Source organism: Trachurus trachurus (genome assembly GCF_905171665.1).
Source record: "Trachurus trachurus genome assembly, chromosome: 13".
In the NCBI taxonomy this organism is placed as follows: domain Eukaryota; kingdom Metazoa; phylum Chordata; class Actinopteri; order Carangiformes; family Carangidae; genus Trachurus; species Trachurus trachurus.
Genome location: NC_139892.1, coordinates 24131154 through 24250955, shown reverse-complemented (window position 1 = coordinate 24250955; position 119802 = coordinate 24131154). Strand labels below are relative to the sequence as shown.

Genomic DNA, 119802 nt, shown 5'->3' with positions numbered 1-119802 from the left:
CAGAGACACTGAATTGTCATGGTCATCATAACTGACCAGATATAAATCTTTCTCAGATATCAGTAGTCTGGTGATAGCAATTCTTAATGGAGTTGAGAGAATAAATTGTTTGAAAAAGGCAAACATAAAGAACAATTCTGCCCATGTGCAGATGCAAGTTTGTCAGAGCTCTCCTAGTCTCCTAGTATAATCGTCTCCACTTTAAATCAGGTAATTCTCTTCAATGCGTGATTCATGATTCAAGCAACATGAACAACAGAAATGCTTCATCTCATTATAGTGACATCCAGGATAACAGCTTTGACAATAAACATTCAGTCGTCATTGTGTGTGAATGTGTCACAGGGTTGGTCACAGAGGTGACGGCTCAGGTCCCTCAGCAGCGCTGTTGTCGTCAGCAGCATCAGTCAGGACGTTAGTTTCACTACAGCAAATCTAGAACAGGCATATTGACTCATTAGATTCCTCTAAAAGTTAGACGAAGCAACAGCAGGAACAGTGTGACTCATTCCATCAAGAACACACACACACACATATAGTATACGCTTTATAGACTTGCAGTCACACATGCATACACACACATGATGAGCTCTCCAAGGCTGAACTGGTGTAGGAACCATGCACAGATTGGATCTGTGGTACATGGTGTGTGGTGTTTGTTTGTATGTGTGCAGCAGAATAAAAGGAGAACATCAGAATACCTCACAGCATTGCCTGCATGATAAACAGCAAAGGCTGCACTTTGTTTCTCTCTCTGACTTGCTTGAGTAATTATTTACCAAATTCAGTTGTTTACTTATTGCAGGGTTTTTAAACAGCTGTCTCCTTAACTCACTAAGCTTATTTATTTGTTTATTCATTTATTACTTAATCTTTATAGGGTCTTGTCCAATCCTGTCCTGCACTGATGTAAGTGAATGAAGTGCTGGCTCTCTCTAATGTTGGCATCAAATGATTTGCAGGAACTGGAAAGTCAAGGGATGTTTCTACTAGAAATACTGTATGTATGTACTTATAATAGCATGCGGGTCACGTGACCATATCAATCAGGATGTAAATAATAGGCCTGGGTGATTGGAACCTTCAATCAGGTGCGTCAGTGCTTTTTTCTGCTGTACGCTCTGATTACAGTGAACAGTGCACTGTAAAAGCGTGAGTGTTATATAAACAGGAAGACAAAATGGTGCAGATGATTGGTTTATAGTACACAAAGAAAAATAAATGGAGCATGTATTTTCTCATGTCTGTTTTATGCATTGTACCTCCCAGGTTTGACAGGTCTGTATTAGCTGACATTGTTTTCCATTGCATTTACTATTTCTGTATGTGATATGTTATACATTTCCTAAACTTCAACTTCAGTCAGTCAACTTCTTTGAAAAACACCAACACTTACCAACAGAGACACCTGTGCTGTAAACGTTAGAGAAAAATAACACATTTATGGTAAGTATCATCTCAATTTGTTTCTTATTGGAGATTTGATATATTATAGAGAATATCCTGCATCCCTCAGACTATAGTACAATAAGCAAAGGGTCATGACTACATAGACATCCTGGACTCCTACCTGCTGACTCTCACTGGGTCACAGTGGTTGAGAACGCTCTAAAAGCCTTTAAATGTGAAAAATAATGGTTGTAACCATGACAGTGACAGCGCGGTTGTCATTTTTAAATACTCTAGCATTGGTAGTGTGCAGAGAATGAATCTAGACACCATTGTTAAATTTGCAATGCCCTGTTGGACAGTATGCATTCATCTTGATAAATCTGACAGGAATAGGAATAATACAAGACAGTGGGTGTGCAGAAAAGTGTTCTGACATCAACCTTGTAGCCTTCACTAGAAATCAACCACCGGCTTCTAACATGTATTTAGCTCCTCTTTGCTTAGTTTTAACAAGTGCCATTCCAGACTGGTTCAGTTTCTACATTTTGGCTGCACCCTCAGTGATAAGCAGTTCATTACCAGTTTAAAGGATGTCTCAATGTGAAAACTGATTGAAAAGCGAACATTTCTTGGTCTTTTCTGCTCTAAATTTAACCATTGTTTAAATTGCATTTCACTAACATTTTAAAGCTATGGTCTACGATTTGAAAGACGATGAGAAGGATTTGAAAAAAGCAACCCCCCCCCGTCTGAGCTTGTATGGCCCTTCCCTCGACACATCCCCTTCAACGGAGCAGAGCAACAAGCCTGCCATCAGAAACCAAACACGGTGTCAGCTCTGAATGAGTAACAATGTCAGATTCACAGTCACAACTTCCACAATAAAACCAAAGATTACCTGTTGAACATAAACTCTGCTGTATCAGCAGCATCGCTTCTCAGGCTCATATCTTGGCAGAGTTTTCTCTCCATCAGTCAAACGATGATCCTTTCATTTTGTCGCATCGCCTCTTCCTCTCTTGTCTTTTCAAGCCCCATAGTTTTTACCTTAAAATAATGTTTCTAAACTCATTTGAGTAGTAGACTTATTGTCTTATAGGATGAAGGGTGCTGCCACTGCAGCCTGAGCGGGGTCGCTCTGCACACCATGGCTCCACTGAGCTCCAGACCCCGAGTCTCCCTGATCCTCTCCCACACACATAGCGTCTTGGGCTGGGCTGCCCAGCTGACCAGCCTCCTTCCAGCTCTGGAGCTTTGCTCGGTACCGCTACTAGCGACGGCGCCGGTACAGGCGGTCTCGTTGCCACCATCGTGCACCAGTTAGGCTACCGGTAATGACGGCGGCAACGGCAAGTGGCGCCGCCATCATTAGTGGTGCTGAGCAAAGCTCCAGAGCTGGAAGGAGGCTGGTCGGCCGGGCAGCCCAGCACATTCTCTTCCAGCAACAAACATCGTCCTGATCTCGCGTGTGACACATAGACTGTAAAAATAAGGTGTGACACATAGACTGTGACATCACATCTAATCTTGCGCTTGTTTACATGATTTTCTCCCACAAATATCTAAAGTTATGTCCAATTCTGTTCATGTCCCTGTGAACACTCGATAATAACTTTTATAAACTGATAGGCAATATACATAGGAACTTTGACTGCATTGCATGGAGTAATAATCACACATTTTCATCCTTGATCTGCGGGACTCTACTTCACTCGGTACGCTTCCACGCCAGTGGACTACCTGTAACCATGGCAGTAACAAGCAGACATCACAGCAGGGACAACACGGCTGAGTTCATGCAGTTTGACAGCAACAACGACTGGTTTCATTTTGATGGGCGACCCTATCAGATTGAGACCGAGTTTATCGAAGATGAGCTTAGGTAAGGAATTGGAGAAGAAAGTTGAAAGAGGGAAATCTGCCGGTGGAGTGTATGTGCTGGGCCTGGGGGGTTCGAGTGGTCTGTCTGTGGTCACTGCCTGCCAGTCGGCCTCGGACGTGTTTTATCAGCGCCTGGACGCGGAAAGTTGCTGCATAATGTATACTGTAACTGGAGGAGAGTGGGTGAGTTGTTTTTGGCTCTTTTCAATAGAAACCAGGCTAAGCTAACAGATGTTTGATGCCTCATATTATGTACTGGGACCCTGTTTGTACTGTTGATGACGTTTGGTGCTGTTCTGAGCATTATTTGTGGCTATGAGTGGCTTTACGATCGTGGTTTGCGCGTGGAGAAAATAGACTTGCTAAAGTTGCTACAACTAGAGAAGCTAATGGGTCAGCAGACTTCATCTCTCGAGGGGCTGTCACGGTGCGTTGTACCATGGGTTAAATTTACACCGGAATATCCCTTTAATAATAACTGATATAAAGTCACTGAAATGGACTGAATTTCTCCCCACATAGATATTTACTAATTGGTCAGTTGTTCAGTGTAAAACATTACTTTATTTACATGAAGAATAAGAACAGTGTCAACCTGATCTTCAGTGTGCAGCAAATTCCCCAGAGCACGCTCAGTAAATGTTAAATAAAAGGATGTGTGTATGTGTGATATGCTTGTTAGCAAAAGCAGAATCAGCTGTCAATCCATTTGTTTAATTTAGCAGCAAAATACAATAAAAACAAGTAATTTGTGGAATTACTTTGTTATATATTTTCTTAAAATACATTTGCCTGTGCCATTTATTATAAGCAACACAATTTTGAGCCTATTTTGCCTCAAGGCAGACCTAGGCCTATATTCTGCCTAAAAATATAGCTAGATAATTGGTCTTTTAAAATGGGATTATATGAATATAAAATATTGCTTATTATTACAAAAATAAACAATGGTACAGTATATTATTGTAAAACAATACATATTTCAGAATATTGTGCTCATAAACACCAAAAGAAGCATCCCTGATCTGTTTTATAACTGCAATGGAGTCAGTTGTAACAGCTGAATTGTTCCATTCAAATAAACACTATGAATGACATGTAATCATCTTTAAATGCCATTGGTAATTAGCAGACAGATGCATGTTAATTAATACAGGTTTGGTTGGTCTAGTGCACATCATCTTTGAGTAACTGCGAGAAATGTAGACAGTGTTTCCACCTCAGTCCCCAGGCTCCACTATATGTAGGATTGTCCACAGGCCAAAGCCTCATTAACTGAGCCTTGTTAATGCATATATGCTGCACAGCCTGTCTGAGAAACCAGCTGCATGTTTTATTCACAATTCCACACATACAAAGCAGCTATCATTTTGTCAGCTGTATTCTTCACTGTCTGCAAACCAACAACTTTTCATTTTTGTGAGAAAAAGGTGCATCATCCTGACTCAGCTCTATTTTGAATATAACTCATATCTTGTTGTACCAAAACAGGCACTTTTATCCTGAGAAAATCACATACCTGCAGACTGTTAGAGCAAACCTTTCTGATGTATCCAGTCATTCATCACAGAGCAGGTGGCCGCTCCCACTCACTGTTCTTGTTTCTGGCTGTGGTAGACAACAGTCAGTGTTCAATAGGCTGATCTGGGATATGGGTCAAGGAAATAAGACAATTTTCAACTGAAATAATGTGGTGGTCAGTGAGGATGACACATTATACTGTTACATTTTCTATTTCATTTTTTCCCCCGCGTACCACAACTCACACCCATGTGTTTTTGACACAACCAGATAGGAATCATTTAGATACTGTGCAGGTCTACACATCTTTGCCACTATAATGTGAGACAAAAATGTGAAACACACATCAATATAGTTAAAGTCATCAGGTCCAAAATAATAACAAAAATGTTTCAGCCTACAAAGCCATCTTCAGTCTGTCTCTGAAGATGGCTGTGGCCGAAACGTTTTTGTCTTAGTTGCTTTTGTTTCTTTATTTTTATTTCATCACCATGGTTGCACTTTTCTATTATTTCTGATGGACCATTAAATATTTTACATCCGTCAATCTCTCTAGTGGACATTCCCATTTTTGATCAGTGTGCGAGCTTTTTCCTGTTGTCCTAAATGTTTGTTGGCTTATACGCACCTGGAAAGAGAGTTTCTTTTTTGAACAGTAAGAGCGCAAACACCTTTTCTCCTTTTTGCATCTGAAAGACGAAATTTTAAATAGTGCCATTGGAAAAAGTATAGTTTCGTCAATTACATAGCTATAAGGAGAACACCGGAAACTGGAGGATTCAACTTTCAAAATATAATTGCAAAACTAAAACTCTGTGATCAGAAGGTGAAACTGAATTTAAGAAAAACGTGTAATAATGACCCCTTATGTCAACTAAAATGAGAAATTTTCATCATTTAAACAATAATAAAATGTTGTGCCTTAGATTTTTCGGCAATGAAAGCATTATTTTGAAAGTTATCACCGGAAGATAAAGTCTTATTTTGGCTGACTTGACACATGGCTTCCTTTTCAAATTTGGAGCTGAGGAAGAAGCGAATAATAGTTATGGAGCACATTTGTCCAGGTGAATGTTCCTGAAGGACACAGATAGTTTTTGTCCGGCACAAAGGACAGAGTGAACGGATGAACGCAAACAGGAGTAAAAGCAGCCAATCATCGCTCTCCTGCTCGATTGCGTATTGATTTGGGTTGGAGCGTCTCCTTTGGACACCGGGCTGCTCTCATCAATCTTACCGACGCTCGGCATCTGTATGTGTGTGTGTGTGTGTGTGTCTGCGTGCGTGCGTGCGCGCGTGTTTGCGGATCTACATTCCGTGGATTGTTTTTTTTTTTAAATATACTTTGAATCAACCGAAATGACCTGACTTCGAAGTGCGTGAATATCACCGGATGCGACGGAGCGAGAGAAGAAATTAAAACATTGACGAGAGTTTGGTGAAAAGTGCAACTCGTCTGAACGCGCGGTGCTGCTGCTGCTGCTGGACTTCGATCCATATCAGGAAAACAGAAAACCACCAACCAGTGTGACCTTTTTTTTTTTTTTTATCGTTTTCACGCGATGGGAAGGAACAAGTGCGCTTAAAAGTAAAGGAATAATTCAACGATAACGCAAAAGGCGACGTGGATCGATCAACGAGGCTGATTGAGTCCACCCCAAGTCTCTAAACTGGATCGTACTGCGGGCATCGATCAACGGATTTGACTGATCGCACTCAGACGCCCAACACCTTCAGAGGTGAGTTGGAGAAATGAGACTGTAAATTACCTGCTACAAGTGAGTAACGAGCAGGCTGGAGCTGAGCACAGCCGGTGTATTGTTGTCCCCCCCCCCCTCCCCCATCGGAGCTCCCCGCAGGCCCACACCTGTTGTGAGGGTGAGGACCTGCGGACGTCCACTCACAGGAGATAGTGTTAACATCTGCAGCATGTGGTTCAGTGTGTCTCAGTGACGGTTGTGGAAGTCTGCCACATTTTCTACCGGACCTGTTGTTTTCAGAGTCAAATGTGAACCTGTGTTTGTTTTAAAGCGACATTTCTCATTGAGGAGACAGAGGATCAGGGGCAGACTGTCTCTAGTGTGAACATTAACGCCTGTTGGTGGTCTTGGTGATGATGATGATGATGATGATGATGATGAGCATGAGCATGAGGATGATGGTGCTGATGGATGGCTGTTGCATGAATGTAGCGTCTACTGCCACACATAGTTCGCAGGAAGTGTGTGTGTGTGTGTGTGTGTGTGTGTGTGTGTGTGGTGATGCACTGGGGCTGTGACAAGCGCTCAGCAGAGCTCTCACTGTGGACCCCCGCCGGGATGCCGGCCGCCCCCCTCCCACCCACCATCACCATCACCATCCTGTCGTTTGCTCAGTATCCAACGCGCGCTCTTTGCTCCACGTGGTGGCGCACGCTGTCACGGCACGGCACGGCACGGCACGGCACGGCACGGTGCGCTCTCTCGGAGATGTGTCGCTCTGTGTGTGACGAGCCTTTTTGAGCATCCCGGTTTTGACCTGCAGAGCGCACTGTAAGCATAATCCACAGAGATATGAAGGCGACGGTGTGTGCGCTTGTCCCTCTGTATGTGTGTGTTCCTGCTGCACACACAATCACAATCACAATCAGTCTCTTGTTCTTTCTGCTTAGCTGTCAGTCGTCCTCTCTGTCTTTATCAGCATCTGTTGTCTCTCACTCCTTTTCCGTCTGTCCACGTTCTCTCTCTCTTTTACTCATCCTGTCCTGGAGTCTCTGCCCCTCTTTCTCTCTCTCTTTCTTTTTGCCTCGCTCTCTCCCTCCTTCTCTCTCTCCAGCCTCTCCCTGTGTGTTTTGTGAGCACAGCTGCAGACAGGCAGGCAGGCAGGCAGGCAGGGCTGAGTCTGTCATTGGGACTCACTAATGAGCCCTCCACTCTGTCTCCCCATGTGGAGGAATGTTTGCACTGGAGAGTGAGTGAGAGAGCAAAGGGGGGAGAGAGAAAGGGAGAGGGAGGGAGCGAGAGAGAGAGAGGGAGGGAGTGAGGAGCCAAGGAGTGGAGCGTGAGAGGAGCTGTCGTACCTGCTGCTCTCACTGCTCAAATATTAAACAAGAGGTTTCTGGGAACCGATGCTGCTGCTCTGGGACAAGCCCAAACTGTGGAGGCAGCCGGGCTCAGTGGTTTGTGGACAGGCAGTCTGCTGCTGCTGCTGGAGGCACCACTGCATCTAAGAGAGTGATGGAGGAGGAGGTCACAGAGCCCGATCCCCAGGCGGCGGAGTCCAGTCCTCAGACGGAGGAGCCCTCTGGCATGCTGCCGCTGGGGACGCGCTCGGAGGTAAACGGAGACTTGCCAGGGACCCCATACCTGAGGGACGGGACGGTGGACGTGATGGAGAGTCCAGTGAGGGAGCCTGTTGTGCTGCAGTATCCTGCTGAGTACAATCACAGCCACCAGTATGGGTAAGAATCAGCATGGGAGAAAGACAGAGAGACAGGGAAAGGGTCTGTTGCAGCAGGAAGCAGCTGGGAATGTATGCAGAGAGGTGGCACTTCTGTGGGACGCTTCCATCTCTCCTCTCAGTTTGGAGAATGTTTGACTCCCGGTTTGCAGCGATGGTTTGATGGATTGTCTTTGCACCCAGTTGACTGCGTTTTCATGCACTAATTGCACAGTCCATTGCTCTGCACAATAATTAAACCATTGATTTCTCTTTCAGAAGGTTCAAGCATGTCATTGATCCATAGTAATATTTTTCACCTCATTATTTACATTACTGGGGCAGATTTAGCCAGACATTTGTTTTGGTGTTGCATATCTTGGGATCTGGTAGAGTTGGAAGATCAAAAGCAGTTAATGTCTGAAATTAATGACCCACTTCTTGTGATTTTGTAGCATCATGTGTGTGTGTTTGCTGCTGCAGTATTATGTTATCAAAGTAAAAGTTGACATGAATGGATAGAGTCATCAGTTGACACCAAGCTGCCTCGCTGCATGGAGCCACAGTGTGCTGTTGGTGAGACTGAAGTGTGACCAGAATACCTCACTTCTGACTTGATCGAAAGTTCATAGATTCTGCACATGTCGTCTTCTTGGCTCTGCTGTCACGTCCTCAACAGGCTGCTTTCATGAGCAGCTGCCTGTTCCTGCGTTTCTCTGGCAGTGATGGGAAATAGTAAAACTGGTAACTCTACACTGAGAACTTGCCTCTGTGGAAACTTTGTAGTTATTCCGGTGATGTGACCGTGCCTCAATCTGTAATGTCACAGTCAATGTTTTTCTTTGGTTTGTGTCTGATGCAGGGTGCGATCGAAAAATAGAAATTTGAACCAACACGGAGCAGAGCACTGCCTCTGTGTGATGAGAAGGACAGCCAGTTGATCAGTGTTATGGAAATGGCATCATCTTTAAAGGGGAATTGCATCCTGCTGATAACTTGGATGTATTTCATTTTGGACTGGTGTATTTTGTCAATACAGACGTTTAGATCTAACCATAACATAAATGGTGTCACAGTCCTCTTTCCAGAGTTGATCTCGTGGCCATAGGGTCTGCAGCTGGTACACAGTGTTCTTGAGTCCCCCCTCAGTATCGCCCCGTTGCTACTGGCTGTTGTGCTGTGGGGTCTGATGTGAGAAATTGCCATCTGGCCTCCTTGTCATGCACAGGGCTTCAAATAAAAGATGTGCTCTTTTCATCAGGTTGTGCTCGCTTCAAAGAGTCAAGACTCTGAGCTGAGGAGCAGTCTAAGTATTGTGGTGTTGGTTGTGGTTTATAGGAGAAGCTCAACAATGATAAAACAAAAATATTGAATGATTATTGGTCAGTGTTTCAAAAGGATACGATTAGATGTAGTTGGGTTAATATTGTTTCACTGTATTTGTTTAATCCTGTGTAAAATATCAAGATTTGGACTAAGTGTCTCTGTCTGGACAGTCCTCAGATGCGCAGGCAATTACACCTTTAAAGGGATGTGCACAATGTTTGAATTGTAGTGCAAAGATGATCAATGAATGATCACAGAAAAAAAAATTACAGACAATAATCTTGATGATAAAAAAAATGCTTAAGTCATTTTTAGGTCAAAATAAGTCACTTTCAGCTTCCAGGGTCTTAAATATTAGCCTTCACAGTTGGTCTGTTTTGCACAACTGGAAATTTAGGTTTTGACATTTGTATCAACACCTTGTTGTCATGACCCTGTTCTCTCAACCACGCCTCCTTGTTGTAGACAAAGGTGTCACTGACCTCTGATGTGCAGTTGCTGGACACAAATTTGCAGAGAGGAATAAATTCACCAGCCCCTCCAACCAGTTCTGAAATCGCAGCCTCCTGCTTCCTCCTTCAGTGTCAAAGTGTTCTGATTAGTCATATCATCTTTGTCTCTTCCTTTAAGTGTCAGTACAAGTAGTGCTCTCCCTGTAAGGCAAGCACACAAGTTTAGTGGAGGTGGTTTTATTTATGTATGTGCCGTAATTGGGTTCAGTTCTGCTGTGACCTGGTCTTAACAACAGTGGAAAGACTTAAAAGGACAATAATGATGCAGTAATAGTTTGTCTACTGTCAGGCTGCCCTGAAATACTTTTATTGTGGGTGACTGGCAAAGAAAAGAAGAATACACTGAATGCATTGTAGATACTCTGTCTTTGTACCATTTCCTGTTCTGACAGATTGTTCATCATCATCAGCATTTAAACGTAGATGCAGTGATGTCTGTTCTTTGCACAGCAGTGTCATGGCAGAGACGTTTTCTTTATTGTGCCTCTGTTTCATTCTCATGAACCTGATATCTCAGGGACATCTTAAGGGAATTTCTTTATATTTACTTAATGTAAAGATTAAATTATTCAAATTTACTGGTCAGAGGTTAGAGGTCAAGGTCATCAAGATCATGCAAAACACGTTTTTTACTTCATTAGCATAATAATAAAATAAATGTAATACCTTTTTTTTGTTAAATTAAATTCAGAGAATTCACTACATTTGTTATATGAGGTAATATAGGTATGGATGTAAACTGCAACGAGACTAGTTGGCAGTGTACAGTATATCAACTTCACACCAGTCCACTCAATGAAGACAGATTACATAGCTTTTGAACTTGGAGCTTTTTTTTTGAAGGTATGTTCAAAGCATATTATTTCTTATAAGATCATCTGTGTTTAAAAATCTTACTCAGATTAAAATGTTTTTGCTGATCATTTGTAAAATATTTTCTCCCTGTATTTTTTTTTATCTTTGACTCTTGTCTACACTGTTTGTGTCTGATAGATCAGCTCATATGAAGCATTTGAAGGGAAATTGAAGGATTTCAACGTCTGCAGTGAACAGTTTGTCTTTTTTTCTATATGAAGCTGTTGCTGATATTAAATTGTTAAGGCATCCCTTTTCTCAGACATCAAACTCAACAATCACCTTGTAACTCAGCTCTGAGAAATGAAGAGACTGGTGACGGGTTGATCCTGTTGTGGAATCACATTTGGGCTTAACTTTGAAGCTCGAAACAGCAGAGTGACAGATCGCCCCTGCAATTAAATGCCACAGGTCCAATCTCTGCTGGTGCAGCCGTCAGCTGTGTCCATGTGTCTTGTCAGTTTAACATGTCCTTGAGCCAGACTCTATTCACTCACTCGCTGAAGGTCACTTTGGGCAACAGCTTCAGCTATTGGCATCAATAGTAATTATACCATCTCATAAAACAAGGGCAGGTTTCATTTGCTGTTATGTTGATGTTGCATTTTACACAGAAAACAAGCAGTCAGTCCTACAATTAATTGATCTTTTTTTTTTGTTGCAGTAGTGTAATGGCTTAAAAGGCATCTCTGTCTTTCCACAAAGAGTTGGAGATTAAGAATTTGCCAAAGCATTCAGCTCAGTAAAATGCAGAGGTACCATCCTCTGATATTATCTTTAAGTCATTTCTATGGATCATTTTTATCACCAGCTGAATCAGAATATTAAACCTCAGAATCCTCCCTTCTTTTCTATTGAACTGATATATCACGGTATTGCAGGGGAATAACTATTTAATGGAGGGGGGAAAAAAGCAGAAAATATTAAACGTGGTCTTGGTTGAGGCTGCGGTGATCACTTGCTGATTTAAGTGATTACTGTACTTTGCTCTGCTCCTGAAGGGCACATTAGCCTGTTCAGCTGAGACCTTGATCAATTTAATCAAGTATAATGAAGGTGAAGGCTCTGGACGGCTCTGGTCCGCGCCGTCTTCCTGAGGGCTTAAAGATCAGGTGTTTTACAGTTTCAGCGCATTATCTCACTTTTTATCATCTGCATTGATAAACACAATGTCCTTGTGAGTGAAATATTGCAGTAAAACCTTCTCCTCTATGTCCTTTGACATGTCTTGTTCTTTGTTTGTCAGCGGTGTCACATTTCGTTCTCCTCAGTGTGAACACGTCAAGAGGACATTTAATTGGAGTTGTTCAGTGATGCAGAGGAGGGTTTTGTCTCATGGAGGCTCAGAGGTTAGGTCATCCACATAGATCCCTGTGTGGCTGTCTAAGCTCCAGAGCAGCCTTTGCTTATACAGTACAGTTAGGGTGGTGTAAGAAGAAGCTCTGCACTTTGAGGCAGTGCTCAAACAGTCTAAATGGTGATTCTCCTGGGAGAACTAATCCCCCCTTTAATAAATACAACTAACACCTGCATGAATATGACTGGATTTACTATCAACACAGCTGTGAATGAACGATTGTGAGGCTTATACAGTATGAAACAGTATAGCCACCACTATGTGAGCCACTACAATATTGTGACTTAAGTGCTCTGCCTGAACCAATGCTACAGTATATGCCCCATTTAATGCATAGATTATATATTGAAACGGCTTGTGAGCCAAATCAACAGTCCAAAGCCCAAAGATATTCAAATTACAATGGCCTTAAACCAAGAAAAGGAGAAAACTGTTACATGCGAGGAGCTGTTAGCAGTAATACGCGCTTGATAAATAGCTTCAGCTGAGAAGACAGTGTCATCATCACATGGTACATTTAGAGCAGAGCGGCTCCTAAATGGAGCTTGTGGTGATATCGTCTACTCAATACCTCAGTAGAGTAATTTTCATTCAATTTATTGTTTTAGCACAATTCTCAATATTGTTGTAGGTGTTTAAATCCAATAGTCTGTCACATTTTATGAAGCCCATTTCACTCATAAAGCCACACTAATTGTAGAGGAGCTGGTTGATACAACCATCAGATAAATGTACTGTAGCAAATCCAACATTTCTCTCTGAAATGCGACAAGTATTTTTTAAGTGCTGGAAATGCTTTACGCTCCACCTCTGTTTTCAGACTCCAGACTTTGTTCCCTCTGTACAATTTTGTAATTTAACACCACAAACATGTAACACAATCTAAAAGCTCTAACGGATGAATGGTAGGAAGATTTTTTTCTGGTGTAATAAAACATAAAGACAAAATCAATACAATAACATATCAACTACAAATGTCAGCACTAACAGTAATACAATAAATAAGGTAAATAAAACAGACATTACTTCATTTCTGCATCACTGTGTGTTCTCCTCATCTTCAGGGTTGTGGAATCTAATGTAACATAATAAAAATAAACATTCAAAAGCAATGCTACAATAATAGGTTGTTATAATAAATATAATTAGCTGCTATAATATTCTCCAAATAAGAGTTTTAATAATTCATTCTTCAACTCACAATTGTTCTCTTCATTACCACTGGTTTGGAGGGAAATGCTTGTGCAGACTAGAAGGATGAGGATAACTTCCTGCATGTGGTTAATAGGATGACAGGTGATTTCAGGTAAGGGAGGGTATTGAACATGTGATTAAACAACAGTGGAAAACAGCATCAACCAAATCACAGTCCCTGTTGCTAAAAGGCAGGTCGGTCCTCCCTGCCCAGTGCCGCTTTTAGCTGGATAAACAGATCACTTAAGGATGCAGAGCTGAAGGTGTCAAGAGTGTGAGGAAACTTACAATCGAAGCAATTGCCCTTCATGCTCCTCACAAGTACACACACACACACACACACAGAACACATAATCCACACACACACACAGTGATTTTTGCCATTGTCAAGCCAAAACCTTGAGCTGCATAACATTATTACTTTTTTTTTTTGCCTCTACATTTTCAAAACCATTTACCTTTTTTCGCAAGTCATTACGAGATGCAGAGTCAGTGTAATGAACTGTATATATATATTCTGTCCCTGCATAATTCTGGTCAATATGTCTTCACGTCGGCCACAGCAGCACAAAGCAAGGATGGTGTACACCTGTGTCAGAAGGCTGCCAATAAGTGGGTTGCCTGCACCAAGTGTGAAGGGGAAAAAGTGCAAGAAGGATGATTGTAATATTCAAAATGACATCTGAGAGATGGCTGAATAATTGATGAATTAGGAAGTGAAAAATCCTGACATTATGTGTGCAGAAAGCTGGTCATAGAAAGGGCTTTAGGCAGAGACGTCTTAATATGCATGCTTAATAAAAGTGACAAACAAGAAAGATGCAGGGAGCAGTTTTCCATTTGTGTGGCAATGGATGGCTGGCAACTCCAACTAGCGAAGCATTGGCTCTGGCAGGTTCCAGACATAGTAGAAAAACAAAACTTCAAGTAGCGGAAAAAAAAAAATCTTATCAATTACGGATGGATATTGCAATATAATTTACTTTCTTCGCTGAAAAATGTTAAAGTCAGACCAGGGATTCATTTTGCCTCTGGCACAATCTGCAACTGATGTGAAATCCACAGTATTTTCAATGTATGTCTTGTCTTGGTTATTCATATCATATCTGCTTTATTCATATAACCTATGAATATTTTAACAACGCTTTGCATTTCCCTAGAACGCCTTCGATAAGCAGGCTTAATCGCCAGTTACATGGAAAGTTATTGAAGCAAATTACCGAAGTCCTGTGTTTCTTAGTATATAAGAGACTAAAGGGCAAAACTGCCCTTTAGGGTGTGGTGATGTGCTACACCTCTGTTAAAGATGTGAAGCCTGCGGAGCGAGTTCAGGCGGACAACTCAAGCTGTGCCAATCCTGATTAGCTGACCAGTCACATGCTCTCCTCATCTGAGTAGGGCGGGCTATTTAAACCCTCTGCTTACCTGGATCATTCCTGCTGCCCCTTCTGCTATCACTGGTGTCGTCGTTGCTGCTGCTAACTGCTGCTCTGTCTGCTAATGAAGTTTCTCAATCCCGCCACCTCTCCAGCATCCACCTCTGGGCTCTGTTTCTCCCCTACGGGGGTCTGCTATTCATGTCGGTCAAGCGATCATCTATCAGGGAAAGAACAGCCTGACGCCAAACCTGCCTCAGACATGCTAATATTATTTACAGTATGCTCTGCTTCGGTTATGCACATTATGCTCTTTAATATGATTTCAATCCAGAGTTGTTTGACTGAACTTTTCTTTTATGGCAGAAACTGTACATTGAATAATTCACACAAGGTGTTTGATTACTTACTATTTGGATTAAAATGTGTAATGTGTAAAATGTTTAATTAGAACATATAGTTAAAATTATAGGGGTAGGATTAGATAAGTTTATACTTGAAGAGTTCATTTGCAAAAGCAGATAAGTGCCATTTTGAAAAAAATGAGCTGAGGTTTTGTAATTATTCTTTGCTAATTATTCTTTTCAATAAAACTTAATTTTTTTGAGATATGTCTGTTTTGTTACATCTCAAAGTCACTCAACTTTGGTTTGACTGATATCACCTTATGTAAATTAAAAATTAAAAATGAAGATTCTGGAATTTTTTAAAAACGGAGTTATCTGCTTTTGCAAATGAACTCTTCACTTCTTCCTACTCCTTTTCGCTCATGTAAACTGCGTTGCTTATGAGATGTTGTGTATACATTTTTCTGTTCACTTATTATATTATTATTTTATCTTGTTTTATTTATTTTTTTTACACTGTCGTTTACATGATCGAAATAAAGATATCAATCAATCAATCAATCAATCAAAACTGCGTGTTTGAGCCGGAGCAGTGCTATAAATCTACGTCAATCCTTCAGGGTGATTGTAAAGAATTAATTAGTACGTTTGGCTATTGCATAGACTCTAGAATAATGTAGTGTTTGCATTTTGCATGTTTAAGAGGAAATGTTGTGACTTAAAGCAGAAGTGAGTGATCCGGTCGTTTTCGCTAATGCTGCGTTCCAGGCAGGCTTTTGAAATCGTAAATTACAGCTTCAAGTCACAACTTACGACTTTGTAGCGTTCCAGGCAACCCACTCGTGTTTTTCCGACCTGTTTTACCGGTGAAAGTCACTATAACGGCCACTCGTAACTTCCGACCGGTGAACTCGTACCAGATCGAACTGGTACCACTTCACGGTCGGAAAAATACGAGTTTCCTTGAACGCACCATAACAGTCCTCGTCGCTACGTCACCACATTCACGGCGTTCCTTGGCTGCACACACAGCCCTGCATGCCGTTCTCTCTCCTCATTGGATAAAAACTGTAGGATACGATAAATGTTTTCTCCTCGGCTCAGAGCAGAGCAGAGGGACTGAGAGACCCGTGTTTCAGTCCAAACACTCTATGTAAGTGATTGCTGTCGGAAGATATAACTATTTAAGACTTATATTAACACAAATATATCACTCACTTCTGCTTTAAAGCAGATATCAGCTTCACGGCCGTTTCGGCTAATGCTGCGTTCAAGGCAGGCTTTTGAAACCGTAAGTTACAGCTTCAAGTCACAACTACGACTTGGTAGCGTTCCAGGTAACCCGTAGCTCGTGTTTTTACCATCCTGTTGTCTGTGAAAGTTCCCTATAACGGCCACTCGTAACTTCCGACCCGTGAACTCGTACCAGATCGAACTGGTATGACTTCACAGGAAGGAAAAACACAAAGTACGAGTTTCTTTGAACGCACCATGAGTTAGCAGCCCCCGCCCTTGTCAGGCATCAATTGGTCCTCGTGCTACGTCACCACATTCACGCGCATCCCTTGGCTGCACACACAGCCCTTCATGCCGTTCTCTCTCCTCATTGGATAACACTTGTATCCCACAAGGAAAATTTTCTCCTCGGGTTACAGCAGAGCAGAGTGACGGAGAGACTCGTGTTTAGGCTGAAATACTTCATGTAAGTGATTGCTGACGGAAAATAGGACTATTTAGGACTTATATTAACAAAAACATTCCACTGATATCTGCTTTAAGCATCAAACTTAATTCATTCACTTGCCATAAGCTGTCTTAGTGGTTGAAAATAACAAAAATATCCTCTTGTCTTTACCATGTTTATCCTTCTACATAAGGTAGCACACTTTTTACATGAAGTATTCCTTATTACAGAAAAATATGTATGCTGAAGAATAAGACTAAAAAGAAATATTTATTCATTTAGCTATAAGAAGGAGGAACATCAGCCTGTGTGTGATCCCTCTTCAAAAGACCAGAACCACTGCAGCTCCAGCATGCCGGCGTCTATTTTTCCAAAAAGGCATATTTCTCTTCTAAACACATGTTAAATGTTGCATGTTTTTGTTGTCAAAGCTTTTGTAATTGTGTGGCATTGCCACTGAAGAAATATGGTGTAAGAGTCAAGTGATGAAAGAGACAAACACACTGAGAAGCTCAGTGCTTCAGAGAAGTTCAGCATTGCTCTCTCTGTAATATCTCAATCCCATTTTTGAACTCCTTGCTCTGTCTCAGAAACTCCTTCTTAAAGTGCTCATCCAGACAAAATCCAATTAGAAAGAAGGAAGTAGTCGCCCAAATTAAAATCTCTGTGCTCTTATTTTTCCTCCTGTGCCCTTGGGCTTCGATTTATTGAATAATTAATTGCCTCAGTCACACTTGCACATACAGTATACATGCGCAAGCACTCCACAAGCCACACACACTCACTCTTTCACTACATTTACTTGCGGTCTCCTTCACTGTGTGACTTTCCATTTAGTGAATGAGCCCTGCTTCGTTTATAGAGCTTGTTTATGTTGTGGCCCTTGGATGTCAATTTGTTTTAGCTTCACCAATATCACAAATGACAAGAGCAACTCCCTGTAACAGTTTATGGGTTCACATCTTATTTTGAGTTTGTTTGTAAAGGTTTTTCCCCCTGTGAGGTGTACTGGTCAATTAAACTTTATGTTTTCATAAGTGGCTAATTTGAATGCAATGACTGTGAAATATCTCACATGTGGGAGTTCCCCCTGTTGATAAACATTGTTCAGAAACATGTGTAATGTGTGAAGCTTTTAATTGGTGTTTGTGTTCAGAATTAATCTTCCAAAAAACCCTAAGGGAGAAATCTCCTCCTCGAGCTCCTCTTCCCCGCCTGCACTGCTGTCTAAATGTTTTCCTCTGGTGTCTCTCAGGGAGAAGATGCCGTTCCACCATGTGACGGCAGGACTGCTCTACAAGGGGAACTACCTGAGCCGCTCGCTGTCAGACAGTGACAGCGACGTGTTGGCCAGCATCTCGGTGGAGGAGCTTCACGGTAAGTCTACTCACTGATTGGCTGTTTTTCTTAATGTCCATTTTATGGTCCCATATTTGACACTTTGCCGTTGATATGAAGATATACTGTATCTGTGGTATTGACAACCAGGAAGCATCTCAGTGTAATTTTACATTTCCCCTTTCAGGCTCTTCTTTGGAGCTAACAGGTCAGCGAGCCAATCTGAACAAAGGGGGGCTCTGAGCATCTCCTCTGATTGGCTGACTGAATGATTGGATAAAAATATAGCAAATTCCAGCTAAAAAACTTAGAGACACTAAATCCTGCAAGCTGGGAAGGTGGGTTAACGTGGGTGGGTGGTAACTTCTTTGTTGTGACATCACAGAGTTACAGAAATACTGATGGCTCATTTAAAATGCTTAGCATAGGCTCTGTGCCTTTCTCTAAGACTTTGATACGTTCACAGTGTTAATAGAAAACCTGGACCTGATCAATAGTCACATACACAAAGACATTTACTTAATTGGGTGGTTTGCAGGTGACGTCACAACTGCAGATGCGTTTTGGATAACGGTAGGAAAATGCTCAAGTACAAACCTGGAAAAACAAAATAATAACAACATAGTGGGAGAAAGAAGTTCTTATAAGACGGCCGAGGGAGATGCAGCGTCTCGTCTCGGTTCAATCTAGGACGCCTGCACATTACCGATTGTTTTGCCGGAAGGCAAGACAAACACCCAATTATATGTTAAAGAGGCTTCAAAAAGTGATATTTCTATAATATGTCCCCTTTAAAGTTTTCTGCCTTCCACTGCCACTAGCATCAGTTTGACTATGGGATCAGCAGATTATATTTTTAACATCTAGCATGTTGTCAATTTAACCAGAGAAACAAACTTGACGATGTTTTTTTCAATATGATACATATAGCATTGACTGATGTAGTTGTACCTGGGATATGGCGCTGCATACAAATGATAATGAACTGAATGAAATGAATCCTTGCAGCCTTATGTTTAGTTCAGCTTCATGCCAGTTTGAGGGGGATGTAAAAACCAGAAGCGAGTTAAACAGCCTCAAAAAGTTAAAGAACAACACTGACAGCAGCAGAAAAGCAACAGAGATGTATGAGGATTTTGAAATTTTCATTAACTGTGTGTGGTGAAAAACATAAAAGAGAGGCACAGCCACTTGTGATTTTTAAGGTGGATCAGACGCTCGCACAGTGGGAGCCTACTGCGTAAAAATGACTGTTTTGGGCACCGAGCCTGAACACACTGCTGAATCCTAAACCCATATGGAGCTTCGGTTTAAGAAAACATTTGTGGTTACTCAACAGATCTGCGTTTGATGACGGTGGTATACCATAGAGTCACTAGCATAAGGACTTGTGACGTCCAAGTCGCCAGGATCCTTTTTATAGTCAGTAATGCTTTGAAAAACAAAAAAGTGGTACAGGACCAGCAGCATCCTCCTCATCTGAGCTAACAAAGCATAGACATGCATTATTCTCCATGTAGCTTATCTAACCTGGAGCATTCACGGTCTGCTGGCTCCTGTGTCTGACTTCAGGTTTGTGCTGTAGCCGAGGCTGCGTTTATGAACCCTTTGTTTTGGAGTCTGTCAGAGAATAATCACCCAGGCCTGTAGAACACAAGCCTGATCAATAACAGTCTGCCGGAATCAGCAGTGGCAGCCTCACCGCAAAACGAACTAGACCCACAAAATATTAATCCATTGATGCAACATTAAGCTGCCGCCTGGAAAATTGGCTGCACAGCACACAGTAATCACCAGATACTCTGTCAGGGTGGAGTTTTAATATGCATGGAGATATTTGCAATATGTGGGTTTCTCATTCCCCATTTCATTGGCTCATATTATTTGCTGAATAAGAAATGGTTTGTGAGTTCAGGGTCCCCATAAGGTCAACTAACAGAAACTATAGCCTATTAGCTCTGTAATTACTCTATAAGGATGTATTATACACTACACGTTGAGTGGTGAAAGCAAAATGGATTACAAACCAGTAGGGATACGCAGGAGTGACTCTCTCCATGTATGTCTGTGATGTCTATGTTAAGTTTCAATGATCCACTGAGGTATCATGTAAAATGAAGCTCAGTTGAACATTAGATCCATGGTCATAGATGAAACTGTGTTTACATGGGTAGAGTACAAACAGAACTAATGCAGGGCAGCTTTTAGCCAAAATCTGAAAGTGACTGGAACATGGGACTATGGGTCCTATAGCACACAGATGTACTGACACCATGGCAACCTTACACCTCTGTGGTGCATTTCGACAGCACAGGGGCAGCTTGTGTAACAACTGTGGCTTAATAAATCTGTAAAAGTATGGAGTAAGCAATCCATTATCCAGCAGGTACATGATCTGATCATGGCTAGAAGTTTTGTGCAATTTTGTCCAGTTTTTGTTTGCAATCTCTGCACAGGAGATTATTTATCTGAGACAGACAATCTGGACATACACGGTTTTCACCATGAAGAACAGCCTTACCTGTCTGTCAGCCATCATCAGCAACACCTTTATGTCTCCCACTGATTTCCTTTCTGTGGTGCAGCTTGCACAGCCCCCACGTTCTGCACATTCAACACTTCTGCTTCACAATATTTAAAGAGCCAATTTACTGTATTTGTCTGGGGCCATTAAAAAGCTTGCAGTGGCAGACTGAGCTGTCACATGGCCAGCGCTGTGGCATCACTCAGCTGAAATGTTTCTGTTAATGTTTCATCTCTCAGGAGAAGCTGCTGTTGTTAGTAGGGATTTATACATAGAACAACTGACTCTCAGGTCTTTCTTGCTTTATGTGAGTCAGGCATTGTGAAGGAGCTGCTGTGTTTATCCCATTATACTTGATTTTTGCTTTTAGGGCAAAGAATTGACAAATCTTTGAATATGTAAAATGTACAAAAACTTTTTTTCCCTGACCTGTGTTTTTGTGTTTTTGTTCCATGTGTTTCCTGTGGATTCATTACAGCAGTCAGCTGTAGTCATAGTTGAGGCAGCACAGGAGCTATTAATATCACACAGGATGAAGGGTTGCATGAAATTTATTAAAACAGTTTACAAGATGCTCCATTGATCTCAGCGATTTTAAATCAAGGTAGCCTATGTGAACGTACTCTGCACTTCCTGCCAAGCTGAGCTCTAGAGCCCAGCCTCTGATCCGTGGTCCCATCAGAGGCCAAACTCAGGCGCTCTGCTGTCACTCAGATGAAGACTGGCTTTATAGACTTCATTTGAACTTTGTACATCCAAATGTCCGTTAGAGTTAATCTAGTGTGTCTTCATTAACACGCAGTGATAACATCCGCGATTCCCTCTGGAATTAATGAACCAAATTTATGACGATGGCCACTGATCACGTCTTCATCGTTACATCTGTCATTTATACATCTGAATGTGTGACGTGGTTAATGCCACAGTGGATGCTCTGTTCCACAGATGCACTGTCCTTGCTTCACGGCATGTGCCCTCTGAGAGCAATTTGTTCATTGTGCGTAGCTCCATTGTTATTTTAAGAGCGGAGGGATCTTTTGTTTCATTCATTAACACGTTTTTGCAAATTGAGTAACGCTGGAGCAGCAAGACAGAGTATCCTCTGCTCTTGGCCCGGTGCAAGGACAAAGACTCACTTTTCTATTTTCCATTACATCCCAGACTTACTGGAGTTAAACTGAGCTGTTTGTGCAAAGCCTCTAATGCCACATTTCATGAGCAACAACATTGCATGCGATGCTTTGAAAACCTCTTCCTATAATTTACTTATGATAAACAGATTAAAATGTGCTTTACATAATAAGGAGGTTAGTGTGTGCTCAGTTGAGTGATGTGCTGTTGCTGAGGTTGGTACTGTACACCAGGCCAAGAGCTGCATGAGGCCAGGGACCTTTGGTCACATTTGTGGATTTATGGAAATGTGTTTTCTTTCAGTTTTATGCAAATCAAATGTTAACATCATTTTCTATGACCTTGGGCCATTAGCTAGAATTTAAATTAGTTCACCTTAGGGAACTGTATGAGACCAATGCATTTTTAGAGCTTTTTTAGACTGGGAACTTCACCCACTGTTTTCAGCAGCTGCAATTTCACCCAGTGTTATTTTCAGAGGGTGTGTGAAGTGTAGATATACGTAGTGCACCGGGGTGGTTGGTATCTAGACGCTCCACCACATGCTGAGCTGAGCCCCCGGTGGTAGTCTGGGGTGAATTTCTGGAAGATTTGACAATAAAGAAATCCTGGAGACAGGCTTTACAGCAAAAACTAAAACAGGCTGTTTTATTAAAGGTTTAGTGAAAGGGCAGCCGAAGAAATCCCTCCTAGTCGGCACTCAGGCTCTTCTTCCACTAAACGTACTGTGCAAGACCAGGCGGCAGGAAGCCTGCGGGGAGACTTGTGTCTCTTCAGCCCACCAGTGTTCCTTGAAGGAGAGAGGGAGAGGGATGAGGGATGGTGACAGGCACCAGCATTAGGCAGCTTGTTTCAAACTCCAGGGGCACATAAGCAGCAGTTCCCACTTGTCGGTTTTGTGTAGATTGTGCATTTCCAAACTTAGTAAGCAGCTGACAGACTTGGCTACCTGCAGGACTGGTGCTAGCAGTGAAGCTACTGGTTGTGAGACTGGAACCAGGTGTACTGAGTGCACTGTGTGCCAGCAGCACGCAGACATATGCGGTCTGTCCCATTTCAATCGCACTTGGCTGAGTGCGCTTGGTCACACACACACTTTGAACGTACATTTGCCTATAGTGTGCAGGCACGTATTACTGTAAGTAGCCAAGCATGCAGGGATAATTAAAAGCAATTGGGACATAGTTGACAAGTGCAGCCTTTCATCTCTGTGTCATTGCTCACACTGGAGTGCAACTACTGCTCTATCATAGTCTCATCTATGTCCGAAATCTGGTTGTGTTTAGTAGGCTAGTTGTCGTGTGGCTTCCTGGTTTATTTTGAAATCCAACTCTCCTCTTATTTCAGGTAACTTGCCCCTTCCTCTTGGTTGTTTCCTGCTGGTGTGATTGTCCTCCCCACCTTGTTTTCACCCGTTTCCCATTACCTTGTGTGTGTGTGTGTGTGTGTGTGTGTGTGTGTGTGTGTGTGTGTGTGTGTGTGTGTGTGTGTGTGTGTGTGTGTGTGTGTATGGTTTGCATTTCCCTTTGTTCTGTGACGGTTAATCTTGTCCTGTGAGTCAGAGAACCAGCGCTTTCTCCATGCCATGCTCTTCTCCTGTCAGGTTTTGTATACTTTGATACTTTGTCAAGCATTTTATTTGTCAGTAGTTTCTATCCTTGAAAGAGTGGTTTTTAATCCCTTAGCTATAGTAGTGTTTTTCTCCGAGTGATTTTCCGTTGCACTTTGTTAATACATGATTGTTTATTTTACTTTGTCTTCTGAGTGGTGCATTTGGGTCCAAGTCCTAGTTCAGTGGTGACACTCCAAAAGTGTCCCTTTGCGCAAGATTCATATTATAAATGTGGAAACATTAAACATTAAAAACAACATTAAAAAGAGTTTGAAGAGAGATGAAAAATATGAAATATAAAATAAGTCATAATCAATGGAGAAAAAGCCATAATTATATGATAAACTGTCAAATATCTGAGATGTAAATTTAGCGTTAATATAGACAACAAAGTTTAAATTAAATTTGTAAGATAAAAAACTAAAAAATATGAGAATAAAAAGTCCTAATTATGAGATAGAAAGTCAAATGTAGGCGATTTTATCAAAATTTATTTGGTGGCAATTCCCAAACGTGGCATGTGGTTCCCGATGACGGCAGAATGCACCAGCTGGTTGCATGTGGAATTTATACTTGGCCAAATACCGCTCAGGTACGGTCTTACCGTAAATGTAAGTGCAAATGCACTGCACTGCATTTGCGCTCTTACACTAAGCACATGAACACACATGTCAAGTGCCAAAACCTGTAAGTGTGATCAAGTGTGCAAAATGGGACAGGGCCAGAGTCACACTGAAACAGACAGGAGCTTGGGGGAGAGCTGTCCATGGTACTGACTGTTTCCTCCCTCTCCATAGTCTCACTGGGACACGTCACATGCAGTCATTGGTAACACTGCAGTGCCAGGAGCCAAATATGGAACAGATTTGTTGTCAGATCTGACACAGTATCATCCACAGATCAAAACCCCTCTGTCATTCTGAGTGCATCCATCTACTCAATAAATCAAAAATCCCCAAACTCAATAGAAATGTCTGTTGAGGTCTAACATAAATGTAACCTTTTATAATTGTCTTCTAATAGCCCTATACTGTACGTAAGGCTCTTATTAAAATAATTGACTAGCTAATTAATTGATCAGCCAATCAACAGAGAATTAATCATCAACTATTTTGAGAATTTACTACTGTATTTGTTTCAGACATTTTTCAGGCAGAGGTTTTCCAGCTCCGTCTTCTCACTGTTCTTCATATTTTGGGTATTCTTCTTTTTAAAACTGGAGTCATATTTCATGGAAGATTAAACATAATTTGTTACTGTTGGTCAGATGGAACGATGAATTTAAGATAGTACCTTCAGATTTGAGAACTGATGACGGTGATTATTTTCCTGACATTTTATAGGCAAAAGTATGGACCACTGAGTTACATCATAACTGTCTGGTCAATCAATCTCAAACAACAATTCCACGCAGCTGAAAATCTCACCAGCTTCCTTGGTGCTGGTATCGAACACTTCCTTGTTAGACAGATGTACTGGTTTGATTTCAAAGCCAGGACTTGACAAACATGTTCATGTGGTGTTGTTCAGAGAATGCAAAAACATCTAATAATATAGGGAACCATATAACATTATTCTTATATAAAAATAACTGTATGTAAACCTAAAATGCCAGTATTGCTCTTGTGAGAAAATTATATTTGGCATTTTTGGGTGCAGCTTTGAGAGTTGACAGCTGTCAGTTGTGTTCCTAAAGTTGTGGTGACAACACCAGCACATGGGCCAGCTGTGTATGTGTGTGTGTGTGTGTGTGTGTGTGTGTGTGTGTGTGTGTGTGTGTGTGTGTGTGTGTGTGTGTGTGTGTGTGTGTCACTTCTGCATCTGTAATCTAAAAGGTCAGGCAGAATGTGAGAGGGAGCACATTACATAAGTCAACAGGCACCAGTCAGTCAAGCACACAGTCACACAGTTAGCCTCATCAACATTTAACACTGCATGAGCATCATTTGCATACAAAATGAACAAAATCTGCCATCTTAAGATTCTGTTTCGATTCCAGTCAGTGTTTCCTGTGACATCTCTCGTCAGTTCTGTCCCTTTGGTGGAAATATTTCTCGAGCAAATGTCAGACTTTGTGTTAGAAAGCGTCTCAGAATTCCCCGTGTGTTCGACCCTTGATGGATAGGAGTATTTGTGCATGAAATAGACTGAGTGATTTGAATATACAAACCTGGCCTGTGTGTTGTTATTCTGTTCTGACTGCTCAGAACACAGAAAAGTAGTCAATAAGAGCCTGAATTACTGATAGATTTGTTCATGAAACGCTCATTTCAATGCATGGGGGAGAAGAGTCTGTATCCCTTTGATGTGTGCTTGTTAACATTTCCGCGTGCACATTCTAGAAAATGTTATCTGTAAAACAAGGCTTTGCATTGTTGCGAATGATGATGGGGCTGTATTTGTTCTGCAGCAGCTGTTTGAGGAAACAGTGACATGCTGTTTGGATGCAGGTCGGAGACTGCGACCTCTCATTGTCTGTTGTAGGTACTTAACACGGTCAAAACACTGTTGTCAATTTTATGAGACAATTCATAATTTACGTAGCATTTATGTTTTGTTGTTCCAAATCATTTGCCAGCAGGCTGGTTCAGAAATGCAGCAGTGTAGCAGATAATACGATGATTGATGGCCTAATTTCTTAATGACTGCTTCTTGGCTCAGGCAGACAGGAAATACTGTTACAGCTTGTTTGTTGCTTGAAATAAACATTATAAAAAACACTCTATATACATTTCCTCTGAGCTAAGATGTATATGATTGACATTTGTACCTATATTATGTTTTATTATCCTTACATGTCGAGTGCTACACCAAGTTCTCTGCAAATGTGCGCAGAGAGATGCACTGCTCTACATCCCTGAAAAGACTTTGCCCCTGTGGTTTCCTGAGAACAATGGCGTTGAACCATCTATTCCACTTTCCAGCCTGGAATCATCCAGTGCCCAGCGGTGTGCTCCTGCATGTCATGCAGTCACAGTGCTCCTCAGAGATGTGGCATTCAACCTCTGTTTAAAATCACCGGGTGACCATCGGCCTCTCTTCTCCTGTACCACACACCCTTTCCTGTTTTGGAATATGCATTTATTAAAGCACAGCAGAGCCTGCCGACTCGCCGCACTGATGACTTGATCACAGATCGAGCAGCTAGTGAACCAGCTGCTGTGTATGAGTGAGGCATTCTTGTCTCTGCTGTGGGAGTGAGTCAGCTCAGTAAAATGTTGTTTCAGCGGCTCAACATGTTCGCACCACGGTTAAGGTTAGCCACAATGTTCACGTAGATCACTACTAATGTGCCGATGACAGGAAACAGTTGAAAAGGGTTAAACATTCTGTCAATGTCTGGGCTCAGTGCTGTTTGATATACAGTATATGCTCCTAAACTTTACATGGCTCACCAGGGTGGCCCAGACATTTTAATTTTACACTCTGTAAATCTTCCCTTCCATCTTCAAAAGCACTTAGAGCTCAAGCTTGAGCAGTGCTATGAAAATATTATCATCAGAGGCCACAATCGGATGTAATTTTTCTTATTTCAGCTTCAAAATGAATGAGGCCATTATTGAAGTGAATCGCAATATGGTAATAATATCCAGTATCCACATCACAGAGTATGTGGTGCTATAGAGACACATGCCCTCTAGATGTAAATGAACATATTTGTTTGGTAGAAGCTCCAACAATCATCATCATCATCATCATCATCATCATCATCATCATCATCATCATCATCATCATCATCATCATCATCATGTCTGTGTTTCTACTCACAGTGAAAGTCACATTCAGAAATGATCATTCTCACTGTTGACTATCTTGACCAAAAAACATTATGTAACTCACTCTCAATGAATATGGTGAGTTTCTCTCTCTTTTTTTCTTTAATAAATCTGATTTGTAGATTTGTATTTTTGGATGTTTTTGACAAACACTGGAAAATATTACCAACAAACAGGACCTGTGGTAATAAAAATCTGTCTTTTTACAACTTTATGTTTCTAGGGATGTTTATTATAATAGCAGCACATCCTCCATAATGACCATGGCTGTGAGACTGAATGGAAACTGAAAATGTGTGTGAGCCTCAGCAGATTGGAGTTTTTTGTTTTGTCAGGCTATAAGGTCTTTTATTATTTTGATTTAGTTCATCTTCCATACTGCTGTACTACAGATGTTACTGGTTCAAATTTGCGGGGTTTGTCCTGCACTGCAGGATCGCGTGATCGCGTGACTTTTCACCACAACTGTTTTCCTCTAGGTGGCAGCACCGTACTAAATACTGCTCAGACGTTTTGGGGACAATGCTGACAGCCTGATAGCCGCGATTAGGCAAGTGTATCCGTCTGCGGCCTGCAAGAGGGAGGCGTGTCGAGTAGTAGGCACTGTAGGAGGCGTGTCGCGTAATGACGTCACTACGCGACACGCCCCCCGCCACTACAGGGAACGCCCTACACACGGTTCTTAAAGGGATATGAGCCCACTACAGTTGCATGTTGCATGCAAAAGTTAACGACTTTGCCTACGCGTTCTTTGCCCTATAATGAATGTATTCAAAAGCTTACAAATGTTATTATTACATTTTTAATTGGGTAAAAACAATTAAGTTAATTAATTTTAAAATTTTCTGACTTTGTCACAAGAGAAAACACAAGATAATTAAAGGGATAGTTCAACATTTTGGCAAATTGGCCCATTGCCATAATTGCTATAGTCATAGCAGTAGGTTCGTTACCTTTAATTGTAGGTGTAAGCTATTTTTAGTACAGCGGAGCGCAGCAGCAGGCTGCTCAGAGCTACGCTATGGAGGCTAAGGGAATTTCTTGGTTTCCCTCATCAAACTCATCAAATACAAAATCCCCAAACTCCACAGCGCTTTTGTAGACAAGTTGTGAGCTGCACAACCACCACGCTATGAGATAATGACGGAACGATACGAAACGGAGCCGTTTTCGAGGTAAATTCATACAAAACCGCTGATGCGCGTTGCGTTCAGGGACAGTTTTTCAGCAAGCAGTCTCCGTATTTACCCTGTATTTACCTCGAAAACGGCTCCGTTTCGTATTGTTCCGTCATTATCTCATAGCGTGGTGGTTGTGCAGGTCACAACTTGTCTACAAAAGCGCTGTGGAGTTTTGGGATGTTGAATTTGATGAGTTTAATGAGGGAAACCAAGAAATTCCATTAGCCTCCATAGCGTAGCTCTGAGCAGCCAGCTGCTGCGCTCCGCCGTACTGAAAATAGCTTACACCTACAATTAAAGGTAATGAACCTACTGCTATGACTATAGCGATTATGGCAATGGGCCAATTTGCCAAAATGTTGAACTATCCCTTTAACAGACAGGAATTCATGAGCTAAATGTCAGTGCTTATGTGGGAGTAAGAGCGTAATGTGTAGATATATATATAAATAAATATATATATATATATATAAATAAAAGTAGTGGCCTACATAACAAAATTCAAATAATGTGATGACAATAACTTTTATTATTCCTTAATGGGGAATTCATTTGTGAATCTCTCCATTCTGTAGGTTACTGAGCAGTGTTGCTCCCTTGCTTTCTCTCTTGATATCAGCAGGGATCATCATCAGCATTCTCCTGGAGCTTGAGTTGCTGGCCCTCTCGCCCTCTCTCCTACCTGCAACACCTCTTGGGCTTTGTTTGGTATTCTGATTTCCTTTATTCCACCCTACAACACACACACTACTGTACTCATGCACTCACAGCACTGATCATAGACCATAACTTTCTTTGTCATGGTCGTTTTGTGACAAGTAGCAATTCATCTCAACTATATTTGGTCTGTCAAACGTATTTGTAGTGAAGAAGAGATCTATTTAAAAAAAACCAAACCAAAACATTTCAAGGCTCATTTTTTATTTTATTTTATAGCCTGCTCAGAAATGCCTCAGAGGAGAGGGCTTCTTCCAGTTTCTCCTTGTAAATTTGGAGCTTCTTTGCTCCCTCCTTGGACATGTGCCCCACCAGGGCTTCGGCCATCACATTTAACTCACTGTCAAAAAAGAACAATAAAGGTTTTCAATTACATGTTACATCTGTGTGCACACAACACTATCAAAAACACAAGGATGTAACCTCACGATCAAGTTCGGCCAAATATTTCTGTTACTGGCATAACCTGATGGCACATAGCTAAACCCTCAGGAGAAACCCATACGTACAAATGGCTTCCTCTGCACTGTATTGAATCACTTCTTGATACATAATATTTAGTGAGCTAGTCTTGAGTAGAGTGGCTGTTAATCGCCTGTTCGTCTCGTTAATATAATACATCCATGGTTCGTCTGCTCAGGGTGATGCGCATTTATTGAGTCCCTAGCAACGGCTCGTTTTACCTAGCAACGGTCTGGTATTGTGTTATTGTTCCCTTCCCCTAACCTTTAAGAAATGGTCACTTTTGTGACTGTAGGAAGTACGTGTTTAAATGTAAATGTGAACAATAATTTCAAACAAACTATTGCTGCACTAGACCACGGTGAGAATAATGTTTTTGAATGAGCTGGTCAATATTATAGCAGAGTTACAATTCATTAGTTACACCAGATTGCTGGCTAAGTTACAACACCCAATTCTATTTGGCTCAACCTTTTAGGATCATTTGCAATAAAACGTATGTATACGCTGCATGTCACTTATCAAACAGGCAAATAACCCTCTGAAACTTTGCTGACGTTACATTTTGCTGAGTCGGCAACGGGCTGGCTTCGTTCTGTTTATACACTTATATTTAATAATATGGATAAATATAGCCTTACCTCCTTAGTCCATCGCTAAACACAATTATTATATACATTAATCGATGAATTAATTAAATTACACTGACACTTACAGTCTGCATATGTTCGGCCATTCAGACTAGTCAAGTTTTACGGCGGAACTGGTTTACTTCCTGTTTTGTTATCCGTTTTGGCGGTCTCATTTTACATCTCGCGTGGTTCAACGTGACTTTCCCGTGTGGAGGGGGCGTGTCGCGTAGTGACGTCACTACGCGACACGCCTCTACGCGAAACGCCTCCCTCTTGCAGGCCGCAGACAGACCCTTCTCCGATTAGGAGTGGCGCTGTTCATGATACAGAATACAAGAGGATGAAAGGAGAACTAGCTGCAGACAGTAAATAATATAGTAGCCTAGTTTTTCAATGACAAAATGTAACGACGGCAGCTACAGTAGACTATAGCCCACGTCTCACTCTCTTTTTTCGGTCATCTGTCTCGTCATCTCCAAAATGTGTTTTTAAAATGAGCCAACTACAGTAGCCTACTGTGCAGTAGTGCCGCAGATTTCTCACTCCGCACCTTGTTTGAGAGTGCAGCTGGATGATTTCTTGTGAATGAACGGGTCTGTGTCACTTTGGGGCTGGGCGATAAAACATAGGATAAATAACTTTCCCTCGATAGAAGACGCGGCCGATACAAAGTGACACCGTCAGCCATGCAGCCGGCCTGGACTTTTTATTTTTAATTATGAAGGATCATCTACGCAAGGCAAAGATGATAGCATCAACAAAACACGGCGTAACACACGCGGCTGTATGGGACAGGCTTTTATTTAATTCAGAACAAACCGCTTAGCAAAAATGGAAAATATAGTCGATAATAATTAATTGATCTGTTGTTTGGCCACTGTTTGAAAATAACCCGAATTATGAGCAAATAATCTGATCCAGAACAGCAGTCATAATCAGACTTCTTCTAAATAAACCTAAACATTAAATAACTGGGTCAGGTCGGACCATGGGGTTATTTTTTCTCTTCTTCTTCACAGGAGAAGAGGAGGCTATGTGCAAAGTACCACATTAACATCTCTATTCATATAACGCCCATCGAAACAGCTGATTTACATGTCGGCCGTTAAGGCAAGGCAAGGCAAGGCAATTTTATTTGTATAGCCCGTTTTTACAAACAGTTTGTCTCAAAGGGCTTCACATGGCATCGTAGCAACATCCTCTGTCCTTAGACCCTCACATCGACTGAGGAAAAACTCCATGGAAACCCTTTTAACAGGGAAAAACAGGAGAAACCTCAGGGTGAGCAACAGAGGAGGGATCCCTCACCCAGGACGGACAGACGTGCAATAGATGTTGTTACAGACAAGAAAACAGTTTACAGTTTGTCACAGAATGTGCGGAATATGGAAATGTTAACACATGGCGATTGGCCATTCACGCGGCTTTGTTCTTGGTTTCGGCCAATCAGCTTATAAGCACATGGCTAATTATCAGCTTTCAACCAATCGCACTGTTTTAATGTGTGTGTGTGAAAGTTATTTTCTTTAGTTCATTTTCGTTTCTTTTGGATTTTTTTTTACAACAATGTATCAATATAATATTGTTTTCGTTTCATTTCGTTATAAAAATCAATCCCTTTTCTTTGAAACAATGAGATTGAGCAGCTAAAACTCAATAAACTCAACCATGGCTTGTCTTATTGTTAATCTGAACGCACATGTATAAAGGGCAGAGTCAAGGCAGCAGATAAATCACAAAACATCAACGCGTCCGTGAGCGCAGCGCACCTCCTCTTCTCCTGTGAAGAAGAAGAGAAAAAATAACCCCATGGTCCGACCTGACCCAGTTATTTAATGTTTAGGTTTATTTAGAAGAAGTCTGATTATGACTGCTGTTCTGGATCAGATTATTTGCTCATAATTCGGGTTATTTTCAAACAGTGGCCAAACAACAGATCAATTAATTATTATAGACTATATTTTCCATTTTTGCTAAGCGGTTTGTTCTGAATTAAATAAAAGCCTGTCCCATACAGCCGCGTGTGTTACGCCGTGTTTTGTTGATGCTATCATCTTTGCCTTGCGCAGATGATCCTTCATAATTAAAAATAAAAAGTCCAGGCCGGCTGCATGGCTGACGGTGTCACTTTGTATCGGCCGCGTCTTCTATCGAGGGAAAGTTATTTATCCTATGTTTTATCGCCCAGCCCCAAAGTGACACAGACCCGTTCATTCACAAGAAATCATCCAGCTGCACTCTCAAACAAGGTGCGGAGTGAGAAATCTGCGGCACTACTGCACAGTACTGTAGTTGGCTCATTTTAAAAACACATTTTGGAGATGACGAGACAGATGACCGAAAAAAGAGAGTGAGACGTGGGCTATAGTCTACTGTAGCTGCCGTCGTTACATTTTGTCATTGAAAAACTAGGCTACTATATTATTTACTGTCTGCAGCTAGTTCTCCTTTCATCCTCTTGTATTCTGTATCATGAACAGCGCCACTCCTAATCGCGGCGATATGTGATACATAATCATCAAGTCATAAAGCAAGACAGGCTTTATCATATTACAATAGTTTCTGTGATTTAGGCAGTGTATACAGTAGTTAGTTCTAGTTTAATAGCCTAGAGTTTAAGCTGTGGATTACTGCACAGATCACTGAGTCATCCGCCTGTCGTCCTCCGTTCTCACAGATGCCACCTGGCGGTTGTTTTGGCACATTGAGGCTTTTCATTAAAACCTCTTGTCTCGCCAAAGAAAAAAAATGCATGAGTCTTGTGCCGTCTCGCGTGGACCACGCGTGAAGTCCGCAAATTTGAACCAGTAACATCTGTATAGTCACTAGGAAAGTGAGAATATTGAAAAACCACAGAGATATTTTTGCTCACACTGCTGCCAAAGACAAAGTAATATCATCAGGTGAAGATGAAACTGCAGTAGAGTTCAGACTCTGTAAATCTGAGGGGTCACAAGATGTTTAACGGGCCAGTGAAGACAGAAAATGGTTCTCCAACCTTTGCTTCTCCTCTGAGTCAAATCTTGGCTTTATGCTTTATAAACAAAATTGACTTGACTTGGTATTATTGAAGAGATACGGAATTATCAGTGCTTACCCAGGGACTATTTTGTTTTGAATGTATTTGCTCTCCTTTCATTACAGCTGTGTGATGGAGTCTCTGCTGTTTTTTTTCTCTCCTCTATGTCCTGTGTCCCCACGTTTATGAGTCTTAGCCCCTCCCTTCACATAGAGCAGAGCCAGGTTGACACCTCGTTACATTAAGTGCAGTTAAGACTCTCTCCAACAAAAGCTGTCAATCCTGATAAAAACCAAAGATGCGGGGACCTCGACCCCAAACGTCTGAAAGTTAGGCAGCGTTTGGTTGCTGTGGTGAGGATGTTTGCAGGGAAGCTGGACCTGGACAGAGAGCTGTTTTTGCATCTACAAAGTGCAGCAGACAGCACCCCCACCCAGAGTGGTCAACTCAAAATCAACTTTGAGTGGGAATTCCCAGCGAGCCTGGAGTTACGCCTCCATCAGAACCTGTCATGATAAATTGACTACTAAACCATTTATCCAGACATGATGCAACAACATTGAGAACTGAGATTTCCCCAATTCCTGTTAACTATTTATGCATCGAACATCTTCGTTATAAATGATATTAAATGATATTCTACTTTTACCCCATGCAACCAATAAGACGCCTTCAGCAGACCACAGAATGTGACTTTGGGTAGTGATCTAAGTAAAAGATGAAGAATATACTGTAAAATATATAAGAGGTAGTAAAGACAAAGAATTAAGTACTAACGCATGTGAAGGGGAATTACGTGAAGGCTTTAAAAGTAGTGGAGGTGACAGTGGCTGTGACAGCAGGTGGAAAAAATGAATCGATGGGTGGAATTGATCTTGTTAACTTGAAGCAGTGGTGCGAAACCAATTGTATAATGTGCAGCTCAAAGCTGGGTCAGACAGGGGAGGAGGATGGGGGGGGGGGGGGTGCAAATGATGATGAACAAGGGGGAAGGGTGAAATGCCAACTGACTTCATTAAATGAAAATTGAATTGCAAGTTGTGAGAAGTGTACCACTGCCAAAAGAAGAAATCCCCAAAATACAGAGGGCGGTGTGAAGAAGAAGACGGTTGTTTGGCAGACCAGTGCACACAGTCCTGTAAATGAGCAAATATAAGTGTTTATGTCTGTGCATCTGGGAAGCACAGGAGGGGGGGGGCGGGCATTGTTCACAGAATCTGAGTCGATTTCCTGTTTGTCTTGGCAGAGATCCGAGAGGCGTTTAAGGTGCTGGATCGTGACGGAAACGGGTTCATTTCCAAACAGGAGCTGGGTATGGCCATGCGCTCTCTGGGTTACATGCCCAGCGAGGTGGAGCTGGCCATCATCATGCAGAGACTAGACATGGATGGTGAGTCACACACACACACAAACACAGAGGTGTAAAAATGTATAGAGCAATGCAGGGTTCCTCTACACATATGTACGGACATAAAAAAAATAAATTAAAAAAACCCTTCACTCACCGTATACAAATGTAAACACCTTGAGGTATATGATTTCATCAACAGGCAACTTGGCAAAGATTTACAGGAAGCCACAGTGTTTTTCTACTCACACTTGCCTGTTCAGATTACATATTCCTCTGTGTCATGCATAAAACATTTATTCATGCATGCTTGAGCGTGTACTCATTTCAGTCTCAACCACTCACTGTTTCCACTTGACACATGAAAGAAACAATGTGAAACCCGCGCTGTGAGAGAACAACCTAAATAAAGAGATACAGTATGTGTGCACACATGACAGAGGTGTGGTTACCATAGAACAAAGTAGGGTTTTATGTCGGTTTTCCAGCTGGAACAAAATCAAACGGCATCAATGTACTCGCTGTAGCGGCTGTATCTGTGGGAGAGCGCACCACAAAATTGTGGTTTAACAATACATCAAGTGCTTGGTTCCTCACCTGTCACCTTTTAACCCCTTGTCCTCAGAGATAAAAAACAATCCCACATAGACACACTCAGTCCCATTTCTCACAGACAGCAAAGTCTTCTGCAGTAACTGTGATTGACATTTTATAAAAGGGTAGTCTCTTAAAATTGTATGAGGCAGGGAGGCGGAAATGCAATATGCAAATGTCAGATCAGTGGGAAAATATTCAAATTCTTCATGCTGCTATCACAGCCTTTGATAAGTGCTTTTCAGTTTCACTGTGGAGAGAGAAATACTGTAAATGTTCAAGGCTGAATATTAAAGTATAAGAAGTTACTGCTTCTGTTCCTCATCTGACTCATCCGCTCCAGGATCTCAGGAGAACATAGCTGCCTTTTGTGCCTCAGGGCCAGCTCTCGTTGCATCTTCTGCTGCAGCTCCAAGAGGCAGGCAAGGTTACTTCAGGATCTGATGAAGGTCACAACGGCTTTTGTCTTAGGAAGTCTGTGAAGTGCACTGCTGCTGTTTACTTATTAATTCACTCCCTTCTCATCATCCTCTCTGTGTACTGAATTAGAGTTTGTTGGAAACTCGGTTTAAACTTTATTGAATCTGATAATCATCTGGTTGTCTAGCGAGGGCTGTTTTTTGTGCTTGTTAATTTGTCAAACTGTTCAGGGAGACATGATCCAGCAGGTTTAGACAAACAAATGAAGAGAAAGCCCACACACCACCTTGATAACACTCAACAGACTTTCAGGTACACAGAAAGTGTGTGATTGAGTATCAGAATTAACATGGTGAATATCAGTAAACCATAGTATTAGCATTAGCAACTTTCAGGTAAACAAGCCGCACGGCGTTCAGCGATGATATCATCCAGGTCAGAGGTTATTAGGTCAACCTACAGACCCCAGATGTTGATAACAGTAACCCCGGACTCAGAGGGGAATAGCGCTAGAGTATCATAAAAAATGTTGATGAAATCAACGAGTTTCTCTGCAGATAATGTGTTATTTAGAGGCTGCATTCCGGTGCCCTGTAGACTCGCATTATATGGATATATGCGGCTCTCGGCTGGATCTAATTTCGTCGGAAGGACTTGTAATGACACCAAAGTTATCTGGGTGAGTAAATTATCGTATTTTATGCTAGAAATAAGGTCCAGATTGTAAAAAAAAAAAAACAGCAATTGCCTTTTAATAACAAGCAACAGAATAAACAACAAAACATTCCCACGGCAAGAACAGCTAATAGGCCGTCTATATTCTGGTATGTCGATCTGTTTGCTTGTCGACTACCCGCTACAGGTCAGTATTCCTTGGTTTCCCTGCATGCCAGCATGGAGTGAGGTGTGCACCTGCCTCACTCCACCAGCCGGAGCCACACAGACCAATCCTGTGTTCCTCTTGCCCGGTAGGCCTATCTCTACCCGCGTCTTAATTGTTGCGCCTCCTCTTTTCTATCTGGTGCCACCTGCCATGAAATGAATCAACTTCACAGCAGAAAAACAAACATGTTTGTAGCTGAGCTTCAAAACAGCTCTTTATAAACCTACACATGGCAGCACAGAGGCTACATCCATCTTAATTTACAGTGCATGGTGTCCACCTGTGATGTGCATGTCTATCACTTTATGTGTTGGTTGTAGGTCGATCAGCTCATTGCAGTCAGGTTGGGCCGTCTCCTCACTTTATGTTACTGTAGCCTCCATGTTACTCTCATTCTCTATATTCATTAATGGCCACATGACAACACAGGGGCTAACCAGCTCCAACACACACTGATTGGAGGGAATGTGTTGGAGAACAGCAGTTCATCACAATGTAAAATACAACAGACTAATATGTATTCTTAGAAATCTGGTCTGGTGGGTTTTTGGTTATTAACAAAACAGTTGGTGGCATTATCCTCCCATCCATATGTGTGTAGACACAAATGATAAAGAGCCGGTGATCAAAGGGACGGGGTACTGAGGAGGGGGGTTGGCGGGTCTTAGCTGATGAATGAGAATAGACGACAGTGATTGTATCTCAGCCAAGTGGGCAGCTGTGAGGACTGGATCCTCGTTCACAGCCATCGATTCTGAGCCCAGCGGCCAAGTCCAGCTGATCTTTAGAAGATACTGATGGGTTATCTGCCCACTCGTCTCTGCTGTCAGATCAATCCATGTGACTGTTATTGAACTCCTATATGTCCTTCATGGAGAGGTGTGACTCCTCGTCTTTGTTCCACATCACAGCGTTGCAGCCACCTTTGTTTTTCAGTGTAGATCACACATGCTCCACTTTTACTTCTGAGGTGACCTTTACAAAATGTAACTGGAACTTTAGCTTGAACTCTACGTTTGGGTCTGTGTAGACACATCCTGTGTTTAATTTGTTTTATGTCTTTTACTAAAGGGAACATGATTTTGCATCATTGTTCAATAATTTAGTGCTCTGTCTCCGGCTGGAACAGGATGCTCGGTTGTGACATAACACAGGAAGGGACATGTCAAAAACAGGTGGCTCAGCCTATGACAGACTCAGTAAGTGACTCAGTGACAATGTGCATAATGTTGAGCTGTCACAAACTGCAGATTCATCAGAATAAGATCTGGTATGCAAACGTAATATGTTCTAGGAAAGGCACACAGGCTTTTTAGGGTCAATAGTATTATTATATTTAGTTTTTATGCACTGTCCCATTTTGCTCTGTATTTACATAACAGTGCAAAATGAAGAGGTTTCATATTGGAGATTGAGTCAAAAAATATCAAGTTTAAAAATGTCACCTGACTGTCAGACAGTTCTACAGGAGTGTGTGTGTACAGGCGAGTGTGTCCTTGTCGGGAACAATAATGCACAGAGGTTTGGACTGATGGAGACCCTTTTTGCACCTATGATATAAAACAATGTGAAATGCAGTCAGTCAGTTTGTCATTTTCACACAGAACTGCAAGGATGTTACAAGGAGACCAGTCATTGTTGGTAGTAAACTGGTTAAGAACTAATAATGATAACACACTTTTTATCAATGAAATTAAAGCTGCAGTTTTGACCATCACATACTGTAGGCAGGAAAATCCCTCACAGAACCACATCGATGAAATTCTTCCACATGATCAAGTCAAACCTGTGAACAAACTGCTGCCTGCTTACACACTTCAGCAGACATAGCACCATGGTCATCCTGTTGTAGTTGTGCTCTGATCACCACACACTCCTCTCCGGCTCTGTTTTTACAGACTAGTGGGTAACTTTGCCTGCTGTGCAGCGCTGTCTTGAACCTTAAACCTGCTCACCTTGTCCACCTTATTCTCTACTGTCATCCATCTATCATCCTGTCCTGACACCCGTGGGTCTCAACACTGCTGCATCTGGCACGCAGCCCTGCATTTTCCCTACTGAATATGCATAGATGCAAGTGCAGTCAATGGTATCAAATGTTACAGTGGCACATTTTGAGCAGGAGCAGGAGTTGCTGCAGTTGCAGGGCAGATTGAGTCGTCCTGCATTGTAACTTTACACTGACAAGGTCCTGGCCTCATCTGCAGATACAGGAGGAGCAGGGGTGATGAACAGGGAGGTTAAAAAAGGATTTTGCTACAGGGCCATGAGAGACCTGAGACAACAAAAATGAAAGAGTGAACAAACTCTGCTTGGAGACTTTGAAAGACTGTGAATGATTCTGTATTAAGATCGAGAGTTACTGAATTTTTCACCTAAAGATAATTAGATCAGACAAGTCTGAGGACAGGAAACTCTCCACCCAAAGAGTAAAGGTTAAAATGTTTTTTAATATGAAAAATTAATATGAATTCACAATCTGTTCCCTGGAGTTTTGATGCTTTATTCTGCAGCAGCTTCAGCATCCAGGCTATCAGCAGGCACCCAGATCACTACTGCAGGAATCAATATGCACTGCGGGAACTCCGTGTTGTGAATGTAGTGTAGCTGTAAACTTTGATCTGCTTCATATCCACTATTACAGAGTACTGTAAGTCAGAGCTCAGTGTTTTGTTTATCTCTTGTCTCAGTAGTAAATGGTGAAATGAAAGAACTGTCTACGGGCAGCATCCATATCTCCCTTTAAGCACAAACCCTGAGCGTAATAACTGAGCCTCCACACAAACATGATGGAGGAAAAAAAGAAAAGTGCAGAAATCCTTTGCAAGTTTGTGCTTTACACTCTTTTAATCCAGGAAAAGTTCAGTGCTCTGTCCTTGTTTTCCCTTAACACCTGGCTTCACTTTTACGTAGTTACACACATTCAGCTGCAGGCTGTTAGCTACTGAGTGCACTGCTCAGGGGCAAATACGCAGCAGTTGTACAGGACAGGAACATCATTTGTCATTCACTCTGCCTCGCGTCGCATTCCAAACGAATGAAGGGATATGAGTGAGACTGTGTTCTTGCTGTCTGAGTGATTTTCCCTGTATGAGATGGTGAACTTAAGATCAAGATAAAGATGAGAGAGCTGAGCGAACACGCACAAACCAAAATAATGGTTGGCTCTCCCTTAAACAGCCAGGATAGCACTCAGGACTTCAGGACTTCATAGAAGAAGCATCCATCAGATTAATGGATACGGAGAAGGGAATATGTTTATTTACGGAGGCTGAAGAAGATGGGTTTGGGACAATGGCCCTGAAAGCTGAACTACTACTACTACACACAGACAAAACACAACTAACTTTCACATCTTCATCAACTGTGACAACACAGGTGCTGCACATACAGCACAACACAACACAACCAAAACGACACACAACCACTCTGCAAGAGAGACTCTGTTCAGCACTTTGTGAGTTTTGAAAAAGCATTGATCAATAAGTGAACATGTAATGTATCATAATACATCCATGCAAGTGTGTTTCATTGGTGCAGTACATTACTCTTATTTTATTGTGTTGTATGTGTGTGTTAAAAAATGTGCATGTTTTCATGTTCTTAAACTGCAGTGTGTTGAGCTCTGAGATCGCCATGGTTTGAATTAAAAACTGATTCATAACCAGCATAAAAACTGATTCATTGACAGAAGCTGGAAACAATGCAGATGAGTACTGTATATCAGTCCATCGTCAGCTGTTAGTAACTTGCTGTGCTTCCTGGTGTTAGGTGATGGACAGGTGGACTTTGATGAGTTCATGACGATCCTCGGACCCAAGCTCCTGTCGTCTGAGACGAGAGAAGGCTTCCTGGGCAGCACAATAGATACCATCTTCTGGCAGGTAAAACTAAACTTTATTCTCTTCAACACATCTCTGTTTCACTTTGCCAAACCATGAGTCATGAATACAACTGGGTATAAAGTTCAGTCTCAGTTGAAAGATAATTACTGCAAAGTAGTGCAGGCAAGGAGTCATGACAATTATTTTCATTCTTCAGCCTTCAGTTTTTTTCCTTTGGAAACCAAGGCCCAAAATTTCAGAAAGCTCTTTTTCTTTTTCAAATGAAAGGTCTTGTTATTTTTGGCAGTGGTTCAGAGAAGCAGTCCTTGGTCTGCTGTGTGTCATAATGTGGTCATGTTCACTTATTCTTCTGTTTCCTGAACCAGATGTGAAAACTGAAAAACGAATGTGTGATGGCGATTGGTGTGATGTGTGGGACCTATGGTAATAATATACATATCCAAAAACTGTAGACACCCACCACATTATTATTATTATTCATTGTTTGATTTGGTTATAATCTCAGTGCTCAACTGATGTACTGTATGTTCACTGTGCAATAACAGCTTCATTATTTGAGCAGATTAATTTAAAATTATAAGGACTAAAAGACTCTCAGAGAATGTGGGCAGCGTATATGGGTGAGACAACCTGTTGTGTGCATACATTATATGGTGATGTACTTGTGTTTCTGTATTTCCAGGGGAGCAAAATTACTGAAAAGACACGTAAAAGATTAGTGAACTGTGGGTAATGCAAATAGGTTGCAAGTGTAATTAAAGAGAGACCCATGTGTTAAAGTGCTTGAGGAATTCAGCAGTGGAAAACCTGTAGCCTTCTGAAATAAAAATGTGCGTGAATGTGAAAATATTATCAGTGTGAGTGTATATTTGAGAGCTGTGTAGCAGAGTGTATGTTTGGTGCAACTTACAGGGTGTTTGTGAGTGTTGAGGACACATCATTAGACCCAGACAAGCTGTTGTGCACAGATTATGTTATGCTGATGTGCTTGTATTTTTGATATTTCAAAAGAAAAGAAATGAAGAAGGATTGAGGGAATTATTTACACTCATGCACCCCCTGGATGTCCCATTTTTAATCCCAGTGCGCAACAAACACATTTCCCTTTGCAATATGAAGTTAAATATCATCATATGGCACAAGTTATGGTGTCCACTTAAAAAGTAGAACAAAAATATGGAAACACAAGTGGTTGATTAACTGCATTTTCAGACAGATGCAGCCTATTTCATTTTCTCCATCTTGCATAAGGCAGCATGTGTCACTGATGAGTGATGGTTTTGTGCAATCAAATCAACGATTAGAGGATTTTATGTTTCTGGAGAAGAATATTTTTGCTCAAACTTAGAAACTATCTTGGGTTTTGATCCAAGTGCTCAGTCAAAGTGTGACAATCACTGAGAGTCTTCTCTACATCTCCGTGCTAATGTAATCTATAAATCACTGTATGGGAATACCATCCTTCATTCCATCCATACTTCATTTAACTCAGTTTCCACACTCACACTGTTTCTGTGCCCTTTTGAAGGGCAGTGAAAAACAAATGCTTAATACACAGTCTTCTGAGTGATATTGTGACTGATGATGGTAATACATGACCCTGACAGATGTTGCCGTTGGACGCTCATACGGGCTTTGAGAATCTGAGGAGACTTGGAGTGAGAGAGGAATCTGTGGCATAAGAAATGAAGAGGAGAGAAAATGTCAGAGTACGACAGTGAAGTAGACTGCCCCTGACAGAGAGTGATGAATGTGCAGACAATAGAAAGAATGAGCATGATGGGAATGGTGACGAATCGAGCAGGTGTGAGGGAAAGAACCCAACGTTTGGCACAGATTGTAACACTTGGCAAGCCTGCGTACTCTTGATGTAATCATCGGCTCGACCTGGCCTTTTTCTTGGGGTGGGGGGGTGGGGCTGTGGTTAACACCGTGAGGACATGACTCCTCAGAGGGAGGAGTACAGGCTGGGCAAATGTGCTGCCAGCCCGATTTGACTGCTGCAATGACCTTGGCTTGTGCAGAAGAACCGCTGGCCTCAGACGCCTGATGTGTTGTGGGTTGGCTGAGTTGGGGTTGGTTACTTCGACACATACGAACCCACTTTTCTTCTCTGATGAATTAATGCCTAAAAGCATGAATTGGCAGGAAATACTTGATCTGATGTGAGGAGCATATTCAGGGGGGAAAATGCACTGCCAGTGTTGATTTATCATGATTATTTCTCCACACGCCTCACAGACAATTACTTGCTTGAGGTATTACAGTTTTGTGCTTAGTTTAGTTTGTTAATGGACTGTGGTGTATGACTCACACTGGTTCTTACATATTCATTTTGTGCTCAGTCATCCTGCTTGAATATTTGTTGTGAGTGAAAGTGTTTTTAAGTGTTCAGTGGGTTTGGCTTTACTTCCTGGTAGGTGGGCACTCCTGTCCTAAAACCAGCTCAACCATCTTTTAAAAAAACTAAACAAAAAAACACCATACCACACAACATTACATCTGTACATTACATCTCTAAGTAATTTGTATTTTACCTTCTTCCAAATAGTAATAGAAGAAAAAATATCTCACCATGCAATTGCATGAAGAACAAGAGCACCATCAACCAACAGTTCAGCAAATACTGAATAAAGCATCAACCCATCAACATGCTGCTGGCTCACAAAGCTGGACTGTCAATCAACTAATTGTTACGCTCATAAAACAACTTTCCCTCCAACATGTCTTTTCACAGTTAAATCCACACGAAATATGCAGTACAATAGTGTCTGTTGCCGTGTCCCTATTCAGCATGTGGTTCGTGTTGTGTTGTGGACTTTCATCATTGTGAATGAAACGAGACTTATAGAAGATTCCTACTGTTGCATGGCAAAACACGACTCCTGTCACCTACTGTAGCGGCCATCACAACAGGTAACTTGATGTTTTAAGATCTGTGGATTTAAAAGTTGTTCTATTAGAGGCTGAACTGAGCTGGACGCCAGTTCCTACATTTAAAAGTGTAATCCTCATGCTCTCTGTCAGTGTTGTCTGCCGCTTTATTGTTTACATCCCTAAACTGTGATGAATCTACATCATGACGCTGTGATGTGCTCGTCATATCGGGACACAGCTTATGTGTAATGTTTAAAAACATTTTTTTAAAGATCACCCAGTTCTGCAGGTGTTCATTTACTTTAACGGCTCAATCTAATTGCTTGTTTCTAACAGAAGCACCAGCTGTTTATAGCAAAAATCAGACAAAAAAGTAAAGCATTTGCCATAGACCCAACTATTTTTCTCAGTTATTATAGTTACTATCAGTCAGACAGGTTATCTATTACATTCTTATTTGCATGCTAGCCATGACAACCAGGTGATTATATACTCAGGTTGTTCCCAAAGGGCTGGTTTAGTATTGTGAAAACAAATGGGGCTTGAGGATAGGAACGTCTTCATGAGATGGAAACACCTGATCAGATGGTTTGATTGCAGAGGACCAAGCATTCACAATGGGGCTGAAAGAAAAAGAGAGAGAAAGCACGAACCCAAGTTTGGCCAAATATCACCCTGTCTTTCGAACAACTTTCAAGTTTTCTTAAAGTGATTTTCTTCTCTTCCAACACGAGACTTTCAGTGCAGCAGTGTACCTGTCAGGAAAATAAATAGTACTCTTTAAGGAAAGTAGTTTTTTCTTTTTAATCAGAGCTCTATAATAATACTGAGATAGTCTGCAGAAGTTTTTATAAAAGAAGAGTCAATATCCGCTTAACTTTCCCCTTTAAATCTTCTTTCAACTTTACTAGAGAACATTCATTGAACACATCTCATTTTAATGATCTGCCTTTGAAGATTGGAAACCCATTAAACTCATCTTGATTGACTCAGTCGGCCACAGTGCATTGTGGAGTTATTAGAATATGAGACAGTGAGGCAATAACTGTTATTTTACTTGAGTTTCAGAGCTGTAGTAACTTAAATGTTCAACAAAGAAGCCAAGTAGATACTGAGGAGTAAGAACAAAGTGCTTCAAGGAGTTTTATAAAACCACAAACCTCTGAAGCTTTATGACTGATCAAGACTCTTTACAATAAAATCTGAGTCATTTTGATGCCATTTCTATAAACATGAATCATGACGGTGCATCACTGAAAGTATTTAGCTCGAGGGCTTTTGTGTTATCGTCATTAAAATCCACAGTTATCACAGCATCTCACATGAATTTTCCTCCATCTGGCATTTTGTTGGATTTTATAATCAACTATTTATTTTTCCGTGACCAAGGTTGTCAGAGTTTGTCCGAGCATGACACAGGCCGACCCTGGCTAACTCACATCGACCTCCTGTTAATGCTCTGGTTCAGTCTTTTTTAACCATGGGAGCAGCTCGGTTGCTGTTTCAGCTCAGAGATTTTCTCATTCCACTAATGTCGGGCGAAGTGTCACATCCTCACCAGCTGGAGTGACGGGATAATGATTCACCCACTGTCACACATTCACCTTCCTACTCACTCGTATCGCATCTAATTATCCCGTCAGGATAATTATGAGCTTGTAATTGAACAACTGCAAACATTTTATTTTTTCTTCTGTTTAGCTTATCTTCTTCAGGACAGTTTGCAAAAACAGAATTTCACAAATAATGAGCTCACTATTGGACTCTGATAAAGGTGTGTGTGTACACCTACAGTACTTAATATCTAATCTCTTAATAGATGCATTTTACATAGATTACATTTACAGTTACATTAGATAATGTCTGTCATTTCTTTTTCATTTCCACGATAGATTGACCTTAATAAGGTTTTCAACATGTCACATGGAAGGACTTAACTCCTGCGTGTGTGATAACTACTAAAGGCTATGGAATATATTACATATTTACATATTTTAAAAGATCAAGGCTCCTCTGTGCTTTTAATTACAGGTCAATGACCCTCACGTTGTGCTAATTAATCCCCGAGCCACGATGTCTCTCATCATTGAGATGGTGATTTATTCCACTGACCTGAGTACAGTGAGGTACACAGCAGCTCTGGGTGTGGGTGGAGGAAACACATATCGTATGAGGTGCTGTCATAATTCATAAGTTGTGAAAACTCGTATGCCGTTACGTGTTGAAAGTCATAAGTCATGACTGGTCAAACAGTGTATTCACCTCTATCTGTTTGAGATTTATCACATGATTTCAGTGGTGGAGCACACGATGAGCTGCAGTGTGTTAATGGTGATGTTGGCTCCTATGTTGTTAATCACGCTTTCACTTACTTGAATTGTTTTCTCTTTTTACCTTTTCTTGTTCAACATAATTTGTTTGGGGGCTGTGTCCAAAAATAATTATTTAAAGGAGGTTGTCCAGAATATACTGTTCCAATGTTTTATAGTAATTTCCCTAAATCTGTTGTGAGCCATGCAGGGAATTTTTAGTGAAGAATATTTTTATGAAAATTTTCACCAGACTGTCGTCGTTTTTTCAATTTGTTTCACATTTCAGTCTTCAAAACAAAATGGATACATTTCCTCATTCCATCACAATATTGGTGTATACAGCTAAATGTCATAACCTGCAGCATCTGTCTAGGTTTTATTGCGTATTATAGAATGTCAGCTACAGAGTCAGATATCACTCTGCAGGAGGCCGATCATGTGCAGTAGAAGTTGGATATCCAACACAAATCCAATGGGAGAAGAAATTAAGAAGTGGTATGTGTTTGTGAGTCGGGTGAACATTTGACTTCTGAACTACTAATTAGGATGAGTTAACCTACTGTATGTGATTGTAACGGCTGATGACATTATATAATGTGTGTCTGTCAAAATAACTCATAGTCCTCATAAATCAGTGCCTTTTGACAGTTATTTACAGAGTGTCCCCGTGTGTAATCAGGGTAAACAAGCCAGCTGTGCATGGCCATGGTAATGACAACCGTTTACAGGCACAACACAAACTCATTCATTCAGCTTACACCACACTTCAGACATGGGGCTCTATTTTCGTGAACTAGGTGCAGGCGGAGCGGATCAGGCCTGCGCCTCGCCTTCGCTTCGCCAACGGGGAGTGGCCAGGAGCAGATTGCGATTTTGCTTCGAGACGCAGCGGGGCGCATCCCGCCTACTTCCCTCCCACCGGCGCAAATGGCATAGAGGGAGGAGAGAAGGCGTGGAGTGGGTTTGACACAGCCGAGTCAGATCTTCACCAATCAAATGAGCTCCTCTCCTCGCCTTTAAATCCGCCGCGCGCGCAAGGCGGACGTTTGATTTCACCGTGGAAGAGAAGATTTGAATCAGCACCTATACAGCATACACATTCAGCACATCTATATCGATTGTCCCGTCACACTGATGACAGATCAAAGGCTGCACAGATGAAAGATGAGGATGGATTACTGCTGTGTTGACACTACACGATTATCTGCTATATTTATGTATTTACTTATTGATTTATTGAGCCGCATCGTCACGCGACCATAACAAATAAAACTGAAAACAAATAAACTATCATATCTCACAGCAAACCACAATCAGCCTGGCATAGTGCTCATAGTGAGCAGATATTAACATCTCCCCTCTCAGGTAAATTCTAAAGAAAAAAGAAAAAGAGAGACGCTCCGCGATGCATCCATTACGCACAGCTGTTTGTGCACACGTGTTTAAATATAGGTTACTAAATATGTCTTTATTAATGGAAAAGGGGTGTGAGTCCAAGCTGGCAGTGTCCGGTCACGCGAACAGACCTCACGGGCTGATGGTGCAAAAGTAGTCTGGGAGGGAGGAGGTTATGATGTTTGCTCTGACAGATTGAGAGCTGTTGCCCAGTAAAAAAAAACAAAAAACAAAACACACACACCCCTTTTCCATTAATAAAGACACTCATATTTAGTAACCTATATTTAAACACGTGTGCACAGATCACAACATAACAAACAGCTGTGCGTAACGAGGCATCGCGGAGCGTCTCTCTTTTTCTTTTTTCTTTAGAATTTACCTGAGATGGGAGATGTTAATATCTGCTCACTATGGTGCCGAGGCTGATTGTGGTTTGCTGTGAGAGATGATAGTTTATTTGTTTTCAGTTGTATTTGTTATGGTCGCGTGACGATGCGGCGCTGGCCCCTAATAAATCAATAAGTAAATAAATAAATAAATAGCTGATCATCTGCAACGGCACAGTGTGTAGTGTCAACACCTGCTCTTGGGACATCCACGGCTGTCTCAGTCCCTCCCTGGTTTCATCTGTGTTAATTCAGTCAGGCTGAGTTTCCATTACGCAAGCCTTTGATGGTCATCAGTGTGACGGGACAATCTATATAGATATAGGTGTATGTGCTGATTCAGATACAATAAATAGGGGTTATTGTGATGATGATTATTATCATTATTATTATTATTAATTGCATTTAAATGTGCCTGGAACTGTGGAAATCTGCCTGTGAGGTCTTGGTGACGTGTCTGCACTGCGCGCTGGGCAGTCAAATTGCCACTGCGCTGGCTGCGCTTCGCCTTGCGCTGACATTAGACCAGGTTGGAGCTGGCGAGCTTTCGGCGCACTCTCCGCGCGGTCTATCGGCAACAAATTGTCACTGCGCCACGGCGAATCTGTCGACACCTCCCCCTGCTGCGCGACCACTCCCATCTCGGCGCACAGCAGTCTGCCAATTTACCGAATCCGCTGCGCACCTTGTTGCACTGGAGGAAAATGCCACTGCGCCAGCTGCGTCAGGGCTCGCTTCGCTGCGCCCCCGTGAGTTGCGCCAAGAAATTAGGGCCCATGGTATTAACATGTGTCTTGGATGATTTGTTCTCCTCTGAGTTCAGATATGAACCCCAGATGCATTAAGATCACTGAAGACGTGGGTTACTAGCAGGTCTGAACAGGGCCAAATTGTTCCAGGGTTGAGGTTTGGGCAGAAAAGTGTGAGCATCCCAAGCTGAACTAATGTGTGAGTCAGCATACAGGGAAAACTTGCTTTCAGGCAGTTTTTAGAAACAGCTTTTTAAGCTTTGTTAACGCTCTTTTTTAGACTTTTACGTTTCAGCTCTTGCTTGATGATTATACATAATTATATATTTATTCAAAGCCTGAAAGTGTAATCGTATGTCTTTCTTTGCTAATTCTGTGACTGAAATGAATAGAAGCTTGTTTTTTCTCTGCTATTTAATTCATGACCACCTTCATCCTTTTGCCTGACTCAGTGTACAGTTTTAGGTTGTTCAGTTATTCATGCCAATTACTCCATGATATCAAAACTACAAGAGTCAGTTTGTAAGTAAACCTCAGTGAACTTTCTGTATCTGAATTAAAACCATGAACCTATTCAGTATTAGTCTTCGCTCTCAGCAGTTTAAAGAATAATCTCTTTAACACAGGCTCATATTTTCCTCCTCAACAAGCACAAAATGCAAATTGATGCTCATGACTTAAACATGAAGTTTGAGTTTATCAAATGTGGACAAATCCTGAAGTATTAAACACCGTTGGCAGTGCAAACCAGATGTTTATATGTCAAATTCATAAAAGCACAGACACAGGCGGAGTTTATGATTTGCCCTGAGTTTTGACACCTCATAGATGTAGAGTGTTTTTTTAGTGTTTGAGAGCTGCAGGTCTGCTTTGCACTGGTGTGGTGGTTTGAAAAATTAGCATTCAAATGTGTGTCTGTAAAAAAAAAAAAAAAGTATGAGACTCACCACAACAATTTAGAAGCATCTTGCTTATTATTGACTGGTGGGTAGAAAACTGGATGTTTCCAGATATCTAAAAAATAAAAAACATGATACAACAGAATGCCCTTGTAGATCGTTCGTCTACAGGGAGTGGAGTGTATAGATATCTGTGAAATGGTAACAACAAACATTGTAGTTTGGTATCAATCCATGAGAACCAAAGGGCGTCTTTCAGAATAAGTGTAACTTCTGCTGATAGCTTCAGTCGAACACAGTGCAACACTGCAGTCATTTTGCTTTTAGAATGGCAGTTCAGATTTTCAGTTTGATTCTCAAAACCCACAAAGTGCTCTTATGCCTTTCTGGTTCCATCCTCTCCTGTTTTTCTCAACCACATCCTTTTCATCATAAAACAAAACAAAAACCAGTACACAGTTAGTCATGTGGATCCAAAGCAGATCAGAATCTCTGACTTTGATTTCAGATCTGGTGAACAGGTTGCTCTGCTTCGACAAACAAGCAAACTAAGCCAAGATGAATGTGCCTGTTGTTAAAGCAGAAGTAAGTGATATATTTATGTTAATATAAGTCTTAAATAGTTATATCTTCCGACAGCAATCACTTACATAGAGTGTTTGGTCTGAAACACGGGTCTGTCAGTCCCTCTGCTCTGCTCTGAGTCGAGGAGAAAACATTTATCGTATCCTACAGTTTTTATCCAATGAGGAGAGAGAACGGCATGCAGGGCTGTGTGTGCAGCCAAGGGACGCCGTGAATGTGGCGACGTAGGGACGAGGACTGTTATGGTGCGTTCAAGGAAACTCGTATTTTTCCGACCGTGAAGTCGTACCAGTTCGATCTGGTACGAGTTCACGGGTCGGAAGTTACGAGTGGCCGTTATAGTGACTTTCACCGGTAAAACAGGTCGGAAAAACACGAGTGGGTTGCCTGAAACGCTACAAAGTCGTAAGTTGTGACTTGAAGCTGTAATTTACGATTTCAAAAGCCTGCCTGGAACGCAGCATTAGCGAAAACGACCGGACCACTTACTTCTGCTTTAACTTTATCTACTGTCATTTGTCCACTGTCATGTTTCCCACAGGTAAACTGACAGCCAGCAGAAATGACTGATGAAAGGTCTTAGACCTCTTTAACAAAACAGCATGGTTTAGATTATTTTAGAGCTGTTTGCTTGATAATCATTAACCCTACACCCACCTTGAATAAGAGGTGCTACTGGAGGCTCTGAGGAGGAATACTTACAGATATGAATTTAATCCTGCAACAACAAAGTTGGACTGTTTATATTAATATCTGACTTTTCTGATGGATCAGTCAGACTATTTTCCCTAAACACCACACTACACAAAGCTTAACACCCTTAAAGAACAGTAGCTCTAATTATTAATTTGATGAATGCCTTGCTGAGGAGGTTATGATCATCACAGACCACATAACAGGACAGATAGCCTCAGTTTTTGAGGAGTGGTTTACAGGCTCAGAGTGAGATGTTTTGTGGCAGTGCATACTCTCACTCAAAGTGACACACCTTCAATTACTCTGAAATTTAAGCCTAAATAAAATGTGAACAGGTGAGGTATATAAAGATCAATCCACTGTACACTTGTCATGAAAGGAGAGCAAAAGCAATTATTGTACCAGGCACTAAAACATTTTTATTTCTGCTGTAAACTTGGTCATTTATAATAAGAGTCTATGGGGACTGACTCAATCGTTGAGTGGCCATTCAAGCAACTGTGCTTTTTTGTAGTTTGGCATTGGGTTCATTTTTTAGCTGCTTGGTTTTCACCCATGTTTGTTTGTTTTTTGTCAGCAGGATGATGTAAAAATTCCCCAAACCATTAAATCTTGTTGTGAATGCAGTTCAAGGGAAGGGAATTTACATTGATTTCTCTGGAAAATTGTTTGGATCTTGATGTGAAAAAAATTTATGGTGGTGAAATATATGACTTTGTACAATTTGGTGCAGAATCGGGTAATAATCTGCATGTGGTGTAAAATATTGAAGGAAAAGTTTTCAACTCTTTGTTCCCTTAGGCAGTGAAAGGGAAACTATCCCCATGCATTTATACTTTCTACTAATTGCTCAGTGCTATTGCATTTACAGTATGATCTGCTAAAAGGATAAAGATCAGGTCATTGTTAATGTGATAGAGCTATGTTTAGACAACGTTTTGCTGTGAGACTGGGTTGGTTTAGACCATCAATATTTTCTAAATCTGTAGTAATCAGAGCACAGACAAAACCAAAATGTACAGTCAAATGGATTTTCCGTATGCAAAGTCTATCTTCCTTGTATAACATAAGATTTATATGACAACATCCTTGGAACATTCATTAGTCATATTATTCATGGTCTTATTCATTTCTCTTGGACCAACATAAGTTATTAGTGGCCATTTTGTATGTTTAATTCATGTGCTTCTTCCTCTGTTCAGTCAATAGACCAATGTGTAGCTATAGCTTATGTTGTGTTGTCTTAAACTGTTAAGATCAGAAGAGCAGCTTGGTCTTGATTGTCACAAGTTTCTTGGGGTTTAACCAAGTGTAATTAAAATCATTTTCACTGAATTGATGTCAGTGAATGTTGCTCCAGAAATACTAATTAGAAAGCAGGGGGCAGAGAGTTGGAGCTGCTTTCCCTGCAGTGGAGTTTGTTTCAGGGAGCAGGCGTCAGGAGATGTGAAGATCCCGGAGTCTAATGAGCAGATATTCACTTCTCTCTCCTCACAATGACTCCTCCAGCTGAACACAACCAGTGATATTATTTTATTTGCCTCAGAAAGCATGTCCGGGTAAATTCCTCCCATTTTATAAGGAGTAAATCGGCTAGAAGGGTGAAATTCTCCTGGGGTTAAAACCGGGGCTTTGTAGTGTTGCATTGGTTTGCACTTGTCGCCTCACAGCTAGACGGCTCTGTGCGGAGCTTGCATGTTCTCCCTGTGCCCTGTGTGGGTTCTCTCCAGGTGCAGCTTCCTCCCATAGCAGCCACATGCACATTAGGTTGATTGGCCCTCACCCAGTGTCAGCTCAGATTGGCTCCAGGCCGCCTGTGACTCCGCACAGACAAGCAGTATGGCTCATCATGGATGGATGGGTTGAAAAAATAACTTATGACTTGCTGGACTGAATCGTGATAGATTCTTTATAAGCAGAGACATTTTTAAAATCTCTATGAAGTCTGAAAATCATTATTAAACATACCTAGTACTGCTGACATTTTTACATTGGGTAAATGTCCAGAAAGTTATATGCCGCACTTTTCAGATGTGAAGGTGTTAGCTATTTCATTTTTTCATTAAGCCCCAGTTACTGAATACTGACTGTGTGCTTTTCTCTGCTTTATAATCAGAAAAGAGATGGACATCTGACTGGGGCATTTAAGACTCGTACATTCAGGTATTTTTGTTTCCAGCTCTCAACATTCAGACGCAGCTGTTTGAATATGAGCCTTTGGTGAATATGAGCCTTTGCCTCCTCCAAGCTTTATAAATGCAAACTTTCATCATAAATCAGACCCATTAATCTTCTTTTTTTTTCGGTCCTTCGTGTCAGGGCACAATTTTGGATTCGTAATGACTTTGAAACAACTCATATGATGAATTTTATACATGGGCCACAATGATTTTTCTGGAGCGAGGTGAGAGCAGGCTAATATTTATGTTGGCCCCTACAGAGTTAGCCTGATACTCTGTGGAAAACGGGAGTAATTTTCTCTGTGCTACGGCTGCTTATATGGCATACACATCAAATATATGCAATATCATTTAATGCCCTCAATCCCAGAAATAATGTCCAGGAAACGACAAGTCATTTATAAAGGCTGTCATATTCTTAATACATACCACATTTACTCCTAATATGTTGGGTTTATGATAAATTAGTGTCCCGGTGAGCAAGACAATTTTCCACCTGGTCAATAAAGTCCTATTAGACTGGCTCCAAGATAAAGAGGGAAACGGGTCACAACTAACAGCTGATAATTAAACCTAGGTTCAGAGGAAAGTGGCTCTTTAAACAGACATTGAGGAACAGAGTTTTTCAAAATGTAGAAAAAACACATAATTGTTTTTTTTTTTGTCGTTGTTGTTTTTACTGCATTTATTTTAATGAAACTGCCAATAATTTAAGAGATCGTAGTTTCTCTTCTTGGCTTGTTTAGGTCTTGCGGTGCTGCTTACCACTGTGGTTTCTGGCTCTCTCTGTTTTTCCGAAACTTGATGATTCACTTCAATTAAAAGTTTAAGTGTTGTCCTCTCATTACAGAGCTTACATGTTACTATTATTTGCTATTCATCTGACCATTTATAACCAATTCACTTCACACAACACAAAGTTTCTCCTTTTTTGGAGCTAACAAATTACACCCATGGGATATGTCATAAAAAGCTGCTGTCAAAGATCATTCTACTATAATGTGATTTGATTTATACCCTTCAAACATAACTTCCATACATAGATACTCTCCCTACCAGGTTACACTGAAAAAACGTTGGATATGCCTATTTAATGCCGGATGATACATTTGATTAAATGTCCACAATTATTACCTTTTTTCACCCTCACTCGTCACACCAGTGTATGCATAATAGCACATTTCCCAAACTGCCATGCTAAATTGCTAAAATTCAAATAATCACGTGCCCTGGCGATGCTGACTGTCGGTGGCTCAGTTCCAGACAGGTGATGTGAGGAGAGCAGGTTACTTCTCTGACAAGCTGCTGCTGTGTGTTGGATTCAAGGCCACCATGCAGCGTATAAACACAGTGTAAGGGCATTCACGTCCCTGCTGGGGAGGCAGAGAGGGAGAAAAATCATATTCCCTTCACCAGGCATGGCCTTGAATAGCAATGAAGGTGGCACAGAGACATGACGTGACAGACCGCTAATCAACACCCACACACGCATATGCACAGGCACACACGTATACATGCACACCTCCTCCTTCCGTCTCCTCAATATACCTAATCACCCTCCCTCAAACAGTCTGGTCTACTTTGAGTGTCGTCCCTCTGATGTCCCTCCTCTGCTCAGATTCCAGCACAGAGGTTGGGAGGTGACTTACTGTATGAAGGATTATCAAAGTGAAAATGACTCCATTCATCTCAATCACGTCAAACCTTACAGTGCTATTATACCAGAGGGGAGCATCGTTTTGATCCCCCAGCCAAAGTCTCCCCCTCACTGTGCGGCAGGGCTATGTTTTCATCATGACCTCTAGCCTAGATGAGCTTAGTGCTAACTAACTGGTTCGAACTTTGACATTGCCATTCCTTAAAGGAGTCATCACCCGGAAATCGCATTTTTCCTTGTTAAAACATGTATATTGGTGTTGGACTTCAGTGGAAACTGAAAATCTGGAGTTTGAAAGTGGCTGAGATTTTTCGTTTGGGCTCTTTGTTTAAGCCAGAGTAGCTCATGAGGCTGCACACCACAAAATTACAAGATTTTGACTCTGCTCCTGTGTTGACGTCACCATAGGAGTCTGCTTTCATAAACACACCTCTCTTCCAAAAAAAAAAACCCCACCTCTCGTCCACCACCCCGACTTATACGGCGCCGCCATTACTTATTGTTGTAGCACTGTTATTTCGTCACTTTATTAAGTTTTAATGTTTTTTCATGCGAGAAAGTAAGGGTTTAGATCCCCAATGTGCGGTTAGTTTATTCAAATGACAGCTGTTTAGAAATTTGCTCCAACGTTGGGAGAAGTGAAGCTCCAGCGAGCTGCAGCGAGCACCAGAGGAGCGGCTCCTCAGCAACCCGTCTGCAGTGCTCGTTAGCCGGCCAAACGACGTCGTCATGTCGGGGGAGGAAACGATCGTTAATTAACTTACCAGCAGGTTTGTAGAGGTTTACCGCCGGCTGGTTAAATTTTTTTTAGGAGATAAATGTTGGTCTCATTGATGAAATCTAACAATTGTGGCAGTCGTATTAGTTTGTTTGAATGAAAAGTGAAGCTTCACACAGAGCAGCAGCAGCTCTGCCCCGGGGCTTTGTAGCCTACGTATAGAAATCACCACATTTGCATCAATATATACATGTTTTACAATGAACCGATTAAATTTTGTTTTACTTTATTCAGTTATATAACATGGTTACGGTACACGACAGAGAGCAGCATACTGTAGTATGCGGTTTCCAATACAACAATGCCTGCATGTAGTCCACTGGGCCAGCCGCCATTCCTGTCCTTCCTGCGTCCAATCAATGCACGCCTCATTACATATTAATACAATGAACATCCGGACCAGTCAAAAACCAGTCACTATGAAATAATAACATAACATTACGAGATGGAGTTGTTTTCGAGGAAAATGTAAAGCCGGAACTACATTCCAGACACGTCTGCTAAGTGACTTCAACGCAAGTAGTTAAGAATATTTGCTTCAGGTGTCGTAATTTTACATAATACGTTATTATTTCATAGCGTGGTGAATGTGCAAGTCACAACTTGTACACAAGAGTGTTTTGGAGGTGTTGGATTCTGTATTTTTTGAGTTTGATGAGGCAAAGGTGACAGTACCATGCGCCTCCATAGCGTTAGCTGAACAACTCACATCTCTGTCCCGCCGATCTAAAAACAGCTTGCACCGACAATTAAAGGTAATGGACCTACCCCTAAGACTAGGGGTTATGGCATAAGGGGAATTTGCCAAAATGTAGAACTATCCCTTCAAAATCTAGTTGTTGTCCCCTTTTATTATTTTAGGGTTAGGTTTTACTACATTTTACTCCAGGTTTAGCTTCATTTTTACTTGCATCATAACCATTTCTGGCAACAGGTTTGTTGAACAGTGCCTACCAGCTTTCATTACATTGGCATTACTGGGTGATTAAAATTCAGGTGAAGTTTTGAAGGTAGAAATCAATGGTACATCTGCGATGAATCTCCCACAGTGGTTGTCAGATTTTCTCCCCACCTGTCATCTAAATTACTTAATTGCTCAAGGCCGCATCTGAGTCATAATAGTTTTTTGTTGTTTTTTTTTTGCACATTTACTTCAGTGCATATTCATTTTCAACACATGTATAAATTGTGCAGAACAGATATTGCAGCCTTTCCAAAAAGAGTTGAATGGAGGGAAATTGGACTAGTTGACACTTTAAGAGGGTCCACGTCCACATAAGTCAAGTCAAGTAGAAAGAATCTAGACTTACTGAATACAGTATGTATGAAAAAAAAACTACAACCGCAGCCATTTGCATTTGATTTACCTTGTTACCTCGTAAACAAAAACTACACTTAAACAATTAAATGCGCCATTTCAACTTCTGTTACACAGCATACAGTTGTAAGTGGGATATTACTGTATATTGCGGGCAGGAGACAAAGTAAAAGGACAAACCAGAATTATTGGAGGAAGAGGACAAGAGGATGGATGTGAATCATATCTTGTGGTTTTCACACCCAGCTGAACACCTATGGGATATTTAGGACGAACATTTTTGACAGTTCTCTCCATCACCATCATCAAAACACCAACTGAGAGAATATGTTTTAGTTGAATTGTGTCCATCCCTTCACTGTGGAATCAACGCCAAGGAGCACTGAAGCTGTCCTGGATGCACAAGGTGACCCAGCAGCTTATTGAGACACTTAATGTTTGTTTTGTCACCTAAAATATGCCAATGCATGCAGTATATTTGATAATAGGGTCTAGCCTCTCACAAACCAGGGCTCGTCACAGTTGAAAACAGACAGGTTTCCCCTTTGGGTACAGAAGTACCTGTATTTGTGAATTAATTAGTCACAAATAAAGCAGAATACAGTAAGAGGCTTAACCTTTATCCAACCATTTGAGCCATAATCCAGAACACAGTGTGGATGTAAATGCAGTGAGTCTGTGGTGAAAGTGCTTGGCAGCATAGAGTTACTGTGCCAATCAGCCTGTGTGTGTTGAGTCAGGCTGATAACTCTCCTTCTCCCAGCACTGAGAAAACATGGATGGTGTTCTTTGAAGTTCTGCTGCTCGTGGAGAAGCAGCAGCAGCAGCATGCGCCCTCAGGCCTCCTGAGAAGTGAAAGCTCATCTGACTTTGTCTCCTCCTTACGCCTGCTCTCTATATCACATGAAGCCTCTCTGCATGTTTTAAAAGAGCCCTTTTTCTCCTCACATACAGTGTGTGTCTTTTTTGTTGTTTTTGATCCCAACCCCCCTCCCTTATGTTCTGTGGAGCTTTAATTACATGTGAGTCTTGGCTACCTCAGTGATTCACTTCATCACAGCTCTTTCTCATGCAGACCGCAGCTCTGATAAGTGTCAGCAACACATTACTGCACTGTCACTTAACTTAAGACACACATAGTCGCACACACACACACACACACACACACACACACACTGGAAGATCATTTGTGTTCCAGAGTGCCCAGAATTTTAGTGATGTATCTGTCAATCAAAATAAATGCCTTTGACTGCAGTATCCTGACACACTGGATTTCCTCAGGGGGGAGCTTCTTCACTTTTATCTTGTAAGTAATCACAGTGCAGAATCCTTTTTAGATGTATGGAGAAAATCATTTGTCAGCTAAATACAATTGAAAAGACATAGGCTCAGCTTCTCATTGTTCATCATTTCACAGCACAGATCAGTGCGCTAACGTCGGCTGAGATGCGGAGAAAGCTCTATTTTTTTTATTTTTGTCTTCCAAGCTGCACTTCAAAGTCCCATCAAGGCTGCAGAGGGTGAGGATGAATAGTGAATGAATGAATGTGCGTTTTCAAGAGATAGGTCTCATTCTCATCATTCATCATTTAACATTTTAGTTTGTTAGCATTTCCTGACACAGTTGGGGTTCTACCTATTCTGAGCTGAACTCATATTACGGCACAAAATTACATTTTCCTCTGGCTTTTAAGTGTGGCCTCTGAGTCCTCAGTTATGCATTTCTCCACATAATAAAACAGAGCAACTAATGTAACGTTTCTCTGGATACAATTTTAATTTCAGAACTGAGAGTCAGCAGGTGATCAATGCATCTCCCTGCTTTCAAAGTTGGCTAATGCTTTTTTATGACTTCGCTTGGAATCAAATGGGGAAAAAATGGAAAAGAGTCAAAGTCTAAGGCTGTCACTACTCCACTAGGAGCTTGGAGCTCAGTATTTGATGCCTCAGTCCTGTTCTGAAAGCCAACTCGATCTGCTGTTCCTGGGTTGGACTGGGTTTTAATTAGACCTAGGTCAAAGTGAGAACAAAAAAGTTTGGAGATGAGAACTATGGTTTATCGTTGGTTCCTGTTAACGGAAGCTGCTTCCACCCGCTGGGCTTAATTAAAGCTTGTGCTGAAAATTCTCAGGTTTGTATTGAGCTGCAATCGAATGTTAAACCTCCAAGTGAAATTGTGCTTAGAATTAACTTGGTCCTCTACTTTCCCCCTCCACCTCTTCATCCCTCTCTGTCACCCACTGTCCTCATCCCATTCCTCTTTTCAGCGTCCCTCCTGCCTTCTGTCTCTTCTCTTCCTCGTTTTTCTAGAGGCAATGAATTGCACACGGCAGGACATATAGATCCTCTGAATCCAACTAATGAGGGCCATGGCCCTCAGCCTGCTCCTCTAGCCTGCTCCACTCCAGGGGTTAATGGGAGTAGTTTCTCCTTGATTAATCATACTAACAGTAATTGGCTATTGATAGCTCACTCAGTGGCTTGAGGCAGATCCCCTTCTTTCCTCACTTTCTTCAGATTTAAGTTACTGTAAGCCATCTAAAGTCTGCTGATTTTTTTTTATATATATATATATATTTGGGGGGGGCTTCTTTTGCCTTTAATGGACAGGACAGTTGAGAGAGAGACAGGAAATGGGAGGTAGAAAGGGGGGAATGACACGCAGGACAGGTCTGCTGTCCTTTTGATTTGCTGCTGGCAAGGGCATCATGTCACTGTGCTCACAGCGAATGAAGAGTGAATAAAAAGTGAGTGAACCTTGTGAAAGCCGAGTATCGTGCCCCGTCCCGAGGTTCAAATAGATTTCCCAGAGGGATTCACACTGTTAAACACCTGAAGTGAGCATTCATCTTTCCCTCTTTAATAATCAGTTTTCTGTTGTCTGCCTTTGTCTGAAGAGGCCACAGAAACACATTTGTTGATCGCAGGGCCTTAGCCACACTGAAGAATTTATTGGAGCAAAAAGGTTACAGACCTTGGCACAGGGCCTAAACGTGTTAAGGGTTTGGTCCATCAGAATCGAAGTGAGTCATTTTCATTAACGCACCACGTTGCCAGTGTTCCTGTCACTTCCAACAGGCCAGTGACCGCTTTGAGATACGACCTCCTATTTACTTTCACGCCTGTTGTGACTCTCATGGTGCACGTTATGTTTTTCTTTTTTCCTTTTAATTAATCTTCGGCCCTTTGATGGCTGGATGACGCAGTGGTAATGGAGACATAAATTTCTCCTGAAGGCTCAGGGCCTTTTTGAGGGAGGGCGGGGAAGTAGGGCTGTTTAAAAGCAGGGATCGATAAAAATGCTGAGCACTCATTTTAACAATGAAGCCAATTTGTGCATAGGACCTGGGCTTTAAGCAAGGATGGAGGTGGACATACAGTAATGAACATACTAAGGTTAGTTTAGTCTTGTTACCTGTTATATCCTATGAAAAATAGAATAGAAAGACTTAAAGGGATAGTTCACCCTAGAATGATATTTCGCTCATTATCTACTCACCCTCATGTTGACTAAGGGCTGGAAGAATTATCAGAGTCCACCGTCCCTTCTCTGAGTTACAGGGGGTCTTGGCGTAGCAGTGCATTTCAATGCAACGGTTGCAAAGGGACACCGGAGCTCTTCGTAAAAAAACACACACAAAAAAACATCCAAATACCTCCATGATGCTCGTATGTAATGTCCGTCTTGTGCTGAAGCCCCAAATTGCGTAATTGTCCCGAAAAAAATTAAATAAGTCTATATTTTAAGCTTGTTTGTAGCGGAAGCTTCTCGAAGCTCCTCTTCCTGGTCTGTCCAAATCTCGCGTGATTTGCGCCGGAAGAGGAGCTTCGAGAAGCTTCCGCTACAAACAAGCTTAAAATATAGACTTATTTAATTTTTTTCGGGACAATTACGCAATTTGGGGCTTCAGCACAAGACGGACATTACATACGAGCATCATGGAGGTATTTGGATGTTTTTTTGTGTGTGTTTTTTTACGAAGAGCTCCGGTGTCCCTTTGCAACCGTTGCATTGAAATGCACTGCTACGCCGAGACCCCCTGTAACTCAGAGAAGGGACGGTGGACTCTGATAATTCTTCCAGCCCTTAGTCAACATGAGGGTGAGTAGATAATGAGCGAAATATCATTCTAGGGTGAACTATCCCTTTAATTGTCCACCGTAGTGGTAGTTTGTCTTCGGCCTCTCCAAGACAACAAAGCATAAGACAATCAAAGCACTCCACAGCATACACATAAAAGACATAGAAACAAGAAACAAACTGTAATGTTGTGCAAAACAGGCATAACAGCAGACACAACAGCCCTCTAAGGGGTTGCCAGGTGCAGTCAAACAATCGTAACATATTCAGAGCTTGTATGGCCTGTGGAATAAAGGATTTCTTAAAAATTTCCCGGCTCATCCTGGGAACTCTGAATCTTCGGCCGGATGGGAGCAGTTCGAACTCTGAGTTTAAGGGATGTGTAACATCCTCAGATATCTGTCTGACCATCCTGACAACTGCGGTGTTGAACAGCTCACCGAGTTGACGTTGTTGCTTACCGACCAGCTTCCCAGCAATATTTACTATAGAGGAAAGCTTATTTTTTTGCTGTACCTTCAGGTTGCCATACCAGGCAGCTATATTAAACTGCAAAATACTTTCAACAAGGCCTCTGTATGTAATTTCCAGTATATGTCGACTTACACCAAAGCTCTTTAATTTCCTGATTAAAAACAGTCGCTGGTTTGCTCTCTTAAAAACACTTTCTGAGTTCTCATTGAAGCTCAAGGTGTGATCAATGATTGTGCCCAAATACTTAAATTGATCTACGACCTCCACAGTCTGGTTGTTGAGAGCCACAGGGGTGACATTAGTAACTCCCTTTGTTTGTATTATAAGTTATTTTGTTTTGGCCACATTAATTTCCAAATAGCTGGACTGGCACCAGTCCTGCAGTACAGAGACCTGTCTCAAATAAGCTTCCTCGAGTGTGGGGTTATTTTCTGACAAAAGCCCAACCAAGGCCATGTCATCTGCATATTTTAACAGTTTAACATTGTTCATATCCACAGTCATAGCATTTATATAAATTGAGAACAACAGCGGCAACAATACACAGCCTTGTGGTGCTCCAGTATTTAAAACCAGCTCATTTGAGTAAACACCATTCATAAAAACTTTTTGAGGGCAGTGTTACGCATCCTAGCCAGGAACACCACGGGATTGTGATCTGTAAAAACCTGAACTGGCACCACACTAGACCCCAAATACACTTCAAAATGATACACGGCAAGCATAAGGGCAAGTGCAAATTTCTTTGAGAAATAGCAAACAGGGTGATCCACTCCCTGCACATCCTCCTGAATGTGCAAAACAAGAGAGGAAAAGAGAGTCTTTGTATAGTGGACCCTGTTGTGATGTCATCACATGAAAAACAGAGCGGGATGCTGCTGGAGGCGAAAGGGTGAGGAGAGGTTGCAGCAACAGTAACATGACAGCTGACAGCAGAACAGGGGGGAACCGATTTTAAAGGTTGGACCATGACGACGTGATTGGCTGGTTGAGATTGTGCTGAAATCTGAATGGTTACTACAGTAAAATCACCTCAGAGTGAGAATGAATTGTGAAAGGTTGAGGTATAAAGAGAGTTTTTCCTTACTGATCTTGTGCTCAGCTTCAATACAGATGTTGTAAATGTGTAGAGAGCAGGACGTCACAGATGAACAGGAACAAATGTGTACAGTGTGTAGACAAAAGACTTTGCCTCCAGCTGTGTGGAATACATTAAAGTTACAAGTTGCCATAAAAGTCATTATATAGAAATAAACTTTAAATGTAGGAACAGAAAGACACACAAATCTAAGACAGGAGCAGGAGAGAAAGAGAGAGATTTCCTTGGAGTGAGAAGTGGCATTAAGGAAAAACAGCAGATTCAGATACTGGACTGTGAATAATGCAAGAGTGTATATAAACTGCCCTGTAAATAATAAATGTCATGTCAATAAATTTTTACCAGCGGCAAGAAGTGGAGAGGTTTGCAGCAGGGATGATCTGAGAAGTTACTGCTCAGACATTGTTCGATGGAATCGAGCAATGACAAGTCATTACTTTATAACCTCCCTCACATATGGCAGCTAATGTGGTCAGTGCTTAATACGTGGCCTGTCAACGTCTCAACCTGTTAACTTTCATTGCACTGTCTCCCAGTGCTGATGAGTTTAACCTGTCTTTAAGTTATTGTGCAACTTTTCATCGACTCTTGGATGTCACATATAGTTGCTTGCATAGAATAGGATTTTTTCCTTTTCAATTTTCTTTTTTTTCCCAACCATGTGTTTATTCATCTTCTGACAATGTGGCAATCATAAAGACATAACTGTTTTTAACTGTTTTTAACTGTTGTTGACTAGCATAGATGACCAGGATTGTCATCAAAAATCCTGCCAAGTGCTGTTGTTCATTTTAAGTTTGAAGGTTTCTGTTGTTAATTTACAAACTTTTGTTTACCTCATTAGAATATTGCAATATGTAAGGTCCATATTTTACACATTTCAATTTTCTTATACTGTACCATGTTGTTTAAAAGAATATAATATATTTATAGTTTTAAGAGCATTTCAGTATTGTTTTACATCTCTCTCAGGCTTCTCTCTGGAGCTCTAGTAACAACAGGCCAGTGTGTGAGTCAGAAGAGAGCAGGCTCTGAGCCTCTACTCTGAGTTACTGATTAAAAAAAAAATAAAGGCTACCACATTCAGGTGAACACTCAGAAAACTAAATCCAATTAGGCTGGATGGTACATGTGTGTGCGAGTGGGCGGGAATTGGGGCATGTCTTAGGATGGTGACTGACTGCTACAGTATGTTGTGACATCACAAAGTTACAGAAGTCCCACAAGCTCGTTTAGAGCACATTTTCCGAAAAGAAGCTTGAAACTTCCACTGTATTAATATAGAGCCTAGACTACTCGACCTCCCTTATAATCAAAAAGGACACAGGAATCAAATGATATATGATTGCTGTGTGCAATACACACAGTAGTCTCCTTTGGCTGTCAAGATGAAGTCTAATCTAAAACTTTCCACAATTTATCGTATTAGTATTAGCATTACAGTAGTAGCAGTAGTAGTAGTAGTAGGCTAGAAGTAGTGGTGGTGGTGGTGGTGGTGGTGGTAATGGTGGTGTGGTGGCTATGTACTGGTGATGGTGAACTGACAGGTTTAAATAGGAACAGAGGACAGAGGTCATAAATGTCTGTAACTTGGTGGCTACACAGAATTGTTCTGCATTTCTATCCAGTCCCTCTCAGATGAGTCTGTGTCTGGCTTCAGATACCATGAAGTTTCTGCCATTAAAAAAGACATGTCTTGTCAGTTGATCATGTGAAAATGTAGCTCAGCAAATTAATGTAACTGATTCCTAGAGTGTATGCAGAGCATTATCTAATTGTATGATTTGGCTGTACAGCAAAGTGCTGATGGCAGATGGATTGATGCTGGCTCTTGGCACCTTCTCACCTCCTCTGTGTGTGAGCTGCTGAACATGCCTCATTTACGAGTGTAGAGAAGAACAGAGCTTTTCTCTTCTGAGTCTCTCTCCTTCCTCATCTTCAACCCTAAATGCACTTAGCAGTGTGAAGAACAGGCACGCGCTCAGTCGGACTAAATCGAAAAGGTTCATGGTTTAATCCAAGGGCAACGTTCCTGCTCAGGCTGGAAAATCAACCTCAATGCCTGTCTTTAGACTTAGCTCCATTATGCACCATAACACTTATCATAATCATCGTTTTATTGAATTGTGATGATACCCGGTGAAGAGATTGTTATTGTTGATAATATTTTTCAAAGATAATGTTTCTTCTATAGTCTGCTAAAATGGAAATTGTTCTTGCATCTCAGACAAAATACTGATGTAAAAAGACAGCAAACCGTGTCTGCCAATGAACATTTGTATTCTCAGTGCCATGCTGACATGTTAGTCATGGTGCACTCTGCTGACAAGCTGCAAGTTATGTGGATGCTGTACTAGTTTGAACAGAATACATCTTATCAACATAAAATATGTGCTGATACAACCTCACCAGTGATGACTAAAAAAACAACAAATGCCCCCTTTATGATGTCATGGCACCCTCATTCACTTTTTCCCCCTGTTAATCAGGACATTTTTCCTTAATTATAGTTGCAGGTAGACAGAGATAGGAAAGTTGTATATAGAAAGAGATTATGACATGCAGCCTCAGGCTGCAATCAAACCCAGGTGTCTCCAGTGAAGACTTAGTGCACTCAACAAGTAGAGCCATGGGGTGCCCCAGAGGAAATAGAATTAAAAATGCAATATCCCCTTATTACTTTCTTTTTGATTCTGCAATTTTAAAGGTGGACAAAAACAACCCATAAGGTGCGTTCAGTCATTTGTAAACGCACTGTGCTGATGATACTGGTGTTAATCAAATCAAATCAAAATAAACTTTATTGTCCCCAGAGGGAAATTTGTCTTGGACAATCAGTGCTGTGCATCCTGCAAAACAATTTAAAAACCATACACCATACCCACCCACACACACACACACACACACACACACACACACACACATGCACAACCAACAGAACAGTTACTGTAAGTATGCTCCTCCTCGCCATGTTGTCTACAATTCAGTGCAAATAAATACTGAACAGGTTCATCAGGATGAGACCAGTGGTGTCTCAGATGCCGTAGATTATATTTAGGGTCTTCTGTTGTCTGTTGTTATGGAAACTGCTTTTGGAGAGATAAGTAGAGATTTTAGTGATCTTGTAAATGTCCATCATTCCTTCATGGACATTTCTCTGTTGGGTCTTTACATTTTGTACTTTTCCAGTTTTCCTTTAAGGTGCTTGAGGTATGTTATAGATGTCAGACTGAAGGCTTCTTCTCTCTGTGTATGGGGTTTAGTATAAAACAGCAGGTAACACAACACTGGGTGTCCCACTAAAAATCTTTTCTGTGGCATCATTCTTTTCTACTCCGCGTATTCTCTCATAAAGGTCACTCCTTGAATGTGAATATAGTCTGAGCAAGTCGGTGGGATGTGGAAAGGGGAAATAAAAAGACTTTTCCTTATCTGCCGCTGGAGTGAATGTATCTATCCCCTGGCTTGCCCTTCTTTTCCCTGGCAAAAGAAGCTCCTGTAGTCTCTTGATGTCTCCTAGCGGTGGCGTCATTGGGAGGCAGCAAGGTTGGACGAAGGTCAGGTAAACACACTCTGGCCACCGAACTGTCTCCCGTGTGGAGAGGCGACAGAGGAGCAGACTATACTGTAACTTTAAGTGGCAGATGCTGCAGGATGGCTCCAGGTGGATGTGACTGTTTAGGACAGGTTAGCGTTTCATTCTTCCTCTGTTCCCCAGACGGAGATGTAGAGGAGAAATGAGCAGAGTGCTGCTGCCTGGAGGACATGTCATCTGATTCTGAAACAATAAACAAAACATCTGTTTTAAATTGTCACACATGAGAGGTGAGAGGAATTAGACACGCAAAACCTTGTGCTAGAGTTTCTGTATGGCAACCCTGATGACAATACAAGAATGAATGAGGGAGTTAGTGTAACAACTGCAATAGATGTTGTGATTCTAGAGTAGCACTAACAGGTGCAGTACTAGCTTACTAGTAAGCTCCCTGCTTTATTCTGTCAAGTACCAATGAGCATGCCTATTTCCAGGCAAAACAAAACACTCCACACCAAACAGTCCTGTCTGGTGTGATTTTCACTTCTCAGTCTAATGTTTACATAAGGAATAAACTTTTTTTTTGCTCTTCATTTATATGTCACCAAAATGTATTTATGACTCTGTTATGATATGAATTTTATTTTACCTTCATCTTGCAAACATTTGCATTTACTTTCTCCTTTGATTAATGACCCAGAAAACAAAAGCTATAATATTGACCCTTAACTTTTAATGAGCTTCAATAATGAATCTTTGTGGAGCTGTGGTGGTGGTGTGTGTTTATTAGTTCACTCTGAGGAGGACAGATAACACTAAAGTGTGATTTATGCACTGATAATACAAAGTATTTATGGATGGGATTTAGGATTTGCAAGTTGAGATCAAAATGTGGTTAAATGTTTTTACAAAGCAATAAATTGCATAACATCTGATCCATTCTAACTGTCTTTGGGCTTTGGGGTAATGTAAAAATGTCAAGGCATTGACTCCCCCTATAGTCACAAGAAGAAAATCTCTTTTATTCACAGTGTGTTGACACAACCTGAAGCTGCTTCTTCTGAACCTTTACACAGCTGAAAAGATCTATTTCAAAAGTAATCGTGACCATTAAATGAGTCTGTATCCCCTGTGCAATCCACTCAGATGGTCTAATTTTGTCTGCTGCAGGTTCAGTCACCTTGGCTTGTCACTTTCCATCATTTTCATTGAAGCAGCAGTGAAAGATTTTACTTGATGTCACAGATTAGATTTACTTAGTCCAGAATTTGGCTTTGAGACTGTATCCTGTTGTGCACTCCAGACCAAAATACACAAGGTCGCCGGAGGAAAATAGGAACATTTTTGTAACAGGATTGCTCAGATGTGGCTTCATGCCCCAGACTGTCCTTAAACCTGGTGTCAAGCCATTAGAGTGATTGAAATGTGAGTTTTAGGGTCAGCTGTTCCCATGCTTTAAGCATCTTAATACAGAGCAAACCGTATCACCCCCTGTATAAAGAACCATGTTCAAGCAGCCATGTGATAAACTACCAGCAGAAACAAGCTCCTCCCAACTTTTCAAACAATAACTTTGTATTTAGTCTTTGCCCTTCAAACCTCTCTTGTTTGTGTGTTTGTGTGTGTGTGTGTGTGTGTGTGTGTGTGTGTGTGTGTGTGTGTGTGTGTGTGTGTGTGTGTGTGTGTGTGTGTGTGTGTGTGTGTGTGTGTGTGTGTGTGTGTGTGTGTGTAGGTGTGTGTGTGTGTGTGTGTGTGTGTGTGTGTGTGTGTGTGTGAATGCCTTCTTTTGGACTGAATTGTGTTAATGCTCAAACTGAGCAACAAATCAATCTCTTTTAGGCCATAACTCCAGCACATTTAATTTAATCAGAGCACCAACTTTGTGCGTCGCTCTGATTAAAGTGAGTGCATTTTAGTGGCGTCTGTGAGAGAGACTGGGGCGTCATGATAAAGAATTACTAGAACATGCATGATGATTTATGTATTTGACTTCCTTGTGCATCATTTATTGTAAGATGTGAGCAGCAAAATCTCAATGAGTGACATTGGGGTTTTTTCTTTTGTATTGTTTTTTTTGGAGCCAGCACACTGATCCTGAAACTGAGGGAGAGCTGAGTCTTGTAGTTTTTGTAGACATGAGTTAGCACCTGTTTGGTGTCCTGCATAAAGTTTATTAGTGTGAAAGGAAAACTATTTGACTACCTCCTAATCTCATCCCATTTTATCTCATCTCTCTCCTCCTGCAGTTCGACATGCAGAGGATCACCCTGGAGGAGCTGAAACACATCCTGTTCTACGCCTTCCGCGAGCACCTCACCATGAAGGACATCGAGAACATCATCATCAACGAGGAAGAGAGCCTGAAGGAAAACTCTGGGAACTGTCAGACAGAGTTTGAGGGAGGTGAGCGAGAGTGCCTGAGCTAACTTCACACAGAGGCACTTATGCAAGTGTGTGTGCCTGTGTGTATGCTGTAGTGTGTGTGTGTGTGTGTGTGTGTGTGTGTGTGTGTGTGTGTGTGTGTGTGTGTGTGTGTGTGTGTGTGTGTGTGTGTGTGTGTGTGTGTGTGTGTGTGTGTGTGTGTGTGTGTGTGTGCAGTGAGAGAGAAAATTATCCACGCTGTCAGGAAGAATTTGAGCTTCCTCATCAGGATCTACCTCCAACAGAGTCGCAGCATGCCTGCTGATTTATTGATAAAGAGCGTTTGTGGAGACGATCGCCGGCTGGTCACCTGTTCTGAAGTGGTGCACATTTAAATATATATGACCTGGCTCTGCAAAACTAGCCATCCAAGATTTATGGATATCAGAGCAGCAGAGGGTATTCTGGGTCTTTTTTAATCTCTCAAATGCTGTCCTTTTGTGTTTTTCAAACAGTTTTTATTTTGAAGTATTTTTGTTTTCACACTGTACTCCTGGTTTGGCTTTAGATTCAGCGAGTTAGTCAGTGTTCGAGTGTCTTTTGCATTTGGTCTCAACAAAGATCATTTTTTTGATCAGATAACCAGAGTAAAAAGCAGCTGAATCTACATGAAACATTTACATCTGAACAGAAACTGTTACAGAAAGCCTATGCCTAGTGGCATAGTGCTCAGGTTTGCAGTCCATGTGTTACTATGTACTACTGTACCAACATATGTTGACAAGCACCTCTTGGGCTGCACCCAAGCAGATGCTTGTTGCTAAACAGCAGCCAAAAAGATGTGTTCAAATAAACATTATTACCCTCTGAGCAAGTCTGCGCACATCTTGCTCCTCACTCTCTGCTGGTGAGCCTCAACTGGAAGGCTTCACTGTCTTTATAATCAAAACAGATTTACAGGTTATGATAGGGACTAATAGAGGGAGATTTATTTTTCTTATTTTTCTTCTATATCTTACAAACTACAGATGTACAAACATAGCAGTACACCAAGTATCTTCATATTCCCATCATCCACACAGGTAAACAAAAATAAAATAAAATGCAGAAGAGTAAAAGAATCAATCATGCATACATAGGTATCTTCATCCATATGTGTATGTTTCTATGTGTACATACTGAGTTATTCCTTAGTAATATGTACGTATAAGGTACAATATATTTATATTATTTGCAATATATTTACAAAAAAACACATATCTACAAACGTACAACACATGCGTCCTTAAGGGTACCTTTGTAAAAAAAAAAAAAACAGAACAGCAAAAACAAAAATAAATTGGCAAGCTGACTATGGCTGTGCTCAAAGATGCGTAGGGAGAAATATTATACTGTGAATATCTGAATTTTAAATTGCATTATGGGAGTTCATTGCCTTGACTGGTGCCATCTGTGCTCTGAGAGAAGGCTTTCACACTGCTGTCCACTTTGTCATCAACACCATACTGGTGAATTTGTTTGTAGGAAATGCTGAGTCATAATATTACTAGTTCCTACCGATCCTGAAGGCAGTGTTGTCGAGCAGGGTCCCTACTTGCTTAGCGTGCAGTGTTTGCAACATAAATAATATTGTATGTGTCGAATACCAAAGGCCTTGATGCGCCTTTTGACCAGTCACCATACGACCTGTCCTACAGGGGATTTACAGGGTTGACTCTCGTGTCAGTGAGGATGGACACAGATTGCGCCGGCACTTTATCAGGGTGTATAAACTGGCGTGGAGTGATGACAACATGATGTCCCTGCTGGCTTTATGATGAAGACTGACCACTGCAGATTCATAGACAGCATTCACATCTGTTAGCCCCAAGGCCCATGAGCACCACCTGCCACAGAGGGACACCAAAATGTGCTCAGTCATGGCGAGATCAATACACTGTGTCACAGTGCGATTCATACTGAGCACCACTCATCATGCTCCTCTGGTTCTTACTGCTTCAGCTCTCTGATATATGAGGTAGCATAAGAGCCACTTGATTTCCCTCCGGCTTCACCTCACTCCTGAATCAATATGTGTGGAGCTGAAAAACAACAGAATAAAGAATGTAAGCACTGATCCATAGAAGTTCACCAGGCACTGATTCATGGCTGAACAAATTGCACCAATAGTGTTCGGGGCCAAGGAACAGCTGTTCGGGGCGTGACAAGCAGCCAGGTACAAGCGTGGAAGTCAACTTTGTGACCGTACAGATGTATAGATCTGAAGGCCACAGTGAACCTGCATGGCTGTGTTGTGAACCTGCATCATTTGAAGTTCCAATAATTGACTTTGTCATGTTTTCTGTTGTTTTTTCTTATCCTCTTTGTGTATTTTGGATTACTAGAGAGATATCCACCTTAAATGTCCCATATTAAATAGTTTTTAGTGTGATTTATTTGAAGTGTTAATATTCATGAGAAAATATTGTAGCTTTTATACTGAAAAACAGCTCATTGTAGTTTTATATCTCGTCCTTTGAGCTCTTGCAACAACAGGCTGTTCAGCCAATCAGGAGAGGAAAGTCTCGAAGCCTCTGTTCTTCTAATTGGCAAGGACAGACACTCTGTCCAGGTTTTCTTTGTTATCTGAGGGTGGTGACTGTTTTGTTGAGACATCACAATGTTTCAGAAGTCCTGACAGCTCATTGTAAGACACAGCGTCTAGACTCAGGCTGCATACAGTTTGTCTGTGAACTACACAGTGTAGCTCCAAGACCTGCTTTGTAATCAAAAAACAATGGACATCTCACTTCCAACAACATTAGACCCTTGGGAAGAGCTTAATTACCCTGCACTGCAGAGTTTGAAACTCACAGTGTTATCATGGAAAAAATGAACAAAGATTATAATTAAGATTTAAATGTTGTTAATTGATTCGCCTACTCACAGAGTGCAGAGTGCATGTATGTTTGGATACCTGTAAGCTGTTACAACTTACATTTGTAGCAGGGCACACACCATTGCATAAACAAGTGCAATTAAAATGTACAAAATGAACAAATAGACACAGCATCAGAATGAGATGCAGTCTATCATGTAGTATGTCTACCTCTCAAACAATGCAACTTTATTAGGAGAGAATTGATAAAAAGAAAAGAAAAAAAAGAATCAATGTCTCACCTAGATTCTCAAATTTCTAACCTGGACTTAAATATTGACCAGAGATCTCAGCAGAAAATAGAATAAGTATCATAATGATAAACAGTTATGTACTGCATGATTGTTGGCTCGAGTGTCCCCACTGAATGTATTAGAAGCACATGTGAATGTCGATAGTCACAATTCAGAGTCCGCAGACCAACCTACACTTCATTACTTTAATATGCACAGTGGTCCAACTGATGAAAACCCTTTGTGGGTATTTGGCAGTGGTGCAGTTACTGTAGGCGGCTGAGGAGGTGTTTTATGAGGCTGACAGCAGGTTCAGGCGACTGGACTGAGAACTAATGTCTGGACCACAACTCTCCTCCCGTCCCTGCAGTCCAGCCAGCAGCTCAACATATGGTCTTTCCATCGACACCCCGGTCAAATCACCATTTCTAATACAACTATAGATACTTGGAATTTCAGTAGACCTGCAAAAACAATCTGCCAATTGCCCTCAAATTCTTCTAGAGATGATTGTCTGTGTCTGTTAAGAAAATAAGGCACTTTGCTGCACTAGAATCAAGGAAATGACACAATGATACTGATTTACACTGAAAAATATGTGAAATAATGTTACCCCAGCTTCAGGCATAAATTGTTGGGGTTAGCTTGAGAATCATGAGTTGTGAAACTGTTTCTAACTACAGTTGACTCACTGCTTCAGTTCCCACATTTCCAGGACAAAACTGTGGAGTGGAAAGTGAGTTTTTACCTGCTCCTTTATTTCTCCTGCTCTGGTACAAATGCTCAACAGATACGACTGTGGTTCTACCTGTGGTGTGAATGTGTGCGTGAGCATTAGGGGAAAAAAACATATTGTTTGTGACAGACATAAAATCTCAATATTCAGAGAGCATTGAGTTACATAACCTTGGTAATTGGCTGAATGCTCGTTCATAGATGATCCAAGATCATGTCATGTAATGTTTTATATTATACGAGTGTCTGGAATAGTATTTTTCAGCTGGAGATTGCCAACTAATAACACCTCTGCCAAAAAAAGATGTAGCAATGTCTGCCCTACTTTCCACATTGAATTTTCTTTGGAGCAGCATTTTTGATGACTTCAGTGCTTCGTGAATTAAGAGTTAAAAATAGAGCAAGTCAGAGCTGTGTGGCTGTGGGTCATTGGCTCAGCTCCCCTAATTACCGTGGCCCGGTAAAATCATCCCAGCTTCTCACAGCCCGCTGCTGAGTTACCGGTTGGCGCCGGAGGTTGATTGAAGCAGAAAATTGTCTCTTAGAGGGAGACTGGACTGCTGTTATGTGAATGTTCATCAGCTTGGATTTGTATATAACATTGTCATGTTCGACATCTTGTCATTCATTTGCACTCCCATATTCTGTTTCTTTGGAGAGGGTAGGCTATTATGGAGAATTATATATAATGATAATAGTAATAATAATAATTAATAGTCTTGATCTTTATGAAGATTGGTATTAAATGCTTGATGTCCCCCCCTGCTTCACCAGCATTTTTACGACACCCCTCAAATATTACCCTCGACTCTCATTAAAGCTCCATTATACTTTTGCTGTCTTTTAATTAAAGTGTTGATCCATGCAAAGATATAGTTGTGAGTTTAAGAAGCAATTGTAGTTTTACATCTCCTCTCTCAGGATTTTTCCATGGAGCTCTAGAAACAAAATCTCAGTCAGCCAATCAGAGGAGAGCAGGCTCAGAGTCTCTCTTCTGATTATTGGCTGACTGTTTTGCGAGTGATCTCATAAAAGATCAGACATTCAGACCTGTGGATTATTTGCTTTGTTCTGATTCGCAGGCTAAAACAATACGATTGTTGCATTTTTCTTTTGGGGCGTTTTTGTTCCCAAGGTAACAGTCTCAAGCGATCCAAAGTTAACAAGTAAACAAATGCCAACTGTTCTCTCATTGGAGTCAGTTGTGTCGGTTGCTGAGTCGATTAGTCGAATAGAAGCGAGCCGAGACCACCCCTTCTTGGTGGTTTTGGCCCGCTTGTTTTATGCTGCATCCGAGTGCGATTGCTGTGTTCACATACAGTATGACCCAACGAACCGTCTTTGGAGTTAAACGCTCCCTGTTTTTTAACACCTGCTCCAAACAAGCCAGGTCTGAATACACACTAAGTTAAAAAAAGAAAGTTTTGCAAGTGTTGGATGGTAGGTTCAGGTGGGCGGGGCTCCGCTCCTTAGCTGTGACATCACAAAGTTGCAGAAGTCCTGATGGCTCGATTTAATACTCAGCATCTGAATACGGGCTGAGTACATTTTTCTGTGTACTGAACACATGAATGCTTGTATTGAATCTAGACCTATTTCGTAATCAAAATAGACACAGTAATATAATTGTATATAATATGGGAACTTTAATATAGATGAATGAAGTGTACACAACATTAAACAGCTCTCAGCAGTTCAACATCACCACAAACTACTTCCTCCAAAATGACCATAAAGTTGAATCAACACCTCTGAATCACTTTCAATAAAATAAGTGAACATTATAAACACTGAAGAAGGGTGGATTTATTGCAGGGCTGTTGTATTAACTGCATTAACAGCACTGTGTGAATGTGGATTGTGGGTTAGCCTACATTGAGCTATAGAGGTGTGGCCATTTAGAGTTGCTGTTGTGATGCAGTTGTGCTGGGTAAGCTGTATACAGCTGAACTTTATGATTAGAAGTAGTGGAGTAACATAGGAAGTTAGATATCTGAATTTCTACATGTTCATTCTCGTGTGTGTTATTTCATAATTTATACATCCCCATGCTCTAGTGCGCTGTAAAACTGCCAGACAAACTGGGTGTTGTGTTCAGATTTCTGGCTGATGCTGTGCAGTCAGTCTGCTCCTGTGAATTGTAACTGTCCCTCTCTGCTGGTCACTTCCCATCAACCCGCTGTTCATTCAGCTGGGATCCAGAGCAGAGCGTTTTGCCCAGCAACACTGATGTAAGATCACACCTCCAGTTATTTCCTTCGGTCTGGGACACTATGAAACATATTTTTGTGAATCATAACCTGTTTTTGAAGTCGGCCAGGAAATGTAAGTTTGAGTGGTTTGTTTACTGGGCAGAGGTTTTGAAACTTGATGTTTTTCAGGGTTTAAGATATGGGCGGAGGTGGTGAGATACAGTAACTTCACTTTGCCATGCCATTAATATATCATAGATTAAAATTATCTTTGGTTTCAACCCTCCTAAAGGTGTGTCCTCAGTTGCAAATTATCATTTGCAATTTATTGCTCTCCAGGCATTATATGTCAACATCTATCTTGTTGCAGACCATACCTACTCTTGGCTTTTCGAGGTCATTTTCTGCACTTGGGTAAAGTAGTGAAATAACGAAACACAGAAGTTGAAGAAGAAAGTTGTCATTGAAGTTGAAAGGCAGCACACACAGAGGGGAGAGAAGTTCACCAACAACATAAAGCAGTAAACACTTCACAATACAATAAGCCTCTACAAACTCTACTCAGAGGGTCCTCTGTCTTCATTATTTTCTTTCCCTGCAGTAAATGATCCATTCAAAGACATATCGGAGACAGAAGTTGTAGCATCTTTTAAAAAGGCACTTGAGGAACTTTTCTTTTTCCACGTTCTTCATCCCTGTCTGTCTCCCTCTCATTTCCCTTCCAGTTCACCCCTCAAAGAAGAACCGTCAGACGTGTGTGAGGAAGAGCCTCATCTGCGCCTTCGCCATGGCATTCATCATCAGCGTCATGCTCATCGCAGCCAATCAGATGCTGAGGAACGGCATGGAGTAGCCGTTCTCACTGTGAGCAGGGGAACAAGCCAGCCTGCATGTGCATGCCAGTGGGTGAGGTCATGTCCCCACTGATAGGAAAAAGAACAACAAGGAGTAACACTCAAAAATAATCGTCAACGAGATCCATTTTTAAAATTACCCTCAGTTTTTTTGTTTATTTTTTAACCAAGCGGCGCCTCTCCGCCCAACGTCCAATGAAACCATGAAGCCAGCATGAGGAGTCATGCAGGACTCCTCCCACTTTACTCTGACAGGGACACTCAAGGGCTGACATTACACATAATACTATGTTGTCTCTGTTTCCCTGATGCAATAAAAAATAATGTAAAAAAAACAAACAAAAAAAACATTTAGTGCAGAAGTTCAGCGCTGCTTCCCGATCTTGTGAGATGTGACTTGTGTGTCTTCAGATCCATCACCCACCAGGAGTCAGATGAGCCACCAGGGCTGCAGTCTGGGCCTTGACAGGGGAGCAGAGGAGGGAGAACAATTTCTCTCTTATTATAGTTCCAGGATGAATGATGGCAAAGCCTAACCGCCACTCAAGAAGAAGGATCTATTAGCGTCAGACCACGGCTCCTGGAGCTCTTGTGGTGCTACGATACTTCAGCTCTCCAACTTTCCATTTTCAGCTTCTTCATCTGAGGACTGGTATGAGGCACTGGCATCGGTCCAACAGTGCTACAAACTAAGCAGTCAAGAGAGGAAAATATTAAAAGGTATATCCAGGCCCTGTGATATCGATGAATGAGTACAGTGGCTCCAAAGGTTTGGTTTTGGATCTTCTCTGTCTTGGATACTGTTGGGTGAACACTGTTCGAAAGTGCAAAGAAAAAGTTTCTGTGTCTTTTTGATAAAATAAAAAAAAATCCACCTTCCAATACTCTTCCACTGTGAGAACATCTATCTGTGGTGCTCAGTACTCTCTAGGAATTATTTTTTGAGGTGATTTAATTCAACTTTTTTTATTTTTTGGTCTGCCCACTTTCTCACAGTCTGTCTGTCTACTTTTGCCTCAGTTGATTTCCTTCATTTCCCCAAAATGACTTTGGACAACCTCCAGAGAACAGGTGTGAACCCATTGCATTCAGCTGTGTGCTAATGTGTAGGTGGAAAGATGCATGGAAAAAATAGCAAAGAGGTTTTCCAGTTGACAAAACCTGAATTACACCTTTCAATCTGTGATGCAGCCTGGCTCCCAGAGACAGTTCTACCTGCATACCTGTGGATGCTGTTACTAAATGAAGAATTTGCTATTTGATCATGAGCGACTGCAAAACATCATTATTGTTTTAAATATTCAGACATTTGGACATCTGCTCTCAAATACAGATCTAATTGGAAAATGATGACATGCAACATCTCTGTGTGTTTGTCAGTCAAGATGATGCAGCAATGGGATGTTCATTAAACAGTGAATCCGTATTTAAGGGTGGATTTTTTTTTTCTTTAAAACAAATCAATGAATTACACCTTGGTGTTGTGATAAGCTTTGATCCCCTTTAGATTCCTGTGCACAAAAACAGTTTTCCATCAGATACCTACATTTTTTGTTTGTGATCTGTGCACCATTTGTTTCCTTTTACATAAGGTTTTATATAATTAGTTCTGATTAAGGCTGTGTACAACTCAAGAAGCACCTAATCGTCTGTGCACATAAACCCTTATCAGCTGTTGTTGGCTATACAGCTGAAATGATTGATCAAAGTTGATAATTTTAGGCACACATTGAGCAACAGTTTTGTATCATCCCAGTTTTGAACATTTGCTTGTTTTTAATGTCTTCTAGTAGTTTCCAGGTCATTGAAGTTAGGACCTACTGTTCTTCTAAAAGCATTGTGGATTAAAGACAGAAATAATTCCAGTTAAACTGTAGCTGCAATCTGAGATGAGATTTGAGCAACATGTTTTTTCTTTTTTACAAATATGTTTGGTAAAACATAGTGCCCACATTTCTTTTTTCTTTATTTTGAACCGCAGAAATCACAACACAGATAAAGAAATCAGATCATATCATTTGAAATCATTTTGTTGGGTGAGCAAACTTTCTTACAGCACTGAATAATTTAAGGACTCAATGTGTTCCTGCTGAGGTCAGCTCTGAACTCCTGCACTTACTCTCATCTCAACATGTTAACCCACAAACACCCATAGTGCATGCAGTCAGTCAGTCAAGTCAGTGTCTTCTGTAAATACCATAACTCATGTCTAATGTGTCTGTCGAAAGTGTACAGTATCTCTGTATGTGCATGACTCTTGGTGCTCTCTGCTCACTCGGGTTCAGAGGTGCAGGGAGGGGGCTCAGCAGACTGAGGGGCGGCTGCTTCATCACAAACACATCAGGCTCACGGCGGTGACGGCCCTTTCTGCTTCCTCTCAACTCTTCTTGCCAAAGCCATAGAACTCCACAGAGGTGAACCAGACGATTCAATATAGACGCTTTTCCTTGTTCCCACATGGAAACACAAGATCAAACGGGCATTTTTTTGGCAGAAATAATGTTTATCCTGTAGGATTTGGTTTGTTCCTGTTGTTGTTGTTGTTGTTGTTGTTGTTATTGTTGCTGCACTGTACCTGTCATCCATTCCAATAAAATGACAAGGAGAGCTGTAGGTTTGTGCAAGACTGCCATCTACAGGTGAAGTAAGATCACGTTGTTCACGCTCTTGTCCCACCACACAGTGTACAGTATGTGCACTTCTCACTCTCGAAGCACTATAGGAATGTGATGTCAGACAGGACTCTCACAGCATTATATTCACAATGTCTGGAAATTGTTGATATTAAATGTTAAAATCCAAGGACTTTTATGTATAATGTATAGTTTGACTTTGGTCTACCGACACTGCGGGTAGAGCAGCACTTGTACGCGGACACATATTTAAACACAATCTATTTATAGGAATAGATTTCTGGCATATGGCAGAAAAAGTCCTTTTGAACCTGTAAAGGGTTTAATTCACAGATGACTTATCAATGTTACGTTTTGGAGACGGAATAAAATATAACAGTCTTCAGAACCTTGTAGGTCACACTGGTTATATATTTTTTTTTATCTGAAAAAGTAACACTGATTAAAATTTGTTTTGTTCTTTTTTTTTTTTTTTTAACTGTCAGTCTTGCAGTAAATGATGGAAATTTCCCACCAGATCCACAGCTGGTCACTGCTGTCACACAGTGGTTAACTGGAGAAAGTGCTTCATTTATTTGTTCTTTGAGTACTTTCAAATTTACCTTTTGGGAGTTTTGAGTTGCAGTTACCATGGTAACAGGTTCACTGTAATCAAACTGTCCTCTTCCCCTCTGCAGAATGGCTGCATGGCTGGACTAGAGTTTTATTTTGAAGGAGAACCGCACAGTGTTTCTTCAGTAGCATGGTGGTTGGATCCCACATTTTTGTTAATATACCTTTGTATAAAGCTAATAAGTATATCTATTAGACAAGCACATACTATACATACTTTGCATGTGCAATATTTAAACATGTAGACTAGAGAGAGACTTTGAGTTGTACTATTTATTAGAGGCAAAATAATTATAAAATTGTAAATAGAGAAATTGTATAAAAGTCAAAGGATGAAGAATTGATGCAATAAAACTGTGTTTTTTAAACGTGGTGTATGTTTTATTTAATCATCTGTACTGGATTTGCAGGAGAGTCAAAAGCCATCCAACAACACTTCACTTCAAAAATTAAAATAAGATAGCATAAATGAACATTTACACTTGAGAAGAAGTATAATGTTTCATGCAAATCTCTATCTACATGGTTTAAAATTACTGTATGGTATTTGTTCCTTTGTCTGTATTATATTACACCCTGGTGTAATAGAAAATAAATAGAGACATTAAAAATCTAATCAACATGGACCTATCTCCCTTTTATGGCTGAAGAAGACTTGTAATACTGGAAAGCAGATGTGAAGGGAAGGTTTAAATGAACAGGACAACATACAGCAAAGTGTATAAGCACTGGGGCCGAATGAGGACATATGAGGCAACATAATGAGGTCAGACTCAGGTGAGACATCAGCCTCTGTCTATCAACCTGCTCAAAGTAAACTTTCAGAGTCTTTCTTTTTACTCATCCAATACATCTAAAAGTACATGTTATATGTTTAGTTTAATTGAAAAATTCATTTAAAAAAACAAACAAACTGAAAAACATTGTGTTTTTCTCTGCCTCTGCCCATGGACATGACATCACTGGAGCAGGTTACTTGTTCCCACATGTTTCATGTTAGACTTAGCATAGTGTAAAAAATTAAAAACAGCTTTTTTAAAAGAAATATTATTATATGTTGTTGTGTGTCCTTCTACACTGCCTATTATTCTTCTCTTTTTAGTGAGTCCTTGATAAGTGTGTCTTATTCCTCAGAAGTTATTGTGCCTTACATTCCTCCTTGATAAATACAGTTGCTCTATATAGCTTATGGGGGGGCAGTGGCTCAGGTGGTAGAGCGGGTCGTCCAATGATCAGAGGGTTGGCGGTTCGAATCCCGCTCTGTCCCGGTTGCTGCCGTAGTGTCCTTGGGCAAGACACCTTACCCACCTTGCTCCTGATGGGTCGTGGTTCGCGCCTTGCATGGCAGCTTCCGCCGTCAGTGTGTGAATGTGTGTGTGAATGGGTGAATGTGATGTACTGTAAAGCGCTTTGGGTATCGTTACAGGTATAGTAAAGCGCTATATAAATACTGGCCATTTACCATTTACCATAGCTTATATAGCTGTTTTGTTCTACATTATAAAAGCATTGTCTAGGGGGAGAGATGATCTGTGGCTGAAGAGGTAGAGGTGTCATCATGAAAGCACTGACAGATCAATGAGGGAAGAAATGCTGCTGTAGGTCAAAGACGGACTGTCTGGCACTTATTGGTGCTGTCTGACAGGAGGTTCGATCCACAAATTTAGTAATGTGGCTGTCAATTTGTGTCAGTGGACATGTCCTTGAACTAAATGTGCACAACTTGTCTGGACTGATACAGTAAGTTACTCTCTGTAACAGCTTAGTGAGTTCTGAGATGTGAAGCCTTTGCTTCCTTCCCCACAGACCACAAGAGGGTAGCATTAAGCATGGATATCATGCAGTTGGATTCACTAGAACAATACACATTAAAATCAGGTATGTGTTGAAAAAATGAGTCTTATTTCATAGACCAAAGATAACATCATCTACAGTAAATCAAATTTTTTCTTACATTGCAAAACCATGTCTGGGTGACATTTTCTGTCCTATAATAATAATGTCTCTATTGGCACTCACATAGATAATTGCAACTCCTTATCTAGAGACAGTATAAGCTGAGAGGCTACAGAGACAACAGGTCTACCGAAGAGACGCTGACCTGTGGGCAGATGACTAAACATAGTGCCATGCGGTGCAAATGATGACAGGATTGTACTTTAAAAGACTGATTTCTCTGTTCTGTGATGAAACCTTTTGGTGATAGATCTTGGGATGTTTAATATGGTTATTCACGCACTAATACAGGAATGTAACATACTCCATCGTGAGGTTTATAAATTATTCCAGTTGTTTTAATTGACTTTTATCATCGTGCAAAATTTCCTCAAAATCTTTGTCTCTATCCACCTGAGTATTGTAGCATTATAGTTTGTTTAAACTTCACTGGACCAGACTGTCTTTGTGTTACAGTAAGTGTTGACTGACATTTAAACACAATATTAATCCTGTTTCATGACAGGCAGTGATGAGCAGGCCTGCTGTTGCCGAGTGTGATCAGCATTCAGCGTTGTGTTAGCATGCAGGCTCTGTCCTCCAGAGCCACACCACTCCTCTAGAAAACGGCCCTTGTACTCCCAGCAGGCTCCTCCTGTTTCATTTACATCTTAAGCATTTAGCTGATGCTTCATCCAGAGCAGCTTAGTTAAAGTGAGCAGTAGGAGTTCAATGTCTGGTTCAAGGACACTTCACACAGAACACGGCTGCTACACAACTAAAGCCATAACTTTCCATTTATAGGGTAGCATTTTTAAGGTCAGGCTAACTAGCTGCCTCGGGCAAAGCTGTGTAATGTTTTGATGGATTACTTTTAAAACTATATGTGATTAAATCATATGTAATCCAATGTAGCACAAGCACAGTAGCACAGAAGCTCTTTTGCAGTGTCAAGCTTACAGAAAACAGAAATTGAGTAGTTTCTTATGTACTGTATCATAATGAAAATAAACATTAATAAACATACAACACAAAATGTCATTATAAGAACCTTTTTAACATATATAATAGCCTATGTCAATGTATAAGTTCATCAAGACTGCAAAACCTGCAAATCTGTCCCCAGAAACAGTAAACACACAGAAACCAGGAAACCAGTTGTTTATTGGAAGACAATCTCAGGAGCAAAAACCCAACTAAAAACATTGAATTGATCCAATATGACATCATATACATCTCAATATGTTAACATCACTGGCCTTGGAGGCCTCCTGCTTTTCCACAATCTATACACTTGTGCATTTTTCCATTCCTGACTCATTCCTCCTCTCACAGTCTGCAGCTTCTTCTTCTGCATCAGAAAAGTTTTGGCCGTCTGCAGTAGTTATGGCACTCAGCAAGTAACAGAATGAATCGACTAAGCTCAACTCAATTGTATCCCCATGTGTATACAGTACTTACAATCATGCTACAACATGTACTGCATTTGCTGCTACAAAATGCTTGAAGTAAAAATGACAATAAAAGACAAATGCATAAACAACATATAAAACCATGGCTTTCCCCAGTAGCCATGTGGATTTTGAGGTGAAATTGTAAGAACATAGGCCCCGATAACCAAGTGATATTCATTATTTATGTTTTTTCCCCCTTCAAATCATAAATATTTACAGGGTCTAGATCATTGTAAGAAGAAAATAAAAAACACTTTTTGGGCATTAATATTTAATAGTGATAAACTGATGCCTGTCATAGGTTCTTCAACTTCATTTTAAGATAAAAGGTTGAACCACAGATGAAGCCTAACACAACCTACAATGTATTCTGGTCATTGCATGATTACTGAAAATTTTATTACAGGTGTTTTATTCTTTTATACATCTTGAAAGACATAATATTGTAACTAAATGAAGTAATCAGAGACATTTTGATGATGAAGACAGACACTTTTTTTTTATCCCCCCACATACAGTAAGTCAGAACACATTTGTGGCTGGTCAGTTCTGCATCCTTAAACAACATGAGAGAAAAGTGGCACATAGAAGTGTTAAAGTAATGTCAACTCTGAAAGTTTGTCAAATTCAGATGGAGAGAGAAACAGTCCTCATACGAAACTTGCATCATTTTGAGAGTCCAGTTTGTAAAAACAAACAAACCAAAAAAAATCTTGTATCACTGAGATGCTCAAACCTCACATCTTTTTTTTCTTTCTTTTTTTTTTTAAATCTTCGCCATATTTTCTTGAGAAGACAAGGAGCGTCTGCCTCATTAGTTGTGGCTCAGCCAAGCTGTATGTCAGGTGGCAGCTCTTGAAAATGGCCTTTGGTGTCATTGGTCCCAGTGAAATTGGCCCATCAGCTACTGCTTCATGGTGTTCTTGATGGTCCACCTCTGCCCAGAGCAGGGCTGCAGAACCAGCAGGTGGCCAAAATAAACGTTAGCTGGCACCACCTCCAGACAGCGTCCTGTGGCTCGATTAATGATGGAGTCATTCTGCAGGGCAGGAGGAGAGACAGTGCTGGTTTGAACAGGCTTTACAGATGGCCTAAGTTATCACATACGACAAGAGCCAGGCCCTATTTGGACAGATGGCTCTCATGTACTCCTTATATGTTAATTATTGTGTTGTAATCATAGTGAACACAGAAGCTGTTGCTTCAAAATTGAAACCAAATAATCTATCATGTTATGTTAGTATGTATACTTCACTTTAAAACTGATCACTTGTGGTTATTCTGCTCCTTCTTTCTGTGCTGTGTGACACAGGACCCATGTGCAGAAGGTGAGCTCTTCTGCCAGAACAAACACTGCTAAAAGCTTTGACCCCTACGATCCAGTAGTCTATGCTCTTCCTGTGTTTTATTTGAAGTGTTGAACATATCACAATACATAGTTTTAAGAACCAGAGACGGTTTGAGCTTGGTTTTACATCTCCTCACACAGGCTTCTCTCTGGACCTCCAGTAACATTAGATCTGATAGCCAATCAGAGGAGAGGAGGCTCTGAGTTTTTCTTCTGAATGGCCGTCTCAGTTTTCTCAGTGATGTAGTAAACGTATACAGTCTGAATTCACGCTGTGCACATTTCTCTGTGGACTGAGGTTTTGATACTTTCACAGTGTCAAGTTAGAACCTAGACCTGCTTTTTCATCAAGTAAGACATCTACCGTTATACTACTGTATAGGCCTTTAGGCTTTTATGGATTCACTTGTGGAACTGAAAGGAGCAGCTCTACATATCTTTAACACTTAAAGCAAACTGTCTTCTTCCTTCTCCTCACCTGGGAGAAATGCCACGTCTTCTGCTTCACATTGGTCACTTTGTCACAGTTGAGAAGCTGAGGAAAGCTGCTGATCTGATCATCCACCACGCAGCGAGTGTCCTCCCCCGTGCTGCCCAGCGGGCCCAGGAACAGTTGACCCTCTTTGGTGTAGCGTCCTAACTGCGGCAAAACACACAACACATATGACACTCTGAACTGCATCACAAACATGCCGGATTGTGTAGTGCTCTTATTTTCATTCTAAAAAAAGGTCTTTATAAGCGAATATTAATTTGGGAGCATTTTGGTGAACTAATGTGACTAAACAAAGCCTGAGCTGGATGAGTACTTGAGGCCCATTTTTCTCAGCCCATCTAATAAAAACACAACAATTTAATCTCTGTCATTGCTGAAATTGTATTTTGAAATGTATCATTGTATTTTATTGTTATTTATTTTATGTAAAGCACCTTGGTCAACCTAGGTTGTTTATAAGGTTCTCTATAAATAAATATGACCTTGACCTTCTACTTGTTGTTTCAATAAAGCTAAATTGATGATTCGTTAACATTCAACTATAGCTCTAGAGAGACTTTGACAGCATGCTTAACTCATCAAGCAAGTCTTCAGAAATGTATCAACCAAAATTCTTAACAAAGTATGTCGAAATTTAGCAACAGAAAGTTTGAGTCTAGTGTGTAGACAGTAGAGAAATGTATTATGCATGCAAATTATTTAGTGAGAAACAGTTGCGCTGACAGAAATGTCTGTTTTGTCAGATGCAAAAGTAAAATACATTTATTTTTGTAGAGAAGGTGATATTTTGCACCACTCACAACCAGATTTAAAGTTATTTATAGTTAAATAAATGCTAGCATTTTACCACTTGAGCCCAGACCTGCCTGCCTTGAAGCACATGTTGCGAGCTAAAACAAGATGCCCTGAGGGCTGAAGAGCTGAGGAGCTGACATCAGCTGACTCAGGCTTTCAGCCAAAAAGTGCAAGATGATAAAAATTTTGATCCTGACAGCAGAACTAGCACCTGAGAGGGTTTCAGCTGAGCCCGTGAGAGAAACAGGGCTGTAAATCATGTCACTGTCGAAACCCACTAATGAGTTGTTTGTGTTTTCAAGAAGGAAGTAAGGGGAGGAAAAAGATGCACTCTGTGTTGTACCTGAGGACCCCATCCATGACACGGATGAAGGGTGGCCGTGTGGTTCTCCTTCATGCCCTGATCCATACACAGATGGCTTGCCTTGGAGTTACGGATCTGAAATTAAAAAAGTATCTCTCAGCTGTTCTCACATTCACTTGATACAATGTCCTAATATTCGGTCCATCAACATGACTGTGTGTCTATTATTATTTGCTCCAAACACGGATTAAAAATCTTTTTTTTTTCTTTTTTAGAAATGTCTGAGAAACAAACACACATCTCACAGGGTGGAGAGGGATACACACAAAGTGCTAGATAGCTGTATTTTTGTTTTTATGTTGAGATATGTTTCATGAGCCCCTCAGGGTTTATTTTTCTCATCCATCTCTCACTCATGTCTTTTCACATGTGCAAATGCACCAGAGTTCGGATTTCTCTTTCCGGGCTCGTACTCCTTCATGTCAGTTTGGCTTCTGACTCACCTCTCCGTAGAACAGTGTGTTGTTGTACCTCCTCATCTCTGGGTAAACATTGTCGAGGTACCACTCGAAGCTCTTGCACTGTAGACTCTTCCGCAGGGCAATTCTCTGAGAGATGTCTCCATAGTCAATACCGTGGTTCTAGATGAGCACAACAAGTCATTAAGGGCATACTTCGCCTTTTTCAACATTTTTTCTTCAAATAACAATCCAGAAACTGTTGACGCAAATGCCCTGATATAACCCACTACACTAGTGAGCCAACCAAAGGCTTGTACATTTTGTTGCAAAACAATTGATGTAAAATGCTGTGGGTTACTCTATAACAATACATATAAAAATAACAATACTATAACATTTGCTTCATAAACAGGACTAGCAACATCATATTTGAAGGGGTTGTTGCCCCCTCTTACCTCCGTAGGGATGTTCCAGGCTAGGTAGACGTTGGATTTGTACTCGTCCATCCAGACCTCAGCCACACGCAGAGCGTTACGCCGTGTGTGGAAAGCTATGTTACTGTGGTAGGGTTTCTTCATCCGTGCAATGTGAGCCACCCTGGAACAAGGCAGCACCTCCATACTGCCCCCACAGAGCCACACCTGCAGACAGATGTTTTTGACAGAATGGAGGAATTAAATTCAAGCTGCATTCTGTGTTTTGAAAAGACCAAAGCAGATTCATGTTCATTTATTGTTTTTTGGACACAAATATATTCCCTCTTGTTGGTCTGGTTTGATCTCTCCACCAACTCTTAAACTCAAAAATGTCTGACATTTTTAAGTGTGCAGATGCTACACAGTGTCTCTGTACAGACACAGAACATATAATCAACAGTGTGCAGGTTCAGTCTGAGATTTTCTGGAGATCCATTCTTTCGTCTTTGCAAAAACAACAAACGACGAATGTTGTTGTTCTACCTTGTGGAACAACAACAACAACAACAACCTCTCCAGTCTCTCCAAATGTTCACTTCCTTCTTACTCTATGTGACCTATTTATCTCCATTGCCCTGCTGTGAGCTGCACACACAGGCCTGGTCCTCCAGGACTCTTAATGGGGTCTCATTTATCAGCGGTGCCAGCTGCGGTGGCCACTGCTCCACTTAAATCTACAGGGGCAGAGAGGGAGCAGGAAGGAGAGGAAACTGGGTGACACACAAACCCTGATGCCCAGTTCAATGTTTTCCCCTCCGTAGACGTCCATGCCCGAGTCGAGAAGCCCAAGCTCGCCAAAGTATTCGCGGTTGGCCACAAAGGAGCAGCCAATCATGGCGGGAGTCCTGCAATGAGGAAAACATCACAATCTGAACCGTGACACATTGAGAGTCTCCACATGCACATGTGATGAGCATGGCTTGCTAAATATAAATCTGAACTGTTGACTTTTTTGTTCAGTGTGTGATTCTGAATGATTCAGTGCATGTTCAGGTGTCACTCTGTTTTAATTTTCATTTCAAAAAATGGATGGAAAAGATTTAACAAACAACAAATCATAAAAATCCAATCTGCTGCACAATCAGTCTTCTGAGTGTTTATTTTTTATAATCACTTTGAGGGAGTCTGTTACTCAATCAGCAGCTTACTTGTTGTTTTCCGAATAACTTTTGATGATGTGGAACAAACAAACAGGGCAAACTTAGTCTGCTCCATCAAAAATATTTCCAGTATTGTTTTATTTAAGAAGCCTGTGCCTTTGTATGTAGACCAAACTGCAATGTAGAAGTGTGAAATCCTCATCTTTCCTTTTTATCAAAGTAATATGAGACCTATTTCCTTTGTTGCTTTATATAAGTGTGTATTTTTTACAGGTGAACTTGGCTTGCCTGATGGGAGCCGACATGTCTCCCTCGTCCCACCACTGTTTGGGTGGGTTGATGTACATGCACCACAGTTCCCAGTTGTAGCCATGGCCTGAGTTCTCATAACGCTCCACCTCGAACGTGTCGTGCTTGATGTTGTCGATAGAAGGCAAAATAATCCTCTTGTGGTCCTCTTTTATTCTTGCCAGAACCGGCTCAGCCCTGACAAAAGACACACATGTACACACTATAGAGACCCAAACTAAAAACACAAGCGACTCCTTTTAAGATCTCCTCTTTCTCGCCCACTTCAGTCAGTTACACAGTCCCTCAAGTTGTACCATCTTTATTACTAATTCTATTTGATTCGGCTCAGTGCAGCCCTGGAGGGCATGTGTCTATTTATGCTGAGTGAACTGGGTTGTGTACATACTCTTAAGTACACACTGAGCTTGGGAACGAACGAATAGTGGGCCGACAACAAGGTGTCAGCGGGGTGTGGTGAGATATTAGAAATGTTCAAGTGTTTAATCGCTCAGCCGATCCAGTTTCATCATTAAAATCATTTCTCTGATGTAATTTTGTGAGAAATTTTCCAGCATTAACCCAGTTTATTGTTTCCTTTGTGGTTTGTTTGTTATTTAACAATGTATGTGGCATGTCCTCTTTAATCCTGATTCTACAAGCTCTAGTCTTCTCCTTGTCTCCTTTTCTCAAACTTCTCAGGTGTGAAATTGCTTTTTGTGTGTTCATTTCCGAGCGCCTCTCTACCCTAACCCTCGCAAACTGTCTTTTGAAAGTGATACTTAAAGTAAAGTCTACTAATGTTATTCCTGTTGTCATTACTTGTAATCATGTAGGTGTTATACCATGAAGACTGAAAAATATGTTTTCAGAGGATCTGTTTTTTCCAGGCAGAGCGTGTTTCAATAGTTATCACATCCAGATTCCAGACTTACTCACCAGGACGGTGTGAACTCCACGTGGGCGTCGAAAAATCCCGTCACCTCGCCAGTGGCCACCTTCCAGCCCTCGATTCTGGCTCGGATCAGACCCTCTCTCTTCTGGTTCCTGACGATCTTCACCAGGCCGGGGTAGCGTTTGTTCACGTATTCCTCCAGCGGGCCCTTCAGCTGCTCTGCAGGCCGTAAAAAGAAAAGAAAACAGAGCAAACAAAACGACAAGAGTAAAGATGGTTAGAGAGAATATCCTTAAATCTGAGATCACAGCATCATCCTTCCTGCTGATGACTTAATGGGATAAAAGAAAAGCTCATGTTTCTACAGTTTCTGCCTGTCATCCTCAGACTAAGGATTAGAAATTATCAATGAAACCTGGAGACAGTTTTGCCACTTTTCATTTAGTCTCACTCATTTCACAAAAGCCATTTATGTCTTTGGAAATTTGCACCCTGCTTTACTCTCTGACACATGTGAATTCCAACCATTATGTGTATCACTCCAAACAACTGGCTCAAGAGGATGAGTTAATTATACTCCATCGCTAAAACATGTTGCACACTTGCAACCTAGCCTGCAGAAGTTTAAAATAATGAATTCACTTCCTTCCCTTACAGAAACAGGCCCATCAACGCCATGCGGCTGCACACTGCTGGCTCTCTGGGTCACTGACTGACGTATTTCACACCCAAAGGAGCCTTCAGCCCAAAACACTTCAGTGAGTTCCCCTCATTCATTGTAGTTAAAATCAACTACTCGGGTTGTTTTTTGCACATGGACATACATCAGCTGAATGCAGATTATGAACAATAGTATGATAGTATGACCAAATATGTCCCACAACCAGCATTCAATCTCTGAACTCAATGTTCAATGTGCAAATAGTGCTGTGTGTCTGAGGCACTGACAACAGGTGCACCATAGACTCTGGAAGCTTTATACATAATCAGTTTAAATAGCTGATTGGTGCATTTCAGAAACTACGACCAAACAAAGAAAATAAAAATACATTCAAATAATGGTATTATTATAATTTTTTTATTTGCAATTATCAATGAACACTACGTGATAAATCAGCATATGAATGCTTTTTTGTAATTAGCCAATGACGTGCGTGTAAGCACTGATCTCTACATGCTCACCACTGTGATGTACTGCTGTCACTGCCATATGGCCCAGAACTGACACACTCATTAACAACTACGCAGAAAGTTCCACCACAAGCACACAGTGATGAGTTAGTACAAAAATAAATGACACATACGCACACAGGGAAACAGACAGAGGACACAGTTTCGTTCTCTCTGTACCCTGTGGTGCTGTTTTGAGCTCCAACAGACTCCAAACACACCGGAGGGAGTCTGTAGCTTCCTGAGTGCCAACGACTGTTCCACCTTTGATCTCTCAATCAACTCATCAGCCTTTTTCCCCCGGATCCAAACACTCACACAACCCCTTTTCCTCTGCAGCACAAACACAACACTCACTTAAAAATTCCCTTAAACAAAAAACACATCTCTCATGCTCTCTGTGTTTTCCGTTTCTCTCTGTCTGCCTCTCTTTATTTATGTCTCATTCACTCACACACACCCTTGATAACAAACTCATTCCCCACACTGTGTCCTCCCTCTCTCTCTCTCTTTTACACACACACACACACACACTCATGCATACACACACACATCATGTTATTCGCACACACTGGGCTGTGCACAATGCGAGGTCATGGAGCTAGGTCTCTCACGCAGGCAGTGAGAGTGGTGAGTGTTATTTGTTTGCTGCCTCCTCCTCTGCGCCACTGCAATCTCTTCCCCTCTGTGATGGATAGTTGGATCTCAGCCAAGCAGCCTTGTCAAGTGAGAGACACTGCTGGTTGTATCTATTTTCCACAGACACGTTTTAAAAGAGAAGACAATCTTCAAAGTTTTTGTCTTTGTCAACAAATCCAATGAAAAAAACAATTAAATGATTATACTTACTAACAGCTCACACAGAAATGTAACGTATGACATCCATATCCCCGTATATATAGTGATGTCATGTCTGGATGTGTGAATTATTTATAACATATTAAATATCCTGTAAAATGTGTATGTGTACATATATAAACAAATATATTATACATTTGTACATTACCAGTATATAACATGTTGCAATTATGTATGTTGATGATATACTGTATATTCAATTCATATGTGAAAGTTTTGTTTGTTATTAATTTTGTCTACCTAGTGCCGCACCTTTCGACCCAACAGTATCTATTTCGCATCAATAAATACTGACAGGCTAAAACATTACTTATGTAACATTTGTCTACAATCTGAGTACATGCTGTATAAATAAACATATATATTTGTATGGCCTGGACATACTACATATCCATTTATGACATTGTTCCGGTTTCTAGTAGGTTTCATATAGAATTTCCACATGTATGTTTTTATTTCACTTGCACATTGCACAGGGTGTCATGTTCCCTCATTAATATTACCAGTATAGTTCATTTTGGTTCAGTCCCATGTGCACTGTTTAGCTGCAGAAACACACATTAAAGAGAAACCTTTGATTAAATCGCTATCAGAAGTAAAACTAACACGAAGAGCACCTTCCACTGTCACTAATAATAATCTTCCTTCAGTATTGAACTGAGAGCCCAGTCTGTGCTCGGTACCTCCCAGGGCCACATAGAGGTCAACCAAATCAGAGAGCTGTGGTGGTGAGTGGGCGGTACTACCCCAAATCAGTGTAACTTCCACAGTGCCCAGGAGTCTGGGAATAATCCTGATCAGGTGCACTGAGGCAATCAGGAAATTAGCAGCCTTCTTTCACCCTGCAGGATCAACAGAAGCGAGACTGACTGGAGCTGCAGACAAAGTGGAGCGTGAGGAGAGAACGGCAGAGACTGGACGGCAAGGTTATAGTGACAGAACCTACCCCTTACTAACCTCTGAAATCTTTTCTCTCTCTCCAATCGGGAGAGTCCTGGCAGAGCCCCCTCATAGGCCTGGACCCTTGTGGAAGATTTAAGTTGCCTTTTTGCTCCCCCTCAACATATTAAGAAGATTCTGAGCTGGTTCAACAGCAAGCTAGACTAGTCCTGCCTCTTCTGCTCCTCAGAGTTGACCCACTGCTCAGGCTCATACAGCCAGGCTGCCACAGAGCCAGAGAGAAGTCCATAAAGTGAAAGATGTTCATGGTTCATGCCCATTTAGATGTACTTCGTGTTATATTACCACACACCCGGATCTCAGCAATCAACTTGGTACAATTCTTTTTAGAGAGACTCCACCTGTAATAAGCCCAAACCTTAATTCCTTTCAGAGTGGCTGAAACTTGTCCAAAATAAAGACATGCACCATTTGCATGCATCTTTTTTTTATGAAAGCATGTATTTATCACATGATTTTAAAGATTGATGTCCTAAGTGGAAACAAGTGGGCTTCGGCTGAGTCTGTCTCTAGTCAGAACATGTTGAGTGACAGACTCACACATTGTAGGTATTGGTCTTTTCATGGGATTCAGGGCTCCAGACTGCCCCTAAATGGGGGCATTTTGCCCCTAAAATTTGTCAGTGCAAGTAAATGTTTCATTTGCTTGTGCAGTTGCAACCAGTAATTTATTTTTTTTTTTTTGTGAAATGTGGAAGGGGTGATTCAAAGTATCTGGAATCTGTCATTGCTGGTGCCAGGCCAATGTGTGCGAGGATCATGAATGAAATGGAATGCCTTGCAAGACAATTTGCAGTGTGCACCCCTGAATTTTCTGCTTGCGCTCTTAAAATTTTAAGATAGGGGCTACTGCTCCAAGTAAAAAAGTTAGTCTGGAGCCCTGGGATTTGTTGACAATAAAATAAAAAAGGATATTAACAGGCTTTATCCTTTAAAACCTCCATTGCATCTCTCTCTTCCGGTTTCCTTGTTATTTTCCCTCTGCTTTCTGTTCTATTAGATCGGCCCCTGTCTTCCTCTTTCAGAGATCCATCGCTGTGCACTCTCATTCTCTCTCTCCTGTCTGTCCGACCTTATTTATCTTAAAGCCTCTCTGTCTCTCATCCGTTCCCTCTCTCTTTGCCACTTTCTCTAATAGCCTGGTTCTCTCTTTCGGCCTCAGATGCATCTCCATCCCTGTTTCTCTCTTCATCCTCCTCTCTCTTTTTCACTTTGCTTTTTTTCAAACCCTTTGGCCCTCTCCAGCCCTTTACCCATCCTTCTTTATTTCAGTTTCATCCACCTCTTTTTCAAATTTCATCCCAACACAGACATCCTTTGCTTGTTATTTCTCCCATACCTCATCTCTCCTTTCCGCTCTGCGGTCTCATCTCCATCCCTTCATCTCACACAGCCCGACTTGGCAGCCCTGCCCAATAAATAAGACTGGGACATCTCTCCTGTGGCATCCAATTGTGGCGCTCCACCTCTATCTGCCTGTCTGCCCTGAGAAAATTCAGCACCTCATCAGTCACCTCGGCAAATGCTGCTCCTCAAAAGCAATGACCACAGCTTTTGTCAAGGAGACACTCGTCACTCTGTCAGGCTGAGTCTTACAAGTCTGATACCTTTGTCCTATTAGCAACACTTTGAATTTCACTTTCAAGACTTTGGGGGTCGGGGTAAAGTATGACTGTCTCCTGTTGAGGTGAGTGATGCTGAATTCCTGAGGAAGGAGTACGGCTATAACACCTACCTCACTGACAGAATCTCTTTCAAAATTTCTCTTTTAAGACTGGTTTATAAAACATATTTTCCCATGTACCCCTGGTGGTATGTATCTAATCATGTATGGGATGGGATGAGATTTCTGGCTTCATCCGGTACAATGGAGATCTAGTTTTGTCTTTATGGCGCTGACAGTGGTCTGAAGGACATGTTCCCAGTACTCTTGGGAATGCACAGCTTACAGCATTGTTATGTTCAAGTGTTAACAGATGTGTTGCATTGTGTTTGGGGTGTGTAATGTGTTTTTTATGCTACTCTTTGTATACTTGCATATCAGAGTGGGGTAATTTGTGCCATGGGGCAAGTAGTTCCACCCCTGTTATCTAGAAAACCATAGAAGAAGTTGGTCATGTGACCACATATTTTTGAAGGGGCATCCATTTCACTCATCCTATCAAGAAGGGAGACACATGGCTTGAGAGGAAAGCACATTTATGTTCAAAAAACAAGTTTTTGCCCTCCAAAGTAAAATTTATATGATCAAGGTTTTTTGATTGTCGTGTTTGAACAATTATAGATAACTTTGAAAACAGTTCACACATGTTTTAGTGCTTTATTAAGCTACACCATGAGTCTATACAGTTAGCATGATGCCAGCTCAAAACAACTGGGGAATCTTTTTTTCTCAAAATGCTGGGCTTGGGGTAATTTGTGCCAAAGGGCCTGGGTTAAGTTGTGCCAGTGGCAGTGCTGTCTGTGTGTAGGAGAAACATGGCAGTGGGCACGGATTTGCTTGAAACTTAACATGTGTGATGAGGGACCGCCCCTGAACACACCTGCCCAGTCTGGTTGTGCTCGTAGCCTGGTGGATGAACAGACATTGCGTTTCTTTGCGCCACAGCCCCCAGTGTGGCTCAGGCCTCCGCGACTGCATGGGGACAAGCGAGGGCCCGATCATCGCCACTTCTGGCTTTAATTTTGTATTGAATGTCTTGCTTTTATATAGCATTAACATTTGTGAGATTAAAATGATCTGTTTTACTTCAATTATCAATGGCACAATTTACCCCAGTGTATTCTCTCTAATGGCACAACTTACCCCGCACCGGGGGCAAGTTGTGCCAGAATTTTTTTTTTTTTCTAAAGCTATATTTCTGAAACGGTTGATTTAAGATTCAAAGTGATTCTTCCCAGGGATGCACAACATCCTAAACTATATGTACATATATTAGTTGGGGGCATTATTATAATCCCCTTGCTTTAAAGACAATTTAAGTAAAAATTGGCACTACTTACCCCGCTCTCCGCTACTCATATGTCTAAGTGTTTGATGAGGTACTGTTAACATATCTGCAGGAGTTTATATGTTTAGATGATGTTTTCTGTAAAGATATATGACCAGAGAGATATCATGCATCAGACAGACATAAGTTCCACGAGTCTATGCTGGTTGCTTTGCAACTAATCAGTGTCGGTAAATATTGTTACACAAAGAAATCCTGAATTGATGCTTTTACACTTCAGTGTTGGTACTTTGTGTGTGCAGTGAGCTTTATGAAGTATGGGGTTGGACCAAGACAAGAGTCAGGTATGACATACACAACCGTGTGACAGATGCAACACGGTCAGAGAAGGATAGATGGTCATTGAATATGACACCCAGGTTTTGTGTGACTTTGGTTGGGTTAGGGGGTGATTTTGATATTGATATAATTATGGAGAGACTAGTCAAGACTTGGACTATGCATTCAGTCTAGTTAGTATAGAGAGAAGATTCCTCGAAAGTGTCATGGATGGTCCCAGTCAAGGCTCCACGTCCCCCCTCGGCTGTGTTGCCTGTGTCTCTCTTTCTCTGCCTGTCCTTCCATGTCTCTGGGCGTGGTATCAACTACTTCTCCTCCTGACCTGCACCCCACCATCAGCACCACAAACACAGTTTAACTTCAAATTAATATTTGTTTGCTTTCTTGTGTTTTGACTTGAGCCCAATTATAATCTGCTTTTGTCACAGGATCAGTTCCTCTGTGTCTGCCTGCCAGTGATCCTGTTCCAGCCTGCTCTTCCTCCATAGTGGATCCAGCTCTCTGACACTCCCCCCTGCCTGACCCTCCACCACCTCAGCACCCCAGCAGGCTCCATCCCATCCCAGAACCTCTGCCCACTCATCAGTCCTCATCCAACCTACATCGTGGAATATTCTCCAACATACTTTGGGGCTGGAGAATATTCCCTCTCTTGTTGATTTTTAAACGTATGGTGTCTGACTTTTGTAAATCATCCTGCAATTGTTATTCATTGTAATTGTATTTATGTTTTACTGCTGCTTGTAAACTCGCCGTCTCTGTAAATGAGGGAAACCTCAGTGACCAACGAGTTAAAATAAATAAATCAGCCTTCATAGTCATTTGAACATGCACCACTGAGTTGGACAAGATCTGTGCAGAGACTGTGGGGCCGTTCGGAGGGAATGACAAGTATTGTTAGCAGACAAGTGGTTGTTGACTATATCTTTATATATGTTTTACAAAGGGTTGCGATCAGACCAAATATAATGAAATACATTAAACGCCTGGTTTTTCTGTGATCTATGCCTGTGTAAAATCATTTTCATTATTTGGTTGTTGGTAACATGGACGTTTGTACTTAAATGTTGATACATCTAATAATCTGTTGATACATCTAATAATCATTCACCATTCATAATAATAATCAATATATTTTAGCGTATTGTAAAACATTACAGTGGCATTAGAGTTTTGGTTGGTTTACTTCAGTTTTCTCCATCATTATAGTGGGAGTTCAGGCCATGTATCTAAGCAAGAGGCATGCTGGGAGTATTTTGATAAACTCACTGTTCTGTTCTCTTGTCATTTGGGCTCTTTGGGATAAAACTATATTTGACTTGAGATATACCAAGTCAGATATAACAAACATTTAATCTCTACTGACCGTCATCGCTGTTGTCATCCACCAAGATGATGTCTTTAAGCAAGTGTGCCGGCGTGTGATTGACAGCTGAGTGGACAGAGCGCAGGATCACGGACAGAGCCTCGTTGACAAAGATGAAGATGAGGGAGATCTGGGGGAGGTCCCTCGGGTAGCTGACCTTTCTGCATCTGCAGAGAAACATGCAACCACAACACAGCATCTCTAAAATAAAAACCTTTTGATGTGTACCTGCGAAGCCTGCATTCTGGGGTTTTGCATGCTTCACTGGTTCACCAGTGCCTCCGTGGAGCTGCTGACATCTTGTTTGACGAGGCTGAAAGGCCACAACCTCACGCTGCTTCCTGTTCAACGATAATCACATAGATTGTTTTCCCCTCCAAATTGGCCTTTTCACAGAGTCTGCTGCAGATAGGAGGCCTATTTTTTACTGCGGGTTTGTTTAAACAGCTCTGATGAAGAGGAAAGAGGCAGTCTGAGTCTTTGTCTCTAAGTTTCATAAGAGTGGGGAGAGGAAACGCCTTCCTTTACTTATATCCTTTTAAAAATTTCTTTTTAATCTTACTTCCATTGAAAATGAAATATTAATTATTGAAAATGTGAATAATAAAAGTTTTTATGAAAATGCATGAGGTCCTATGATGCTGTTTTAGTCTTCATGCCAGAAAACAGATGCTAACATAGTTTTTCATGGATTAAACATGATGAACAGTGATGTTTGCCGCCAAATGAAATGCTCAAGTTCAATTTAAGTAATTTGATAGGAAACCTTGTGGTTTAAGGAACCCACAGTTTTCCTTGACTTATCTGTTTAACATCACAATTATCGTTTATTTGTTAGAAATATTTTTCAAACAGACATGTGCATTTTTTGTCAGGCGAAAGTAGACACAGTTGCAGGAAATGGCACCATGTTTGAAGAACCAAGCAACTGTCTCAGAGTGTGAATATTTTTTTGTATTTAAAATTCCTCAAGGAGTCTGCAGAGACCAGCAGATGCCTTTTTCAGTGAAATGTGGAATATATGTACATAATGTGCAAGGCAAGAGGTGCCACAGCAATTATGGTAATAGTAAGAACAGGAGGAGGCAAATCAGGGCAGCCAGTGACAGCAGTAGCATGAAGAAGAGAACAGCATGAATGATCCCAAGGTGTGAGAGTGTGAACTTGTCACAGTGCAAGTCACACCCTCATTCATTTGACTAATTTGACTTACTGTAAGAGTCGTCAGAGTCAGCCAAAGCCTCTTCTTGCATGTATGCACTCCAGTTTCTTGTTATTTATCAGCTGTTGCACATGAGAACTGGTTCTGTTTATTGTATATATCGATGGAGTCTACACTTACTGCTTCGGCTCGGACAAAATAATATTCCTAAAAAGACCTTAAGCAAATGTAGAGTACACCCTAAAAACAACAGTGTTTCTTCTTTGTATTTGAGGTTTAACATTTGATCTTTGTGTCTCTTCATCTCTCAAACTCTTGCTCGCCCTTTCTCTCATTTCACCATCACCATCTCTGCAGCGTAAAGGGACCTTAAGCCAAACATAGCAGACTCCTCAGACTCCAGTTTATATGCTGCTGCTAAGCCTAAGGATATCACACCCCAACACGCTTCACACGCCACTTTGATCCCAGTAACATAAAAGACCCCCCCGAGTGACAAATGAGAGCAGTGGATTCTGATTCCATCCCACCACCCCCAAAACACACACACACACACACACACACACACACACAAACACACACAGCTGGTGGCAGCCATGGGTCGAGGGGTTTCTCATAATCACTGATTTTCAAATAGAGGGGCTGTTACTTGCTTAACCAGCAAACTGGGACAGAGACTCTTTAAAGGAGCATTTATGGAGCAACATGCATGAAGATACACAACACACTGCACAAAGCTGTCTGGATGAGCAGGAGTGTATTTGTGTGTGTGTGTGTGTGTGTGTGTGTGTGTGTGTGTGTGTGTGTGTGTGTGTGTGTGTGTGTGTGTGTGTGTGTGTGTGTGTGCACTGTGAGGTTGGTCATCTATCTATCTATCTATCTATCTATCTATCTATCTATCTATCTATCTATCTATCTATCTATCTATCTATCTATACAAACACTTATACAGTATGTGGCCTCAACGAATGAGTAGAGCCATCAGGGTGTAACAGTTGTGTCTTACACCTGTGTGATTGTGCTGAACGGAGCTGGTCCATTGATCGCCACACAGCGGTGAATGATCCAGTGATCGTGGAGCTGAATGAAACAGCTGACGCCAATCAGCTAATGTGAAAGGAACTTTGGTGCTCTGCTTGAGCCACTTCACTCCATTTCAATTATTCATCAGCAACATTTCTGTTCATAATAGCATCTTATTATGTATTGTTAATGTACAGACTATGACACAATGTGGAGACTGTTAGCTCTGCATTCCCAAGAGAGCTGGAACACTTCCTTCTGACCACTGCTGGCACCACAAAAACAAAAAACTCCATTCATCTCCATTGTACTGGACAGAGCCAGAGAACTCAGAAACAGATCTCATCTTGAAAACATGCATGATTAAGATACCACTCAGGGTACGTGGGAAAATATGTGTTATGCAACAAATGTTGCAAGTGAAATTTAAAGTTTCTTCAACTCACTTGCTGGGCCGGTGGTCCGGTATGATCCGGTCCAGGGAGATTCTGTCACTGAGGTAGGCGTTGTAACCGTACTTCTCCCTCAGGAATTTAGCATCGCTCTCCTCAGCTGGAGACAGTGTGGCAGGAAGGCCACCTTTACCCCGACCCCCAAAGCCCTCAATCAGGCCCAGAGATTTGGACAGTCCTGGGCGAGGCAAACAAGCGAAGATTACATGTCAGGATCCTTTAGTCTGGTTGAGTCACTGTCCTCTAAGTAACGCGCTCTGTGGCTCACAGCTAATAGCCTTCCTCCTCACCACGGTGCCAACCTTGCATGAACACACAGTGTGTAGTCAGTGGTTGTCAAAATTGTGAACTTGTGACAAATGATGGCACAGATGCACACAGAATACCCACAATCATAGTACATATACATTTACAAATAAGGTTGTGTAAAACAGGCCTATTTTGAGACTTCCTGCTCCTAATGAGTTCAGCAGTTCCTGTGTACTCAAGTGAGGAAGAATACACTAAATGAAATGCTTTTTGTTTGATGATGAAAGTCAAAAACCTCCCCATTTTAAGGCTGCAAGATGTTAATGATGCTTCAAGGCATTCTCTGTTTCAAATTAAGGATAAAATAAGATTCTTCTCTGTGTGACTTGGCGTATTTGTGGGTGGCAGAGTAATTAAAGTGACTATCCTTCAATGTGACAAGCTGTGCTCAAGCCTCCGTGTTGGCAAACATCCTGCTGAAGTGTCCTGAAGGCACTGAATCCCTAAAAGCGTCTGCTCTGTAGTCGACCCTGACCTCTGAGCTCCATAGAGGGAAGACAATGCACCTTAAGAACCTCAGTATTGGAGGACAAAAAAGGAAACTAAAATGTGCCTTGTGAATTCTGTGCTTTGAACTGCCAAAACAAATTACTAATAAACAACAAATCTAAATTCAAATTGCTGTGTTTTTTTTCATATATTTTAAATTACACTGCAGTAAAATATAAGCTTAATCTACCTATCTTAGCCATTTCACAATAAATGTAATTGTTAATGCAAATGTAGGCTATTACAATTTTATTGTTGATCTTTGCTTCCTAGAGGTTAGCAGCATAAGGACAGTTTCTCCAGAGGCCAGTGAAGTGGATTTGTAAGCAGGGTGATTTATCCTGTCAAAGTGAAATAATGTGTGACAGGTGTCTGCACAGAGTGAGAGACTCTTGTGGGGAACAGTGAGACAAGAGACAATGTTAAGGGAGCCTAAATCATTCTCACATGTTCAGGTGAAGAGTGAAGAGAAAGTCAGCCAGCATTGACTTTTCCTTCATTTGCAGATCTATTCCTTAGAGGGAAATCAGGTTGACATGTCATTTCGATTTAAATGTTACGCTGCACTTTACCGTTCAACTGCCTGTACACCACGTCCTCCAGCGAGCTGAGCCTCTTCAGCAGCACCTCATGGCTGATGCTGGTTCCCTGCGCCGTCCCGTTGCCCCGGGCCCTTTTCCCGTCAGCCGGAGCCTCCGGACCGGCGGCTTGGACGCTGCGTGTGTTGCACTTGGCCCAGAAAGTCATGAACCCGGCAACAGCAAGCACGTTCAGCACCAGTAAGACCCTCCATCTTCTGAACACAAAAGCCATTAAAAAGTCACCGACGTCCGGGGCCTCAGAGGTGGTGGTGGTGGTGGTGGCGGGTGGGGGGCAAGAAGGGGGTATAGGAGGAGGAGGATGAGAGGGGGACAGTCTCCGGAGAAGCCGTACGTGTCACAGATTCAGGACTCCCATAGGCATGCGATGTGCGGAAAGCTGCAGGGATAATTCAGCAACCTGACCTTAAAGATAAAGAGCCACAGAGATGTTACTGCAATGTCCAGACATTGTAGGCTACTGATCTCCTGACACGAAATCTGCTCTCTTACCATTTGGCACCGGGGTTATTTTAGGTTGCATCCCCCTTCTGAGAAAATACGGGGCGCCTGGCCATCGGTTTTCATCCGTGTCAGCGCCACTTCTAGTCTGATTGTAAGATCATGCACGGCAGATGTAAAACAAAGACCCCGGCATATGTTGAGCTTGAGGAACAGATACTCTTAAATAATTGAACAGAGAGGAGATGATCAAGTCTGTGATTTTTTTTTCTCTCTCCCTCCTTTGCGTCTAACAGAAGTCGGCAGTGATGCGACTGAGAGGAGCCGTGAGCGCAGGGGGAAAAAAAAAAGCCCTCGCTGATGCTCAGGGAAAAACCTTCTAAACGTTCAGCCAACCTTCCTGCGCCCTGAAAGACAGCAGCTCTCGCGTCGTCCTCCCCGTCACACGATAATCACAGTGAGACTGATCTGAGGAGGCTGCGTGGATTATGAACAGCAGCGCTTCAGAGATGCAGCGTCCTCCGCTGAAGGTAGAGATGCTCCGGGAACGCAGCGGCAGCAGCAGGGAAGAGAGTAGCCCTATGTCCCGATGCTTCCTCTCCCTTCCCGCTTTCTCTCATTCTGGCAGCAACGCTTTCTTGTTATTTCCGCACGCACCCCTTGTTTGTTGTGCCCTGCTATTTCCTCTTATTCTCCTTATAACATAGCCTCCACGGCGCTTCACGAAGGCGGGGGAAAACGTGGATCCCGGCGACGTTTCACTCCACAGCGGGTCAGGGGGGAGGTGGGTGGGGTGTCTTCTCACCAGCACCCAATTATCTACGTACCTGCAATTACAAAACATTCAAAGATTTTACAGTGTTGTTCTGCTGGCTGGGGACTTGGATGGCTTTTCTTTCCCAATGGTAAAAATAAATAGTCATTTCATACCCTATTTAATTGACCAGTTATGTCACAATATCCATCTGCACCATGGACTAATGATTCAAACGGACTATATACACAAATGCAATTCAGTTCACAAAGCAGAGTAAACCCATTCTGCATTTAAGTTCCCATATAGTAAAAAAAAGAAGAAAAAAAAGAAAAAGAAAAGTTGTCCATGTCTTCTTTGATTATAAGCTACTCAGCAGCTTTAGGCTCTATGTGTATAGCCTACTGTGAGTAGGCTATCAAAAGTATCAAAGTGCTCAGTTCATGCTCACAGCCTGTATTCAGAATCTGAACCTTAAAATAAGCGGTCTGGGCTCCTGTAACTTTGTGATGTCACAACTAAACAGTCACTGCCCTCACTCCAGCCCAATCAACTCAATTCAACCTTGTAGGAACTGGTTTCTCTGAAGGGTCTACTTAAAATGTTGACAGCCGGAGAGAGAGACCTCGGGCACGGCCACAGACAACAGCAGGCCTCCTCCACACAGTCCCCGATTGGCAGCTGCAGGTTGACCTGGGAAAACAGCTGAGGTTCCGCCAGGACATCACACCAACATCCCTCCGCTCCGACCAGACACCATCTGATCTATGACAGCCAGTGTTTCTCTTTGTCCTGGCAGAGCATTTTATTTTATCAGTGTTATCAATGTAAATATACTTCATTACAACTGTATTTCAGCACTATACTAAGTATTAACATAAAATATATGTAAACCCATTGTGAAGTGTTAAAAGTATTAATGATTTTTTTATTTTATGATATTGTAAAACAACTGCGTGTCTGTTTACAAAGGAAATAAGATGAATAGGAAGATAATGAAAAAGTGAATAAAAGGTTCATGATTTCCCTCTGAAGTTAGTCATAAATGAATAGTGACCCAGTTAGAACAAAGAGAAACTCATATCTGAGGGCAGTCAACGAACTCATCAGTCATCCCTATGAAGTAAATACCCACATGGTGGTTTTATCATGAAGGCTATAGTATATAGGCCTATATATACACTGTACAGTACAGTATATTATGTATACAGGGGTGGGCTGGGACAAAAAATCAGCCCTGGCATTTTCTGTCCAGACCAGCCCATTATCAGCAGACACAATGTAGAAGTCCACAAATCTTGCTGCATCTTCTCTCACACATACTACGAAGGAGAGTCATATTCCTTGATAGCAGTTAACAAATAAAGCACGTACTGTAGCTTACAGTGACTCAGTCATTAACAGAGAATTGAAAAAAAAAAAAGAAGATCTATAGCTGTGTGAAAAAGTCTAAGACATGAATATACGTCTATGTGCGCAAGTATATATTGCCCTACTTCTCGTATATGTATATATATAAATATAAATATATATAAAGGACTCTGTGATCCTATCCCGGTGATCCATTTCATTAGCAGATCCATCTCATTAGATAGTTAAATACATTTAGAGGTCGTCCTGATCACTGCAGCAATCTGTGTGTGATGGCAGTGTGTCTTTAGACCAAAGGATTTAGAGAGAACTAACAAATCTGTTTCAGGAAAGCTCCAGCTTGTCACCTTTCTTGCTTCTACAAGCCATAAACTTTGTTGTTTTTTCAACAGTGTATACAGTACATCCTCGTTAACAGAGCCAGAGCCAGGAGTTTTATTATGATGTCAGAGACAAAAGAAACATGTAGCTAGTTAAATGTGTAATGTGTCTTCAGTCTGTTCCTCGTGAAGGCATCCATATTCCATTTTAGAATGTGAAGAGGCTTGATTTATATTTTTTTTACATAGGTGCTCTGTTGAATTGATGTTGTAAAACACTTTACAATACAGAATCAAATCACAGCGATGGAATGTCTTGAGTTTGTGCAGAAATGGGTCACCCAGATAGATCAGATGAATCAAGGAGCTTGGTAGCTGCAGCTTACTAAGAGACATGCCGATTCGGATCTACAGGCAACCCACAAGGAGAGAGACAGAGTGAGTGTATTTGTGTGTGTGTGTGTGAGAGAGAGAGAGAGAGAGAGAGAGAGAGAGAGAGAGAGAGAGAGAGAGAGAGAGAGAGAGAGAGAGAGAGAGAGAGAGAGAGAGAGAGAGGGAGAAAGACTGAGTAAAATAGAGGTATATTGAGTGAGATCAAAACTGGTGCTAGATAGTGTGAAAACAAATCAAGAGAGAAACAGAGCGAAACATCAAGGAGGGAGAAGAAGAGAGAACGCATCACTGAGATGCGTACAAGGAGGCAGAGATATAGAGCGGAAAGGGGAGAAGAGTTTTAGAAAAGGCGAGAGTGGAGCGCAGACACTGGGGAGGAATCAAAATTCAAAGGGAGAAAAAATCCTAAAGCAGTAGAGAGAGACACGCTGTGATGCAGCAGAGAACAAAAGAGAAATGTGGAGGGAGTTTGTGTGACAGCAGCACAGGATATAACCCAGTAACAAAAGATGTGTTAGAGCAGATTTGACTTGATATTTGAGGAAGGGGCGAACATGATCATCCTACTCTTGTCAACCCCTCAAGCTGCTGAAGAGGAGGAAGTCAAATGGTGGACAGCTGATGTTCCAAGTATGTGAGGTGAACTAACTTCCACCTCTGGAAGCTCGGGCGCTGGCTGTGATCAAGGGATACAATCAAGTGTCTGTCTGTCAGTGTTAATGTTTATCTTGAGTAAATGAGTGTGAATGCCTGTGAAGAAATGTATGTCCATAGCTGTGTAGTAAAGTTTATACAACATACACACAAGCTGAAAAGCTAGGTAAACCAATACACCATCCAGATCAATATCAGACTATATTAACTTATTGCAGACCTAAGGGCATCACTGCATGCTAGCTGAGAAGTTACTGCAGTACAAATATGGTGAACTTAATTCTGAGAAAGTTTCTAAAAATAGCACTGACAAACTGATTTTTCAGATTGATTATATTCATTTTGTCTTCTTGTAGATATAATTAATTTTTTTCTTGTGTTCAGACAAAAAATTAGAATGATGTTACCTGCTTGACAGTTTCGACTGTGACTCCAGTCTTCCTCAGAAGCGTCATCCGACGTGCTGCTGACGTGTCTGGGTGGTCTCTGGATCAGGGAATCCCAGGTGTGCGAGAGGGTGTACGCCCCCTCGTCCCAATTGATGGTGTCTCTCGCCTTATGGTATCTCTCTTAACCTTATTAGTACTAACACAAGTAAAAGAAAAAAGAAAAGACAAAATCAGTAAGGGGTATAATGTGCGCAGTTTAAAAAAAAAAGGTGTACTGTATGATTATGTATAAAATTCTATTACCAGATAATATGAAATATGAAGACAGTAAATCAATATTGTCCTCAGTATTTGCCTTGTACCATAAATATATGGACCTAATTCTAGACTCAGTCTGTTTCTATTTTGTATCTAGCTGATCATTTATTGTGTTTTGTTCATCGTTGCGTAGTCATATACCTTTTTGTTTATCCAGTCCACATGTCAAAGTAGAAGTAAGAAGTAAGATGCAAATTACTCCAGATGAGAAAGAAAGACAAAATACACCATGTGGTGTTGTGTTATGGTGAGTGTATACTATATACTATACACTAACCGTTACTGACACTTGGTCATCTAACTAAATCTACATTGAACTGAGAGTCTAAGGACAGTGGGTATTGTAATTCTCTACAGATTGTAAAGGCAAATTTGTGATTTGTGACATTGAGCTGTATTAATGGAATTGATTTGAATGTATCAATCACAGAAGAGAAGAAATTGAATAAATAGAAGTCAGTAGCTTTGAGATGGTAGAAATATTTGTATTGCACAAAATAGGTTGCAGCTCAATGCCAGGAAGAGCGAGATATGAGTCAGAGATGTGAGAGGGGAATATCTGATGTGTGAAGTGATGAGGCTGATGGATGGATGAAGGAATGTTTCAAATGCAATGTCTTTTCTCATTCTCTGCCATTCAGACAGCATTGTAATATTAGCTGTGGAAACCCCCTTTACTTCTGATGACAGATGAGGTGGATAAGATTTTTGTTGTGACTTTGAAAGACAAAATAAAGTGTTTTGATTAAACATCTGTACATTGTTGCAGTGGCACATTAAGCATCAAGGAGAATTATTGCTTGTCTGTAATCCAATATCTATAAATGTAACATTAAGCCACTGCTGGTAATCAAATATTAAATTAACAGTTTAGCTCTATAGATCAAAGTGTGAACTCATTCATTGAAACATGGCTAGTTTTCTCTATGTGAAAACCAAAGACTTTTGATCATGATCCAGCCTCACACGGTTTACGCCTTGCACCCTCATCGGTTGTTAGCGCAGTGGGTTTGGTTATTGTAGCTGATTAGAACCGAGCTCTAATCAATCAGAGCTGAAAATACCTATGTGGGCGTGCAGAGCCTTTGACTGTGCAACAGGAAGTTCCATTAACTTCAACTACAGCACAGGGAAGAACAGGCAGAGTGGAGAACAAAGTCTGCTGGATAATTATAAGTGGGAGGGTGAGGGTGGGCTGGGAGTGACGGGAGGATTTCATGAGATTATCCTATAAATAGTGTGGCAACTTTCTTTAGTCATCAATGCCAGTATGCAACTCTGGCACACGAGCGATAGAACTGCTCTAAAAATTTGCCCTGGGCTTATACCTCTGCCCAAGTTAATACCATTCTCCATGAGACTTTAGGAGTTGCTGAGCAGGATTTGACTGTGATGAAGTTAATCACTACACTGTGGGGAGTAAAGAAAATGTGATCCAAAACTCTGGCTGTCTTTTTCTAATAGCTTGTTTCATTTACGCAATGGTACATTTATCGGTCCCATAGGAACCTATTGTGATCTGAGCTAGCTTTGGCAGACGCAAAGACAAATTGACCTTCACGTTGGATTGAGAGAAGGCTGTCTTTTTCTTTTCTTTTTTTTCAAGGGATCAGTGGGTATGCAGCCCATGGCAGCAGGGTGGCACATCTCCGCTAAGCTTAGTCAGAGTGCCGAGGGATATTTTAGGTCAGTCTTTTTTCAGCCCACCTACATGTCCCCGTCTGAAATAGAGCCCTGTCATGGTGTGTTTGGTTGCCAGCGGCTTCAGAGCTACTGTGTTGAAAAGCTGACATTGTAATCAAACATAATAACCTTAACACGTCTGACAAATTGTGGCTCCGTGTACAGTTAACATGGCTTTTAAGAAGGGGAGAACATTTCTGCTGGGCACACAGTGCCATATTTCAATAGTCAAGGACAGGACTGTACCAGTGTCTTGCATGTTTAAGCTCTTTTTCCAACCATCCAAAATCATACACCAGAACTGCGTCATCTTATAATTACTAATACACAAGCAGAAGTACAAGTCCTAATACTGTAGGTATAACCCCCTGGAGCATGAGAGTAGCTACAAGTAAAAAGACAAAGAACAACAATTAGAATATATCTGCAAGCAGTTCTAACCTTTTTGGCTCAACACTGAGCTGAATAGGGTTCTACCTTTAGACTCTCTCCTGCTCTATCTGATGACGTCACGCACACCAGCCCTGATAGCTCCATGCAATATAAACTCAAGAATCTCAAAAAGTGATCATGCTCAATGAAAAACTTTTTTACTTTTTTACCTTAGAATATCAAAACATAATCACTTAGCCCTTGAGTCCAAGTGAACATCATCTGCCAAATTTGAAGAAATTCCCTTTAGGGGTTCCTAAGATAACATGTCCATGAGAACGGAACAGGCTGACAACCCAAACACATAATGCCTCTGGCACTGACTGTGGCCGCCACTGAGACCTAGAAAAGGTGATTTTAAGTATTGATGCCTTCCATCCTGTTGCATCTTATTTCATGGCAACAAATCGGGGAAAAAAAAGGTAATACGTTACACTCCCTTCATTCTTGTTGCCATGGCACCTGACATAGAAATGACAACTCTACTTCCACCGATGAACCAATTCAAATGGTTCACTCTAATGTTGGGCTCCAGTCCATCTGTAGACACTGGTTTCAGATACAGTACACAACAGGGATCCAGAGAGTTTCTCAAGGAGCCAAGATTCAAAGTCTGTCAGTATGGCTTGAGCCGGAGTCTTCTGGTTAATAAGTGACTCTATCGAGCTTTCTTGCGTCTCTCAAAGGTCCACCGAACTCAGCCTTCATGTGTAAACCAGGAAAAGGGGGTTTCTCGTGGTTTTATCTCTAACACTCCGTGACAGTGTCACAGCAGGTGGAGCTCTTCGCAGAACCAATTAGTCGGATCTATTTAGAGAAGAAGTGTGAGTTGAGATGACAAACTGACATGCAACATCCCTCACTTGTACAGACACAGAAAAAATACATAAACCACCAACATGTCAAGATACACAATCATACAGACACAGTGAGACTGCAACGGCAGCATCTGCTGTGCAGTGCGTCATCCCTGTCCCTATCCTGTCATTCCTACCCTGCACCATGTTTGACAAGTCTATGTATTGTCACTCTTCAGCTTTCACCATTCATGTTCTGCAAGGGCCCTGTGCTGCACTCAGCTCCCACACTCATCATGCAGCATAAACTGTCAAATGTAACTGATGTCATAACAGTTATATATCCACCTACTGAGACGCTGAGTACGGATATTTAACAGACAACCTTTTCTCCCCTTCTCCCTATTGAGATTCTACCTTAGGGACTGGGATGTACAGTTTGATCATGTGGGATGGTTTTAGACTACTTGGCTCTAATTTAAGTTGTCCTACTTCCCATCATGCCTCAGGGCATTAGTGGTATCAGAGCCAGGACTGTACTTTCTTAGATGTTGATTTTGTAACTTCATCATTCTTTCGTTTTAGAAAATTTACAGTTGCACAGTGCTGAGGTTGAAGACAGGTTCAAAACATAAAATGTGGCTGGACCACCTATAGTAAAATCACCAGTTACGTGCTGACAGTGCTGCGATTTTTGCGATATCTACTAAATTATATTAATATATTATTTTAATTAAATTATCTGAGAGTTAGAAGAGACAGACTACTGTATATTTTAAAGTTTTTTTTCAGGCTTTTACCTTTATTTCAGCCATAGTGAAAGAAAAACGGGAAAATTACAGAGAGACAGGGAAAGTGGAAGACATGCAACAAGGGCAGGTGAGCTAACAACTGAACCTGACCTGAGATAGTCTATACATCTTATTTTGTCTCTCACAGAGAGTAAAGCCTCCATCTGGGATCAATAATGGCTTAGCCTTAATTTTGTCCAAGTCATAAATCATAAGATTGGAGGCAGGTTTTTATGTGTAACTTCCTCTATTTGATATGTAGAATTGGTCATAGCAGCCAGTTTGTACAATTTGAGTATGCAGTGAGTTTGGTTATTATTATGTAATGACACATGTAATAAAATAACTATTTTGCTGTAACTAAGGCAAGGCTCAGGCTTCCCTGCTTCATTGCAGCTCCTGAGCAGCTGGGAAACCAGAGCAGCTCAGTGGACTGTGTTGTTAAATATTTATGTGTAAAAACTACAAGATGGTTTGTTAAAATGCTTGTGCCCTGTTTCAAAGAAGCTTGTCATAATATCCAAGAATCCCTAGTTGTCTGAAGACATCATGGACACCAGCCCAGTAAGAACAAGATTGAGCGAAGAACATGTTCTAGGTCAAGGACTCCTGAACACTGAGCTGTAAGTTGCTCTTGTGAGACTATAAGAGCCTGAAATTCTATGCATCAGCGGGTTTTTTGGATGTCCCCAAGTTGTTGGGTGTTTGTCATATTCGGCTGTGTTTTGCAATAAACCCGCGCTGCTGCTGCATGTTGCCTTGTTCCTGTCGTGTCTTAGTCTGAGTTTGATCAACTAAGAGTTCTTAAACAACTGAAGCTCAGCACTCCACACTATAGTATTAGTACCATCAGTCAGTTAGTCATCAAGTCAGTGACAATTGTGAAATTAAAGGGATAGTTCAACATTTTTGAAAATTGGCCCATTGCCATGATCCCCCTAGTAATAGCAGTAGGTTCGTTACCTTTAATTGTTGGTCCAAGCTGCTTTTAGATTGGGGGAGAAGAATACCGAGCGGCGCAGCTACACTACGGAGGCTAATGGAATTTCTTGGTTTTGCTCATCAAACTCAGCAAATACACAACCAAAAAACTCAAAAACGCTGTGGTGGACAAGTTGTGACCTGCACATTTACCACGCTATGAGATAATAGCGGAAAGTTAAGAGAAGTGAAGCAAATACTCGGAACTACTTTCTTCAGTGAACCACTGCTCGGAGGGACACAGTGTGCGCACCTCAGCCAGTGCCGTAGTATACGGATGTATCTGCAGTAAACAGGCGCTTTTGAAATCACTCCGCCGAGCAGCCGTCTAGAGTGTAAAGTCCGACTTTGCCTCTAAAACAACTCCATCTCGCAACTTTCCGCTATTATCTCATAGCGTGGTGAATGTGCAGGTCACAACTTGTCCACCACAGCGTTTTTGAGTTTTTTGGTTGTGTATTTGCTGAGTTTGATGAGCAAAACCAAGAAATTCCATTAGCCTCCGTAGTGTAGCTGCGCCGCTCGGTATTCTTCTCCCCCAATCTAAAAGCAGCTTGGACCAACAATTAAAGGTAACGAACCTACTGCTATTACTAGGGGGATCATGGCGATGGGCCAATTTTCAAAAATGTTGAACTATCCCTTTAAAAAAAAAAAAACTATACTACTGAGAACAGATTTGGTGGACAATAATATCGGTGGTTGTGAGTTATATGATGAAATTCAGCTATGCGTTTAGAAAGGGGCCACTGCACAGCTTTAAAAAATAGCAGTAATGTTTCAAAAGAACATTTATTACATAACATTACAGGAGCAACTTGTGCCTTCTTGAAACCAGATGTGCACTTTCCGATGAGTATTTTAAAACAGCACTATGATAGGGAACTAATAGTAAAGTACAGCATTAACATTTGGCACTATAAAAAATTGTGTTGTAGAAATCTCATGAACAGCATGGAGGAAGCCACAGCTCAAACTGAAAAGCATCACATGGGTGTTGCTGGCATTAACATATTCACATTTTGAAAATACTGGCCAGTTTTGGTTTGCTATTTATTATGAAAATAAAAAATAATAATAAACTGAAAAACAAATTCTATGTGCGAACAGAAAACAGTCAGTTCCATCGCTTTATCTTCAACCACGGACGATCAACTGAAAATCAGAAACTAAACAATAAAAAACATTGATTGATTGATGCCTATGCAACGTTCTTTATTTCCGACTAGTCCTTGGACCCTCCATTGTCCTGTTTGCCTGTTTCACAAGTCTATGCACTGTGATTTTTGGTCAAATTGGGTCTAAATGGATAGAAAAACTATTCATATTGCCCCTTTTCCTGTTTTCCAAATATGTTCCTAGAGCTAAGAACTGGATTGTAAACACCTTTAAGACATTTAAAGTGATGTTTTGTACCTGTATTGCAACTTTAAGGGATGTAACAGTGGATATCCCCATAACTTTCCCCTTAATTCCCAAAACTGGAAGCTGTAGAAGCAGAGCACAACTTGCCAGAGGATGACTTCAACATCCAAACATAACCTGCTCATTAGCATATGCATAGGATAACGTTCTAGATATTATGCATTAATGTAGATTTCCTTTCCATGGCGAACAGTAAGTCTTTGGTATACACTTAGAAGCATGTTAATACAACCACGCAGTGAAAGAGGTCTTAAAGTGTCTGACTGTATGCTTAGACCTTCTCTTTCAAGGTGCTCCTGCTCAGCCTGTGGAAGCAGTGTGTGCACCAGGCTTCAGTGTCTTGTCACCTAAACGCTCTTCCTCCCTGCTGCCCGGCAGTTCAGCTGTCAAATCTTCTCAGTCTCCTCCGCCTGATTTCCTCTTCTGAGAGGTTGAAACCATAAGGAGGAGGAGCTCCTCTCCTGCTGCTTTGTCCTAAAAAACAAAATATGTATTATTTGAAATATACACACTTAGGGGACTTTGGTGACTTTACTGTAAGCAGGGTAAAGATTTTAGGATTCAGTGTCACTCTAGGCCATAATTAATCTACCTCTCCTCTCTTACCTCTGTCATTCAGACTGTTTCTGATGGCTGCCTCTAACTGCTCCTCCTCTGTCAGCCCACCTGTAAAAGATGTTGATGGATTTGTGGTGTAACCTGGTGCATACTGATTATATCCTGAGTATCCTCCACCGGTGAAACGGGAGCCTACACACATACACACACAGAGTACAGAAAGGGGAAAAAAGGTTAAGCTTCTATATTTGCATTTTTCCTTTTGTCAATAAATCATATGAAAAGAACAAAACCTTCAAAGTGTTAGTCAGTCTCTCATGACTTTTTGATTCCCACACCCTGCCTGTGTCACTCAGCCCCCAGTCCACTGGTTCCAACTGAAGACAATATATAGTTTCATTTGTTTAGAAAAAAAATGGGTGGACTTGCGCTTATGAAGCTCTCTATGATCACTCAAAGTGCTTTCCTCTACAGCCACATTCACCCATTCACAAGATACTCCCACAGCCACCCACAACTCTACAGCAGAGGGATGGTGCTAAAAGTAGACTACTTTGTGTGTGTGTTCATGGAAATGAATGAACACACCCTATTAGTGATGGACAGCGATGGAGCTCTTAAGACAGCGTTCAGTGTTGTGGTGTGTCTCAAATCGCATACTTCTCTCAGTGCACTGCTTTACAGTACACTGTAAGGCAAATTTCGACAGGCTAGTACCGTCTCAAATCAAACACTGCCGCTGCGCACTTACCGGAAATGACTCGACAGCTTCTTCTTCTATTTTTTAAATTCTAATTGCAACCGGCCGTTGGAGACCTATCGCCGACACTTGACAGCGTTTTTTGCCGATCAAAACGAGCTAGTAAGTTGTGTTTTATTGTGTTAGTGTTGTTGTTATGTTGTTATGAGTGTTTTTTAAAGACATTTACGCCGGTGTCAGCTCCGTCGCTGCTCAAAGCAACCACTGCCGTTTGAAAAGTAGTGACATGCTTCCGCTACGTCATTAAGATGGCGGCTGTTAAGTGTGGAAAGTGTCCATCGATCCACACTCAATTTTCTGGCCGTTTGAGTGCGCCAATTGAGTGCACATAGCGCACTACATTTTCGCACACTGCTCAGTGTGAACGCACTTATGCACTCAAAATATTAAGTGTAAGTGCAGAAGTGCGCGATTTGGGACACACCATTGGTTTTAAGCTTATACACTACACGATTTCCTTGTAGACTTTGGTACCTGATGATCCTGTAGAGTAGTAGCGTGCACTGGGCTGGGAGTAATGTCCATTCCACACCACCAGATCTGGTAACACATAAACAGAGTATTTCAGTTCAGGAATATGACTGTCAACGTGCATCTGGACGTGAGTATGGATTAATACTAAGGCACACACATCCATTTCAAAGTGGTCTACAGAATCACTCAAAAATCCTAATAAAAAACACACACACAAAAATATTTTACTTTTTGGACACCTTACACACACACACACACACAAAAACACACTCTTGCTCCTCCAGACAGCTTTATGTGTCTGTGCTCCATAAATGCTCCTACAAAGAACCTGTCTATATGAACAACACATAATATATAAATTCAGACCTGCACATTTCTTCATGATGGTCTTCAGGGGTCCAGAAGTGTAGAGCAGACCCACCAGGATACCCGACAGGTGACCAACAAAAGAGGTCCTAAAGCATCAGAGTAAATGTTAACTTCTAATGAAACACTGCCATCCTGTGGACACTTGGATCCACAGTATCAGAGAGCACACAGTGTCAGGACAATTTCCTTGAATGCCAACACTAAGTTGAGAGGAAGTGGGACCCAGAAGTTTCCAAAGTTCAGAGACAGGTCAGAGCTACATAAACAAATGTTTGGCCTTCTTCTATTTGTTCTACACCTGGAGCACTTTACTGGCTGTTTGAAGGATACATTAAAGTAAGAAGTGGCCTGTGACTCTGAAGGGAGATCCATGATCTTTGAATATGTACTGACAACATTATGTAGCCTTCTCTGCTGTGAAACATAATGTTGTGACTATCCTTCAGATTCCTCAGAAATTACTGGTGCTCTTGCTTAGTACTTTTCTCATCTGTACTGCTGACAAATACAGACTGGGATCAAAGAAAGTACCTGCATGCCACTACTTTCTACTACCACACTTTTTTTTTTTTTTTTTTACATTTAGCGGCAGACTTGATTTGTCTCTCTAGCCTTTAAAATCCATTCAAGTTCAAAGGGTTATCTACCAAAAAAAAGTGTCTAATTGTAACTACCCTACTGTAGCTGCTGTGGCCCCTGCCTGCATCATCTGATAAAATATTTAGGAACCTGAGAAGTGTGTACAGCAGGTGTATGATTCAATAGCACATACATGTATATAGGTATTACCGTATAAGACATGCAATTTGAAAGGTCATCCCACTGAAAACAGAACCGCTGACCCCGGCTGCAGCACCCTACTACACCCATCACATTGCAATCTCTACAGTATATCTGCAAAATTAATCATAAATCCTGGTGTATTATATATTATGTATTGTGTATTATGTAAAGTTGTGATACTAAACTTACCCTGGTGATGTTACGTGGATCAGCACTAGCTCCGCCCAGCTAGCATATTGATTTGCCACAGGGAAACCCATCACATAAGTCACACCTCCAGGGTAGTAATGGTTACTGAGCACCTTCAGAGCAAACAGGACACCTAAAAACACAGTCACATTGACAAAGTTCAATGTCGCCATCCTGGAGTTTAAAAAGTAGTAAGTTGTGTGGTGTGGACATACAATGTTTAAATGGAAATACTGTTCAATAACTTTTTATTGTTATTCCCTTTTGTACCCAGTAGACCATACCTGAGAAGCCAACAGCACAGGTCATGCTGTAGGATTGGTCCTGAGTGAGCTCGGTTAGCAATCCCTCCAACACCAGATAAACTAATCCAGTGAGCAGAGAGAAGACTGACAGCAGGTAGGCGAACCAGGCTCCACCCAGCCGTTGCTCAAGTCTGATTCCTTTCCAGAGGAAGGACGCCATGTTGAAATAAAGATGCCAGTCATCAGCATGATGCAGTGGGGATAGCACAAGACGTCTCCAATCACTGAACCAATATGCCTGCTGGACACTCACACAGGCCTGCGGATTGGATAGATAGTGGTATTCATATTATATTATTCATATTAGTACTAATATATAACCTTAACATACTGTAGTCCAATGCACCAGTGCAAGTCATTCCTGAATGGTGGTCCAGGTGTTGATTGGACCTTTTTGTGTAGGTTTTTTAAATCTTCTAAAAGGTAAACTCTGTGTTTTCTTTAGTTATGTCAGTGCATTACCTGCATCAGTGGAGCTGCAGGAAACAGGTACAGGTACACATTGAGAGCCAGGACAGCCAGGGTGACAGGTGGGATGTTGTCCAGGCCCACCTGAAACAGCTGGGAGGCCAGGAGCAACAATCCCATGTGGGATCCCCTCTGTCGATTCCGCATACTCAAAAGAGTCTGCAATGAGACAAATGCATTTTGACTTCTAAATCACCATCATCTACTACTAAAATATTACATAGCAGGAGTGAAGAGGAGGTGTTTTTATGTCCTCTGATAACTGTAGGGAGGTCCACTTTTCAGGGACAGAGATTTCTTGTTGTTCCCGTGTCAAGGCTGAAACAGAAATATGACTTTTACACCTCTGCTGCTGGTGCTCCTCCAAAACAGCCACTAGTCAGAATGAAGACAGATCTTTAAAGAGCTACTTAAAAGACACATGTTAATCTATAGTTTTCTAACAGAGTTTGTATTTTTTATTTAAATGTACATACAGTACAGTAATCACCCCCTAGCTTTTATTTTCCTGTTTTATTCTTCTGAAAAGCTATCTGAGAAGCCATCACAGCAGCAAGACTCAAATTTATGAACGTATGGCATCAGGATTTTAGGGTTGGTCCATTTACAGTGAGCAAGAAACTTTGTGACTTAGGCTAATTGTGAATTCAGGGAGTGTGTTTTTTGGTATAGTATGTCCAAGTAGGATTCTCCTATTCACTAAATTCACACATACAGTATAGCCAATTTCCACTCCAAATCTGACATTGTTCTTTTTTATTTTATCAGTGGAAATAGTGCACTTACACAGGAGTTTCAAAATTACAAGGCAAAGTTTGAGGATAAAATGTTGTCAGTTCTTCTCTTATGCCATTATCTAAACTACTCAGCATAATTTCAATTATGATAAGCTCAAAGACGATGGGCTGGTTCTTTTACTTTGTTCAGGCTATGTGGCAATAAGTGGCAGTAAAATCAATCATCGTAATGGTGAATTATTTTGTTCCGACAGTGGATTGACGTCTGTGGAGATATCTGTGGAAAAGCCTGTGTATTAGTTTAGCGACAGTCTCACAACTAAGTAGGCTATCATTTGTAAAACATTAGATTCTGATTAAAAAGAACAAAATACCCGAAATACGAATTAATCAGCGGCATTTAGTGGCTACAAACTTACTCTTGTCGGCTCAGTCTTCTTCCTTGTTCTCTGCTGCTCTGGCTAATGCTAATGCTAATGCTAGCCTTGAGTATAAACACCGTTTGCAGCTCGACTTCTCTTCTGAAGGATGACGGACTTAATCTTCCTATACAGCTTATCGCTGAACCATGGTCACCAGTCAGTCAGTGTATTTCGTGATATTTCATCATTTTCTGAGTTAACTTGGCAACAGGTCGTGGAGTCACGTCAGCTAAACACGTGACAATAACAAAGTTACGTAGGTCGTAGGAGACGACGCACTACGTTCCCATCCGGTTCCATCCTGCTTCATTCACATCTTCAGACTTCCCATGGGTCTAAACCTATGGTCTAAACTTGTCCGAGTCAGCTCCACAATCTCCGGTTCTTCCACTCTACTCCTGCTGCTACTAATGGATATATAGGAATCCAAAAAACAAGCCTCCAAAAATATTTGGGTGCTGGATCCTCAAACCTTACAGTACAGGACCGCACTCCAAATTAAAGTATTTTATTATTCATTATAATATTAATTTATTGTGATAATAAAATATTTGAATTTGTAGGTTTGTACAATGACATGGATGTGAATGGCAAGTGAATGGAATGGATACATCCATCTCTTAATGGTGCAGATGCAGACCTGTGGAAGATGTAAATGCAAGATGCACAAAGACTTCTCCATCGCTGGAACTCGTGTCCCATCTGTGTGGAGCGGACCGGGCAGGAGCTCCCAAAAAGAGGAGTCCTCGACCCATAGACTCAATAAAAAAGACCAGGGTGACAGAGGTGACAGACAGTGAGGAAGCCAGTCAAGACCTCAGGACATGTAGCTATACACTGCCACCTACTGGACAAAACTAAAGTGCAAGTCCTGTGATGCATCTCATTGATCACCGGTGCCAGAAGTAACACCACTGGGCCACTGGCTACATTGGTTTTACCTGATTGAGTTTTACCAGCATGTCAAAATGAAACTCAGGAAATAAAATGATTTAACGTCTGGCGTAACACCCCATACTTTCAAAACAGTGTGACTTTGCTAACACAATGAAATGTCATGAAATGATTTACCATATGATGAGGACGTGATATTGGCAGGTTTTTTTTTTTTTTAGTAAAGAAAAAATATATTTGTGGGCTAGGTTATTGACACCGTGTAGCTACATATGATGGAGCTGTAGGCTTATTATTAATTCTTCCATTGGCACTAGTCCATTTTCTGCACATGATTTACAGAGGAAGGGGTTAATTATCCTGCGCATGTTCCAACAGTGGCGTCAATTACAAACACGTGCGCCAGGTGTAGGCAGCACACCGTTTCTCAATTAATTATTTAAAGGAAGGATCACCTACCTTTTCACAAACTGAGGCCTGAGGAGGAGTGTAAAAAAAAAACTCTGTTTACAAACGACTCCCTCAGTTCCTGTGTTGTTCAAGTTGTTGAAAAATGCACTTTGTTCATTTATGTTTCCCTCCCGCCTCCAATCATCTCGATCGGAGGTGGTGGACGTGGAGAGGCTGTTGCTATAGCAACAACAGTACGCGGGGCAGATACAGGCAACGACGTTTTGTCAAGTCAATGATAATAACGTGGATTTTCACCGGAAACAATGGGTTTCACATTTCAAAATAATGGAAAGAAGTAGTAGCGGTAATAATAGAGAATGTGGAAGAAGAGGGAATGTGGAAGAAGAGGGGGGGGGGATATATTTATAGTGAAAAAATATCTTGCGATATGTAACGGAATATTGGCAAGTGGCAACATTTTATCTGTAAATATAAAATAAATAAAATTTAATTGCGAAGCCACAGGGTTTGTGTGTCCATTGGGTTATTTAAATATTATTACGAGGAGAGAACAGCACAACATGAATATAAACGTGTCAGGCTAAATAAACATGTTATGAATACAGTAGGTAGCTGCTTTTCTGACACAATAGCGGTGAACCCTTTATACCGGTAAACTCTTATTTTGAAATCAGAAAACGGAAGTGTGGTTTTTTATGTCGTATGTAACTTAGCAGCGAAACGAGAGCGGGAGAGAGGGAACCGAGGCAGGTAAAGGTGTGTGTGTTCAGCCTGTTTATGAATGTGGGGGAGAAAGGAAGGGGTGACGGCGTGAAGAGGAGGTCCAGAGGGGTGAAAAGAGGACAAAGGACCGGGCAGAGAAAGGGAAGAGCTGGGGAGAGAGACGGGATAAGCAAAGAGGGAAGGATGTCGGAGAGGATAGCTTCGTGTGGGAGCCTGTATGACAGCACCAACCTGCTGCTACAGTACTGCAACAACGGTGAGCTGCTCCTCATCTCACTTCATCAGACACACAACAGAAAAAAACATCATCCAGGCAGCCCAGTGAATTTATCTCAGACACAATGTCGACACACGAAGACTCATTGAAGAAATCATTTTATAAGGCGAGGTGACAGTGCTGGTTGTAGATTCACGGGCATTAACCCATAAGCAGCTATAGCCTGTTGAAAATGACATTTGGAAAGAGACACATTCATATTATTTACCAAAAATATTTAATGACTGTGCAAATTAGCCTGATTGGCTGCGTCATTTATGAGTGCCATTTTGTCATCTCAGATATTCTTGGGACGCCAGCTTTTTTCTCACTCATCATGTTTTGTCTTTCATAATTTGATCGCCAAATGTATCGATCACCTTTATGCTTTCCAATACCTTTGGAAGTTACATACACATACAAACAATTAACGTCATGTTTTTTATGTTTTTATGTTTTTATTTACGACCAAGTCTGTGTTTTAAATTAAAAACAGAAATATTTCTGTGAAATGTGTTTATGGGACATAGGCTGACTTAAAATGGGCTATATGCAGCATTCAACTAGCCTATATTTTGTATTTTTTTTATTTCATTTTTTTTAAATTCATTTTCATTTTTCATTAATTAAGTCTTTCCATCAATGACATAGGTTGTTGTAGAAGTGAGTTTTACATTGGGCCTTTTCCAGTCTCATGTTCTGGTTCGCAGCTGGTTTTTAGGGTTAAACAGTGAACTACTGTATATCATCTTGGACTTTTCTTTTTTATTAAGATCTCAGGTGACTGAAGTTCCTCCCAAGCGAAAGCTACAAAATGCTGTCTAGAAAGTACTACTCACTTGTCGCCTCTAACACTAAAAGGTGATTGTCATCCTGATTGAGAAACTTGTTATTATTAAAAATTGACAGATTTTATCTATCAACATTATCAATGTCCGTATTTAAATAGACGATGATCCCTGATCCAGTTTCATTTGCGGCTCTTCTGACTCCTGCAGCCTTGTGTCTCTTTATCTGTCACATCCTGCTTTAATGCAAATACCCTGCCTGATCATATCAGGGGTGACTGCAGAGCATTGTGGCTGTTTTCTATAGCAAGAAAAGGTTGTCTGTCAGCTGAAGCGGGTAGTGATGGTTTCTCTAGCTGTTTTAAGCAAAGTAGATGGCATGTTTCTCTTAGTGTAACACAGTGTAAATATCATTAAGGGTTGTAAGCATGTAAGCTGATGTTGTTATCTGAGAGAGTTCTCCATGGTCTACCTCACCGTCCCTAAACTTCACAGACAGCCATACTGAGTGGCAGGTGGCGAGACAGCAAGGGGTCAAGGCAGTCTAACCAATGCTGTAGTGTTGGTGATCCAAGATGTAACATGTGCCATTCAAACCATTTGGTGAGTGTTGTGGTCCAAAGCCTCCTGCAGCTCCACAGGTCACAACAATTTCAGTTAAGCTGTGAGACAGACACACATACTCTGCCCAGTGAGCGTCACAGGAGCTGAACTCATGTGTCTGCTAAAGGTAAATTAAAACTCTGTTAAGAGAAATATGCCAGAGCTTGTTAAGGACAGCTGTAACTGTGATGATGTTTTAGCAATACTGTATATTAAATTCATTGATTAGCAAAGACCATTTTTGTTTCATTTCTGTGGTTTATTTTCAAGGAAATTCCATTTAAGGACATTTCTGTCTTAAAGGTACAATATGTAAGAATGTGGCCAAAATTGTTGCTGCAGTCAAAACACAGCAGCGCGTTGTCCCCCCTCCCCTACCCACCAGACTCCAGGTTGCCAGACAGCGACGTGCTAACCTCCGCTCTGCTCACTCAGTCAGTCAAAGCAGAGTAAAAAGCTAAATATTCATCAACAACCTCACTGTTTTATTGCTCTGACTCACGAGCGGAGTTCACGTCACTCAGGTGATCTGCAAGTTATTGTTACATTCACCGCTCCGACGCTGTGTCTGCAGCGCTGACACACACAGACACACACACTGTAACCCTGCATCTACCAGAGCCTATGCGTGTTAATCACGCTGTAGATGAGCCAACATATGAGACGTCTTACCGCAGAATAAACGACGCGAGCCGCTCCGGTTCTCCTCCACTTTCTGATGTCGGATCATAAAACATGACGACCGGAGACAGGCGTCCTGACCGGGACAGACTCATTAAATGAACCGCTCCACACGTTCACAATCGCTTCAATTACCATCGGCTCCATTTCGCCACATTTCCTCCCTCTTTTCTAACTTTCACTTTGTAATTCTTCCCTTTAGCTTTAGCGTTAGCAGCAGCTCAAACTAACTAGGCTATGCTCACAACAGCAAGCTGTGTAGCCTATTAAACGGCAGAGCGACAAGCCGCTTTTCTACCGTGTGATATCAAGCAAATATGACCATAACCGATAATAGAACACAATCTTTTTTTTTCACGATCTCGTTTTATCTCCCAGCCGTATTTGCAACTCAGTGGAAGCTAACTGGCAACCTGGAGGCTGAAATGCCACAGACGCTGTGACAGGGAGAAAGCGCTGGGTGGCGACACATGCCAACCATAGAAATTCAAAAC

The 119802-nt window shown here is 41.3% G+C and overlaps 3 protein-coding genes across 6 annotated transcripts; 1 reads left to right on the top strand and 2 right to left on the bottom strand.

The window, feature by feature from the left end:
* Nucleotides 1–8009: 8009 nt before the first annotated feature.
* On the top strand, nt 8010–74659 carry caln1 (calneuron 1; the record flags this gene model as incomplete). Of its 2 annotated transcripts, none has more annotated exons than XM_083984542.1 (6): nt 8010–8233; nt 18118–18239; nt 34501–34644; nt 40271–40383; nt 67615–67771; nt 74532–74659. In XM_083984542.1, 6 exons carry the CDS (start codon nt 8010–8012, stop codon nt 74657–74659), a joined length of 888 nt encoding a protein of 295 aa, XP_083840668.1. The 2 variants fall into 2 exon arrangements, with proteins under 2 accessions (XP_083840668.1, XP_083840669.1); XM_083984543.1 differs by having other exon boundaries at nt 8100–8227.
* A 6373-nt stretch (nt 74660–81032) lies between these two features.
* Nucleotides 81033–103545, bottom strand: galnt17 (polypeptide N-acetylgalactosaminyltransferase 17). 2 transcript variants are annotated; one of them, XM_083985057.1, is made up of 14 exons: nt 103476–103545; nt 100956–101122; nt 99628–100403; nt 99109–99540; nt 97733–97916; nt 95102–95268; nt 87502–87676; nt 86563–86760; nt 85902–86019; nt 85154–85339; nt 84741–84878; nt 84277–84372; nt 83121–83282; nt 81033–82333 (listed from the first exon to the last, which is right to left on the bottom strand). In XM_083985057.1, the coding sequence occupies exons 4-14, from the start codon at nt 99347–99349 to the stop codon at nt 82199–82201; spliced, it is 1800 nt and encodes a 599-aa protein (XP_083841183.1). In that variant the 5' UTR covers nt 99350–99540; nt 99628–100403; nt 100956–101122; nt 103476–103545; the 3' UTR covers nt 81033–82198. The 2 variants fall into 2 exon arrangements, with proteins under 2 accessions (XP_083841183.1, XP_083841182.1); XM_083985056.1 differs by lacking the exon at nt 100956–101122.
* Nucleotides 103544–115189, bottom strand: rhbdd1 (rhomboid domain containing 1). 2 transcript variants are annotated; one of them, XM_083985059.1, is made up of 9 exons: nt 114947–115189; nt 113785–113949; nt 113302–113581; nt 113018–113150; nt 112043–112131; nt 111677–111742; nt 110491–110634; nt 110232–110358; nt 103544–103653 (listed from the first exon to the last, which is right to left on the bottom strand). In XM_083985059.1, the coding sequence occupies exons 2-8, from the start codon at nt 113935–113937 to the stop codon at nt 110264–110266; spliced, it is 960 nt and encodes a 319-aa protein (XP_083841185.1). In that variant the 5' UTR covers nt 113938–113949; nt 114947–115189; the 3' UTR covers nt 103544–103653; nt 110232–110263. The 2 variants fall into 2 exon arrangements, with proteins under 2 accessions (XP_083841185.1, XP_083841184.1); XM_083985058.1 differs by lacking the exon at nt 103544–103653 and having other exon boundaries at nt 109279–110358.
* Between the last annotated feature and the right edge of the window lie 4613 nt (nt 115190–119802).

Coding starts and splice junctions, on each gene's coding strand:
- galnt17 (XM_083985057.1), bottom strand. CDS start 99,349: ATGGCTTTTGTGTTCAGAAGATGGAGGGTCTTACTGGTGCTGAACGTG. Junction 97,917..99,108: donor GGTGTACAGGCAGTTGAACG/GTAAAGTGCAGC, acceptor TGCCTCGCCCAG/GACTGTCCAAATCTCTGGGC. Junction 84,879..85,153: donor CCTGGAACATCCCTACGGAG/GTAAGAGGGGGC, acceptor GTGCTCATCTAG/AACCACGGTATTGACTATGG.
- rhbdd1 (XM_083985059.1), bottom strand. CDS start 113,937: ATGCGGAATCGACAGAGGGGATCCCACATGGGATTGTTGCTCCTGGCC. Junction 113,582..113,784: donor CTGCAGCTCCACTGATGCAG/GTAATGCACTGA, acceptor TCCAATCCGCAG/GCCTGTGTGAGTGTCCAGCA. Junction 112,132..113,017: donor ATCCACGTAACATCACCAGG/GTAAGTTTAGTA, acceptor CTGATGCTTTAG/GACCTCTTTTGTTGGTCACC.